Source organism: Notolepis coatsorum, assembly GCF_963971535.1.
Source record: "Notolepis coatsorum genome assembly, chromosome: 15".
Taxonomy (NCBI): Eukaryota; Metazoa; Chordata; class Actinopteri; order Aulopiformes; family Paralepididae; genus Notolepis; species Notolepis coatsorum.
In genome coordinates, this window is record NC_140179.1 from 8,561,544 (window position 1) to 8,699,579 (window position 138,036).

At 43.4% G+C, this 138,036-nt stretch overlaps 3 protein-coding genes across 4 annotated transcripts in view; 2 read left to right on the forward strand and 1 right to left on the reverse strand.

Annotated features, from left to right (window-relative positions):
• Nucleotides 1–18,237, forward strand: part of mylk3 (myosin light chain kinase 3) — a gene marked incomplete at both ends in the record, with an annotated part of 113,716 nt that extends 95,479 nt beyond the window's left edge. Inside the window, 4 exon segments of the mRNA XM_084330540.1 lie at nucleotides 507–635; nucleotides 5,053–5,205; nucleotides 5,882–6,017; nucleotides 18,163–18,237. Coding sequence (XP_084186666.1) covers nucleotides 507–635; nucleotides 5,053–5,205; nucleotides 5,882–6,017; nucleotides 18,163–18,237 — 493 coding nt within the window.
• An 8,169-nt stretch (nucleotides 18,238–26,406) lies between these two features.
• orc6 (origin recognition complex, subunit 6) lies at nucleotides 26,407–55,678 on the reverse strand. The gene is made up of 7 exons (XM_084331198.1): nucleotides 55,549–55,678; nucleotides 51,678–51,804; nucleotides 50,573–50,736; nucleotides 33,614–33,703; nucleotides 32,772–32,881; nucleotides 29,626–29,709; nucleotides 26,407–27,021 (listed from the first exon to the last, which is right to left on the reverse strand). The coding sequence occupies exons 1-7, from the start codon at nucleotides 55,611–55,613 to the stop codon at nucleotides 26,888–26,890; spliced, it is 774 nt and encodes a 257-aa protein (XP_084187324.1). The 5' UTR covers nucleotides 55,614–55,678; the 3' UTR covers nucleotides 26,407–26,887.
• A 1,762-nt stretch (nucleotides 55,679–57,440) lies between these two features.
• Nucleotides 57,441–113,681, forward strand: vps35 (VPS35 retromer complex component). 2 transcript variants are annotated; one of them, XM_084330126.1, is made up of 17 exons: nucleotides 57,441–57,491; nucleotides 69,309–69,395; nucleotides 70,720–70,816; nucleotides 75,293–75,416; nucleotides 80,208–80,393; nucleotides 82,329–82,548; nucleotides 85,490–85,573; nucleotides 89,370–89,479; nucleotides 90,897–90,993; nucleotides 92,515–92,663; nucleotides 97,157–97,364; nucleotides 98,888–99,043; nucleotides 101,157–101,279; nucleotides 103,395–103,574; nucleotides 105,813–106,052; nucleotides 109,878–110,021; nucleotides 111,444–113,681. In XM_084330126.1, exons 1-17 carry the CDS (start codon nucleotides 57,489–57,491, stop codon nucleotides 111,621–111,623), a joined length of 2,388 nt encoding a protein of 795 aa, XP_084186252.1. In that variant the 5' UTR covers nucleotides 57,441–57,488; the 3' UTR covers nucleotides 111,624–113,681. The 2 variants fall into 2 exon arrangements, with proteins under 2 accessions (XP_084186252.1, XP_084186253.1); XM_084330127.1 differs by having other exon boundaries at nucleotides 69,312–69,395.
• Nucleotides 113,682–138,036: the final 24,355 nt, after the last annotated feature.

Below are 138,036 nucleotides of genomic sequence, written 5' to 3' on the forward strand. Positions count from 1 at the left end.
AAAACATACTTTTTACTCCTTACATTTAAAATGCAGACCTACAAAGTACAAAGTACAAATCTCGCAGGTCCAACCATTTTAATTAGTATATTTGTTTCTCTGGCCGAACTAACGTTAACGTTATTAATCCTGCGACCGCACTTTATTTAAAAACAGCCAATCAAATCCCCATCAATGGGTAATGAACCCGCCCATACCCATGCTGATTGGTCCTTGTGCAAGACTAGAAAGCGGGGATCTTTGATTAAACACATGCTATCAGAAGAATAGACAGTAAAAGTACATTTAAAAGTAGAAACTTTTTAACTTTTACTCAAGTGTGTTTTCAGCCAGATACTCTGACTTTTACTTGAGTCAGATTTTGAGACGGTACCCATACTTTCACTTAAGTATAATTTCTGGGTACTTTTTACACCCCTGCTTTTAGCACATAGCCTTTGATAGAAGCCTTTGTGTGTCTTTAGCTGAGCCTCTTGAAACCACTTGACAAGTCCCCCTCCCTGCAGATACAGACCGCGGGAGAAGCTGAAGGTGAACTTCGGGACCCCTGAGTTCCTGGCGCCCGAGGTCGTCAACTATGACTTTGTCTCCTTCCCAACCGACATGTGGAGTGTGGGTGTAATTACATACATGCTGTGAGTGTCCACACACACACACACACACACACACACGTGCACACACACACGCACACACACACACACACACACACACACACACACACACACACACACACACACACACACACACACACCCCTTAGAGCCACGCTCTACACACTAAGGTTTCTCAACATCCATCAATTCCTCCCATATAGTGAGCTTGTTAGTTACTGCTCTCAATTACACGACTGAGAGTCAAGATACACGGTGGTGTAGTGGTTAACACTGTGGTGTTAACACTGTGGTTAACACTCACAGCTAGAAGGTGAAATCCCACTAAATACTATAACACGCAATATCCATTACGTTACAGTAATTAGTTACCATTACTAAATGGTTCGTTACTGCGTTATTTTTATGGAGATTGGTAGCGAGCTTCAGTGCAGTCCCGACTCCTGTGTCACATGTGGAGACACGTTGTGGGCGTGTTTGTGTTTACTCTAGTCTAGACTGTCATGGCGGCGCCCACTAAATTGAGTTTATACACATGGAGATATTCTCACTATTTCTCTTTTGTCGAGCACAAAGAAAAGAACGTTTTAGTCACATCTACTGTAACACACAGTACAATTTCAAAACATACGGTTTTAACCCTTTCACTGCCGCACTACCAAACGGTTAACCCTTTCACTGCAACAATACACAGAAGGTTAACCCGTTCACTGCCACACAACAGCAGGTTAACCCTTTCACTGCCACACTGCAGAAGGTTAACCCTTTACTATTACACTACCGACGGTTAACCTTCTGTAGTGTGGCAGTGAAAGGGTTGGCAGTGAAAGCGAGACTTGTCTTGAAGAGCAGAGACTCCCTTCAGAAACACGTTGACAGCTGTACGGAGGCCTGTGTGCTGAAAGACAATAACCCAGCTTTCCTGATTCAATTAATTCTAATAACATGACAGCTGTCATGAGACCTAGAGGGAGGCGGGCCCAGAATAACCTTGAGGACGTGTTGTTGTCGCTTTTGTGTGTGTGTGTGTGTGTGTGTGTGTGTGTGTGTGTGTGTGTGTGTGTGTGTGTGTGTGTGTGTGTGTGTGTGTGTGTGTGTGTGTGTGTGTGTGTGTGTGTGTGTGTGTGTGTGTGTGTGTGTGTGTGTGTGTGTGTGTGTGTGTGTGTGTGTGTGTGTGTGTGTGTGTGTGTGAGTGCGTGACAGAGAGAGAGAGAGAGAGAGAGAGAGAGAGAGAGAGAGAGAGAGAGAGAGAGAGAGAGAGACAGATACAGAGAGAGAGACAGAGAGAGAGAGAGAGAGAGAGAGAGAGAGAGAGAGAGAGAGAGAGACAGAGAGAGAGAGAGAGAGAGACAGAGACAGAGACAGAGAGAGAGAGACAGATACAGAGACAGAGAGAGAGAGACAGAGAGCGAGAGCGAGAGCGAGAGAGAGAGAGATTTTTTTTTGATTTTAGAAAAACATTTATTTACACAATTCTCATTACAATGTACAATGTGTATGTCAATACAATTAAACAACTAACTACACATTATATCGGGCAACATGTGTCCCCATCACACTTAAAACCACATGAGATCTCACAATAAAAAAAATGCTAGAATACACCTGTCCTTCTGCAACACAACAAAAAAACATTGAAGCTCCACCCAAACAAAAAAAGTATCCATACTTCCATTCAACACATAATATGTCATCAAGAACAACATATGAGCAACCCAAAAGGGTCCCGTCAGTCCATTTGTGTCCGTTTTTATATCCAGCTCATGAAAGGTCATCAGGACCTTCCGTTCCACCGAAATAATCCTGCAACAGGTATTGTTCCCCGACGCTCCGCGTTTCAGTCCAATCGTCCAGACAGACCCTGTTGTGACAGGCCGTCCTCAGCCCCAATAAAGAAGCCACTTCCTCTGACCCGGCTACATTCACAACCTCTTTCAGTGTCATTGTCCCAACTGCTTGCAGACACTGTCCAAGCCCAGGTCTACTCCCTTCCTGAATGTCCAGCCGAGCTCCACACATCAGAAGCTCCATTATCATGGTAACATTATATTATCCAGTTTTCTGAGCTTCTGCACAATTTTCCTCAGTCTAAAAACTTCCTGGGAAGTGTACCCCCATTGTTCTTCGACCTCATTTGAGTCCTTGCTGAAAAAATAAACATCTCCAAATCTTCAAAAAAATCTTCCACTTTGACACACTCAAATTTTTTGTTGTGTGCAGGAACTTCTGTATCTGCCTGACTGCATAAAAATCTTTCCGTTGTGAATCAGACACTTGAGAACCATTTGGGAACTCATCTTCCTCAACACTTGAGATGTCATCCCCCCATTGTTTTTCAACCTCATCCTCGTCCATGCTGGACTGAGAGGAACCTGTGTCTTCTACACCCTCCTGACTCTCTTTGACCAAACTTGTCACTCCTTCCTTATCCTGAGAGCCCACCCCTCCATCACTTCCCACCACGCCATCCACTGTCTGACTGTGTACATTGTCCACCACATTCAACTTTTCCCCTATTACTTCACTTGTCATATTTTTTTTATTCCTTTTTTTACCCTGACGCGGTGTTGGGCTCGGGGGGACAAAAAAAACTCTGCTCTCCCCTGTTACCTCGCCACTTGTTGAAGGGGGGACGGCATCTCTGATTCCCACCTCCTTACCTACACAACCACTGGTTGAGGGGGGAACAGCGTCTCCCACCCCTCCCTCCTCTGTACCTGCACCACCCGCACCACCCCCTGTTACCCCACAGTCGCCACTAGTTGAGGGGGGGGCAGCTTCCCTCACTCCTCCCTCCTCTGTACCAAGGCTCTGCTTCGTACCTGCTACACCGGTTCTGTGGCCCTGCAGCTGGATACTATCTGCTGCGCTACTGTCGGTCTGCAAAGGGACTCTATTTACATTGCTGGCGGTCTGCAGCGGGACTCTGTTGTCGTCACTGCTCTCTGCTCTGCGCTGCAACACTCTTCCCTCCTCTGTACCACTACCTGCGCTGAGCCCAGCCCTGCGCTCCTCCGTTGGGGCTGAGGCGGAGGTCGCCTTGCCCCTCTCCCCGCACAATCTCGGGAGATATGACCCACTTCCCCGCATCCGAAACACTTTCCCGAATTACCAGAACTCACAAAAACCACATAATCAAACTCATCAACCTTTATCTTAAAAACCAACTCAAGCTCCTCTCCGCTGTTGTTTAGAATCATTAAAACCTGTCGCCTGTGTGAATTAAAACCTGTCGCCTGTGTGAGACAACATGCTTTAAAAGCAGAGATTTACATCCCGACAACATTTTTCTTATAGGGGAAATTATCCTCCCATGTCGTGCTAGTTGACTTCTCAATAGTTCGTCACTGATGAACGGCGGAACGTTGGAAATAAAGACATTTCTGCCTGGTGTGGAGAGCGGCTCTACAGAAAGAAAAGCCCCATCAACACTTATCCCTGATTGAACCAGTGTTTGCACCTTGTCCAATGAATCAACGAAAATCACTACTCCTCCGTTCATTCTCGCAGCTGATTTAATATTTCTATGTCCGACAATATTTCCAACTGCCATACTGCAGTCCTCTACTGACACATTAGAAACAGATATCTTGATACCATGCTTTCTACCAATTTTGGAAAAGTCCATATTGGCGTTTGACGTCATCCAGCAGCACAGCCTGGCCGATGCGACTGCCAAACAAACAAAACACTCCCACTTAACCCTATACACACAAAAAACACACAGCAAACCAACACTACACTATAATACAATATCCCATAAACAAATTAACAAAATAGACAGATAAAGATAGAAAAAAACTCACTACACCTCCAATCTCCAACCTCTCCAATCTCTCCAATCTCATTCCCAGCATGCACTGAGAGAGAGAGAGAGAGAGAGAGAGAGAGAGAGAGAGAGAGAGAGAGAGAGAGAGAGAGAGAGAGAGAGAGAGAGAGAGAGAGAGAGAGAGAGAGAGAGAGAGACAGTGTGGCGCCCCTGGCAGTGCCAGCTAACCTGAACACCTGGCTGGCACTAGTACTGGTCGACTCTGTGTCTCTCCATTCAATTAACATCCTCAATAGATCGCCCTGCGATGTGAATGTGTTCCACTTCAATTTCTGTGGAATTATGAACCAACCCTCCATACAGTACGTACTCCGCTTTTGTAAAATAGCATAACAGTCAGCAAATCATCATCATCAACCTTTACCCCTCAATTTCAATGTTGTCAAGACTTTACAGACATTTCAATGCACACATTTCTACTTCTTGGGTACTAACCCTGTGTGCTTGTCCACAGTCTCAAGTGGCCTCTCCCCCTTCCTGGATACTAACCCTGTGTGCTTGTCCACAGTCTCAGTGGCCTCTCCCCCTTCCTGGATACTAACCCTGTGTGCTTGTCCACAGTCTCAGTGGCCTCTCCCCCTTCCTGGGTACTAACCCTGTGTGCTTGTCCACAGTCTCAGTGGCCTCTCCCCCTTCCTGGGTGACAACGACGCAGAGACCATGAACAACATCCTGCATGCCAACTGGGACTTTGACAGTGAGTCCTTCGAAAATGTGTCGGAGGAAGCCAAGGACTTCGTCACCAGACTGCTCATCCCGACCAAATGGTACGTTGGTCGACCTATTTTGTCATGTAAGGTTGTTTCTATGTCTCTCTCTCTCTCTCTCTCTCTCTCTCTCTCTCTCTCTCTCTCTCTCTCTCTCTCTCTCTCTCTCTCTCTCTCTCTCTCTCTCTCTCTCGCTGTGTGTGTGTGCAGCAGTCGCCTCAGTGCAGGAGGGTGTATGACTCTCTCTCTCTCTCTCTGTGTGTGTGTGTGCAGCAGTCGCCTCAGTGCAGGAGGGTGTATGACTCTCTCTCTCTCTCTCTCTCTGTGTGTGTGTGTGCAGCAGTCGCCTCAGTGCAGGAGGGTGTATGACTCTCTCTCTCTCTCTCTCTCTCTCTCTCTCTCTCTCTCTCTCTCTCTCTCTCTCTCTCTCTCTCTCTCTCTCTCTCTCTCTCTCTCGCTGTGTGTGTGTGCAGCAGTCGCCTCAGTGCAGGAGGGTGTATGACTCTCTCTCTCTCTCTCTCTCTGTGTGTGTGTGTGCAGCAGTCGCCTCAGTGCAGGAGGGTGTATGACTCTCTCTCTCTCTCTCTCTCTGTGTGTGTGTGTGCAGCAGTCGCCTCAGTGCAGGAGGGTGTATGACTCTCTCTCTCTCTCTCTCTGTGTGTGTGTGTGCAGCAGTCGCCTCAGTGCAGGAGGGTGTATGACTCTCTCTCCTCTCTCTCTGTGTGTGTGTGTGCAGCAGTCGCCTCAGTGCAGGAGGGTGTATGAAACACAAGTGGTTGACTAACCTGGAGGAGAAGGCCAAGCTGCATCGAGTCAAACTCAAGTCCCAAGTGAAGCTTCAGCGCTACCTGCAGGCCCACCGGCAGTGGAAGGTGCACACACACACACACACACACACACACACACACACAAACACACACACACACACACACACACGCACCTGCACACACACACACACACACACACACACACACACACACACACACACACACACACACACACATACACATACACACACACACACCACACACACACACACACGCACACCAGGGGTGTAAAAAGTACCCAGAAATTATACTTAAGTGAAAGTATGCGTACCGTCTCAAAATCTTACTCAAGTAAAAGTCAGAGTATCTGGCTAAAAACACACTTGAGTAATAGTAAAACAGTTTGTATTTATTCCGGAGCAATGAAATGTTCCGTTTCGTCCTCTTCATCACTCGTACTATCGTTTGTGGCCATCTTCTGTAGCTTGTCACTCTGACTGTCGTTAACGTTAACGTTAGTTCGGCCAGAGAAACAAATATACTAATTAAAATTGTTGGACCTGCGAGATTTGTACTTTGTAGGTCTGCATTTTAAATGTAAGGAGTAAAAAGTATGTTTTTTTTCTCTGAAATGTAATTAAGTAAAAGTACAAGTATACAAACCTAATAATACTTGAGTAAAGTACAAATCCCCAAAAACAGTAATTAAGTATTGTAACAGAGTACAATTACTCAAGTACTTTACACCCCTGACACACACACACACACTGCACACTGAGCAAACTGAACGTATACAATTCACCTGGATAGATGGAGTTAACACTTAATGCAGCAGAAGGTGTAAATTAATTGTTTTCTTATTGTCAACATAATTAGATTAGATTAGATTGTACTTTATTATCATTATATTTCCATACAACAAGATTTGGGATTCAAACTTAAGGTGCGGTAATAAGTAATAAAAGAGAAACATAAAATACTATACAGAAATATAAGATACTATACAAGAAACATAAAATACTATACAAGAAGCATAACATACTATACAGAAACATAAAATACTATACAATAAAACACAATATACAAAATAACAACAATATACAAAATAACAATCATAATGGTATTTTTCAGCAACACTCTGCTTCACACTCTCACCTAGAAGCCGCCCAGCACAACCACGGTTGACACTGTCGAACACTGAGCGGTTGAGGGTTATTAAGTGCCTTGCTCAAGGGCACATCCTTTATTCATTCACTTCCCCGCCCAGATCCCCCCCCCCCCTCCCCCACCAGTCAAGGGGGATCGAACCAGCGACCTTCCAGCCCCGCTTCTCTAAGCGTCAGGTCACGCCACCGCCCCAGAAATTGGCCCACTTTTTTGTGATCCTCCAACCGTTGCTTCCCTTGGACGAGTTTGCCACTAGTGTTGTCACAATACTAAGGCTGAGACCACTTATCGATTTATCGATAACTGCGTGAAATCGATAAGTGGCATCATATTTTTGTGTAAATAAATAAAAATAAAAATTTGAATATTTTTAAAATACTTTATACTATACTAAAATAATAGGTATTGTGGCATGTTTTCGTTAAAACATCCCCATTTCATTTAAATTCAGTTGAATTGCAACTCTGCACTGTACATTCAATATGCAGTGCACTCCTCCATCACATCCAGAGACCACCGACTGTAACATGAGAAGGATCACTGTGGTCGTTTTGAATGGGGAAATCTGTAACACTAAAGATGGTGGCAACGACAAAGAATGGTTGCAAAAGAAACATACATTTGTTGTATAAATAATAATAATAACAATAAAAATATCTTTTCAAACAAATACTAATAAAAATACTGATATTTATCGAAAATGTTGTGCCGATTTATCGATTCTTCCAAATGGCATATTGTCACAGCCTTACACGATACCAACATTTTGACTTCGATACCGGCCTACGATACCACAATAATCTTTCGCACACATCTATTTTAGCGCTCACGCTGGGAAGTCCTGGCTTTAGGCAGAATCACCAACAGACCAGGTAGACAGACCAATAGGGGATATCCGCAGAGCCGCAAGCCCAACGTCTGGGCGGGGCTTCATGGCTTGGACTAGGTTTGAGGCGGAGCTTCGTGGCTTGGACTAGGTTTGACTGTGCGTGGGCGGGGCTTCGTGGCTTGTACTCGGTTTGACTGTGCATTCGGGCTTATACTCGGTTTGACTGTGCATTCGGGCTTGTACTCGGTTTGACTGTTTGTGCAGTTTATTTTTACAAGCAGTGAAGACTCGACAGCATTTGCATTTCTGTGTTCCGTGTTGCAGGTTAGGGTTAAGGTTAGGGTTATGGTTAGGGTTAAGGTTAGGGTTATGGTTAGGGTTATGGTTAGGGTTAAGGTTAGGGTTAAGGTTAGGGTTAGGGTTAGGGTTAAGGTTAAGGTTAGGGTTAGGGTTAAGGTTAGGGTTAGGGTTAGTGTTGTGAAGGATCAGATTAAACCGAATATATATATTTATTTATGGATATATATTTAATAGTATTTGTATATCGTTTGATATCCCTTGTATATTCCTTGTACATATACACTGAATATCCCTTTATTCTACTACAGCCCATAATAGTTCATTCTCTTATTGGACAAAAGGACCAGGCGCCAGGGACAAGCCCCTGGCGTTCAAGTTCAAAGGTACCGACGAGACATGTCTTTACTAGCCTCAGCTCCGCGCAGGAATACGGCTACCGAAAGCAGAGCGGCACTACTTGTCCACTGTGCATATAAATATGGCGCAAGAAATGTAGAATTCCTCTTAGTCCTTTACCCTTCTACCCAACTAAGTAACAAGACGTGAAGCCTCACCCCACGATACCGCGTGCGGTGTAGTACGGCCTGTTTGGCCTTAGAATAGCAGTGAGACCTCGTGCGAATTAATAGCTGAATTGCCAGAGTTTGGCACCGTATTTCTATTAAGTAATAATAGTCTATTATGTATGGTGCATCGTTCGGTTAGAGTTCTAAAGTGAGCAGCACCCCCATCGTTTCCTCGCGTTATCTAGAGTCTTAACCAGGCTGGGCAGACCACGCGTGGTGCTTTCATCCGAGGAGTTCTGGGCGAGGACGAGTGGACCTGCACATTGGATTACCTACCCCGACGACTGCTGAGCCCTATACGGCATGGAATATCTATTTGCTTTGGTGCTTTGATTTGTGGAGCGGATAATCGCCAACACCGGTGAGTGTTGGATTTACCCCGAGAGGAGCCAAGGTGAGACGGCGCTCAGACCAGACTGAGGTCGCCTCGCTTCTTCTTCGTTGTGGACCGACAGCGACAGCTACAGCTATCGTCTACAAGAGAGCCCAAGTGTATTCATCTGTGGATCAAGGTTCCACGGGCACTGTTTTCTGTACTTGAATTCTCCCTGGAAATCGTTGACCAGACGGGATACAGCCGACGGCTCTCCTTACCCCCCCTACTGGCTTACAACCGGCGGGACCCCTTCAGTATATTATCCAGCTATAATCATTAAGTGACCATTGCTATAATCCCCTAAGAGCCAGGTTGTATACTTGCTTCCTGTGTAACCAGAGATTGGACATTCAGTGTTGATTTGCATACGAGTACTCATTTGCCTTACAAGAGCATTCAATTCAAATCATAAATGTAATAAGTAATTATTATATGTACCTTTTGCTATATATTAAATATTTGACTATTACCTTTGTGTGGACCTGATTTCATATGTGGGAAAGTGTTCATCATACTTAGATATCGTGTACTGTATGGCCAGTAATTAAAGTACATAAAGCGGTAGTGGTTTAATGATACCATACTTATCAATACAGTCAGGGAATTGTACCCCTCAGTTACAATTGGTCCTTCGAGCCGGAGGGTAATCAGTGTAATATTAATATAGTGGTATTAATATTGAAATGGCCTATGATGAACACTCCACGAAACGGTCCTCCTAAAGTAGAACGCCCGCAACGTAGACGACAGCCACCTCAGTACTTAGAGGATTACGCTGTCAGTAAACTACCTAGCCTTCTACAAACAGTAAACGCAGTAAAAGTAGAAAGTAAAATTATGTCCAACAACCCTATCAACCAGGATACCCCGACCACAGAGGCCCTAGTGGGTTCTAATGTAACTGACCAAGCTCACGGTGGGGACCAGGAGGGAACTGACACGACTTTACCCCCCGCCAATACCGAAGAAGTAGTCCCCCCAGAGCTCCGGGAGGAAGACAACCCTCCAGAGGTGGAACTCTGCACGGAACAAGATGAGGAGAGCGCCGAGGAGATAGAGCTCCAGGACTCCCCAACGAGTACAGCCAGGAGCGGCTCACCTCTACAAGCGTCTTCCCCCAGCGAGGCGGAGAGGATGCTGTCACAGGCGTTCCTCGTCAGCCTGACAGCCTCTACCGAACGCGATCGACTCCAGGGTGAACGCGATCGACTTCAGGGTGAACGCGATCGACTCCAAACACAGCAACGGAGCGAAGAAGAGCACATACGCCTGGAGATGAGACGCCTTCAGACGGAAGAGAATATGGCAAGAGACCGGTCCGACACCCAGCGTGCCGCTGACGGTGCCCAAAGAGAAGCAGAGCGCGACATCGCTCTCATCCAGCGCGAAGCCGAGCGCGACAGACTACAGGGCGAGCGCGACAGACTACAAGCCGAGCGCGACAGACTACAAGCGCAGCTAATGGAGCAGCTGATCACCAGGGCAACACCCCCTCCCTCCACAAGGGGTTCCAGAGCCTCGTCAAGACACACGTCAAGGGCACCCTCCCCTAACCGATTAGGCGACCTTGAACTCGACCACCAGAGAGAGTCTACACCCCCCTCCGAACTCCTTCCCCGACCGGTCCAAGTGAGACCCAGCTACAAGGAAGGAACGGCGGACACGGCGGAGAGGCTAAATAAACGACTACAGGATCTAGATGACCTGGCAGAAGAAGAAGAGGGAGAAGAGGAGAGTCAAGCCCGACAGCAGCACATTACTCCACAGGACCAGGAGGTCCAGTACAGCCCAGGCTATACCCCCGCGGCTCTGCGCTACAGACCCCCGACTCGACTCACGGGTGAGCATGACGCACGACCAGTCCCGAGGAATAGCACCTGGACCAGCGGGCCATGGTACCCTGCCAGTACCAGCCCACCGAGAGGCGTAAGAAGAGACTCGCCCAGGAGGCCTCTCTTCCAACGCTCACCGATGTGCCAGCCATCCATGGCGTCATACATTGGCACACCGACGTTTCCAGACTTCACCCATGAGAATCGAGCACAGTACACGGAGCTCCGGATGTGCTTAGAGACAATGATGGTGGATGTCGCTGATGAACGCCACAAGTATGCAATATTATTGAAGCACCTGAAAGTGCCCCGAGCGCACAACATAGCGCTGGCCTATGCCACCTCTACGACCCCATACACCGCGGCTCTAGCAGCGCTGGACCAGAGATATGGACGTATATGGGATTACGTAATACAGGAGATAAGGCATATTGATCGCCTACCCCCAGCAACAGACAATCGCTCACTAGACGACCTGTCTATAAAAGTACAATCCCTGGTAGGGATGCTGGGGGCGCAACGAGAAAAGGGTATGCACGAACTATACGCAAACTCGAACGTCGAGAGGATTTTAGAGAAGCTGCCGCCCGCCCGGCAGGAGCGCTTCAGGCGGCAAAGAGACCACCGTGATCCTAACGGTCCCGAGCCATCCCTCCTAGATTTAGCCGACTTCCTGGCGAGAGAAGTCAGCAGCCTACGGCTGGATACGTTCGTGCGGAGCACGCCAAGCTCCAGAGAGGGACCTAGGAGAGTAAACGATGGCCGAAGATCGGTGACTGTCATGCACCAATCAGAATCAGTACCGAGCAGCAAGAACCACAGTACCCCCTCGACGAAAGAGAAGTGGAAGATGGTGTGCCCGTACTGCGAGAAGGAACACTGGTTGTCACAATGTGACCAGTTCAAGAAGATGACCGCTGAAGAAGTAAGTCACTGGATAAAGTCCAACAGGCGCTGTTACCGATGTGCGCGCAGTCACATGGCAGCCGAGTGCCGCCTAAAGAAGAAGTGTAGTCGGTGTGACGGAGCCCATCTGAATGTCCTACACGACAGTAACAAAAGAAAGCCTGCACCATCCAACAGCACAAAGGCAAGTGTTATGTACATTGACCCCGCTAGCAGCAGCGGCGCCCAGGTGCTCTTAAAGGTGGTCCGTGTAACCCTGAGTTACCAAGACAAGATCATGGACACTTACGCCGTCCTTGATGACGGGTCAGAGAAGACCCTTCTCCTCGCGTCCGCTGCGGCCCAGCTGGGGCTACGGGGGAGCGAGAACCAGATGACTATTCGGACAATAAGACGAGATCTAAAGACGATAAAGGGCGAGAATGTCTCCTTCACTATCGCAGCAAGCGGGCAGCCAGAGAGACGGTACAGGATTACTAATGCTTTCACCAGCCAAGAAATAGGACTATCGCAGTACACCTACCCCATCGCCAAGCTGATGGAGAAATATGTGCACCTGCGTCAACTTCCTATCCCGCTCATAGACGGCGCCACCCCGACCCTGCTGATAGGCTCCGACCATGCAGACCTCATAGTCCCGATAGACCGGGTCCATACAGGACCCAGAGGTTGTCCTGCAGCAGTCGAGACCCGCCTAGGATGGACGTTACAAGGCCCCCTCGCCAAGTCTCTTAACCGAACAGCAGCCACTGGCTGCCTCCACTCCAGAGCGACAGAAGGAGACACCACACTCCTGCAGCATGTAGAGAGGCTATGGACACTAGAGACAATGCCCTTTAAGAACGAAAAGAAAGACATTCGTTCTAAGGAAGATATCTACGCTATAGCCCTCCTCGAGCACGGGACAAAGAGAGTCAACGTCAGCGGAGTGATGAGATACGCAACTCCACTCCTGAGGCGAGAGGGAATGCCCACCTTTCGTGCTACAAAAGAGGCGACGGAGCGGTATCTATTGAACACAGAGCGGCGCCTAGCCAAAGACCCCGCTCAAGAAGCTGTGTACCGCGCTGAGATTAACAAATTAATCACAGCGGGACACATAAAGAAAATTGACATTAAAGAGGCCGATCAGACGACCGAATCATGGTACGTGCCGCACCACAAGGTCCACCACAACGGCAAGGATCGCATTGTGTTTAACTGCAGCTACCAGATCGGATCACAAAATCTGAATAAAGAACTCTTGGCCGGCCCAACACTCGGCCCCTCCCTACTAGGCGTGCTACTACGCTTCCGCCAGGACAAGGTGGCTATCAGCGGCGACATCAAAGGGATGTTCCTGCAGGTGAGGCTAGTGGAGGAGGACAAGCCCCTGCTGCGGTTCCTATGGAGAGAGAGGATCGGAGATGAGCACCCAACCATCTATCAATGGGAAGTCCTCCCTTTCGGAACCACATGCAGCCCATGCTGTGCTACGTTTGCACTGCAAAAGCACGTCGCAGAGGACCCAGCAGCAGATGAAGAGGTCCAACAAAGTGTGACAAATAGTTTCTACGTGGACAACTGTTTACAAAGCGTCTCGACACCAGAAGAAGCCGAGGCTCTCCTACTCAAGCTCCGCGCCTCCCTGATCAAAGGCGGCTTTGATCTCAGGCAGTGGGCCAGCAGCGACCCGCAAGTACTGCGCCGCCTCTCCCCCGAGGACAAGGCCGCGAGCAGCGATACTTGGATGGCGACCATCCCAGGAGAAGCCCAAGAAATGACACTAGGACTAGTCTGGCGCTTCAAAACAGACTCGCTCCATTATAGACACAAACCCCTGATCAAGGAGCAGGGAAGGTCGACGGCAATACCGACCACCAGACGGAGTGTATACAGAACACTCGCCAGACAATATGACCCGTTGGGATGTATTCTACCTTACACCACCCGGGCAAAGATGATTGTAAGAGCGCTATGGGACAAAGACCAGGGCTGGGACGATCCCATACCCGAACACCTTGCATCCACATGGAGAGAGTGGGAGACGGAACTCCGCTCACTCCCCGGTGTTAATATACGCCGCAGCTACTTCCCACCCACAGTGAGGCCAGAGACATGCAAGATCGACCTGCACGTATTCAGCGACGCCTCCGAAGTAGCCTACGGTTCGGTGGCTTACTTGCGTGCCCAAGAGGAGGGAGGAGAAATACATACTGCTTTCATCCTGGCTCGCTCAAGAGTAGCCCCACGCAAGCAACAATCTATCCCGCGCCTAGAGCTCTGCGCAGCCCTGGCAGGAGCGCGGCTCGCCACGTTAATCCAACGTGAACTCACCATTCCGGTGCAAAGAACAATCTTGTGGTCAGACTCCACGACCGTACTCACATGGATCCGGTCTGATTCGTGCAGATACAAGGTCTTCGTGGGAGTCAGAGTCACCGAGATTCAAGAGTTAACAGAAGTAACCAGCTGGCGGTATGTGGACACCAAACACAACCCAGCTGACGTCATCACCCGGGGAATGTCCCTGGATGACCTCACCCGTCCCAACCTCTACAGTGATGGGCCAGAGTTCCTCAAGCTCCCCGAAGAAGAGTGGCCTACACCCACCCCACGGGAGGCGAGTAAAGAGGAGGCAGAGAACAAGAAACCTATGTTCTGTGGGTTGACACACACACTCGTCCCCACAGGCCCGGTTCTAGACGATTGCCTCACCCTAGAGAGTGCGCAGCTAAAGACATTTCTGTGGCACCACCCAGAGGTTCAGCCCACAACTGACATTTCAGCAGCTGACTACGAAGAAGCAGAACTCCTTCTACTACAACGAGCCCAGAGAGACTCGTTCCCCGATGAGCTAGCTTGTCTACAGGGAGCACAGCCCGTCCCATCAGACAGCAGACTGCTTCACCTGGCCCCCGAGAGCGACGCCCATAATCTCATCAGAGTGGGTGGTCGTCTGCGGAGAGCCCCAGACCTACCGGATGACGTTAAGTACCCGATAGTCTTGAACAGCCGACACAAGGTCACAGAGCTGATCATAAAGAAATACGACGAGGATGTGCACCACGCAGGGGCAGAGAGAGTCTTCGCGGAGATCAGACGTCGTTATTGGATACTGCAAGGGAGAGAAGCAGTGCGGCGCTTCCAGCGAACCTGTCTAGACTGCCGTAAGTGGCGCGCGCAGCCCAGTATACCCCGGATGGCTGACCTACCTCCCTGTCGCCTCCGACTCGGCGACAAGCCCTTCCACTCCACCGGTATGGACTGTTTTGGCCCGCTGTATATAAAGAGAGGAAGAGGAACCGAGAAGCGGTGGGGTATTGTATTCAAATGCATGACCACCAGAGCGATACATATCGAACTCCTTCCAACCATGAGCACAGACTCATTCCTTATGGCCTTCCGAAGATTCACATCACGGAAAGGAAAACCGTCTACATTGTTGTCTGATCACGGGACAAACTTCAAAGGCGGAGAAAGAGAGCTGAGAGAGAGCTTCCAAGCTATGGGCCCAGAACTTAAGACCCACCTCGCTCCATCCCAGATTGACTTCCAGTTTAATCCCCCGAAGGCACCTCACTTCGGTGGAACCTGGGAACGAGAAGTACGTTCCATAAAGACAGCCCTGTACGCCGTGCTTGGGGCCCAGACTGTGGCGGAAGACGTCCTAATGACAGTCCTCACGGAGATCGAGGGAGTATTGAACTCAAAGCCCCTCGGTTACGTCTCAAGTGATGTAGCAGATGTCGACCCAGTCACCCCCAACACCCTCTTGATGGGGCGGCTGGACCCTGCGCTACCACAGACAATGTACAGGCCTGAAGAAGCGAACGGCCGAAGAATGTGGAGGTACAGTCAAGTACTGGCTGATAAGTTTTGGAACAGCTTCCTACTCCACTACCTACCGTCTCTACAGACCCGCCAGAAGTGGGTAAAAGAGAGAGACAATTTGACAGAAGGAACAGTCGTCATGATCATCGACCAGTCACTACCCAGAGCTATGTGGCCGGCTGGCCGCGTAAGCAAAGTGATCACCGGTGCCGATGGAAAGGTCCGAGCAGCTGAAGTGCTCGTCCAAGGACGGACTTACACCCGACCCGTGGCGAGGCTAATAGAACTGCCAAGGCTCCCTGATACTATTGATGACGACCATGACCCTATGACTTTGTGAGTTGACTGACCCTTACAGCGGACATTGAGTAGTGGACAGTGCGGTTAATCTGTCTCTGCTCAGCTAATTAGGTGGGACTAATTAGGGGGCGGCTGTTGTGAAGGATCAGATTAAACCGAATATATATATTTATTTATGGATATATATTTAATAGTATTTGTATATTGTTTGATATCCCTTGTATATTCCTTGTACATATACACTGAATATCCCTTTATTCTACTACAGCCCATAATAGTTCATTCTCTTATTGGACAAAAGGACCAGGCGCCAGGGACAAGCCCCTGGCGTTCAAGTTCAAAGGTACCGACGAGACATGTCTTTACTAGCCTCAGCTCCGCGCAGGAATACGGCTACCGAAAGCAGAGCGGCACTACTTGTCCACTGTGCATATAAATATGGCGCAAGAAATGTAGAATTCCTCTTAGTCCTTTACCCTTCTACCCAACTAAGTAACAAGACGTGAAGCCTCACCCCACGATACCGCGTGCGGTGTAGTACGGCCTGTTTGGCCTTAGAATAGCAGTGAGACCTCGTGCGAATTAATAGCTGAATTGCCAGAGTTTGGCACCGTATTTCTATTAAGTAATAATAGTCTATTATGTATGGTGCATCGTTCGGTTAGAGTTCTAAAGTGAGCAGCACCCCCATCGTTTCCTCGCGTTATCTAGAGTCTTAACCAGGCTGGGCAGACCACGCGTGGTGCTTTCATCCGAGGAGTTCTGGGCGAGGACGAGTGGACCTGCACATTGGATTACCTACCCCGACGACTGCTGGGCCCTATACGGCATGGAATATCTATTTGCTTTGGTGCTTTGATTTGTGGAGCGGATAATCGCCAACACCGGTGAGTGTTGGATTTACCCCGAGAGGAGCCAAGGTGAGACGGCGCTCAGACCAGACTGAGGTCGCCTCGCTTCTTCTTCGTTGTGGACCGACAGCGACAGCTACAGCTATCGTCTACAAGATAGCCCAAGTGTATTCATCTGTGGATCAAGGTTCCACGGGCACTGTTTTCTGTACCTGAATTCTCCCTGGAAATCGTTGACCAGACGGGATACAGCCGACGGCTCTCCTACCCCCCCTACTGGCTTACAACCGGCGGGACCCCTTCAGTATATTATCCAGCTATAATCATTAAGTGACCATTGCTATAATCCCCTAAGAGCCAGGTTGTATACTTGCTTCCTGTGTAACCAGAGATTGGACATTCAGTGTTGATTTGCATACGAGTACTCATTTGCCTTACAAGAGCATTCAATTCAAATCATAAATGTAATAAGTAATTATTATATGTACCTTTTGCTATATATTAAATATTTGACTATTACCTTTGTGTGGACCTGATTTCATATGTGGGAAAGTGTTCATCATACTTAGATATCGTGTACTGTATGGCCAGTAATTAAAGTACATAAAGCGGTAGTGGTTTAATGATACCATACTTATCAATACAGTCAGGGAATTGTACCCCTCAGTTACAGTTAGGGTTAAGGTTAGGGTTAGGGTTAGGGTTTAGGTTAGGGTTAGGGTTAAAAATAAACAGCACAAACTGACTACTTCCGTGTTTTACAGGAAACAAAACAAGGTACAAGCCACGACGCCCTGCCCACGCACAGGCAAACCTAGTCCAAGCCACGAAGCTCCGCCTCAAACCCAGTCCAAGCCACGAAGCACGTTTGTGGTGGAATGCCGTTCCTCCCTAAAAACGAGGAAAAGCAAAGTCTTTACAAGGTCAAAAATGTCTAAGAAAAGAAACTAAATGAATAAGGCTCCGTTCTATCTCTCTTGCTATCCGGCTATGCGCTCCATCCCCCCCCCCCCCCCCCCCCCCCCCCCAACACGGGGGCTGCCTTTCCTCGTCTCCGGTCACACATCCACTCAACTTATAGAAAATACGGCATCAGGCTATTATTCTAAAAAATATCGATACTAATAAAATGGGAGTATTGGACCGTTTTTAAACGGCTGGGTATTGCAATACCGTTCTAGTATCCGTGTAGTATCGTGCAACCCTATTTGCAACAGTTGTGTTTGGAGGATCAAGAAAAGAGGGCAGGTTTGATTTGGGTCCCTTGGTGACTTGAGTCTAAATGGATTAAAATGTTCCTTCCCTTTCAGAAACACTTCCATGTTGTCGCAGCCGCCAACAGACTGCAGAGGTTCCGGCAGAACCGACCGGTCGACACGGCGTAGTTGTTCATCTGCAAAAGTCAATCACTTTCAATCAGCATTTCAATGCGTTGGACTCTGGTTGTGATCGGAGGATCGAGAAAAAAACGCGAGCGGGGGGTTTGAGAAAAGGCCCATCGGTGACTTTTAATCTAAAAATGGATTAAAATGTTCCCTTCCCTTTCAGAGACACTTCCTCCTTGTCGTAGCCGCCGACAGACTGCAGAGGCTCCGGCAGAATCCACCTGACGTGGCGTAGTGTCGAGAAAAATCAATCTGCTATGACACTCAAGACACCCGTCCCTTGCATACTTCGCAGATAAAGGGATGCCTTTTCTGCACACGCCCGCTTCACACAGTTGTGTTATTCACTGCACAAAAAAAAATATTGAGGTTTCAGACATTCAAGTATTTATTCTCTAGACTCTAAAGTGTTTAATCTGAACATAAGGACCCATTCCTTTGATAGAGGAAGTGTTTAATCTGAACATAAAGACCCATTCCTTTGATAGAGGAAGTGTTTAATCTGAACATAAGGACCCATTCCTTTGATAGTCTCTAGTCTAGAGGAAGTGTTTAATCTGAACATAAGGACCCATTCCTTTGATAGAGGAAGTGTTTAATCTGAACATAAGGACCCATTCCTTTGATAGAGGAAGTGTTTAATCTGAACATAAGGACACATTCCTTTGATAGAGGAAGTGTTTAATCTGAACATAAGGACACATTCCTTTGATAGAGGAAGTGTTTAATCTGAACATAAGGACACATTGCTTTGAGACTAGAGGAAGTGTTTAATCTGAACATAAAGACCCATTGCTTCGAGTCTGGACTCTAGAGGAAGTGTTTCATCTGGATATAAATACACATTGCCCTGAGAGCTACAGGAAGTGTTTAATCTGAACATAAGGACCCAGTGCTTTAAGAGTCTACAGCTGGTGGACAGTAGTGGTCTGCTGTGATGTCAGCTTTAAAGGGGCATGCCACCAATTAATGTTATTTGTTCAGTCAATATTTGTCAACAACATGCATCAGAGCGGGAACCTGGACGCCGCCCCATAGACAGTGAATGAAACACAGACTTTGTTGTGGAGCCAAACATCCTCAAACGAGGCTTTAACTCTGTCCGGACCGGTCGGCAACACTGGACTGAACATGTGACCCGTTCACTGTATAAGGAGCAGCCCCAGTTAACCGTCTTATCACTCACTAGTGTATTTTCACAAGATATTTACCATCCTAATAATATGTGCATTCTTAAAATGGGCAAGAGTAAACCAAGCCCCCCCCCCCACACACACGCTGGCTTTGGTTCTGTATGGATTTACTGGGTTGAAATATTTTTCTTCTTTTTTTTTTAAATGTTTGATACGAGGGCCGTCTGACGGCTTGTGAAGCTATAAGCGGCTTGTTTACGTTTGTATTGGCGACGAAGCAGAAGGACGACGCGTGGACGTTTTGGAAGCAGGGCTCGACGTTAACTTTTTGTTGGCTCACCAGCCACTGTGGCTAGTGGTTTTCCAAAGTCACTAGCCACTCGGCATTTTCACCAGCCAGAAATCACACACACACACTCTATCCTAATATCCAGTTCGTTTTTATAGTGTAAAGTTTGGCTACTTGAGACAGAGAGAGAGACTCTCATTACGCGTGACGCAAGTAAGCAGGCACTGTGTTCTGAGAGAGAGAGAGAGAAAGAGACTCTCATTACGCGTGACGCAAGTAAGCAGGCACTGTGTTCTGAGAGAGAGAGAAAGAGACTCTCATTACACGCAACGCAAGTAAGCGCGCACTGCGTTCCGAGAGACGGATCAGACAGTTTCCATCAGCAAGTCATATGCCTCAGAAATGTGTGTATTACATACCTAGAATTGATACACACACAAAAATAAACAGTTTGTGTTGAAGTAACCTTTTCTACAGTACAGTGCACCCAGTTTTTAGAGGATATCGGGGGGGTGTGTCCACAGAAAGCGTATTTTTTTTCAAGGCGGAGCGCTTTGGATATAAAAAATATGAATGCCCAGAGCGCTTCCAAAGCGCAGGGAGCGTTTATTGTTGCTAGGTTACGATCATCGCGTCATCTCCGTTATTAGTACAAATAGGTCGTATATTACTGGGGGTTGTCAGACACCGCAAGAATCAGTCTCTCCTCTGCCATGTTTGTTGATCTTTTTAGTGCCGCCACTTCCTTGATTTTTTTGATTGGTTGGTCGAAAAAAGTTGGTTAAAACGCGAGGTGCGGCGCTGGAAAGACGAGCGCTCCTAGCGCGTCTTTACCATAGAAATTAATGGCAGAGAGGCGCCAGCAGCTCAAAAAAATGCTTTGTGTGGACACAGCCCCTCAGCAGGTCACTGACTACATTCACATGGAATTTACATTTGGATAAGTGCATCTTCCCAAGAAGAGGTCGGAATATTGTGTTGGATTGTGTTAATACCCCCCCCCCCCCCCCCCCCCCACCCTTTTGTTTTTTGTAAATATTTTTGTTGAATCGAATTGTTGCCAGTTAGGCCACTAGCCCAGTATAAGTGTTTGAAGTGTGAATAATCTGTAAATGTAGTCATTGACATTCATGACTCGCAGTGAGTATGAAGGCAAAGGAGTTACGGTATTCTGAGATGAAGAGATCAAATGTATTGATGAATAACTTGAATATGTTTAAACTTAAAAGGGCCACTCCGCCCAAAAGAGAAAGCAGATCTATTCTGCCCAGTTTCACACGTCCCAAAACGGCCGAGGCGGTTTTCTTTTACAAATTAATTTGGTTGGAGCTATTTAGCGAAAGAGTTGGAAGACGTGATGTGATGTCACATAATCCAGGAGGTATGAAAGCCGGTTTGGTGAAATGACTGAACTATTGAACCATGGAGATTCTTAAATCCAAAGCACACAGCGGGCGAGCGACGTCGCCTGGCAATGCGATCAGCTGTCGTTCAACGACAATCGCTTTCTTAGCACCCGACACCACAGTTCAGGTAATAGTAAGCTATATGTTCACTACCACCGATTGGCCTGAAGATGGCCTCAGAGATCTACGATAGCCTACAATGACCACTGCTATGACGGCAGCATTATTAACTCATTGACTGCCAATAACGAGTATATTCGTGCAAACGGTTTGTGAAAGAGGTGGCAATATTGATCCAGAAGGTGCGTTTTCACCAGACTACGTTGGGAGTCCGCATTTCTGATCAATCAGAGAATACTAAAGCCAAACCGGCGAGCATGTAATGTTACTGGGACATCAGGGGGGGAGAAATCCCATCTCCAACTAACGTTATTTATTTAAATTGTTCCTGTTAACACATTGACCGCCACAGCAGGGGGCGATAATACCCCATTCATTGCCAGGTCTTTATTCAATGGATAGTTTTAGACTGTGGCATTTGCGAGTGCTTAAAATATATCTTATATTATATCTATGGGTCTAATAACGCCGTCGGGTCTCAGTGAGCTGCTTCTAGTCAACATTGCTGAGACAGATTGTTTTTTCATTCGTACATTTCCGTTTTATACCATTTTGAATAGAGCATGGTTTGGGTGTTTTTCAGTAATTCCAGGAAAAGGCGAGAAAAATGCATTTGACTGTAATCCAGTCATCACGTTGTAATTTTTCGGCTGATTATCTAATCATCCTGAAATCAACGCTAGATTATCACTATTATGTCTCCTCGTCCATACATGAAATGACCGTCATAGCCCCCCCCCCCCCCCCCCCCCTAACCAACGGTAATAAGCACATACACCTACACACAGATCACTTTGATCGCGGTAGAAATAAATTTCAGATCAACGATCAAATTTATATATGATGTTCTTACCTTGTATCTGATGTAATGCAAAAGAGATAATCCAAATATCTTATCACAATTCCAAATAATGCTCGTGGAGGTCCGCACCACACTACCGACCGTTTCACAATGACGGGCGGGCGGAGTTATTGATGCCATCGTTGTATAGAAGTGGCTCGCCTGAATATTTAAACCCGGCCCGCCCGGCTCAGATCGCCTCCTAAAAGACACAAGCCCATTTTCAATGAGATGCAATAGCTCCGCCTGGCAGTAGAGGGCGGTGTTGACCGTCTGCCAGCTCAGACAGGGTCTGAAGACTATACCAGAGGCTGCGGTTATGAATTATGAATAGATATAGCGAATAAACGATATAACGATCCCAAAAACGAGTAAAGTCGTTGTTGGCGCTATTCGATTGGCGGCCATTGTGTTAATGAATAATTAACATAAGTAACATGGTAATAATACATAGGTTATTGATCAATGAATGTATTGATAAATAAATGTATATTACAAATGATACACCAATAGTCATGTTATTTCCTCATTGTCCTTGCTGTGTCGCCAAAAAAGAAATTGGATTGAGGCGATATTTAGCCAGGCGACAGAAGTTGCTGTGCGATCGTCGCTCGGAAATCTCCTGCTGTGTCGGTTCTCTCATTCATAACCATGGAAGCAATACAATTCTGTCGGTCGCCTGGCTTAAAAAATCGCCCACCATGTGCATTGGACTTTAGACACAACAATTGGACAGGGCGCAACGCAGGACAGCAGAGCGCCTTTCAGTGCAGTCAAAGGAAGCACTCCTTCCATGGCTGACGGCCAATGGGAATTACTGCCCCCCGGTGGCTGTAGTGGACATCGCAACATCTGCCCCGGTTAAGTATTGCAATGTGTCCTTCACTTATAGTCTGACTGAAAGTTATTCAAAAGTTGTATACTCAGTCCATGTTATTAGCACTCTTAATTACTTTCTTAACACTTTCCGTGCCAACCATGCGGTGCCCCGGAACCCTGTTGCGTGCCACCACCCACTTCAATGATATAGAGCTCTCATATTTGCGAACGCATAAACTATATCTTAAATTATGTGTATAATATGGCCGTCGCTTATCAATGACTTGTTTGCAGTCAACATTGTCGAAACCAGTGTTAATTTTGGCAGCTATTTTCATTTTAGTCTTAGTCATGTGTCAAGTGCTCCTTTTTCGTTTTTATCATATTTAGTCATCTTCATTTATTTTTAGTTTAGTCAGTTTTAGTCAACTAAATGTCTGAGCATTTTAGTAGTCAGTTTTTGTCTAAATTTTGTCTTTTTGTTTTAGTCTAGATTTAGTCGACAAACGGATGACATTTTTGTCTATTTTTAGTTAATGTACTAAACAAACTTATATTATATAAATTATAAAACTTTTTTTTTCTTTTCTTTTTTACAGCTACTGTTTTATGTTTTTTTAGTAATAACTAGAAAGTAATGGTATTTATTCAACAACAGGTGATTGTATAGATTAGTATTAGTATCATTAAATGACAACTATGCTTCACCCACTGAAAGGTTGTTGGCACATTGGTTCCACACGGACATTATACGTTGTTGCACTTGCTTCCAGAAGGCTCCGTTTAGGTTAGCTAGTAGCAGAGGCTCTGTTGTGATTTTTAATGCACAATAAATATTCAACATTCTCTTTTGAGACTCCGCCTCAGACTCTTATCATTTGGCACTAAAAGCTATCGTCACCGGTATGGCTGTCCGCAACATGTCATTAATTGTGTGCGAGAGGTCGATCAGTTAGCCACATTAGCGTGAGCTAGGTTAGCCACTAGTTAACGCAAGCTAGATGGAAATACAAACAATGTAACGTTACTGGTGAAAAAGTGATTTACCTTGGAATACTCCTTTGCCAACTTGCTGTACTTTGCTTGCAGGTCTGCAGCTGAATTATGAATAGTCCCAACTTTAGCCAAGGTAACGTTAAGCTAAAACTAGCTTTTCAAATAGCTCTTCAGCTAATGCCAATAACAGAGCTCCCCGTCACACTGGTGTCGGGACGATGGCATTAAGAAAAGTTATAATTATTTTGTCTCGTCTTGTTTGTCAACAATATCTACATACATGAAGAGAAATTTCATCCTGGTTTTTGTAAATTACATTTTTGTGTCCTCAGTTGTGGTCAACGATATTTAATAAACTATTTAGTCTTGTTAGCTTCACATTATCTTCAATAATGTGACGTCACGTCTCGTTGTCGTCATGAAAAAAACCTTCGTTGACGAACATCTTTCGTCATCATTTTAGTTGACAAAATTAACACTGGTCGAAACAGATTGTTTTTTTTAATCGGTTCATTTCCGTTTGATACCATTTTGAAAAACGCTCGTTTTATGAAAGTTCCAGAATTTTTTTGAAGATTCTGTGATAATCGCCCTTTACTGGAATATACTGGAATACACAAAAAACTGTCATTTTTCGACCTATTTATGAATAGTTTTCAAATAAACGCTAATTATCGATAGTATATGTGTACTGATGCACGCTATAGAAGCGGGCTGAAAAATCGATTATCCATTTCCTGATCAGCACACACACACACAGGGCCCACGTTGATATATCTGTGAAAAAAGCTCTGATTATCCCAAGACTGGTAAAATAGATTCCTTACCGCAGATCAGATGTTCTCCAAAAAGATTATTCCAATTCCTGATCGCCATTCCAAATATCGATTGCGTTTATTGATCCAACGCTGGGTACTGTAAACACACATTCTCCGCTGTTCTGCGGCTCGGCAATGACTTCGATCGTCTCGGGTTACTTGTCTGACAAGTAAAATGTGGAAGCAGGACTTTTTTTTTCTCCATGCTTTTCATTCAATCCAATCCAAAGGGGTGCAGTACCATCCTGAGAGACGATAGGGGGTGGTATTTTCCCAATGGAGCTCAGAGAGAGTTCCAGTGGTAACGTGAGGCTAGATTGATGAAATATGAATGGAAATCGCTAAAAAAAAAAAAAAAAAAATCTAAAACGAGCTCTCTCGTCTCTCTGGCACTAAACGGTTGGCATGAACTAACGAGAAATCTCGTCGTTGGCACTCAGTGTTAAAACTGTTGGTCTTGATCTAGAGAAGGTGCTGAATGAGCTCAGTGAGCGAGCTCGGTTCCAGCAGAATTTTAACATGGTTATTGACCGGCAAAGATGCAAAAAAAAATAAAAAAAATCATAATTTATATTCTTTGTTTCATCACAATTTACTCAAGCCTAGTAACAGACACAATATGTCTGACACTGGGAATACATTCACTGAGGTCCATAGATGTCAACATGGAAATTGACCTTGTAGAAGTGGAGCAATCTTCTATTTACTTGGGCATGTACTTTTAGGCGAAATCTCTGAAAATAGGGCTACAGCTTAAATATTGCAATGTGGCTCTTAAAAACTGGCTAGCCAACATAGAACATATATTACTGCTGTAAAAACTTCAGGTTAGCTCTCGCTCCCAAATACACTGTAAAGGACTAGCTCATCTTTAATAAAGGGGAACACAGCAATTTTTTTTTAGCTATAGGCGAAATTACAACAAATCTTGGTCTGTTTAATTTGTACAAGACATTTTGTAGTTTCGGGATATGTGTGAGATTATGGGCTTTTAATAAATCAGATTATTCTTTTGGCGGATGTTCCTTTAAGCTTTGTTTAATCTTTTCTTTGGAGTTGATGGCATAAAATACAAACGGCATGATGGTCAGACGAACCTATTGGTTTCAGTGTAATGCGTATTGCACCTGTAGAATCACAGATGATGTCTAGAAAAGCTGTTGGATGGTTGTGTGGACACTTATCACTCAGGCTGCATTCAGTTCAGATGTTTTTCCTTTTCATTATATACACCCCACCCACCCCAGGGTCAAGGATGGAATCCTCAAAATGCCTGAACGTAAAGACGGCGGCTGACAAAGACGACCGGTCAGTTTCTGAAAGGAACCTGTTAATATATTCTCTCCTAACGAGGCGACAAAACAATATCCCTTCTGGTCGAGGTTCCACCTTCATCGACGGCACAGACGCCTCGGCTCTGCATGACTCACTCCATGGGGGGGGGGGGGGGTGTCAGAACTGAACACAGCCTTGGTCTTGAAAAAAAAATAAAATAAAGGAGAAACATTGAGGGAGAAAACTCCAGAAAAAGGTGGGAATGAACATTTGAGAGCGTTTCCTCTCCTGAAACTGGGCTCCTGGTCCTCCATCCTGCCTTCCATGAAGGCAAGAGACACTTCGCTAACCTGCATGTCACACAATATGAATGTTTCCTATTGTAGCTTATTAGGCTATTCTGTTGGGTGTGTGTGCCCCCCGACCCCCCCCCCCACAACATTTTCATGTGTATTTATTGAAAATAATGTAATGAGGTAAAAAAAAGATAATTTATTAAAAGAACATTATAACAGTGTTGGGTCTTCCATTTCTTGCTATCGATTCTTACAAGTTGTGAAAACAAACTGCAACAGGTAATAATGAAACATGCATGTACAATTCTAAAAAGCTACTCTGCTACAGGTTCAAACATTATTCACACACTCCAACACTAGGAGGCGGTAATGTCTATATAAACTCTGTTGGTCCCTCTGGAAACTACTAGTCCACAGAGGATCTACTGTATACACAAAGAACATATTCCAACTCAAACCACAACACAACAGCTACAGTCAAAGACGGTGGGTTCATTTCTGTGGTACAAAATCTGGACAGGGTTTGAAATGCGGCGATGGGTCTGGTGTGGATTAAAAAGCGCTGATCTGTCTGCTCCTCCGTGTTGTTGCTCTGATGAGGCGAGCGAGAGCGGTCGCTCAGAAGACATTAAATAAGACATGGAGGTCCTGAAACCCTCAGGACTCCACCGTCTTGGATTTCAAAGCGCTCTCCAAGATCTTCCTCTTCCACTCTTCATAGTCCTGTGCCGTTTCCTTCTCCTCTTCATCCTCCCTGCGTTGCTTAGGAGGAGATGTGAGTAAACTTCCCTCTAGAGAGAGAGAAAGAGAGGGGGAGAGAGATATGAACATCTACCACCTCACATAACTACAGGGTCTAATTTTTTTACCAATTATGATCGACTGCCTGTTGGGGAAAAGCAAGAAGTAGCGGAGCGTGGTCAGAGCAGATTCGATCGCAAGGTGTCGCTCAAAAAATGACATCTGACCGCAAATGACATCTGGTCATAAATCAATATTTTTCAGAGTGTTGTATAAAAGTTGCGATTTTAATTTCAAACGTATTCAAGTATTAACATCATGAACATGTCACAACAGCATGTAGAATGTATATTATCATCAATACGTTAGTTTAGCAATAGGTTAAAAGTGTCATTAGATAGATTTAACTTTTCGATTTGGTCAATTCTATCCGCGATGGGTGACCATTTTGGATATTTTTAACCATGGGAATTGTAGTCTTTTTGCGGCCATTTTGTAGCCGAGTTCCACAGATATGGTTCTGCGGCGTTATTTCTAAACCTAGCCGCATTTCTGGCAAGACGCTCTGATTGGCCGACGCCCGTTTCTACACTGGTTAAGCTTAGGCACTCTTTCGAAGTTGGTTAAGGTTAGAGTTTGTCTTAGAGCGTGACGGCAAGTTCTTTCGACAGTTAAGCTTAGGCACTCTTTCGAAGTTGGTTAAGGTTAGAGTTTGTCTTAGAGCATGGCGATAGAACACCAGGTAGTTTGCAGGCTGTTCGACGCGGAAATGGGCAAAGACACAGCTCGTCACGTGATTGGGCAAACATCAGAGAGCGTCTGCCAGAAATGCGGCTAGGTTTAGAAATAACGCGGTTCTGCGTTGAACGTTTTTAAAACTACACTTCCTGGAAGATTTTATGGGGTTCAAGGTTCAGAGTTCTGTATCAATTATTTCAATAACTGTTAATATTTGGGATAATAAGCCACAGGTAACGTTTTTGACAAATATTGAAAGGCTTTCAAGTTTCTCTTCCCTATTGTTAACATGTAGGAACAATTAGATCTGAAATTTGTTTCAAAATGGTTGCACTGTGGGGAAAATAAAAAGGTACAGCAGATTACATTATCTGTTCTTATGCACGCCTACTCAGGCATTTGAAAGATAATATATGTACAAATTGGCTATAATAAGGTAATTTATAAGCCTCCTATTCTATAATAAAGTTTTCAAATTGCATTGGTCCGGATGAGAGAATTCAGTACTGTATCTACAGAACCTTCCGTTTAATAATCTTCCTTTTATTAATTTCCTTAGATTTTTTGTACACATGATCTCAAGAAGGTACTGAACGAGATCAGTGGCAGTCTTTAATGTTTGGTCATTATTAGCATGGTGTTATTCACTGTCAAAGATGCAAAGAAAAATCATAATTGATATTCTCCTTTGTTTCATCACAATTTAAGCAAGCCTAGTAATAGACACAATATTTCTGACACTGAATACATTCCCAGAGGTCCGTAGATGTCCCTAGATACCAATAATATGCAAATGGCCCTTGTAGAAGTGGAGCACTATTCTATTTACCTAAGTATATATTTTAGGCGGATTTTCAGAATAGGCTCCGGGTGGAAGAGGTTAAAGCAGGGTTCCCACAGACATTGCAAAATGAAATTCAAGGACTTTCTTTTTTTTTATCCACTTTTTCTCCCATTTTCTATTTTTCTCCCATCCAATTCAACCTTCCCCTGTCTTTGAACGCTGTTTCATGCCTCCCACAAGCCGGCTGCAATGTGGACTAAGTCATACATAGCACGAGTCCCCTCTGATACTCGAGGTAACTTTCCACCTGCGCGGCTCGATCTTTCAGCGTCAGGGGTCTGGGCTTTGGAGGGGCCCCGCCCCCGTCGCTTCCTGATTCTACTGCGCAGGTGCACCAACCGACCTGTAGGAGTTGCTGTCCACAACGCCCAATCCCCACCCATCAGTTTCCCTCCCCCTAATACTGCCAATGTGTATTAGTGCGGACGACCAGCTAAACTGAAAGCAATGTGGAGCGCTGGGCTCGAACAGGGAGGCGTACCTGTTCGAGCCCAGTCTCCAGTATTTGTGGTGAGCGCCTTGCACCACGTAGCTGCCAAATTCAAGGACTTTCAAGTACTTTCCTAAGCACTATTTTTCATTTTAAAAGGGCATTTAGAAGGATACACTTCACTTTTAAATGCTGTTATTATAGAAAAAAAATCGTATCCAATATTTATGGCTTAAAACCAATTTCCGACAATTAGTTACACTTTAAATTAAAAAAGATTTAATTTCTTGATTCAGATTTTTTTTTTATCATGGATGAACAAAACTTTCAATGCAAATGGTTGATTTTAATTTCAAGGACCTTGTTAAAAAAATTGGCTGTTTAAGGAATTCCAGGGCTCGACTTTTTTTTGTAAAAAATCAAGCACTTTAAGCACTTTAGGTTAGTCGACTGAGAAAGACAAGCAATACCAGTGCAATATGTCCAAAATATAATCTTACAATAGATCACATGACTGCATCTTTGTTTTAACGAACCATTTGCATTCCACCCCCCGCTCTTACAAGTGCCACTAACATCTAATATGAACTGCACTTTGCAAAAGAAAAATAATAAGACAAGTATATAATGTGACAGACTCACCTTCCCCCGCCTGTTGGATGCTCTCGGCCAGCGTCTTGGGTCTCTTCTGGGTGCTCCTCGCCGTCTCCTTCAGAGAGCTTTCCTCTGGTGAAGACAAAGCAAGTGGGAATATATCACTGCTGACATACTGAACAATCTACTCAACTGACGCATAATCCACCTAGATACTCACACAGGGTTTCTGCAGGTTTCAACAAGTTACATTGAAGACTTTTAAAAAAAAGACCACTTTGAATATAATTGAATGCCTATTTCATGGCTGCACTGGTAAACATGTATGAAGGAAAATGACTATGAACAAAGTAATTCCATATGAATAGTTATAATAATATTTAGGGATGCACAATGATTATCGGGCCGATATCAGCAATTATGACGTCATCCTGATAAAATTATTGATAGCTCCGATAATATATAATATATTTTTTTTTGGTAAAAGAAATGCGGTGTGGGATGAAGGGTGTTTGTTTTTACTGTAGGCTCCTCCCGTTTTGCCAGTACTGTGGTACGACTGATGGCGTGTGGTTTAGGAAGAGGGAGTTTTTCACAAATCCAGCGCTCCCCTTCTCATGCCTGGCTGTGACGTAGCCACGTAACTTTCAGAAGCAGCGCGTATAGTAAACATGGCGTCGGTAGTGTGGGACTTTGTCAAAGTTTCAGAGGAAAACAGTTTGCTTGCTATTTGTAACAAATGCAGAAGTTCCACGAGGAGAGAAAAGGGCAACAAGCTACGACCCATCCAACATAATAAGTCACCTGAAACATCACCACCGCTACGATGGTGTATTAAAAGCCTACGACGACGCCGAGCAGCTAAAGGCTAAGCTAATCCAAAGCCAGCTGCAAAGGAACCGGCGGGGCTTGTACCTATTGACGAGGCGTTTGCGAAATTAAAGACGTTTGACAGAAATGACCCAAGCGATCTCTAACTTGATCACAGAAATGATGGCACTTGACGACCAGCCCTTTTCCCTCGTTGAAGACAAAGGATTACGTCGGCTACCTCGTCATTTAAAGCCCAGGTACATAATTCCCACTGATCCGACCAGAATTTAAAAAAACGGTAGAAGAGTTATCAAAAAAATAACAATACAGGGTCAAACGTGTGTCTCTCTATCCCTCCCTCTCTCTCTCTCTCTCTCTCTCGCTCTCTCTTTGAGAAAAAAACGAAAACAATTGAAAGTTTGAAACCTCAATGCTTTAGTAGTTTAGTGGGAAAAAAGGGTTCACTCAGTCATTTATATGGATTATTATAAGTAATATAATTTATTTATTTGTTTTTGATACTGTGAGGAATGCACTTTTTCAGTTTGTATACTTTGTTTACTGACTGTCCGATTTTACCTGCCAGTATTGAATTTGAATCCCAGGCTTATGCAAAGATTTGCAACAGTTCTGAGGCCTTTATTTTATTTTTACATCACTGAGTGATGAACCTCACTATGGCAATTGGCAAATGTTTACAAGTTATTGACGGATTGTGAAATTTGTGATTCAAATCATATTTATTTGGAAAAATAAATATAGTCACTTTATTTGAAGAGTCAAAACTGTTGTCTTGGCTTTGTTTTGTTCATAGTAGTAACGCTCATGTCATGATAAATCTGGTTAGTCAAAACTACAGGAAAACGCATTGTAAAAATAATAATACAATAAATATATATATATTATCGGTTATCGGTATCGACCTTGAGGAGCAGAAAGTTATCGGTATCGATATCGTGGTAAAAAAAAGCTACATCGTGCACCCCTAATAATATTATTATATGAATTTTTATAATAATATTATATTAATTGTTGGAGGAACTGCTAGGCTATTACTGTACTTCTTACTTTGCAGCCTGGACATCTCCCCCAAACACATTTAAAACACGATACAGAGAAGCAGGGGTGTAAAGTACTTGAGTAATTGTACTTCGTTACAATACTTAAGTACTGTTTTTGGGGATTTGTACTTTACTCGAGTATCATTAGGTTTGTATACTTGTACTTTTAGTCAATTACATTTCAGAGAAAAAAACTACTTTTTACTCCTTACTGTACATTTAAAATGCAGACCTACAAAGTACAAAGTACAAATCTCACAGGTCCAACCATTTTAATTAGTATATTTGTTTCTCTGGCTGAACTAACGTTAATGTTATTAATCCTGCAGCCGCTCTTTATTTAAAAACAGACAATCAAATCCCCATCAATGGAAAATGAACCCGCCCATACCCATGCTGATTGGTCCTTGTGCAAGACTAGGAAGCGGGGATCTTTGATTAAACACCTGCTATCAGAAGAATAGACAGTCAGAAAACGTTTTTACTTTTTAGTACATTTAAAAAGTAAAAACTTTTTTACTTTTACTCAAGTGTGTTTTAGCCAGATACTCTTGACTTTTACTCGAGTACGATTTTGAGACGGTACTTTCACTATAATTTCTGGGTACTTTTTATACCCCTGCAGAGAAGTCATCGCAACTTAGAAGTACCTTCCTATTCCAATACGTCAAATCATATGGATCATATTTAATCCTTGTGGTGTTCGGGTCATTGGGACCCGTTTTCAATATTCACTAAAAAGATAAATGATACAATGAATGATTTTCTTTCAACACGACTCATTGGCTCATATTCTGTTAAATAAAAAATGTCATTAAGTGCACACTATGTGTACTGCCAGCCCGCCCCCACACATTAATTACTTCAATTACGACTGCCTCCACCTTGTTTCATTCTATTTATTGAAGATAAACATGATTTATTACATTCACATCTCGATTATAATGATTTTTTATTTTTACAGACATATTTTAATCACACAAAAAACAAATACCAGTTTTATTAATAAATGTGATCTAGCATAGGTACATCCATATATATTACTTGAGATAAAGTTAACATCCGTTAAGTATTTTCACATACATTTTTATGGCTTTATTGTTTTGATTGCGTTTGTGGACATGATTGACAGCAAACATGCAGACAGGTGCAGTCTACATGGAAATCCTCTAAAAAAAATTAAAAATCACTCAAATAGTTACAAATAGCTTTTAAGCGTGAATTGAAAAAAAAATTGTGTTTCCTTCCAAGAAAAATCTCACTCATCCAACCTACTGTAGCTAAACTCATGTACCATCACAGACCCTCAAGACCACTTACTGCATATGTCCTGTCCCAGTTTGTGGAGCTGAACACACAGCCGGTCAAAAATGGCCTTCTTGGCACCAGACGAGGTGGCCAGCTTCCTGTCCACTCGGACCTTCAGACACCTGCACACGGACAGACACAGTGGAAGGAGCCGATTGGTTAACGACACACAGTGGGAGGAGCCGATTGGTTAACGACACACAGTGGGAGGAGTGGATTGGTTAACGACAAACAGTGGGAGGAGCTGATTTGTTAACGACACAGTGCGATTTCCGCTCTGAGGAAACAAGCATGGTCTGGTGGACGACTGTGGTACTACAACCTATTAGGAGGACATTTGTTTATCCAAATCCATGACATATCGAGTCATATTTTGGCCAGAATAAATACAATTACGTGGCAATGTGAATACACTGCAATACATTCTCTTTATTTAAACTTGTAGTAAAAAAAACCTGCAAATTGCAGTTTTACAATGCACATCCAAGTTAAATTGTTTGTAATAAATTGTGACCCTATATAATAATAATAAACTTTATTTGAATAGCACCTTTCATACAGAAACTGCAGCTCAAAGTGCTTCGCAACAGAAAAAAGACGGGCATAAAACGAGCACGTAAAGTGCAGACATATAAAATCAGTCACATTAGGATCTAACATCCCAACAGGCAGGCCACCTTGTTTATGGTTCGATTCAGTTTTAAATATATAGACCTCTCAATAGATTGCCTTGATATTTTGCCTTTGCCAGTGACTTTGATCTTCAAGATTCGGATAAGTCGGGTCCTACTATTATTATACCGATCAGTGGTTCAACTAGAAGAAGAGGAGGAGATTCTGGGTGCTTCACTGACTTGCAGGCAGAATGCAGAGCGGCGGTGGTGAAGAGAGGCTTGGACAGGTCCAGGTCTTGCTGCTGGGCTGCGGGAAGACTCCGCTCGTATCTGGAAGACAGGAAGGAGCACGCGGTGACACACAGGTTAAGAGTCGAAGGGCGCGGGGGCGGAATGTCACACCCCGTCATGGTATCTCTCCACTGGCAGTATTCACGCGGCGAGCGAGTGGGCGTATCGATTAACCCTTTCACTGCCACGACAGAAGGTTAACCCTTTACTATCACACTCCGTCTCGTTATCTGCTAGCTCTGTCTGATACAGATCAACTATCCGTCTCGTTATCTGCTAGCTCTGTCTGATACAGATCAACTATCCGTCTCGTTATCTGCTAGCTCCGTCTGATACAGATCAACTCTCTCCGTCTCGTTATCTGCTAGCTCTGTCTGATACAGATCAACTCTCCGTCTCGTTATCTGCTAGCTCTGTCTGATACAGATCAACTATCCGTCTCGTTATCTGCTAGCTCCGTCTGATACAGATCAACTCTCCGTCTCGTTATCTGCTAGCTCCGTCTGATACAGATCAACTCTCCGTCTCGTTATCTGCTAGCTCCGTCTGATACAGATCAACTCTCCGTCTCGTTATCTGCTAGCTCCGTCTGATACAGATCAACTCTCCGTCTCGTTATCTGCTAGCTCTGTCCGATACACATTTAGTCTAAAAGACTAACTAACTTTGTGGTGTTTACTTGCGTACTTTACCTGCATACTTCACATGTTTACCTGCGTACTTTATGTGTTTAACTTGGTACTGTACATGTTTACCTGCATACTTTACGTGTTTACCCATTTACCTACATACTTGACCTACTTATCCTGTTATCACCTTTAGCCTTTGAATCCATTCTGTCACTTTGCACCGTTTATCAACACTGATTATTGTAAATGAGAGCCATTCCGTTGTTGTTTATGCTGCTTTTTTAATGCATCCCGCCACTTTGCACTCAGTGGTGTGTTCAATTGGTACCTCCCAGCAGGGACCAGAATGTAAGCTATGATGCCCATGTTATTGTTTGTAATACAGACGTACAGTTGACACACGCTCTAGTCTCCCGTCTATTTCTATGTGCAACAAAAACTCCGCGAGCAACGGGTCCAATGGTCCAACATGCTTTGCATCTTCACCATTCCTAAGTAGAGCCCCGTTACTGCTTGTTCTATTGTAGCGTACAGGTGGTTCGTGCATAATTCGTGTAGGCCTGTCCCCGACTGAGGATTTGTATAGAAGACGCCTATGATTGGCCAAAAGTAGATTCTTCTTTTTTTTGTCCGATGACGTCAACGTTTAGTTTACCACGAAACGAAACCTATGAAGTGTGCCGCACGACGCACGTTCACGCGCACGATACACGCTTACCTAGGATTTTACTTGATTCAACAACAACAAAGCAGTCGGGGCAATGACGAGCCGAAAGCGGTTGCAAGTGTGGTTACACTTTACAAAGCTAGATGCATACAACGCTCGCTGCTTTATTATATACATTAACAAATTGTTCTAAATAAATAATAATAATAAATTATTAGAAGCTTGGACAAATTTTTTACAACTGAGGTAGGTAGAATTATTATTATAATTTTTTTTACACTAAAGTACAGAAAAAAGGTACCGTCACATATAGAGTTAGAGGACTTAGGGCTCAGTCACATATAGAGTTAGGGGACTTAGGGCTCAGTCACATATAGAGTTAGAGGACTTAGGGCTCAGTCACATATAGAGTTAGGGGACTTAGGGCTCAGTCACATATAGAGTTAGGGGACTTAGGGCTCAGTCACATATAGAGTTAGAGGACTTAGGGCTCAGTCACATATAGAGTTAGAGGACTTAGGGCTCAGTCACATATAGAGTTAGAGGACTTAGGGCTCAGTCACATATAGAGTTAGAGGACTTAGGGCTCAGTCACATATAGAGTTAGGGGACTTAGGGCTCAGTCACATATAGTTAGAGGACTTAGGGCTCAGTCACATATAGAGTTAGAGGACTTAGAGCTCAGTCACATATAGAGTTAGAGGACTTAGAGCTCAGTCACATATAGAGTTAGGGGACTTAGGGCTCAGTCACATAGAGTTAGAGGACTTAGGGCTCAGTCACATATAGAGTTAGAGGACTTAGGGCTCAGTCACATATAGAGTTAGGGGACTTAGGGCTCAGTCACACATAGAGTTAGGGGACTTAGGGCTCAGTCACATATAGAGTTAGGGGACTTAGGGCTCAGTCACATATAGAGTTAGGGGACTTAGGGCTCAGTCACATATAGAGTTAGGGGACTTAGGGCTCAGTCACACATAGAGTTAGAGGACTTAGGGCTCAGTCACATATAGAGTTAGGGGACTTAGGGCTCAGTCACACATAGAGTTAGAGGACTTAGGGCTCAGTCACACATATAGAGTTAGGGGACTTAGGGCTCAGTCACATATAGAGTTAGAGGACTTAGGGCTCAGTCACATATAGAGTTAGAGGACTCAGGGCTCAGTCACATAGAGAGTTAGGGGACTTAGGGCTCAGTCACATATAGAGTTAGGGGACTTAGGGCTCAGTCACACATAGAGTTAGAGGACTCAGGGCTCAGTCACATAGAGAGTTAGGGGACTTAGGGCTCAGTCACATATAGAGTTAGGAGACTTAGGGCTCAGTCACATATAGAGTTAGAGGACTTAGGGCTCAGTCACACATAGAGTTAGAGGACTCAGGGCTCAGTCACATAGAGAGTTAGGGGACTTAGGGCTCAGTCACATATAGAGTTAGGGGACTTAGGGCTCAGTCACATATAGAGTTAGGGGACTTAGGGCTCAGTCACATATAGAGTTAGGGGACTTAGGGCTCAGTCACACATAGAGTTAGGGGACTTAGGGCTCAGTCACACATAGAGTTAGAGGACTTAGGGCTCAGTCACATATAGAGTTAGAGGACTTAGGGCTCAGTCACATATAGTTAGGGGACTTAGGGCTCAGTCACATATAGAGTTAGGGGACTTAGGGCTCAGTCACATATAGAGTTAGGGGACTTAGGGCTCAGTCACACATAGAGTTAGAGGACTTAGGGCTCAGTCACATATAGAGTTAGGGGACTTAGGGCTCAGTCACATATAGAGTTAGAGGACTTAGGGCTCAGTCACATAGAGTTAGGGGACTTAGGGCTCAGTCACACATAGAGTTAGGGGACTTAGGGCTCAGTCACACATATAGTTAGAGGACTTAGGGCTCAGTCACATATAGTTAGGGGACTTAGGGCTCAGTCACATATAGAGTTAGGGGACTTAGGGCTCAGTCACATATAGAGTTAGAGGACTTAGGGCTCAGTCACATATAGAGTTATGGGACTTAGGGCTCAGTCACACATAGAGTTAGAGGACTTAGGGCTCAGTCACATATAGTTAGGGGACTTAGGGCTCAGTCACATATAGAGTTAGGGGACTTAGGGCTCAGTCACATATAGAGTTAGGGGACTTAGGGCTCAGTCACATATAGAGTTAGAGGACTTAGGGCTCAGTCACATATAGAGTTAGGGGACTTAGGGCTCAGTCACATATAGTTAGAGGACTTAGGGCTCAGTCACATATAGAGTTAGAGGACTTAGGGCTCAGTCACATATAGAGTTAGGGGACTTAGGGCTCAGTCACATATAGAGTTAGGGGACTTAGGGCTCAGTCACATATAGAGTTAGGGGACTCAGGGCTCAGTCACATATAGAGTTAGGGGACTTAGGGCTCAGTCACATATAGAGTTAGGGGACTTAGGGCTCAGTCACATATAGAGTTAGGGGACTTAGGGCTCAGTCACATATAGAGTTAGGGGACTCAGGGCTCAGTCACATATAGAGTTAGAGGACTTAGCAGTGGCGGCGCGTATCAGACCCGGGCCGGGGGGCGGGGCCACATGACCGGGCCCTTTAAAAATCGCTCAGTCAGTATAGATTACAATTTAAAACAATGTTTGAAAGAAAAGTAACTAAAGAAAGTGTAATATTTAAGATTTCGTTTCTACAAAGTGTATAGAAACGAATATATATATATCAGATAATGATATAACATAATATAAAGTCCAACAAACCACAAGGACGAAAACATAGCCTAATAAAATGACTACATTTCTGACACACCATTCAGCCCCATGGATATAGCCACCACCAGAGCTCAGAGCAGTATAGTCAAATTGGCACAGCGGCCCCACACATTAAAATCGGCACAGGCCACACATTAATATTGGCACAGCGGCCCCACACATTAAAATAGGCACAGGCCACACATTAATATTGGCACAGCGGCCGCACACATTAAAATAGGCACAGGCCACACACATTAATATTGGCACAGCGGCCCCACACATTAAAATAGGCACAGAGTAAATAAAGTGTACTCACCACGGGTCCTACTAATCACCCCAAAGTACCAGAAAATACCCCAAAATATACCCCAAAATACCAGAAAATACACCAAAGTATACCCAAAAATACCCCAAAATACCAGAAAATACCAGGAAATACCAGAAAATACCCCAGAATACCCCAAAGTATACCCCAAAATACACCAAAGTATACCCCAAAATACCAGAAAATACACCAAAATATACCCCAAAATACCAGAAACTACCACAAAATACCCCAAAATACACCCCAAAATACCAGAAAATACCCCAAAGTACCCTAAAATACCCCAAAATACCAGAAAATACCCCAAAGTATACCACAAAGTATACCCTAAAATACCACAAAGTATCACGAAATACCCCAAAGAACCTCAAAGTTCCCCAAAGTATACCTCAATGTACCACAAAATACTGGCTCAGAGGTAGAGCAGGTCAACTAATGATCATATGGTCAATGGTTTGGTCAGTGGTTTGAATCCCAGCTCCTTCTGTTCACATGCCGAAGTGTCCTTCAAGACACTGAACCCCAAATGACTCCAATAAGCAGGCTAGCACCTTGCATGGCATCTGGCTGCCATTGCTCTGTGAGTGCATGTGTGAATTGGTGAAGGAGAGGCAATTATAAAGCTCTTTGTGCAGGTAGGAAAGTGCTATATATGTAGAGTCCATTTCCCATTCCCAAAGTACCACATATTTTCAAAACAAATGTTTATTTTAATGTATTATAATCTCCAAATGTAATAACAGCTGTATTGAACACTGAACAAACAGTATACATTTTTTTTTTATCAATTTTATTTTAAATGTTCAACAATAACAAAACAACATCAACAACAATAATAACAGAACAGTATAACATTTTTGAACAAATTCCAGTAAGGACGGAAGAAAAGAGACAACTATAGGCTATACATGACAACATAACAGGACATTCTAACTGTGTCATTACATTACATTCAGGTCCACAAGATGGCTACTTAAAAAACGAGAATACACACTGAACTAGGAAGAGCAGCTTTTTCAAGCTTCACACCTTGGTCATGGAATGGGCTACAAGACCATATCCACTTAGATACCCTGGTCTCTCTCAACAAATTAAAATCTGTATTACATAACTTCCTACAAAAAAATTTTCGCTGCTTTCTGTAGTCGGGTCCCAACTGCAAAACTGCTAAATTACAGTATTACCCCGTATTTTACTGTCATACACCTTTACTATTATGTAGACTATTCTGTTTTGTGTTTTTGTGTTTACATGTATTGTATATTGTATATATGCACTTTTATTGTGTTCTTGTGTTATGTACCGCACATTATTGCTGTCTGATATATTGCAAATGTTATTGCTGTCATCTTGGCCAGGTCTCCCTTGCAAAAGAGATTTTGTATCTCAATGGGACTTCCTGGTTAAATACAAAATAAATAAAAAATTCTGTGTCATCTAAAAAAAAAATATATATATATAAAAAAATTGAAAAAACGAAATCAAATCTCGTATGAGCATGCATGAAGTGAACATACTTATGTCTTCACTTTTCTTCTTTTTGAAGTTGTTCGCTCATTTTTTGCCGTTCTTTTTTGGCCAGGCTTTTTGGCTAGCTGGGGTACCACTGGAATGCTCAACTGACCATCATTTAATTCTATTGTTTTAGCCTTAGGTACCATCTTAACTTTCAAGAACTTTAAATATAGCTCATTCTGCTCATCTTTAGTTATAGTGTCCCATATGACATTGGGGACCTCATATCTTTTAAATTCTGGCTTTAAAGTATAATTACCTTGGCCATGAAGGCATCTGCGCACATCTATATTTTGAAGTTGAGAAATTTGTTGGGGTTTTAATATCAGATCTGGTAACTTTTGTAGTTTCCAATTAGTAGCCAGCTTAATTACATGATTCATTGCTTCACAATTATTATTTGTCCAATTATCAGGAATCCATTTCTTTGTTCTTTGTCTCCATTATTTTCTTTTTCAATGTAGGTATTAACTTAAGAGAAATATGTAGTGAACTCTGGGCAATTTGATTCTATATATGTTTTCACAAAAGTCACTCGTTTTTACAGTAGGTAAGAGAATTAGCATTATGGAACAGCTTATTCTCAAGTACTGCTCTCTTTTTTGCGTCCATTCCCACTTTATGTGTTAGATAATGTTTCACATTATCCCGAATATGTTTTGAACACAAAATATGACTCGCTTCAGGAAACAAAGACTCTATGGCCTTTAAAATTGCCCGTTCCTGATCGGATCCAATAACTATGTCCTCGCTGATATTTATTTCTGTTGCTAAATATGCCACCGACAACTTTGATTTCAAATGGGCAAAGAAATCATGGTAAGTCTCAAAGCTGCCGTCCCAGTGCAAATACAGTGGCCCAATGAATAATGGTGGCTCTCCAGTCTCTTTCTTAAAACGTTTTGGGTTTTTGAACACAGTCACTGTTAAGAAGCAAGCCCCCAAATTAAATGTGCGATCCACTCCTAAAACAGATGTAGCATCCTGCCAGGGCTGTACGCTAAGCTTTTTCACTAGGGGCACACTTGCCCCTAAATGAGAAATTTAGGGGCAAAAAATATTTTTAGGGGCAAATTTTTTAATAACAATTTTACCATTATTAAAAAAAATATGTTCCTCCTGCCTCATTACTGTGGTCCTTTTATTTAACATTTAAGTGCGTTTGTTTTCAGGTTTGTATCTTTTATAATGAACCAACTGAGAGTGTGTAAATCACTAATAGAACAAAAACAACAAACTGTGTGTGTGTGCGCGCGCTTGTGTAGTGCTCCTTGAATGAGATCATCACAACACACACACACCATTAATCAGGAGGAGAAGAAACTCTGCATACATTTGTTTCACAATGAAAAGTGCTTTAGAAATCAAATGAATTATTATTATTGTAAATAACCTCATGAAAGGTTTATTATTTGTATGGGTAATTACCTGCTTCATATTTGTGATGTTACTGGTTTCAGTGTGTGCCTAAAGTGATCAATGTGTTGGGCCGTTTATAGAGATCTATGCCAATTAATGTTTATGTATATCCGGGACTTTTTTTTTTATAAGAATTGAGAGGTATTTGTATATATGACCTTTATTTTGAAAACTGTTGCAACGCAACCTTATTTACATTTGCGCTTTTGACAGTGAAATGTTCAGTCCAACTTAGCTCGAAGGAAAGACTAATAAAAAAGGTTTAATTGACCCGTATGAGGCTCTTACGGTAGGACTTTGATTGTTTATAGAAGTGGAATGTAATACTATGCAAAACGAGAAATAAACAGTGATTTTACCAGCAGTCATTTCATTTCATATACGGGGAACCGACAATTATTAGTATTATATTATTTGCATATCGTCTCATTATTAGATAGATAGGTTGATACTTTATTGATCCGCGGTGTCAATTTAAGTAGACAGTATTTCACGTCCTAATAGTGGGGTACTCACGTAATGCATGGCTGATCCTGAACGTTAGACGTTTCCGTGTCCCCGTCAATCAATCATCACATCATCACGTCAATCATCATCATCTTATCATCTCTCCACATCGGACGTGGTTGTCATAAAATTGACTGATATCCATTATCCACTCCGTTGTTCTTGCGGAGCAAGAGCCATATTATTATTTAAAGGAAGCGGCCATATTCAGTTTCGTTTCGCTAGGAATTATGGGATTTGGTGTTGGATGTATAGACTACGCAGATAGGGACATGGTCTTTAATCGCACGATAGACTACAAGTTCCAAGTATATAGCGTGACCCAGATTCACTCCGCGCAAATCTTTTTCACTCAGGCTATCGGTGATCGCAGTAAGTTCATTCATTGCCGACAGATTCTTGTGTCGCACTGACAGCTCGCGTGAGTGGCGTCATCACACGCATTGGATAATTTAGGAGTGAAATGCGAATGCAAGGCTTGAAAGCACTACTCGCAAGCCCGCCCCCAGATAATATTTACCAATCGCAACGGCCAATTAAAGGGGCAATTCGCGATCATATCATCGCAGCGTACAGGCCTGCCTGCCCACAACAAAATCTTCTAACATCTTCTAATTGTTCATCAAAGTAAAGGATGACACAAGGTGGTTTTCCCTTCCTAGAAATTATTTGCTGAACATAATGATTTTCCTGCAACATATTCAGAACTGTCTGAAGCTCATCAGCAGTATTGGTTCGATTACCAGAAGGCCTCTGGTCTTTTGATACTATGTTTTATATTCCTGACTTGTTTTAAATCTCGAGGTGCATTTTCCTCATCTTCCATAACTAACTGTGCGTATACATCACGAGGTGTCTGGGATTGTACCGCCTGAGCCACTCTTTCAGTCACCTCTGTTTGTGTTCTGATAAACTGAGATGGATTTTTCTTAGCATTTGCATGATAACTGAGTGTTATGGGGAATGTGCCTAGATATTCCCACACTGCAATGTCGGCCCTGTTCACTGGAAAATATCCTGGAGGCCTCTCAATCCATGTTACTATGTTATTTATGTTATGTTATTTTGGGGTATTTTGGGGTATACTTTGGTGTATTTTGGGGTATTTTCTGGTATTTTGCTGTATTTTGGGGTATTTTCTGGTATTTTGGGGTATACTTTGGTGTATTCTCTGGTATTTTGGGGTATTTTCTGGTATTTTGGGGTATTTTCTGGTATTTTGGAGTCTTTTCTGGTATTTTGGGGTATACTTTGGGGGTATTTTGGGGTATTTTCTGGTATTTTCTGGTACTTTGGGGTGATTAGTAGGACCCCTCACCACTACTTGAAGGCTACTCGGCGAGCCTTGCGCTCCGCAAACTCGTCCACAATCCGCTGTATGTCCAATTTCTTGGCTCGGTCACTTTCGATGGACAGCAAGGCCAGTCCACTCAGTCTCTCCTGTCCCATCGTGCTCCTCAAATAGTTTTTGATGAGTTTTAATTTGGAGAAAGAGTGCTCGGCGGTTGCCACAGTGACAGGAAGAGTCAGAAATAAGATCAATGCTGTGCAAACCTCACTAAATGTAGAGGTTACTGCTGGGTTGGAAACAATGAGCATTTTGACGAGATCCACAACAGATTTCAGTTTTTGTATCTGTTCCCTGAAACAGGTTCTGAAAGAGAGCAGCTGGCCAGGGAAGCTGGCGGCGATGTCCCGACTATAGTGCTCTCTAAGCCGCTGGGCAGCTTGGTGTAACTCCTCGTCCTTTGCGTGCAGTAGTGTGTTGGGGTGAATTGCCTCAAACATGTTCACAGTTGCATTTAAGCTGGTGAATCTTTGAGACAGTTGCTGGATGATGATATCGAGACAAGCATTGAAAACATTCACCCGAAAGTTGCTCTCTGCGTCAGTGAGGCGGCTGTCTTCAGCAAGTTCATCAAAGTGACGTTTCATTTTTCTGGCCCTGGTTGTTTCAAACTGCGTTGTACTTCCCCATTTAGTAGCCAGGGCAAGAGTGGCGAACTTCACATCGTCAAATTGTCCCCTATACTCCACCAAAACAGTGATGGCATTTTGCAGTAGACTAGATGCTTTCAGAATATCCGCGTCTTTTGCTTGGAGTAACTGTGAAGCACAATTTATGCTTTCCAAAATCTTGGTCTGCATGTTGACCAAAAAAAGAAAGCGAAATTTGCTTATAGCATTCTTGAGTGCGCTTGCTTCATTTCGCTCATCCTTTTTGTCACTGGTAAGGGATATTTTGACGAGGGCTTTTATAATGTCTCCATATCGGTGCCTTAACGCAACAAGTGCATCATGGCGAGATGACCAGCGAGTGGGACACAAGCGTTTTAATGTGATAGTTCTGCTCTCTGGCGTCATTAACTCACTGAGCAATGTCCATCGTTTGATACTGTGACCAAAAAAGTTGTAGAGCGTCTCTACAGTGTCATAGAACTGCTTTACTCCAGGGACATTTTTAACAGAGTCGTTGAGTGCTAGGTTGAGATTATGAGCAGCGCAATGAACATAGTGGGCAAGGGGCTCCTTCTCTGCTATTCTTGCTTGCACGCCTGAATACACACCACTCATATTAGCCGCACCATCATAGCCCTGTCCGCGGCATTTAGACAGATCGAATCCGTTTTTCTCTATAGAACCAAGGATTTTGTTTTCAAGCTCTGAAGCTGATGAACCTTCAGGCACTTCAAAACCCAAAAAGACTTCATTGATCTGTATATCGGTTGCAATATCCATGTCGTTCTTAACAACAGTTATGTAACGGTAAACCTGACTCAACTGGTCTATCTTTGACACATCTTGCGTTGTGTCCATGATGACGGAATAAAATGGGGCTTCGTTTATTTCATCAATGATGTCAGCTTTCACACGTTGAGATAATATGTAAATAATCTCATCTTGAATCTGGTGACTGAGGTATTTCACTGACCCTTCTGGTCGGTTGATTAGCTCTTTCAAAACAGGGTCGTAGCGAGCCAATAATTCGATTATTGACAAAAGGTTGCCAGCTTTGCCCTGACCTAAGACCTCTCGATGCCCCCTGGATGCCAAGTTGCTTGACGCTAGAGTCAGGGTTACATTAACAATGCGCTCCACGACCTGTCTCCAAAATTGGGCAGCATTACGCACATTCCTCTCCATGTCAGCGTCTATTGTGCCATTGTTTTTCCACTGCTCATATACTACGCATGCACCCATGTGAATTTGAGTGGATTCATGCCTCTCAATTTTAGTAGAAAGATGTTTCCAGTCTTTTATTCCATTGACCCATGCATTGTTGTAGAACGGTGCGTTTCTGTGGGCAAAAAGCCAGCAAGGCTCACAATAGCAGCAGTCCAATTTTGGTGAATAGCACATCCAGCTGCGTGGAAACTTCATCCCAACTTTAGTTGTGGAGGAGTAATACGTTTCTGAAAAGCAACGATTATCATTGTCTTTGGGAAATGGACCTTTTGGTTTGCACGGGCCCATTTTAAGGATATACCTTTTGATATTGGCATCCTCAATATTTTCCAAATAGTTTCCACGATCAGTCGGAAAACGCCCCAGATTATAATTGCAGGACTGAGAGGACACATCATGATCCGTGGTTTCACCCGTAGCGTGAGGAGGAGACCTGTTGCTGCTTTCATTTTCAGTGTCCGGTACTTCTTCACATTGCGGGCCCGCAGCAGGTAAGGAGCCGGAGGGGGAGGGGTGTGGCGCCGGGTCAGGCGTCAGGCCTGGTTCTGCCGAGCAGCTAGCAGCAGCTGCTGACTCATCCCTATTGCCATCATCACTACAGACAGCCGAGAGACATAGAAGGAAATAATAAGCTAGGCGGCCGAGCTACACGAAGTAACAACAACCATAGATAACAACATTTACAAACTCACATTTTCTTGTTGAGTGTGTGTCCGTGATTTTAGCCTACCTGTAAATCTGGCTCGTCACTCCCACTAATGCTGTTTCATCCCCGGGCCTCGGGGATGAAACACGGCTGGCAACTTCAGTCTCATCTCCCGCGGGAGGAGGAGTAGGGCGAAAAAAATATCCATCTAACTTAGACAATTTAGCTTTTCCCTGGTCCTTTTTCTCCTTTTCTTTGCGTTTTGTCGCTCCACTCTTGTGTTTATAAGTACTACTCATGCTTAAGTTTGTTAGGCCTTAGGCAGTGGCAGACAGTCAGACGCTCTGTTGAATGACGGGTGATTGATGATTGATGACGTTGGTTTACGTGATGACGATTTTATCCAAAATACATTTGGATTCACTTTTTTTTTTTATATATGTTTTAATGTTAAATGTGAGTGTGAAAATAGCAGCACAACAAGTTCAACTCATATTATAGGCTACAATGGTTTATTATACACCTAATAATAATGACCATGAACGTCGGGCCCGCCGGGATATCTCGGGGGCGGAGCCTGCTGTCTCGTACAGCCCCCCCTGAAGCTCCGCCCGTGGGACTTAGGGCTCAGTCACATATAGAGTTAGGGGACTTAGGGCTCAGTCACATATAGAGTTAGGGGACTTAGGGCTCAGTCACATATAGAGTTAGGGGACTTAGGGCTCAGTCACATATAGAGTTAGGGGACTTAGGGCTCAGTCACATATAGAGTTAGGGGACTTAGGGCTCAGTCACATATAGAGTTAGGGGACTTAGGGCTCAGTCACATATAGAGTTAGGGGACTTAGGGCTCAGTCACACATAGAGTTAGAGGACTTAGGGCTCAGTCACATATAGAGTTAGAGGACTTAGGGCTCAGTCACATATAGAGTTAGAGGACTTAGGGCTCAGTCACATATAGAGTTAGAGGACTTAGGGCTCAGTCACATATAGAGTTAGGGGACTTAGGGCTCAGTCACATATAGAGTTAGAGGACTTAGGGCTCAGTCACATATAGAGTTAGGGGACTTAGGGCTCAGTCACATAGAGTTAGAGGACTTAGGGCTCAGTCACATATAGAGTTAGCGGACTTAGGGCTCAGTCACATATAGAGTTAGAGGACTTAGGGCTCAGTCACATATAGAGTTAGGGGACTTAGGGCTCAGTCACATATAGAGTTAGAGGACTTAGGGCTCAGTCACATATAGAGTTAGAGGACTTAGGGCTCAGTCACATATAGAGTTAGGGGACTTAGGGCTCAGTCACATATAGAGTTAGGGGACTTAGGGCTCAGTCACATATAGAGTTAGAGGACTTAGGGCTCAGTCACATATAGAGTTAGCGGACTTAGGGCTCAGTCACATATAGAGTTAGGGGACTTAGGGCTCAGTCACTGTCCAAGCAACTCTCCAACAACACCAAGCTACGGATCTTCAATACCAATGTGAAGACTGTCCTGCTCTACGGCTCTCTGAGACGTGGAAGACTACTGAGGGCCTCACAAGCAACTGAGGGCCCCACAAATGAAGAGCTGTGGAGGATAACCAACCAGGACAGCATAGCTACCACCATCAAAAGGAGAAAGTGGTGTAGCGGTTAGGTGGTCGAGCGGAGATTGCGTTCGTCACCAGCCCCGGAGCTGTGAGCTTGGTTCGCCTGTTCGAATCCAGCTCACAGCTCCGGGGTTGTCACCAGCTTGGCTGGCCGTCTGCACTGATACAATTGGCTGTATCAGAGGGTGGGAGAAGCTGGCGGGGTGGGTCCGGGTCGTTGTAAACAGCAACTCCTACAGTTCGGTCGGGGCGCCTGCTAAGCGCGGATTGGACGTGAGGGGGATAGTGTGGTCCTCCCACACGCTACGCCCTCTCAATGAGAATCCGCGCTGCCAGGTGAAAAGAAGCGGTGATTGGCTGGACGTGTGTCGGAGGAAGCACGTGGTAGCCTCCTCTCCCAAAATGATCTGACTGTGGGGGGTAAAGCGCAGCGACCAGGAAGGGACTGGGAATTGGCATACGACTAACATTGGGATGGGAGAAAATCGGAGGAAAAATGGAGGGGGAAAAAGACCAATAAAAAAAAAAAAAAAAAAAAAGGAGAAAGTGGAACTGGATAGGGCATACCCTTAGGAAGAGAACTCCCAACAACATCACTAGACAGGCCTTGGACTACAACACGCAGGGGAAGAGGAAAGCCGGTAGGCCGAGAAACACCTGGAGACGTTCCACACTCCAAGACCTAAAGAACATCGGAGTGAGCTGGAAAGAAGCAAAGGCCCTGGCCCAGAAGAGAGTGAGATGGAGAGCTCTGGTGGACGCCCTATGCCCCCCAACGGGGTAAAGAGGATTAAGTCAAGTAAGTCAAGTAACACACCGACTCCACAGTGGAGGTAATGTTATTGTGTTAACCTGTAACACACTGACTCCACAGCCTAGGTAATGTTATTGTGTTGACCTGTAACACACTGACTCCACAGTGGAGGTAATGTTATTGTGTTGACCTGTAACACACTGACTCCACAGCCTAGGTAAGTAATTTAAGTAATTTAGGACCTGCTCCGAGGTCATCAATTGGCACACATGCGATGCATGCATGCAATTCGTATCTGCGATTAACCCATCCCGTCGCCCTTCCCCCCCAAGGGCAGCCGGGAGCAGACAGGCGTCAACGTGAGCCGCGCCAGGGGACCAATCCAAGTGCTCCTGTCAGTCTTCGTCAAGGACGCCACAGCATTAGCGATCTATTGTTGTTGTGCATGTTTTTCCATCGGGTTTATCTTATCGGGGGGGAAACCCTTGCGAGCATGGGGAGAACATGCAAACTCCACACAGAAAGGCCTGGGAGATACCCCACCTGGGTAACTGGCATCATGGAAACCTGGTCCCCAAGCGGGAATCGAACCCTGGACATTCTTGCTGTGAGGCGACAGTGTTAACCACTACACCACCGTGCCGCACAGTGGAGGTAATGTTATTGTGTTGACCTGTAACACACTGACTCCACAGCCTAGGTAATGTTATTGTGTTGACCTGTAACACACTGACTCCACAGTGGAGGTAATGTTATTGTGTTGACCTGTAACACACTGACTCCACAGTGGAGGTAATGTTATTGTGTTGACCTGTAACACACTGACTCCACAGCCTAGGTAATGTTATTGTGTTGACCTGTAACACACTGACTCCACACAGCCTAGGTAATGTTATTGTGTTGACCTGTAACACACTGACTCCACAGCCTAGGTAATGTTATTGTGTTGACCTGTAACACACTGACTCCACAGTGGAGGTAATGTTATTGTGTTGACCTGTAACACACTGACTCCACAGCCTAGGTAATGTTATTGTGTTGACCTGTAACACACTGACTCCACAGTGGAGGTAATGTTATTGTGTTGACCTGTAACACACTGACTACAGCCTAGGTAATGTTATTGTGTTGACCTGTAACACACTGACTCCACAGTGGAGGTAATGTTATTGTGTTGACCTGTAACACACCGACTCCACAGCCTAGGTAATGTTATTGTGTTGACCTGTAACACACTGACTCCACAGCCTAGGTAATGTTATTGTGTTAACCTGTAACACACTGACTCCACAGCCTAGGTAATGTTATTGTGTTGACCTGTAACACACTGACTCCACAGTGGAGGTAATGTTATTGTGTTAACCTGTAACACACTGACTCCACAGTGGAGGTAATGTTATTGTGTTGACCTGTAACACACTGACTCCACAGTGGAGGTAATGTTATTGTGTTGACCTGTAACACACTGACTCCACAGTGGAGGTAATGTTATTGTGTTGACCTGTAACACACCGACTCCACAGTGGAGGTAATGTTATTGTGTTGACCTGTAACACACTGACTCCACAGTGGAGGTAATGTTATTGTGTTGACCTGTAACACACCGACTCCACAGTGGAGGTAATGTTATTGTGTTGACCTGTAACACACTGACTCCACAGCCTAGGTTCCCAAATGTGAACGGTACCCACAATACATAGTATAGTAAGGCTGTCCCCCGAAGCCTCTTTTTGGGATTCGAACTTCGTCAGGGTTTTTCGAACGGATGTCCGAACCTTCGTTTTTTTTTTTAATGTAAACAATTTTTTTTAATAATTATATATATATTTTTTATATCCTCAAACTAAATCCTCAATTTGAATAAAGTGATTAATCTGATTAAATGAGTATTTTTTCTTTTATTAAATCAACTTTCCAGCCCCAGCCCCAGCCCAGGGAGAAGCCCCAGCCCAACTAAATCAACTTTCTTTAATTAATATAACTCAGCAGTTTCTTTTAATACTATAATATTAGTGTAGCCTAAACCAGAATGAATGAAATTTATTTATTATAATAATTGTTTTTATTATTATAATTTTTTTTTAATTCGAATGTTGATTTAGAATTCGAATGCCAACATAACGAACAAAGGTTCCGAACGTTTGGGCTCAGCCCTAGTGCATAGTAGTAAAGAATGGCTGACATTAGAGAATTTCCACAATCTATGACCTCGGAGGAGTATCTTGACCGTTGCGCCAAAGAGCCATTATTTTAAAAGTCGCTGAATGCTATGAGATCGATGTCGACAGTGTCTTGAAAACCAATTTGTCTAAAATCTGGTATTTTGAGTATGAATGAGTCTCCTGTAACCGTTTCTAAACGTTCTAGTGTTGACCCGACTAAGCTTGCTGGTGATTATGTAGTAAGAGAGAAGGCCTGGAAGGATGGTTACCGTGAAAACCTAATCCAATCAAGAATAATGATTTGTTGTTGTGCATACCCTGGATCTAGGGAGGAGGCAACGTTGTCACCAAAAGTCAGGAACAGACGGTGCAGTAAGACCTGATGCCATATTAGACGACACAAGTGCACAACCGTTTGCACTGTGCCAAAACAAAAACACATTCCGAGCAGCTGGGACCAGGCTTCCCACAGACATTGCAAAAAAGGTAATAAATCGCAATACTCAGCATATCGCAATATATTTTGAATCGCAATACTATCGTATCGTGACTTAAGTATCGTGATAGTATCGTATCGTGAGGCCTCTGGTGATTCCCACCCCTATTGTATAGTATTTTATCTTAGTACCTTTTATCATGTCTCATCTATTATCTCTTCTATTTTATTCTATTATTATTGTATTTTTTTCACAATCACGGCGGGCATGGCCACCTCCCTTTCGCTACATGGCTCGTGTATGTATGCGACTAATACATCTCTTGAATCCTCACCTCTCCAGTATGTGCGCCGCCACGCTGACCGCCTCCATGCAGCCGTACTGAACCGCCAGCTCCCGCAGGCCGAGGTGAGACTCCAGACCCAGCAGACACTCCATGGCCTTCAGGCTGCTCTGGTACACCTTCTGGTTCAGCCCAGAGAGCCTGACGGCATATTCCTGAAGACAAAGAGCATATTCCTGAAGACAAAGAGCATATTCCTGAAGACAAAGAGCATATTCCTGAAGACAAAGAGCATATTCCTGAAGACAAAGAGCATATTCCTGAAGACAAAGAGCATATTCCTGAAGACAAAGAGCATATTCCTGAAGACAAAGAGCATATTCCTGATGACAAAGAGCATATTCCTGAAGATAAAGAGCATATTCCTGAAGACAAAGCGCATATTCCTGAAGATAAAGCGCATATTCCTGAAGATAAAGAGCATATTCCTGAAGACAAAGAGCATATTCCTGAAGACAAAGAGCATATTCCTGAAGACAAAGAGCATATTCCTGAAGACAAAGAGCATATTCCTGAAGACAAAGAGCATATTCCTGAAGATAAAGAGCATATTACTGAAGATAAAGAGCATATTCCTGAAGACAAAGAGCATATTCCTGAAGACAAAGCACATATTCCATATTTTAAATGAAGTAAAATTCAGTTAAAAAAAATACAACCACAATAAAACAATAGCAATCAACCAAAACGTTTGATTCAACATCAAAGCAGGAGCAGCAGGTGGAAATGATTTCCGATATTATTTGTTTAAAACAATAGAAGGAGATCAGAGAGGCCACTTTGAGACGTGTCTGGAGGTCATTCCAGGACCAAAATAAAATAGGCTTCTTTTACTTGCCTCAGTCCGCACAGGCAGTATTTTAAAGCGCATCCAGGTGCTGGATCTGAGGTTGAGCGAGTTTTTAATTATTTCAAGCTTGGAACTGATGTACCATGGAAGTTTTCCAAGAACAGCCTTATATATGAAAACATACCAGTGCTGCAACCTGCGTGTAGCCAGTGAAGTCCAAGCAATTAGTGAATAGTTAATAAAAGGTACAACTTAACTTAATAAAGGTCCCACCCGTAGCCAGAATATGTTGCATTAAAAGCTTACCTTGTCCATGGGCAGCTTCATGGAGGTAGCCGCCAGCTCGAGGCATATCACCGCCTTGCTTGTAGCCGTGATGTTGCCCAGCCCCGTGCACCTCACCTGGGACAACCGCACGTACTCTTCTGCCTGGCTGTGGAGTGAACACATGCATGCGTTTGATCATCACACTGAGAAATGTAATTACAATCCGATTACAGATCAGTCATCAATGAAAAGCTATTCATTGTTGAGGGCCGATTACTTTCAGACCCTTTTGTACCCAAGTGTTGCAATGCTTATGGTTTGACAACTGGTGTATGTCTGCCCATTTGAGAGCAATTATTATTTTTATATAAACTCAAGGTGCTTCACAGCAGTAAAATAGACTAAAAACAATGCAGATCATAAGGAAAGGGGTAAAAGCAATGCAGACAGAGCGACAGAGCCAATACCCAATATTTGTGTATTGAGCCGTACTGTATTGTACCCATTCTGCAATCTGTTAAATTAAGTTCTCATTCATTCACCCAGTTTAAAACATGACAGTCTTTCTTCCCCACACAGTTTAAAACCTGCCTGTTTAATAGTTTAAAACCCGAGTCTTTCTTCTCCGTTTTAATCTAGGTTCTATGGTAAAGTAACAGGCTGAACTCAGTTTATTTTAGTGGATAAATGTAGCAGCATAAGATCAAAGCAAGTGCTATACAGCACGTCACCGGTAATACCGGTGTTGTCGTGAGTTTATTATACATGGAAGATTTCACATCACCGCTGCAACCCTACTCAGCAGTAGCATGCCATAAACAAAAATAAAATAGCTCTCATGTACAAAACGATAATCACAGTGTGGATGTAATGAGTGCAAAGTGGCAGGATGCATTAAAATAGCAGCATAAGCAACAATGAAATGGCTCTCATTTAGAATAATCAGTGTTTACAATAATCAGTGTGGATGAAAAGGCTGCAAAGTGGCAAAATGCATTAAAAGGCTAAAGGTGACGAGATGTGTTTTTAAGCTTACTTTTGGAAATATTTAAATGGTAAATGGCTGCTTTTTTATATAGCGCTTTACAATTTGTTCCTCACATTGACCCATTCACTCACACATTCACACATCGACAGCGGAGGCAACCATGCAAGGTGCCAACCTGCTCATCGGGAGCAATTAGGGGTTAAGTGTCTTGCTCAAGAACACATAGACAAGCTGCCCGGGAGGAGCGGGAATCGAACCGGGAACCTCCGGATTGCCAGACGACTGCTCTACCTCCAATAGAGTGATTTGGGAGTTGGGACTGTCGCCCCAATTTAGTGATGTAGCCTCCATATAATGTCCATAGATAAAGTGTCCCCTAGCTTTGGTGTGTAATTACTAGCAACGGCTGCATCCCAAATGTTCTTTTGGCCATTGCTGGGAACCTTCAATAAACCAGTAGTATAATCAAGTGATCTGGATTAGGACATAATTGCAACTACTTAATAATTGTATGATCGTTTTAGGTGTAGGTCATTACTTCATTTGAGATCAATCCGTGTTTAAAACAGCCTACTGTAAGTATCTGTGCAGGTCAGGACGGGCCGCCTAGATGCTGTCCCAGCTTGAAAAGGCTAGGCTCAGATTTGAATGTAGTTGTTCAAGTTGTTTTAATTGTTACGTGTATAAGGTACATGTATATTACAGTGAAATGCTTGGTTCTGTAAGGGCCCCTTGAGATTGTGCTTCATAGTTCATACAGTAAAAAAGTAAAAAGAATCAAGTCCAAACACTATACAAAATATATACAACCTAAAGAACAAAATACTAACTTTCTTTTTTTTTTATGCTAAAATTAGGTATGGATGTAGTGTAAATATTTGTGTAATAAATAGATAGAAATATGTGTAGTGTTAAAGTGTTGGTTCTAGTTAAACTACAACATTACTATTCTACCTGTACCCCCATATAAGGCTGTGCCCGAAGCCTGTTTTTGGGATTCGAACTTCGTCAGGGTTCTTCGAGCGAACGTTAGAACATTCGTTTTTAATAAAAAAAAAAAAAAAAAAAAACCTAAATTATTATTAATTTTTTTTTATAAATATCCTCAAACTAAATCCTCAATTTGAATAAAGTGATTAAATTAGTATTTTTTTTTTATTAAATCAACTTTATTTAACACTTTAATCGCCGGAGACGCCGAAACTCGTCTTTCCCCGCCATGCTCATTCTGCCGAAGACGCCGTAACACGTCTTTGATATCAATATTTCAAAAATCTGTGATCGAAATCATATTTCTCCCCCGGGGATCTGAGATATACTGCTGAGCTCCACTCAACTCTCTAACGGTTCAAGAGCGCCATCTGGTGGCCGATCGGGGGATCGCCCAGGGGAGAAACAGGATGTAGAAGCTGGTGCTCATTTCAATTCGGTCCCATCACTCGCTATAGGTCCCGGGACTCGAGCTCGACACAATACTTAGCGATCCGTTGCCAATAACTCGATAAACAACAGGATTTGGACGTATATACTATTATTATACAACCTGGAAATGGATCGGGTATTTCTCCATCCCATAATAGAAAAAATTCTGTTCCACGCTCATCTGCCAACGGCGCGAGGAAGCTACGGTGAGTTTCAGCGTTATTTTCTAATGTCCTCTATATACTAACTGCTCTAATGATCATATCACCCACACTAGATGAATGATATAACGTTGCCCACGGAATTATAAACGACCCCCCGCCCATCCGGTCAACATCAGATCATACGTAGTAACTTCTAGAACTACGTGCAGTTGAAATTTTTTATCTGGCACCGATCGCTATCAAACTGTATTTGATCATCAATATAATGCATTTAGGGCTATAAATCAAGTTCTGGAGAAAGCTGCAGAAAACGATAAAAACATACTTATACTTTAGACCGTATTTTAGTATGAATATGTGAATGAAAAAGTATAACATTGCTACACCCTGAACAATAGATATAAGACATTGAATGGGCCATAATAATGTCAATTTAGCAATACAATTTAAAAAGTTATAGCCCTGCAAAGAAGGGGAACTTCTCCATAGACAAATAGAGCTGGCTAGGGATGGTAAATTATGAATTTAACCATGGCGATCCAGAGCTGGCTAGGGATGGTAAATTATGAATTTAACCATGGCGATCAAAGTGTTAATGAATATAACTAATCAGTTTTTTTTATATTATAATATTAGTGTGTAGCCTAATCTTTACCTGCAACTGTGAAGAAAAACCCCATTGGTTTAAACAGAATGAATACAATTTAAAAATCCGAATGTTGATTTAGAATTCGAATGCCAACGTAACGAACGAAGGTCAATCAATCAATCAAGCCAATGCATACAAAGCTCATCTGGGCATCTAGCAGGACGCTGGTGTTCTGACGCGATGACCCTTCCTTCTTTTATATGTCCCTCGACAGGACTGTTTCATGGCTGACACAACCATAGACATCTATGGACACAACGCCACGCCAGTTTTTGATTGATTGATTGAAAACTTTATTAACAGATAGCAGAATGGGTACAATACACTACGGCTCAATACACACAATTGTTAAGGGGATGCAGACTAGAGAAAGACTTTCGTCTTGTTTACATCAGGGTCCCCCATTTTCAATTCACCAGGATAATAGTAGTAGTGAGTGAGTTGATATGAAATAAATTACGTGTTATATAGTTAGTAACAACTCTAGCTAGTCATACTGTAGTACATAATTTGCCTAATAAAGAGTCAACATATCCACACAGCCGGTTAACCCTTTCACTGCCACACGACAGAAGGTTAACCCTTTACCCGTCGGATGTGTAACTTGTGTGATGATAGACAGTAAAGGGTTACCTTCTGTCGTGTGGCAGTGAAAGGGTTAAACACAACCGGTTCATAACAACTCACCCGATTATTCTCGCAGAAGTTATGCCCATTTTCGAGGCAAGTTTGTAAAACATCTCTTTCTCCATGATGTTGAACGGTGAACACCAACAGGAGGTGCCGGTTATGACTGCGGTGAGTCCCTGCTGACTGAACTGTGAGCGGAGCGGAAGTGAGAGGGAACTTCGCGGCAAATTTCACACCAACACCACGTGCCCAGATCTCGAGATTTTGATTGGTTGCGGCGGGTGAGCGCGTACGTACGTACTCACGTTACGTCTGCGTGTTGTGTATGTTGTTCATTTATAATATCATATCTGTTAATAAAGTTTTCAATCAATCAATCAATAAATCAATCACATGTTATAAAATTCGACCACACAAAAAAAAAGTACAAAAGTATAATATGACTACATACTTTTGTACTTTTTTTGTGTGTGGTCGAATTTTATAACATGTGATTGATTTATTGATTGATTGAAAACTTTATTAACAGATTGCAGAATGGGTACAGTACAGTACAGTACAGCTCAATACATACAATTGGGGGATGCAGACCAGAGAAAGACTTTCGTCTTTTTTACATCAGGGTCCCCCATTTTCAATTCATCATAACATATGACATACATGACATACAGATAGACAGTACATTCTTTATTATTATAATTAATTAATTGTTTATTATTATTGTTTATTATTAGGGCTGTCAAAATGAATGCTTTAACTTTGGAGATTAATGTAAATGATAAAGCATTAAAGCATTAAAATAAATTAATCTAGATTAATCTATGGAGTGAAAAATCTTCAATCTTAGCGCCGCGGATATAAGAAAGAGGTCTAGCTGAGTCAATGTTGATGGTTTTGTTGAACATTTGTTGAACCCAGTTGTACAGTAAAATACCAAGTATGGCTTTGTCAGTATTCCAATGTACAGTGTACAGTGTGTGTGTCCCCCCTACCCCAACCCCCCCCCCCCTCCAATGTACAGCCCCCACACACCCAACCCCACCCCACCCACCCAACCTCCTCCAATGTACAGTTTCTACGTCAAATGTATATACACTCTTTTTCTGGACACTTTTTATATCACAAACAGTACTGTATTTGCAAATCTGATATGTCATAAATGTATAGATGTAGCAGTACTGTCTATCTGTATGTCATGTATGTCATATATGTTATGATGAATTGAAAATGGGGGACCCTGATGTAAACAAGACGAAAGTCTTTCTCTGATCTGCATCCCCTTAACAATTGTATGTATTGAGCTGTACTGTATTGTACCCATTCTGCAATCTGTTAATAAACTTTTCAATCAATCAATCAATCAATCAATCAATCAATCAATCACAGGAGAGAAACTGTATTCAAAGAAAGCTATTAAAATAGTCTTTGAATCGAAATATACTTTCTTTGTGTTGATTTTACATTAATTCCATGATTTTACTCAAGTAAATATCTGTTACAAGCTTCGGTCTTAAGTAGAAAAATACTATTTTTAATCTAGATTAATTACAGAAAATTGTGAGATTAGTTAAAAAAAAATGTAATCTATTGACAGCACTAATTATTATTAACTGTCATCGTCAGTGTGTGTGTGTGTGCCCCCCCCCCCCCCCCCCCCCCGCGCGGTCTCTTTCCCCCTCCACCCCTCCCTCTCACGAGCTCCATGTAACGCGGAAGTGCAGTGGTCTTCTCACCCTCACGAGCTCCATGTAACGCGGAAGTGCAGTGGTCACGAGCTCCATGTAGCGCGGAAGTGCAGTTGTCTTCTCACCCATAGATATGTTCTCACCCCCCCTCACGAGCTCCATGTAACGCGGAAGTGCAGTGGTCACGAGCTCCATGTAACGCGGAAGTGCAGTAGTGTCTCCTCTGGCTCTCTGCTCTCAGTCTGGTCACATGACAGCAGCAGGACTATCATCACTCCAGCCAGTGTTTCCTCTGACACACATCTGATAACCATGGTGAGTAGCGTTCAGCTGCAACTCTATCTATTCCATTTCCACTGGTTTGCTTTGCATTTGTCTGTATAACAATAATAAGTGTTGGTGGTTCCCTCCCTCCGGCTGAGAGACAGCAGACTGGACAGTTATTTCTGCTGCAGCTACGGCCTGTTAGCTAGGTTAACGTTAGCTCAGCTAGCTAGCTAGCCAACAAGCTATCCAACGGAGCCATAGCGTTATTATTATATCTACCATAAACAATGCCAATATCAACATGTTTAATGGATTCGGGCTATCTACTGTATATAAGGTCACCCTCTATATGCTCACATTGTCGTTGTGATGTTCATGAGCGTGTGGTCTGATGACATGTTCTCTCCACCGGAACAGTGTTGGCTCCTCTAGCTAAGTAATGTTAGTGTGATGAAGTCCTAAGTAACGTCCCCTTTATGTTGCTTAACATCCATTTAAGATGCAAGTATCAACAGCTCGTGAATTGTTGTGCAGTAAATGGACTTGTTGATTGGTAACACAACCCCCCTTTTTGTGCATTAACGTCACTAGTACTAACTTACCCAGGCAAACAGAGTCACGTTACATTAAACACATCATCTGTCATTTCTAAACATGTTGTTCAATTATCTCAATGATCTCATCATCAGATTTGTGTTTTCGCATTTAGCTAGTCATCAGATGGAGAAGAATTGATGACATTATTTTGACAATGTGGTGATTGTTGACACCGTCTGCTTGCTTGGCTGCATGATGGGGCTGTAGTCTAGTCTGGTTTGCACCGAGGAGAAGTCATATGACTGATCCCTGCTGCCATGATGTCGTGGAGCTGCTGGGATGCAGAGCTATAGTGCAGCATGATGGTCAATTGGCACAGTAACGGTAGCTGCATTATTACTAGGTTACAGTGTGTGTGCCTGTTAAGCTTGTGTGGGTGGTCTGTCAAATGACCAAGTAACCAGATTCTAGCATGTTTGGGTCAAATCGGCTTCAGGTCAGGGAATTAAAATGGGACTGAACTGAAATTAATTAATTCACACGTTCACAGTCCTAACAATAGCTTGATTATTATTATTTACCATGCTACCTCTCTATCTTTTTTTATGCTCGCTTATGCCTGTATTTTCTTTACTGCTGTGAAGCACTTTGAACTGCAATTTCTGTATGAAAATTGCTATACAAATAAAGTTATTATTATTATGACTAGGCTACTGCTTGGCATAGATAACATGTTTGAAATAGACTACTAGACTGAAAGTCTACCTCAACCACCTTGATACGTTAAGCAAATTACTTAGCCTATTCACAGTCTTATCATGAAACTGCATTCAGATTTCTGTTGGTACTATAGAGCCTTTATTGACGCAGGACACGTCTGTTGAAATTCCTTCAGAACTAGTAGGTGTCTTAATTGTTATAGGCCTATGTGATACAATTCATCTTGTGTTTATAAAGTACACCGATATTGAAGTACACAAAGGTTTTAATTTTTACAACACCATTGTCAATTATAGTGTTTTTTTTTTTTTTTCTTAATCGGATAGCCTAAATATGAAAGAAAATGCACAATACAGCAAATAATTTGCTACAGAAACTGTATGAGAAGTTTTGTATTGATAACATATTTTATATAAAATAATTAGGGATGTCTCCCGATCGCATTTTTTTGCTCCCGATCATGTGATTTTTAGTATCTGCCGATACCGATTTTTCCCGATCTGATCCTTCGGCAATGCATTAAGAAAAAAGAAAAGAAAAAAATTCAATCAAATTGACCCTCAAGGTTTTATTTTTTATTTAACAGTATCCATTATATCCAATATGGATATGGCTTTTTTAACAGTATATCCATTATATCCAACATGGATATATAGCTTATTTTTTCACTTATTGCAGCATTGGATCAAAATTCAAAACAAAATAAAAATAAATCTAAATAAACCACAACATAACCATGTAAAACAAATGATGTGCAGAATAGTGCAATAACAAAGGTAGTGCAGTAACAGAGGTAGCTTGACTAGCTTCACAAGTTCAGTTACATTCAGTCATAAATAATAAAATAAAATATAAAATTGGCTTAGTGCAGAATAATTATGTCTATGAACTAGTCTAGTTTAAAAAAAAGTATATTAAAAAAAAAAACAGATTTTCTTCCCCCGATTCCGATCTTCTGAAAATCACGTGATTGGCCCCGATCTCCGATCACATGATCGGATCGGGACATCCCTAAAAATAATGTTATACTTATATCATTTAAAAATAATCAACTTGCCGAACTACATGTATTGTTGTCTACTGAGCCACTGTCACTGATCTATAGATAAATCATAACATACAGTTAATGGTGCCCTTTCATCATTTTCCTTTAATTTCATTCATCCACTCGTTCATCTAAAAGATGTGTGTTCTGTCTCCTCTCCTTTTATATTCTTCACACAAACGGCTGTCGAAGTTAATATGAGAACAGACATGTTCAAGATTCAAGAGATTTATTTGTCACATACACATCCAGACATGTAGTGAAATGACCATGCCCGCCTTGATTGTGCAAAAATACAATAATAAGATAGAATAGATACTAAAATAGACATGATAAAGTAATAACAATAAAATACAATACAGTGCTGCTAAGCTAAGAAGCATTGTAACACACTATGCACAATGCTATACAGTTATGTATTGTTGTACAGTTTGCAGATGATTCTGTTTATAGTTGGCCTCCTGGATGGAGAGGCACTCGGTCCCGGGTCAGCAGCTGACGACTTGTCATGTTGTAAGGAGTCTGTTCTAGAATGTGCACCTCAGTCAAGGTAGAGGGGGGGTTCTCCAGTGAAGAGCATCAGCTAGCTAACGCAGCACACAGTTTCCCATAAACTGATTATACAATATATAGGCTAGCTAACGATCTAAATAGTAAATGGTGCCATTTATCTAACGGCTTTTATCCAAAGCGCTTTACAATTTTGTTCCTCACATTCACCCATTCACACGCACACATTCACACACCGACGGCGGAGGCAAGCATGCAAGTTGCCAACCTGCTCATCGGGAGCAAAAGGGGTTAAGTGTCTTGCTCAAGGACACTTCAACATGCTGCCTGGGAGGAGCGGTAATCGAACCGGGGACCTTACGCTTACCAGATGACCGTGACCGCTCTACCTACTGAGCCACTGTCACTGGTATATAGATAAATCATAACATACAGTCATCATAACATATAGATACATAATCATACAATCTTTATCACAACTGTTCACAACACGCCTACGGCCCATAAGGCCTGGCATAAGTAACGTACTTGCATATTTTTTTATACATGGATAGACCAACTGTGTACATAGCTGGTCATATCAAGCACTATGTGCCCTATGCATCATGATGATTATAATAGTCACTTACTCGATGGACAACTGCAGGATTAGTTAGAGCTGAAAAATTGTCCTTAGTTGTGACACAGTGACCTTGTCCTCTTCACCAGATAATCAATATCAGATGATAATATTGATGGAAGCACCTAGTCCCACTCATTACAGCACAGTAGAGCCCAACCAATACTGGATGTTTGAGGTCGATACCGATATTGGGGAGTCAAATATTCCCATATTGATATATCAGCTGATATTCTTTATAATATATATACCCCAAGCATTTTTCTCTGCATTATGTTCTGTAAAATAGTTTTAATATCTGCACCTATCGGCCAACATAATTTGACCAATACCGATATGTCCGTGAACCGTGATTGGCCAATATCGTTAGAGCTGCCGCGATTACCGCATTACCGCGGTATCGCTGTTACATCACGGCCACCGCAGAGTAGGCTGAATACCGCATCACCGCTGTTTTTTATAATAATAATAATAAAGTACCCTCCTCTCGTTGGGCTTGTGGCTCTGCAGATATACCCTACTCCTCTATCGAGGTTCCAAGCGACCCTATTGGGTACCAGAAAAGTCACGTGAAACATTGCAGACCACTGATTGGTCAGAAGAGAGACGCGTCACACGTTCATCACAATACGGCTAATAACGTTAGCTTTAGCTCCCCGCCGGAGTGGACTACCATCGCTCCTCAGGAGTACTAAACGAGACATAATGATTTTACTGTCTGCAACTAATGTTATAATAAAAGCCCTTCGTTCTATACACTTGTCTGATTGAAAACTTTATTAACAGACCGCAGAATGGGACAACTCAGCACGCTCTGAGCAAAGAAAGGAACTGAGATATGTATTGCTTGCCTTGCTATGGTCCGGTAAATACGCTGATGTTATTGAACGTATAACTATATAATGTTAATGCCACAGAACGAATGCCTTTATTATAAAGTAGTAACTTTATAGTAATAATAATAAGAAAGGGTCGGGGGGGTAACCACCCCTGCCCGCGACACAGAGTGAACGGCGCACGACCAGAGGGGAAACTTCGAATCCGTGTTTCACTTTCAATAACTAATGCGTGCTTGCCGAATCCCAAACAATATTCATGCTGCAAAGTCATCCTCTAAAGATAGACATTTAGACTAGAGGCAGGCTATATGCTATAAAGAGTAGACTACTACTAAAAAAAAAATGCATTCATTTTTTTTTTTTTTTTTTTGTGTGCATGGTAATAACCGCAGCAGTAGGAAATATTTTGTAAATTTGTGCGGTAAGGAAAACATCAATACCGCGGCAGCTCTAAATATCGTCCAATTAAATCTCTTAAAGGAACACGCCAACTTTTTGGGAAATTAGCTTATTTGCCATACCTGGAGTTAGACAAGCAGATACATACCTTTTTCTTCTCTGTGCATGCATTAGGCGTAGGGAACAGCCGCACCGTTAGCCTAGCTTAGCGCCATTCACTGGAAGTAGGTGTGCCAGTGTAGCCTAGTCACGAAATACACTCTAAATACAACTCCACAACTTTCCTGTAAACATGTAATTAGACATTTTCGTTTTCTAAGCAAATACATACTCTGAACAATTTCTTGCCGAACCACTGCTGCCTGGGCGCAGTGATTTCATCACCTCAAAAGCCCTGTTGTTTTTTGAAAAACGGGTGGTAAATACACAGGTCACAACATGTTTACAGGAACGTTTTGGAGTTGTATTTTGAGTGTGTTGTGTTTATTTTGCAGCAATTCTTTGTCGTTGCCGCCATCTTTACTGTTACAGATTTCCCCATTCAAAACTACCACAGTGATCCTTCTCATTTTATAGTCGGTGGTCTATAAACTGAATTTACATGAAATGGGGATGTTTTAACTAAAACATGCCACAAGACCTAGTATTTTAGTATAGTATAAAAAAAAGTACACATATGCAAAAAAAAAAATGCCACTTATCGATTTCATGCAGTTATCGATAATTAGCGATAAGTTGTCTCAGATTGCTGCTCATAAAGGTGCTTTGTATCTAAAAACTAGGATACATTATAGCCGATGTACTTATAGTCAGGGATTGATATTTTCAGTGGTTGGACCTTTCCCTTTTGGCAGATAAGTCTGATGAGATTTAATTAAAGGTGCTCTAAGTGGTATTTTCCTGTTTGTTATAATAAGTGGTCTACATGTTAAGATAATAGCTCTACACTCCGACAGGTGACAGCCATAAATCAAATCAAATACAATGTATTTGTAAGGCCCGGCAACACACGTTAATGTCCCCATGGGGCCGACACGTCTTCTTTAAACAGGTCAAGAAGAAACATCACAATAAGTCAAGAACAAAACAAGAACACCATAAAGTCCAAAAAGTTTAAAATAAATGCAAAATAAATAAATGCAACACTCCCAGACATACCCCACGCGAAGGTAAGGAAAAACTCACTAAAACCTAGCAATAGGAAAAGATGCACCACAGGCAATGTGGAGGAGAGAAACCTTAGAAGGGCCATTCAAGGGGGGATCTCCCTTCTTAGATGTCGGTGATAGTAGTGTTGCAATAAAACAGGTGAACAGTTGGTAGGCATGCACTCATGTGTGTAGTGAAACACAGATAAGTGCATGCGATACCAACTGAACATTTTGAAAGATTAAAGATAGAGCTGATAGCGATAGCAACTGATCATTTTGAAAGATTAAAGATAGAGCTGATAGCGATAGCAACTGAACATTTTTGAAAGATTAAAGATAGAGCTGATAGCGGATCTATTTGAGGCGAACGGGCGGCGCAGATAGGGTCGCATCCTCCCGGTCTTCATCACGGGACGTCCAACACTCCGGTCATCACTCCGAGACAGCCACTCACAGGGAGACGGGACAGGCTTTAGACAGTTCGCGTGATTGTGATGGGCGGACATAGCAATAGATACAAGTGGTAGGCATATATGTGAATAGAATAGATATATGTAGTAAGCATATTATGTGAATAGAATAGAAGTACTTAACCCAGCAATGAACTTCTGAACCACGTTGACAGACCATGGACAGAAGACGGTAAGAAGCTGATCCATGGCCTCGGTGGTGCACGTAGAACAGTCACTGCAATCTTGGCCAAGACCCCGACACCCACCACCTTGGTCAGCACTATGAGACAACTACTCAAAGAGATGGGGGGGGGGTTGGGTCAGGGGTTAGAGAGTTCCCATGTTTGTAGTGGGCGGAGATGGAGCAATAAATAAATACATGTAGACAGTGACTAGTGAGCATATGCATACATGGTGACAGTAGAATCATAGTATATAAGAAAATTGCCATCACTGTTATAGATTATTTGGTCAGTAACATGGGTCTCCCAGTCCCTCCGCTCTGCAGTAAACAGAATATACATTTCCTGGTATCCCGTTCCCACATTATCTAATCAGGAGACAGAGCTCCACACGGCAAAGACGGTCTAACAAATACAAGAAATAAAAACTAGTTTTAAGCAAATGTGTCCTTGAAACAAGTATAATAATCTACCAATGCAGTACTAAGAACATTTGTCTCAGCAAGATTTCTTGAAATAAGTTAAAAAAAAGATCTAGGGTTCTCTCTCCTGATTGGATGAAGTGGGAAGGGATACCAGAAAATGTATTTTGTGTTTACTGCAGACTCAGAGCGGAGTGACCCATGTTACTGACCAAACACCATATCAGTGATGGCTGTCGTAATGTAGAGCTTTTGAACACATATTGTAACTAAAATAATACCTCTTACAGCACCTTTTACCTATGATAATAGAGTGATTAGGCTATTGTAGGCAACTATTGGCTGTCGATAGGATCTGTGGCCATTATTCCACCTGGGAGGATAATTATTGTTGTCAGCTTTAATCAGTATATTTTAAACCAAATAATCATTAACAGACTGCATCACTAGACCTATTCCACTTAGTGTGTAATTCTGTGTGATTCTTTCACCACTGCCTCCGACAATGACACATATAGCTACACACACACACACTAGGGTTGGGTACCGTTCACATTTGAACCAATACCGGTACCGTTACCTGTGAATTGATACCGGTACCCAACAGTACCTTTTTTCGGTACTTTAGTCTAAACAAATGTAATCTACCTACCTCAGTTGTAAAAAATGAGTCCAAACTTCAAATTATTTATTATCATTATTATTTATTTAGAACAATTTGTTATTGCATCTAGCTTTGTAAAGTGTAACCACACTTGCGACCGTTTTCGGTTTGCCATTGCCCTGACTGCTTTGTTGTTGAATCAAGTCAAATCAAATAGGTAAGCGTGTATTGTGCGCGTGAACGTTGACGTGAACGTGCGGCACACTTCATAGGTTTCGTTTCGCGGTAAACAAAACGTTGACGTCATCGGATTTTTTTTTCTTTTTTTCACAGTACCGAAATGTGGCACTGGTGGATCTCCCGTGAATCGGTACTCGGTAGTACCGGCGTGATTCGGTCGATACCCTTAAAAGTACTGGATTCGGTACCTGTCCCTAACACACACTGCTGCCCAACAGCCTCTGCTCCTCAGCTCTCCTCTCCCCTCTCGTCTTGAAAACAGTTTGCAGGTCTTGTTGCTGTTAGCTTGTTAAATATGGCAAGAGCAGAGCCTCCACGTCACGACCAGTTTGGATCAGACCTTGACCTTCATCCTTCTGCACACACACACACACACACACACACACACACACACACACACACACACACACACACACACTCTCACACTCACACTCACGCTCACACACAGAGCGTTCTCTCTGAAAACAGCAAAAACAACAGGAGTGCCGTTTGGAAATGCTTCACCTTGTGAGGTGAATGCCTCCCGACAGTGACACACATATACTAGGGCATAACAAAAAATATTGTTTGTTTCCTGTTGGTTGTCAGTTAAGGCCATGGGTAGGTAGGGAATTTATTTAATTTTTAATTTTTAATTTTATTCTTTCCCACGGCGACTATGGATAGGGAATTTCTCTATTTAATAAAAATGTTATTAACAACATGGATGCATGTACTCTGCCAGCATGTTTAATATCCATAATACTAAAGGTTTGACTAAGATTTCTATGAAACTTTATTCTATAAAAAAAATAAAAAAAAAGAAAAAGGAAAGAAAAAAATAAAGAAAAAATAAAAATAAGAAAATTCATAAAATATATTGGGTCGCACCTAAATCGGCAGGGTCGGTCGGCAACCGGAAACAAACCATTATTTTTTTTAGGCCCAGGTGTTACACACACACACCACTGCCCTGCCTCCTCCCACTCACTGTGCTGACTGCTAACTTCTGCACACACACACACACCGCTGGTAGCTTTCTATCTAAAAACAACAGTGTTTTGGTGCTAGATGGGATGCTTGGGCCAACACTAGATTCACCTGACCTGTGACCTTTGAACCTTGGCAGCTTCTCCACCGTACACCCCCCCCCCCCAAACACTGACCTAGTCCGTGATCGTCAGTAAATGCTTTATGTAGTGTATGGGTTGATTTATTGATCAGTTGGTTTGTAAACAAAGAAATGTACAATCGCCTTGAAAATGACGTCAGCGTCCTCTTACCGTTGGGCGATGAGACTGGAGCAAAAAGATCCCACTTATTTGACGGCGATCGAGTCGATCCATTTCCGGTTTGTATAATAATAATACACGCCCAAATCATGCCGATTATTGAGTTATGGCAGCGATCCATATACACGGTGTGTGTCTAGAGTCCCGCGACAATATGTGAGTGCCGGACGCATTTCCAGACGCACCGAGATTGACTCGTCCATTTCCGGTTTGGTAACTCGCCGATCATCCACCAGGTGGCAGTATTGAAGCATTGCAGAGTTGTGCAGGCTCCCATTGCATCAGACCAGGCTCCGTGAGGGAATTATGAATAACATGGCGAAAAAATGAAATATGATCTCAATAACGTTGTACGCCGTGGAATGGCAGAATTTGCATGAACTTGAAACACGTCGTAAGCCGTTTCCGGTGTGGGATGTGTTAAAGTGCTTGATTTTTTGCACACACAAAGTCAAGGCCTGGAATTCCTTAAACAGCCCTTTTCAAGCCCTAACAAGGTGCTTAAAAAAGTCCTTGAAATTCAAATCAACCATTCGCATTGAATGTTTTGTTCATCCATGATCAAATTGTTCTGAATCAAGAAATCTTTTTTTTGTTTCGTTTTAATAAAATCTGACGAGTCGCTGTCTCACGTGTGATGCTCTAGCTGGCAAGCAGGCCAAGAAGATGCTTTAAAAAAAAAACTGCATTTAAAAGTGAATTGTATCCTTCGAGTGACATCCTTGAAAATGAAAAAGAGTGCTTGGAAAAGTACTTAAAAGTCCTTGGATTTCATTTAGCAATGTCTGTGGGAACCCTGTAATATGTTAATATGTCAGTTTAGGAAATCAATATATTCTTGACTGATACGGCGGAGTGTATCGTATAGGAAACACTGAAGGTGTTCCAAGCAATAAAAAATTCCAGGGCTTTTTTTGCCCACCTTAATTGATTTTCGGGGGCTTTTTTTAATAACATAATCAAAAATCCAAATAGAAAGTTTTATATAATACCCGTTGAGGCATCACGGATAGCTGGCGGCTATCAAGAGGGCACATGTAGACTCAGACGGGAGAGTCGATCAAAACAGACCCTGGCCCCCAAGTCAAAACCTACGTATGTCTGCTCTACCCATTTCATAACTGGTGAGAATAAGGAACAAATATGTATATTGTAAATTAAGTTTTATTGGCTGTGAGGCTGTAAACAGCAGAGAAATGTTAGCTGCTAGCTACTTCACCATATAACGTTAGTCCATTCTCTTCAAGTAGCCTACATGCCTTTTTTTCCGCCTTAGAATCACCAGAAAGGCTTTCGAAATAGTGAAATGCCATGTTGGCCTCAATATTTTCAAAACAAATGATATGAAAATGTTATGAAATGAACAAGAATGTGATAAAATATGTAATAAAAACGGAGCTCAGCGCATACATTTGATCGTAGAAATCCGTTTGTTTTCCACCATACCAAGATGGCGGCGGTCTCGTGACAGTGTCTCTTCGAGAATGCCTACTAGACGCAAAGGATATCGGTTGTCAAGCTGCTTTTGTATGTTGTAGTCTTGTCACGATACCAACATTTTGACTTTGATACAGATAGGAAAGGCAATGGAATATATTATTAGATGACAGAACAAGGGCAATTGATGTAATTTAGAGTGTAATGTTTTTTCTATCCACTTTTTCTCCCCATTTTCTATTTTTCTCCCATCCCAATTTCGTGTTTCCAATTCTTCCCTCCCCTGTCTTGAACGTTGCTAGACTATGCCTCCCACTGGTCAGCTGTAGTGAGGATAGAAGCCTTGCATCACGTGTCCCCTCCGCCTTTTGCTTTTTCCAAATCCAACTGTGCAAAAATGCTTCCGCATTCGTCACCGGAGGTACCGTAGTGGCGTGCGGTAATGCGCCTTTCATTTTCCTTCACGCAGCGCCCAGCGGCGGCGTGCTCGCTCAGGTGCGTGCGTGCGCCGGCGTGCTCGCGAGGTGCTCGCGCATGCGCATGAGATCCCGCCTTAACAATATATATAAGTCACCGCCCCAAATTCAGTATCCAGAAATAGCTCAATTGGCAAGACGCCATGGCTGTGGATCCTACAGCTAGTTGCTGGTGAGTTCGAATCCCGTCAAATATATTTTTTTTAACGTGATTTTTTTTTAACGTGTATTCTTTCGCCGGTTAAGGTTAGGCATGGTTAAGGTTAAGGTTAAGGTTAGGCATTGTTTCGGAGTTGGTTAAGGTTAGAACGGTTAAGTTTAGGCGCTGTTAAGGAGCTGGTTAAGGTTAGAGTTTGTCAAAGAGAATGGCAATATTCTTTCTATGGTTAAGGTTAGGCATGGTTAAGGTTAAGGTTAAGGTTAGGCATTGTTTCGGAGTTGGTTAAGGTTAGAACGGTTAAGTTTAGGCGCTGTTAAGGAGCTGGTTAAGGTTAGAGTTTGTCAAAGAGAATGGCAATAGACAGCCTATTTCCGCGCGACAGCTCCCTTTACCGTAGTGGCGTGCGGTGACGAATGCTTCCGCATTTTTGCACTGTTGGATTTGGAAAAAGCCACACGCGTCCCCTCCGGTACACAAGGAGGCAGCCTGTCGCATCTTTTCACCGCAGCAGCTCGAACTCTCAGTGGCGAGGAGTAACGCGTGGGAGGCTCACGCTGCCCCCGATACTTCCTGTTTCCGCTGCACCGGCGTCACCCAACCGACCTGTAGGAGTCGCTGTCCACAATGTCCAATCCCCACCCACCGGCTTTCCCACCCTCTAACACTGCCAATTGTGTTAGTATGACGGCCGGCCAAGCCGGTAGCAATGCCAAGAGCCGGGCTCGATACCAGCATCTCCTGCGTTAGTGGCGAGCGCCTTGTGTAATGTGTATTCTTCTGAGCTCTGTGTGTGTCTTCCAGCAGTCTCCCCAGGACGAGCAGGAGAAGCTTCTAGATGAAGCTGTTCAGGCCGTCAAGGTCCAGTCGTTCCAGATGAAGAGGTGCCTGGTAAGACACATCTATTTTTAACCCCTTCACTGCCGCACTACAGAAGGTTAACCCTTTAACCATCTGTAGTGTGATAGTAAAGGGTTAACCTTCTGTAGTGAAAGGGTTAACCGTCTGTAGTGTGATAGTAAAGGGTTAACCTTCTGTAGTATGTTAGTGAAATGGTTAACCGTCTGTAGTGTGATGGTAAAGGGTTAACCTTCTGTAGTGTGGTAGTGAAAGGGTTTACCCTTTGTTGTGTGGCAGCGAAAGGGTTAACCTTTGGTATTGTCGCAGTGAAAGGGTTACCCAGTTGGTAGTGTGGCAGTGAAAGGGTTAAAGTAGAATTATCAGCCCTTTGTCAAAACGATGTTATACATACTGTACACTAATAACACACTCTATTTAGGCTAGTAGGGGTGTAAGGTTGTCACTTTTTGTTAAAGGAAAACTCCAACATTTTGGGAAATTAGCTTATTTGCCATCTACCCTGGAGTTAGACAAGAAGATATACCTTTTTTCTTCTCTGTGCATGCAGTAGGAGTAGGAAGACACGCGCCGTTAGCCTAGCTTAGCATCAGTCACTGGAAGTAGGTTCCTCCATTAGCCTAGTTCCCAACGTCTTCCTACTCCTACTGCATGCACAGAGAAGAAAAAAATCTTCTTGTCTAAATCCAGGGTAGATGGCAAATTTCCCAAAATGTTGGAGTTTTCCTTTAAAAAAAATTCAAACCTGGTAAGGCTGAGACGATATATTATTATTTAAACAACAAATCTATGTTTATTTTGCAGCAATTCTTTGTTGTTGCCGCCATATTTAGTGTTACAGATTTCCCCATTCAAAACTACCACAGTGATCCTTCTCATGTTACAGTTGGTGGTCTCTGGATGTGATGGAGGAGTGCGCTGCATGTTGAATGCACGGTGCAGAGTTGCAATTCAACTGAATTTACATGAAATGGGGATGTTTTAACTAAAACATGCCACAAGACCTAGTATTTTAGTATAGTATAAAGTATTAAAAAAAAATATATATATATTTCTTTACACATGCAAAAAAATCGATAAGTGATGCCACTTATCGATTTCACGCAGTTATCGATAAATCGATAAGTGGTCTCAGCCTTTAAACCTGGTGAAACATTAGATGTTGGAACTGTAATGTGTAATGATGTGTTCAGTGCATTTAGCTTGTTCATTTCACAACCAGACGGCTCAACTTGGCTGGAAGAATAGTTGAGAGCAGCGGATGGACGTTTGAGTCCACCAATCACAGTTGACCATGGTGAATGCATGGGTTCTCCTCCCTGATCACCTGATGTGTTCCATGACCTCCGACCTCCAGGACAAGAACAAGCTGATGGACGCTCTGAAGCACGCGTCCAACATGCTGGGAGAGCTGAGGACCTCCATGCTCTCTCCAAAGAGCTACTATGAACTCTGTATCCTTTTCAATAAGAGGAATATATTTGATTTGATCTTTATTTATCTCGAACAACCATAAACACACAAACTTGAAATAAAAAAAAATATCAAGAAATTAAAGAAAAAAATTAAAGAAAAAAAAATAAAGAAAATACAAATAAAATAAAATATATCTACCTAGACATGGAAGCAATAGTCAACATAGCTCAAGACAAATGGTTTTGTTCGAGAAGGGACAGAAAAAAGCAAAGCTTATCTGGTCCTGCCCCTTCCTTACAATATCATATAATTAATATGTAATAATAAGTTATCTATCAATATCAAATTTAATATACCTATCCACTACAGCAAAAGATAAATAAATTATTACAAAAATACTAGTTCATGTTATTTTCAAGCTCTAACTTATACTTGTCCAAGAATTCTTGTTTATATCTGCATTTAAACATTTCAATAGTACTTGTTTTTATATATAAATGGTAAACAGTACATTTATATAGCAGCTTTTATCCAAAGTGCCTTACAATTTGTTCCTCACATTTGACCGTTCACTCACACATTCACACATCGATGGCGGAGGCGACCGTGCAAGGTGCCAACCTGCTCATCGGGAGCAATTAGGGGGTTAAGTGTTTCGTTCAAGGACACTTCGACGCACTGCCCGGGAGGAGCGGGAATCGAACCTGGAACCTCCGGATTACCAGACTGCTCTATCTCCCAAGCCACTATCGTCGCCCCATGGGAGATATAGGCCTACCCCTACATGAACACAAACGAGCGGAAAAAAGAAAAGATGACACGGTCTTATGTTGTAATCAGTTTCCTGTCGACTAGGTGCCTCCCATAGAGTGTTTTTCAAATTCCTCTCATTCTTCAGATTGTGGCTGCTCCCTCTCTTAACACTTTGGTTGCCTTGGGTTAAATTCATGATATACCATAGGTTGCCGGCTCTATTTGTCTATGGAGAAGTACCCCTTCTTTGCATGGCTATAACTTTTTAAATTCTATTGCTACATTGCCATTATTAGGGCCCATTCAAAGTCCTATATGTATTGTTCATTGTGTAGCAACGTTAAACTTTTTCATTCACATATTCATAGTAAAGTATGGTCTAATGTATAAGTATGTTTTCATCTCTTTCTGCAGCTTTCTCCAGAACGTGATCTATAGCCCCAAATGCATTATATTGATGATGCAATACAGTTTTATGGCAATCAGCGCGATATAAAAAATTCCAACTAGACGTACTTCTAGAAGTTACTACACGTCATCTGATGTTGACCGGATGGGCTAGGGGGCGTTTATAATTCCGTGGGCAGCGTTATACCAATCATCTAATGTGGGTCAAATGTTGATAATAGCAGTTAGTATCGAAGACGGTAACGTTACACGCTGAAATTCACCCCAGTCTCCGCGAGCCGTTGGGCGATCATCGTAGAGGAGAAGTCTTATCATTATGGGATGTAAATTTACCCGGTCCATCTCCAGCTTGTATAATGGTATATACGTCCAAATCATGTTGTTTATCGAGTTATTGGCAATCGATCACTGTGTAGCGTGACGAGCCAGAGTCCCGGGACCTATAGCGAGTGCCCGGAAGTACTACGGACGTCTAGCACAACCTCTATGGCACATCCTGTTAAGCGATTGCGCCGATCGGCCACCAGATGGCGCTCCTGAACCGCCAGAGAGCTCAGTGGGTCCTGCTGGTGGATCTCAGGCCAGCGGAGGGGACATATGAATCCGATCGCAGATTTTTGAAATATTGATATTTCGGCAACTTGAGCATGGCCAGCAATGACGTCTAAACACGTTTCATGGCAGTCAAAGTGTTAACTGAAAAGGAGTGCCTTTTTATGCTTTATGGTGTTTCTTTTTTAATCAATGGATACGTTCAGAATTTAGATTTTGGAACCAATGATGTTGCTGATTGGTGTAGTCCTTTCTGTTGATGCTGAATACCCACAGCTCCAGTCAATGGGGCCTTGCTCCAGTCAATGGGGCCTTGCTCCAGTCAATGGGGCCATGCTCCAGTCAATGGGGCCTTGCTCTAGTCAATGGGGCCACGCTCCAGTCAATGGGGCCATGCTCCAGTCAATGGGGCCTTGCTCCAGTCAATGGGGCCTTGCTCCAGTCAATGGGGCCTTGCTCCAGTCAATGGGGCTACGCTCCAGTCAATGGGGCTACGCTCCAGTCAATGGGGCCTTGCAGTGTTAATTTTGTCAACTAAAATGGTGACGAAAGGTGTTCGTCAACGAAGGTTTTTTTCATGACGACAACGAGATGTGACGTCACGTTATTGAAGACCATGTCACGTTAACAAGACTAAATAGTTTATTAAATATCGTTGACCACAACTGAGGACACAAAAATGTAATTTACAAAAACCAGGACGAAATTTCTCTAGTACACACAGTGAGTATGGTGCCATGTCTTTTTGATTACACATATTCCAGAAAGTATTACATACAGCTCAGTGAAATTATTAAAATGATATACAGTGGGGGAAATAAGTATTGAACACATCAACATTTTGTTCAGTAAATGTATTTCCATTGAGCGTATTCAAGGAAATTTGCACCAGACTTTGGTGTTAACTCAAGAAATCCAGACAAGAAATCTAAACATTAAAGTCCATATGTAAATAAAGTGGAATGAAACAGGAAAAAAGTATTGGACACACTAAGAAAAAGCAGTACACTACAGCAAGGATAAATATAAATATATATATATATAAGTTTTGTGGCAAAGTAAACTGACCATGAGAACCAGAAGATTACCAGCCTGGCCATATTATACGGAAATATTGTGAGGATTTGTCAGATTTGCAAGTTGTCACAAATATGAAGGGGTTCGGTTGAATGTTTGTTCATTCTTGCGAGCGCAGAAACACTGGAGGGTCTGACTGTGTCAGTCAGGTTAAACTATTCGTGGAATCCATTACGGATGGGCATTTTTTATAAAAATCCAGATCGATTGATCGCATGCTATACTCAAGTGATCGTGTATTACTCGTGGAGGGGAAAAAACTCAAAAGAATATATATATTAAAAAAAAATTTGTTCATTCACGTATATCAGGGCTATTCAACTAAATTGTTCAGGGGGCCACATTGTCAGAAACCCAAGGGGCCAGGGGCCGGACCGCCACGGCGCCTCCCCGTGCTATGAATATATGTACACTTGACACAACACGCAACCACATTTTCACAACTTTTATTTAACTACTGTACATTGCAAAAGTAGTATACTTTTCAAAAAAAGTGCTTAATTTATGTGCCACATCTGCAACATCTCCTGCAGAAAGTGCTTAATTTATGACTGTGCAACAACTGCAACATCTCCTCTTCAACATTTCAATATAAAAATAAAATAAAAAACAAACAAGTGCATGATGTGCATCTGAACATTCTAACATCAACACTTAACAAAAAAACACATTTATAGTGCAGCTGAGCTTATGAAAAAGTGCTTCATGTCTGTGCAACAACAGCAAATCACAGCATCTTATTAGCACTTATTGTCCACTCTTAACTCTCAAACATCAGGGGGGTGGGGGGCAGACAGGCCTAGCCTACATACACACATCTAATGAGAGCGATTGCACTTCTTTGACTGGGCAATGGCAAAGAAAGAGGGTTCATAGGAAGTGAGGGCTACCCGCAAACAGTGATGCAAATGCTCATTTGTCAAGGAGGCACGTTGCTTGTTTTAATGGCATTCATGTGAGAGAAACTGGATTCACAGGTGTATGTTGAGCCAAACATTGTTAGCACAGATATTGCCAGCGTTTTTATTTTGGGAAATGTCTTGACATGAATACACTTTATCCAAAATGTTGTGGTGGATTCATTCTCAAGTGCCTGCTTCAGAGCAGATGATGCTTGCATGTCAATTATTTCAAGTTGCAGGAGACCTTCATCAATGTGAAGTGATGCAAGGAACTTTTGTCCTTTTGTGGAAATAGCAGCTACATTGGCAAATGGGTTGCTCACAAAATGCATCAATTCTCTGGACATGTCAAATTCATCAAATCGACTTGCAAAGTTTTCCCTCAATTTATCAATGAAATCTGTCATTAATTGAGTGACTTTTGGCTCAATTGTGCGTGTTAACGTTGACATGAAAAGAAAAAAGTAAAAAAAAAAGATATTAAAAAAAAAATGTTTTTTTTTTTTTTTTATTATCATGTAATCTTTGGCGGGCCGGTCAGAATCATCCCGCGGGCCGGATCTGGCCCGCGGGCCGCCAGTTGAATAGCCCTGACGTATATGTTTAATGAAACCAACAAACGGTTATAATCTTACACATACATGTGAAACAAATATGTAAAAAAGAAAAAAATTATAATAATAATAATTTTATATATTTTTCTTTCATTAAAATTATTAATTTAAGATCGAGTTTTCTCATAGCCGCGAGTAATCGGTTACTCGCGCCCATCCCTAGAATCCATACATGTCTGGCAAACCCGTCCCTAACCCCGGAGTCCAGACATGGCCATCTCCGACGAGCTCCACTACCTGGAGGTGTACCTGACGGACGAGTTCGCCAAGGGACGCAAGGTGGCCGACCTCTACGAGCTGGTGCAGTACGCAGGCAACATCATCCCCAGGCTGTGAGTACGGTCCTATATCCCAGATGTTATGAAGACTTGAAAATGCTTTTCTTCCCGGTATAGATTCTGTGTACCTCCTAGGGCTGGGGGCGATTCTTGCTAAAATGTGATTTTTCTCTCCAAGAATTGAGATAACGATTCTCTCACACGATTCTTATTTTTTCAATAAAATCATTTATTGCACTCTTTCTTAAACAGACAACATAACATATGAAAGTGCTTGACTTAAACTTAAACATAACATATATGAAAGTGCTTGACTTAAACGTAAAAGTCTCTTGTAACATACAAAATAGCTCGAGTCAGAATCGTCATCATTTAAAAGTTAAGTAAAAAGTTAAAAAGATAATTAGTCATAATTTTGAAATGAGATCGCATAGGTCTATGTATCGAGATTGCGATCTTTTTTCGATTAATCGCCCAGCCCTAGTACCTCCATTGTGGTTTTTATTAGTGAGAATTCATTATCTCGCCCTACAAGATCAGTGCACCCATGAGGGCTTAATCACCGCAACCCACATTCCACAACCGCATACCTTTCTCTGAGCACCTATGAAGAGCTAGTGCGCCCGTTTAGTTATTTATTTATTATTTTAACTTTTATTTGTCTTCGACTCAGAGTTGTGGCATGTGCCAATATGAAAATTCCATTTATTATCTCGGCCTAATTCTAAAACACACTGCAGTAAAACAATAACATATATACTCAACCACAAATGAACAGATAAAAAATTTATAATAATTATGTCTCCACATTGGGGTGAAAAGCACACAACGTTGCTTTGTGAAAGGAGTTTTCTGTACCGTTTTCATATACAGTAAATAATCCCTTTGTTTCTGGACACAGTGGATTCTCCACAAAGCTTTACGTTGATTGTTCTTGAGCTTCAGCTTCCCCTCTGACGTAAGGACATTGACAGAGCTGACGCGATGCACAGATCGATGCAGACGCTAGTCATTACCCCCCTGTATTTGGCCTAGATGGAATAAGAAGTACCGGTAGGTCTGTGGTAACGCTAGGGCTGCTCGGTTACGGAAAGGATCATAATTGCGATTGTTTGGTGGATATTGAAATCATGATTATTAAAACACGATTACTCATTGATTTGAGAACATCGCATGGCGATGACTGGATTTGTTTTTCCATTCCTAGTCGACCAAAGGCTGCCTTTCTGTCATCTTCTACAAGTCACCAAATGCTGCCTTTCTGTCATCTTCTACAAGTTACCAAAGGCTGCCCTTCTGTCATCTTCTACAAGTTACAAAAGGCTGCCCTTCTGTCATCTTCTACAAGTCACCAAAGGCTGCCGTTCTGTCATCTTCTACAAGTCACCAAAGGCTGCCCTTCTGTCATCTTCTACAAGTTACCAAAGGCTGCCTTTCTGTCATCTTCTACAAGTTACCAAATGCTGCCTTTCTGTCATCTTCTACAAGTCACCAAATGCTGCCTTTCTGTCATCTTCTACAAGTCACCAAAGGCTGCCCTTCTGTCATCTTCTACAAGTTACCAAATGCTGCCTTTCTGTCATCTTCTACAAGTCACCAAATGCTGCCTTTCTGTCATATTCTACAAGTCACCAAAGGCTGCCCTTCTGTCATCTTCTACAAGTTACAAAAGGCTGCCCTTCTGTCATCTTCTACAAGTTACAAAAGGCTGCCTTTCTGTCATCTTCTACAAGTTACCAAAGGCTGCCGTTCTGTCATCTTCTACAAGTCACCAAAGGCTGCCCTTCTGTCATCTTCTACAAGTTACCAAAGGCTGCCCTTCTGTCATCTTCTACAAGTTACAAAAGGCTGCCTTTCTGTCATCTTCTACAAGTTACCAAAGGCTGCCGTTCTGTCATCTTCTACAAGTTACCAAAGGCTGCCTTTCTGTCATCTTCTACAAGTCACCAAAGGCTGCCCTTCTGTCATCTTCTACAAGTTACCAAAGGCTGCCTTTCTGTCATCTTCTACAAGTCACCAAAGGCTGCCCTTCTGTCATCTTCTACAAGTTACAAAAGGCTGCCTTTCTGTCATCTTCTACAAGTAACCAAAGGCTGCCCTTCTGTCATCTTCAAAAGGCTGCCTTTCTGTCATCTTCTACAAGTAACCAAAGGCTGCCCTTCTGTCATCTTCAAAAGGCTGCCTTTCTGTCATCTTCTACAAGTTACCAAAGGCTGCCGTTCTGTCATCTTCTACAAGTCACCAAAGGCTGCCCTTCTGTCATCTTCTACAAGTTACCAAAGGCTGCCCTTCTGTCATCTTCTACAAGTTACCAAAGGCTGCCTTTCTGTCATCTTCTACAAGTTACCAAAGGCTGCCGTTCTGTCATCTTCTACAAGTTACCAAAGGCTGCCCTTCTGTCATCTTCTACAAGTTACCAAAGGCTGCCTTTCTGTCATCTTCTACAAGTCACCAAATGCTGCCTTTCTGTCATCTTCTACAAGTTACCAAAGGCTGCCCTTCTGTCATCTTCTACAAGTTACAAAAGGCTGCCCTTCTGTCATCTTCTACAAGTTACCAAAGGCTGCCTTTCTGTCATCTTCTACAAGTTACCAAAGGCTGCCCTTCTGTCATCTTCTACAAGTTACAAAAGGCTGCCTTTCTGTCATCTTCTACAAGTTACCAAAGGCTGCCGTTCTGTCATCTTCTACAAGTTACCAAAGGCTGCCTTTCTGTCATCTTCTACAAGTCACCAAAGGCTGCCCTTCTGTCATCTTCTACAAGTTACCAAAGGCTGCCTTTCTGTCATCTTCTACAAGTCACCAAAGGCTGCCCTTCTGTCATCTTCTACAAGTTACCAAAGGCTGCCTTTCTGTCATCTTCTACAAGTTACCAAATGCTGCCTTTCTGTCATCTTCTACAAGTCACCAAATGCTGCCTTTCTGTCATCTTCTACAAGTCACCAAAGGCTGCCCTTCTGTCATCTTCTACAAGTTACCAAATGCTGCCTTTCTGTCATCTTCTACAAGTCACCAAATGCTGCCTTTCTGTCATCTTCTACAAGTCACCAAAGGCTGCCCTTCTGTCATCTTCTACAAGTTACAAAAGGCTGCCCTTCTGTCATCTTCTACAAGTTACAAAAGGCTGCCTTTCTGTCATCTTCTACAAGTTACCAAAGGCTGCCGTTCTGTCATCTTCTACAAGTCACCAAAGGCTGCCCTTCTGTCATCTTCTACAAGTTACCAAAGGCTGCCCTTCTGTCATCTTCTACAAGTTACAAAAGGCTGCCTTTCTGTCATCTTCTACAAGTTACCAAAGGCTGCCGTTCTGTCATCTTCTACAAGTTACCAAAGGCTGCCTTTCTGTCATCTTCTACAAGTCACCAAAGGCTGCCCTTCTGTCATCTTCTACAAGTTACCAAAGGCTGCCTTTCTGTCATCTTCTACAAGTCACCAAAGGCTGCCCTTCTGTCATCTTCTACAAGTTACAAAAGGCTGCCTTTCTGTCATCTTCTACAAGTAACCAAAGGCTGCCCTTCTGTCATCTTCAAAAGGCTGCCTTTCTGTCATCTTCTACAAGTTACCAATGGCTGCCCTTATGTCATCTTATGATGAATTGAAAATGGGGGACCCTGATGTAAACAAGGCTGTTATTGGATGGGCTCCGCCCATAAGCGCTTTGAGTGACAGTCACCCACACAGTCTGCGAGTGGCAGACAGAGAGAGATATAGAGAGATTGAGGGGGATACTAATTAATTTCGCCGCGGGGGGCATAATCCCACGGGACAATGCATTGGTAACTCGTTTCAAATGACAATATATACCTCTGAATATTATTGCAATTGCACGGATCGGAATACGGGCGTGCACGTGGGAGCATGCGCAAAGATATTTTGACAGTGATATGCGAGTACTCCCGACAGAGAGAGATAACCTCCCGCGCGCGCGGGGCAGGAGCTTCTCTCACACACACACGCATGACAGAGAAGCTCCTGCCCAGAGGTTGTGTGTAAATGCTCCGTGTGTGTGAGAGAAGACGCATCCCCGCGGCGCACACACATTTTTACACACACTCCTGCGCGCAGTCCCTCTCTCTCTCTCTCTCTCTCTCTCTCTCTCTCTCGTTCTCTGCTGTCTGTCGGACTCTGCACCCTGTTTGAGTCGCTCTGTTGAGCGAATTGTGGGCGGTGACTACAACCACAGAGCCAATCAGATCACAATCAGCTCAATCAGTGCCTTATTCACGTCAGCAATACAGTCAAATCAGAACGGCTTAGTTGAGTGAGGGAAGATCTCGTGAACTCGAGACTGGACTGATGAGTCAATATGATAATTAGAGACACAGACCACGTTGATATAATCCCCCATTGCTAGGAAACAATGCTAAACACTGGAAAAGGCCATTTATAATGCATGGGACCTTTAATAAAATGTTCAATCAATCTTCTACAAGTTACCAAAGACGTTTAAAAATAACTGGAGAAACACACTGTGGCTCCTCCTCCCTCTCAACACCAGCTGAAACTACTGTTGGAGCTTGAGGGGGAGGAGGGGTGGGGCGCACCGCTGTGAAGCAAAGCGGTGCGGTGCATTTCCAACACAAGACAAAATGAGAGCAACAATAGTTCATTTACATTTATTATCTTGTTTTCATGATCGTGCGAAGCCAAAGTCATAATTGACATTGAAACTTCATTAATCGCCCAGCCCTAGGTAACGCCATACATTTCCCTTAAAGAAAACATACATGTAAATGCTGATCATCTGTTTGTAACCACGTTAACCATTGTGGCGAGCACTGGTCCAAGGACACGTGTTGGATATACTACATGATCTGACTCACCTTCTCTCACCCCCCTCCCCCAGCTACCTGCTGATCACCGTGGGGGTGGTGTACGTGCGCTCCTTCCCCCAGTCCCGCAAGGACATCCTGAAGGACCTGGTTGAGATGTGCCGGGGGGTCCAGCACCCGCTGCGGGGCCTCTTCCTCAGGAACTACCTGCTGCAGTGCACCCGCAACATCCTGCCCGACGACGGGGAGGAGCCGGAGCCGTGAGTCTCACCAATCATTCACTATTTGTAAAGGGGAGAGTGATGAAAAATTGAGGAATTTAAATACTTGGCGGCTAGGTGGTGCAGTGGGCAAGGCGCTCACCACCAATGCAGGAGACGCTGGGTTCGAGCCCAGCTCTCCGCATTGCTATCAGCTTGGCTGGTCGTTCATACTAATACAATTGGCAGTATTAGGGGGTGGGAAGCTGATGGGTGGGGATCGGACGTTGTGGACAGCGACTCCTACAGGTCGGTTTGTGCGCCTGCGCAGCAGAATCGGGAAGCGACAGGGGCGGCGTGCCCTCCAAACGCAGACCCCCGACGCTGAGAGATCGCGCTGTGCAGGTGAAAAGATGCGACGGCTGCCTCCTCGAGTACCGGAGGGGACACGTGATGCAAGGCTTAGTCCACATTGCAGCCGACCAGTGGGAGGCATGGTCTAACAACGTTCGAGACAGGGGAGGGTAAAATTGGACGATACGAAATTGGGATGGGAGAAAAATATAAAATGGGAGAAAAAGTAGATAAAAAAAATAAAGGAATTTAAATACTTGGAGAGAGTTAATCTTGACTCAAAACTGAAAACACATTAAAAATGGCTCATGTTTTAAAGTTTAACATTCTGAATTTCCGCCATATTGGAAATTCTTTAACAACAGAGGCAGCTAAAAAGTACCTAAATGCTATGATCCTATATGAGAGTGCATGCCATGCTGGACACAAGCCAATCAAACTACCTTAAATCCGATCAGATCTCTGTATGGACAAGCTCTGAAGATATTGGACAGAAAATCTGACCTGGAACGGCTGCAGAGCTGTGATTGGCTGCTGCCCTGAGCTGGAGTTCTGCCCGTGTAGCCTAGTTCTCAACAGTCACGAAATACACACTCAAAGGGGCGTGTTGTGTTAAAGGGGTGTGGCTGTGTTAAAGGGGTGTGGCTGTGTTAAAGGGGTGTGGCTGTGTTAAAGGGGTGTGGCTGTGTTAAAGGGGTGTGGCTGTGTTAAAGGGGCGTGTCTGTGTTAAAGGGGCGTGGCTGTGTTAAAGGGGTGTGGTTGTGCTAAAGGGGCGTGCTTGTGTTAAAGGGGTGTGGTTGTGTTAAATACACAAATACAACTCCAAAACGTTCCTGTACACAGGTCACAACATGTTTACAGGAAAGTTTTGGAGTGTATTTTGTGACTGTTGGGAACTAGGCTACACTGGCATACCTACTTCCAGTGAATGACTCTAAGCTAGGCTAACAGTGCGGCTGTTTCCTAAGCCTAATGCATGCACAGAGAAGAAAAGGGTATGTATCTGCTTGTCTAACTCCAGGGTAGATGGCAAATAAGCTAATTTCCCAAAAAGTTGGTGTGTTATTTTTAACTCATTCAGCGCCAGCGATTATATTATTGCCAAATCAAAGGTATATAATAGGTATTATCTTTCATCATGAACGCATCAAAGGGGGGGGTCGTTTTTGTGATGCTCTGATAGTCAGCAACGGCATACGTTTTGAATACTACATACGTTGATCCTTGCGATCGATGTGAAATCATTGTAGGATCAAAGTAGGATTGATGTCATATAGTCCTTACCTTTGCTAGGAGTTATTCCAAAATTAATATTCCAATTGTCTGATCGCGATTTCCAGTATCGATGTCCATCGGGTCCCTGACATGAAATGGCACAAAATATGCATTGTGTGCTGGACGCATTCCAAGTTGCTCGAATGAAGCGTTTCACTGGCCTGGGTCCAAATTCTACGCCCGGACCATATAAGTATACTCGCCCGGACCATATAAGTATACTCGTTATTGGCAATTAATGTGTTAAGAGGTTAAATAAACAAATAAACAAACAAACATCAACCAATGGGGATCCTTGAAATAAACAAACGAACATCCACCACATTGGCCGTCCTTAACGACGTGTGGTGTGTGGTGGTACTGCAGGGGGGAGGAGGCGATGACCGGCGAGATCAACGACTCCATGGACTTTGTGCTGCTGAACTTCGCGGAGATGAACAAGCTGTGGGTGCGCATGCAGCACCAGGGCCACAGCCGCGACCGCGAGAAGAGGGAGAAGGAGAGGCAGGAGCTCCGCATCCTGGTGGGGACCAACCTGGTGCGTCTCAGCCAGCTGGAGGGGGTCAACGTGGAGAAGTACAAGCAGGTGAGACGGTGTCTCTGGGAGTGGATTCATGTTTGTGTCGTGTCGTAGTGGTGGGGGGGAATAAAGGGGCGTGGCTGTGTTAAAGGGGCGTGGCTGTGTTAAAGGGGCGTGGCTGTGTTAAAGGGGCGTGGCTGTGTTAAAGGGGCGTGGCTGTGTTAAAGGGGTGTGGCTGTGTTAAAGGGGTGTGGCTGTGTTAAAGGGGTGTGGCTGTGTTAAAGGGGTGTGGCTGTGTTAAAGGGGTGTGGCTGTGTTAAAGGGGTGTGGTTGTGTTAAAGGGGCGTGGTTGTGTTAAAGGGGCGTGGTTGTGTAAAGGGGTGTGGTTGTGTAAAATATACTCCAAATACAATCAAAATACAACTCCCAAACGTTCCTGTAAACATGTTGTGACCTGTGTATTTACCACGTCTCCCAGTCACACGAGCGCTGCGCCGCTGCTGAATTAGGACCGCCGCTGCTATGAACTAGACTATTCAAAAAAAAAAAAAAAAAAATTATTATTATTATAATATTATTATTATTATTTTTTGTATCATTTCATTTGGGCTGTGGGGGGTGCTTAATGCAAAAGACTGACCTGAGGAAAAGGCTGCAGGGAGAAAGCACTGCAGTCTAGTCGATTTTGTGTTTTGACCACAAAGTTCATCGTAGATCAGCCTCTTTATTCTGCTCTCAAAGTGCACCAGATTGATGCATTTAACTTTAAAATGTAAAAAAAAAAAAAGAGGTTCCGGGGGGCATGACCCCGGACCCCCCTAGAGGCAGCTGAATATTTTTTCAGGGGAAACACTGCGTGTCTCCTTTGGCTGCGGGTCCTGGGGCGCATGGCCTGTCATTTCTCTGTGGAGTTTGGATGTGGGGCGTGGGATTTGCTGGTTTTCCTCGTGGTGGCGGGGGTGCCGGGACCGGGGGAGATGGAGCGGCCCGCGGGGGTGGCATTCCCGTCGCCGTGCATGGCGGTGTGAGTGGCGCGCGGGCTGTTTGTGTTTTCCCTCGGTCATCACATGCTTTATCAAGGGGTGTGTCTTGGATGGGGATCTGGTAGGGATTGATGTGTGAGGTGTTTGGGGGACTGACTGTTCCGGGGGGGTTCACATGCCTTCGAGCGACATTGTATTTATGTTATGCCTATTCTTAAGTTTGCACGTTTACATTGCACTACTTTTATTGTCTTTTATACCTATTATTATGTCTACAATTTATGCATTGTTTTTATTCTGTCAATTGTGTGCTGATTTTATGCCTATGTTCATCTTATACTAGTTGCTGTGTGGCACTCTGGACTGCAGTCCATGTGTGAAAAAAGTACTATATAGATAGTTATTAATATTTATTATTGTTATATTGTGGAAATGTGTGCATTGAAATGTCTGTAAAGTCTCAACGACATTGAAAATGAGGGTGATCTCAATTGTCTTTTTGAGAATAAATCAAGTCAAGAGTTTTATTTGTCACGGCATACAAGCATACAGTGAAATGCGGGGGGTCATGCCCGCAGCGATGTGCAACACAAGTAATAGACAGGAATAGGACATTTGTGCAATAATAATACGATGTGCAATAGGGGCATGAATAAAGGTTTGAATGAATTTAGCTTTCAGTATCAGATTGTAGTATTGGGGACATTCTCGGATACCAATACCCTGCTTTAGCCTGGTCTTGACCTGATGTCCAATACCAGTATCGGTATGTGTTTATGATTGATTAGTATTTATTAGGGGGCGACAGTGGCAACAGTGGCTCAGGAGACAGGAGGTAGAGCAGTCGTCTGGTAATCCAGAGGTTCCCGGTTAGATTCCCAGGGCAGCGTGTCGAAGTGTCCTTGAGCAAGACACTTGACCCCTAACTGCTCCTGATGAGCAGGTCGGCACCTTGCATGGTCGCGCCTCCGCCGCGTGAATGTGTGATTGACTGGGTAAAAATGTGAGGAACAAATCGTGTAGCGCTTTGGACAGGGTTCGCACAAGGTCCTTCCTTTTCACAAAAAAAAGTCAAGGCCTGGAATTCCTTGAAAACAGCCAATTTTTAACAATGTGCTTAAAAAGTCCTTGAAATTCAAATCAACCATTTGCATTGAATGTTTTGTTCATCCATGATCAAATTGTTGTGAATCAAGAAATAGTTTTTTTTGTTCTGTTTTAATCAAATCTGACGAGTCGCTGTCTCGCGCGCTCCAACTGCTTTTCCTCATTTCTTCGCGTGTGATGCTCTACGGAACGTAGGCCAAATGCGTCCACATTTTTATAGGATTCTATCACATTTTCATAACAATAGCACCCTGCGCAGTTTTCATTGAGGTTTCTTACAAATTAACGATGCTTTATCTTGTCCTTTATATGCCGATTTTCATTAGAATCTTAAATTGTACCATATGTCCCCCTTTAGACAACATATGTAACGCTACCAGCGCACTTTTGTTAAGATAATTAGTTGGCCATTCTCGGTCGCTATACCGAGGTCGCAGTAATAGTTTAACGCTGTTCAGATCACGTCGGAGAATATAGACGCATCCCAGTGACCTGCGACCTGTGCTAACGCTCTTGGGAAATGCAGTGTTGTAGTTCTCAACATTTTCAGCCTTTAATTTTAAACCAATGCTGCCATCTACTGACAACAAAAAAGCCGCCCCAAACCCATTCTAGAGATTCCCACTTTTTGCTGGGAGTGGGGCGTGGCCGTATTTCGTCCCAGACAATAAGAGTGGCTGCAATTGGTCACCGTGACGTTAGCTTTCTCTAGCCGACAAGCAGGCCAAGAAGATGCTTAAAAAAAACAGCATTTAAAAGTGAATTGTATCCTTCGAGTGAAAATGTAAAACAGTGCTTGGAAAAGTACTTAAAAGTCCTTGAATTTTATTTTGCAATGTCTGTGGGAACCCTGTTTGGATAAAAGCTGTTCTATAAAACCATTTGACCGTTTGTGTCTGTCCTCCCCGTCTCCCCAGATCGTGCTGCCAGGCGTCCTGGAGCAGGTGGTGAACTGCAGAGACTCTCTGGCACAGGAGTACCTCATGGAGTGCATTATTCAGGTAAACACAGGAGTACCTCATGGAGTGCATTATTCAGGTAAACACAGGAGTACCTCATGGAGTGCATTATTCAGGTAAACACAGGAGTACCTCATGGAGTGCATTATTCAGGTAAACACAGGACACCTCATGGAGTGCATTATTCAGGTAAACACAGGAGTACCTCATGGAGTGCATTATTCAGGTAAACACAGGAGTACCTCATGGAGTGCATTATTCAGGTAAACACAGGACACCTCATGGAGTGCATTATTCAGGTAAACACAGGACACCTCATGGAGTGCATTATTCAGGTAAACACAGGACACCTCATGGAGTGCATTATTCAGGTAAACACAGGACACCTCATGGAGTGCATTATTCAGGTAAACACAGGAGTACCTCATGGAGTGCATTATTCAGGTGAACATAATAATAATAACTAGGGCTGGGGGGCGACAATAGCTCGGGAGGTATAGCATTAGTCAGGTAAACATGCACGTGGCTTCTGTTGCAGATGGTAAATTTGAATTCAACATAAAAACTGGACTTTGAAGAAGTCTTTATTCGTAGCCCATTGCTACATTGTCATGCAGCAACACACAGATGGGCGACACATAGGATTTTTCGGTGGCCGTTGAAATGTCGAGATTCAAGATTGTTTATTGTCATGTGCACAGTTCAGCAGCGGAACCTATCGGACCCGGGGCGGGGCCACATGCCCGGGCCCTTTAAACCCAATAAAGCTTGACATTATATCGGGAGTCCGGGGTGGTAATCTGACGCTCGTGCGTAAAAAGTCGCATACAGTCTTAAGATTACAATTTAAAACAATGTTTGAAAGAAAACTAACCAAAGAAAAGGTGTAATATTTAAGATTTCGTTTCTACAAAGGGTATATATATATACAGATAATGATATAACATGACATAAAGCCAACAAACTACAAGAACAACGTAAGCATAGCCTAATAAAATGACTACATTTCTGACACACCATTCACCACGGACCACGAGAGCAGCTCGTGGCGATGTCCCGACTATAGTGCTCTCCTGGGCAGCTTGGTATAAACTCCTCATCCTTTGCTTTCAGTAGTGTGTTGGGGTGAAATGCCTCAAACATGTTCACAGTTGCATTTAAACTGGTGAATCTTTGGGACAGTTGCTGGATGATTATATCGAGACATGCATTGAAACGTTCACCCGAAAGTTTCTCTCTGCGTCAGTGAGGCGGCTGTCTTCAGAAAGTTCATCAAAGTGACGCTTAACTTTCCTGGCCCTGCGTTGTTTCAAACTGTGTTTGACTTCCCCATTTAGTAGCCAGGGCAAGAGTGGCGGACTTCGCCTCACCAAATTGTCCCCTATAGGTTACTCCACCAAAAACACTGATGGCATTTTGCAGTAGAGTAGATGCTTTGAGAATATCCGCGTCTTTTGCAACAAGCGCATCATGGCGAGATGACCAGCGAGTGGGACATAAGTGTTTTAATGTGATACTACACGAAGTAACAACAACCATATCAACATTTACCACAAACTCACGTTTTCTTGTTGACAGTGTGTGTCCGTGATTGTAGCCTACCTGTAAATCTGGCTCACCCCCACTAACGTTGTTGGCGGGCTGGGGCTCTTCAACAACTTAAGGTTCCTCCCGCAGGAGGAGAGTAGGGCGGCAAAAATATACATCTATAGCTTGGACAATTTGTCTTTTCCTTGGTCCCTTTTATCTTTTTCTTTGCGTTTTGTCGCTCCACTTTTGTGTTTATAACTGCTCCCGCTCATGCTTAGGCAGTGCTCTGTTGACAAGTGATTGATGATGACGTTCATTTACGTATGATGTTGATGGACGGCTGATGACGATTTTACCCAAAATACATTTGGAGATGGAGACAATAGAAGGGATTCACTTGCAATTTTTCATGTTTTAATGTTAAATGTGAGTGTGAAAATAGCAGCACAAGTTCAACTCATTATTATAGGCTACGATGCTTTATACCTAATATATGACCACAAACGTCAGTGCACTCAGTGGCGCGAGGCAGCAGGGCCCGCCTGCGAATATCTCTGGGGCGGAGCCTGCTGCCTCGGCGACGGGCCCCCATTGGGTCCCGACCGTCCCGGGCCCGGGGAGCACCGCCCCTACAGCCCCCCCTGAAGCCCCGCCCCCGGCACAGTTAACCCATTTAGACCTAAAACGCCTGCTAAAAATTCACTATATAGCCTGCATATACACACAAATGTGTTTCCCAGTTGCAATGGGTTAAACAGACAGTTTGCCATACAATGAAAATCTTACTTTGCTAGTCTGCCCTTCACACAAAATCACACAATACTTAACTAAAACGTAACATATTTAAATACAAGTGAGTGCTAAAAAATAAGGTAAAAAATAGATAAATATAATATATACAAGGCACAGTGAGTTACATTGCACGTTCCGATTCAGTGTTTACAATATAAATGGCGGTGACCGTGGGTCACAGCAGCAGTTAAAACGTGTAAAGAATGTACTCTCTGCGGTTCACCCCCCCCCCCCCCCCCCAAGGGGAGAATAACCTGAGATTCTGGGTTTCAATCTAGACCCAGTTTTTCTTTTTTCTAAGTCAAACAGGAATGCCAAATGGATGGGTACGTGTCAAAAACAAAGTAAATATTTAAAAAAAGGAAACAAGGTGTTAATTGAGCAGAGATAGTGGTGTGACAACCAGGGGTGTGCTCGCTGTTCTCTCCGGACACGTGTTTCTGACACACTCTATATTGCAGCGGGTCTCAAGTTGGGTGTCATCAAGGCTGGTACCATTTATTTATTAAATCTGTATTTAGGGATTTGGCATTACACATAATCAGGCAATTTTAATTGCAGGGATTCCTGTACATAGACTTACAGTATGTATGGTGGCTAGTAGGGGTGGGAATGAATGAATGAATTTGATTTGTATAGCGCTTTTCCAAACACAGTTTCAAAGTGCTTTACAGACATGTTAAAAACAGCAAACATCAGGAAAGGTGAAAAATCGAAATAAAACAATAAAACAATAAAAACAGCTTATGCAATCAGAGCTGACCTAGACCCACCAGTTTCATCACGATACGATATTGATTCTTTGGACAACGCTACGATATTTGCCGATATCAAAAATTCTGCCACGATACAATTCGATTCAGGTGCCTGCGATCGATATGAGAACATCATATGCCCATTTAACACAATCAGTAACAGATCAACTCAAAAAAGGCAACGAAAATATCATTTGACATTTTTATTTTTGAGCTGAATGAACCTATCTTTTTACTTTGCATCGATCCTATTGGATCATTGATAATTAGATGGATCTGGATCGATGTATCGCCCCAGCCCTAGTGGCTAGGGTTGTCACGGTGATGTGACAACTAAACATTTTACAAAATGACGCTCAATATCTATAGAGCGCTTACTTTGATCTTTAACGTTATGTGGCTACATTGATCTGCTGTGTCTCTACATCTGGTTTTAATACAGTACATATTCAATGATTAGTATCCATTTTGACAAACGGAGTTGACGTTAGTTTCTAATTAAAAAATAAACCAACAGACGGTAATACCTTCCGTCACTTTTCTATCTTTTCACTGACTGACTCAGTGAATCACAGTATTTTACAAATTCACATTTTTTATTTGAATATTGCCACAGATGTGCAAAAATGAACTGAATGTGTTTTATTTCTATGAAAGAAAAGAAAGAAAAGCATACAGCGGGCTATTGTGAAGCGAATTTAGTTGACGACGAGCCCTAACGCTCCACACACACACTAACCACCTTCTGCTGTCCTCCGCAGGTCTTCCCAGATGAGTTTCACCTTCAAACACTGAACCCATTCCTGCGCTCCTGTGCTGAACTGCACCAGCATGTCAACGTCAAAAACATCATCATCGCCCTCATTGACAGGTATTGACAATAAAACCACCAATATAAAATTAACACTGTACAAAGAAATCTAATGAATATATTTCAGCAAGGCCATTATCTTATTTCAGAGGCAAAAAAGAGAGCAGCTATTCTTTTTTTTCACTTCAATATAAGATGAATACTGTTACTTGATCTTGGTCTCAGCTGGAAGGCTGCACGGATATGATATGTTCGGTACATATGTCTATACCGAACACTGTGACCTTATTTTCTTCTTCTAAATTACATGCTATACTATGTTATTTGATACTATCTTGTCTAGCACAGTCTCTGGAGCGTAACAGTAAGAAGCATTTTGTATGAAAGTATTCTGTACTTCTGTATGACAACTATTAAAGAAACTTGAAACTTGATATGTTGGGCAAGAGTGCATTCTGGCTCTTCAACCATCACACGACCCAGGTGGGGTCTATGATGAGACAACCTCAACCAGCACAACAGCCACCTCCCTATAGTCCTCAACAAGTCCAGGCACAGAGGTTCATTCTATAGGTTACAACATCATAAAAAATTAAACAAAAAATTATCAAAAACAAAAAACACATTATATTCACTTCATAAAATAAATCTCACCCCAGTGGGAATGAGGGGCCTCTTTTTGCTCTCATTCTCAATCGCCAACAACATTAAGTCCAGTGAGCATTTATTTAATATTCCACGCCACTTTTTGCAAAACTCGTCCCAGAGCAGGTTCCTTGTTTATCCCTTGACCCTGTGAGATATTGGAATAACACTGTTCCACGAAGGAGAGACCTTGTTTCTTTCTTCTGAAGCTGCTCAGTGTGTAGAGTATGACTCCTGCAGAAGCAATATCTTCCTGGACTCAGACTCTTGAGAAAGTGAGCGTATTCGCTCTCTTGCGTCCCTTAGTCTGTCGACATTGTTCCTACATTATTTTTATTAGAGGAGCCACGTTAAACAGAAAAAAAAACAAGATTTTATATGTCTGCACTTTGTGCTCATTTCATGTCTATTTTATTCTACTACTTATTGCACTATTTTACTCTGCCTATTCTATCTTACTCTTTTTATTATTGTCTATTTTTTTAAACTGAATCAAACCATAAACAATGTGGCCTGTTGGGATGTTAGATCCTAATGTGAAAAACTGTGATTTTATATGTCTGCACTTTATGTGCTCATCATCCTGTCTTTTTTCTGTTGTGAAGCACTTTGAGCTGCAGTGTCTGTATGAAAGGTGCTATACAAATAACGTTTTATTATTATTATTATTATTATTATTATTATTATTATTATTATTATTATTATTATTATTATAGAAATTAAGATAAATGTAAATATTCAACTTCAAAAAGGCCACAGTATGACAAAGCAGAAACATACGCCGGTGTAAACAAAGAGGCTCCGTTATGTTGTTGTGTCCTATGTGTTGCAGACTAGCCCTGTTTGCCCACCGAGAGGATGGACCTGGCATCCCTGCTGAGATCAAGCTGTTCGATATCTTCTCCCAGCAAGTCGCCACCGTCATACAGGTATTTCACATGGCAAGAGCAGGACCTTGGCACAGGCCTAATATTTACATATTTACTCTGTAGCTTTTTCATATATATACACGTGTTATACATGTACACTACAATGCACTTTTCAAGATTCAAGATGTTTATTAGTCACATACATACACGAGACATGTAGCGAAATGAAGGTGGCCATGCCCACCTTGATTGTGCAAAAAAATACAAATAATAATAGAATAAAAGAGAATAGATAATAGATAGACATGATAAAAGGTACTAAGATAAAATACTATACAATGCTAAGCTTACGAATTGCACTTTATTGCCTTTGCGCTTTGGTTAGATGCAAACTTCCATTTAGTTGTACTCTACTGTAATGATAAAATACACGTCATCTAATCTAATATTGTTCTGTATGACACGTTCTCTGCAGAGGCCTCCGGCAGTTTAAAGCATCTCTCTGGCTGTGTTGTTGGGTTCGATTCTGAGGCAGAAGAAACTCTTTTGAAAGCACGGGAGAATCATGCTAGTTAACTAGAGATACAACCTACAACCTACTTGAAGTGATAATACCTAACGTAACAATTTTCCAGTGTCTTTACAGAACCGCGCTCACATTATATGACTGCAGTCAGATGGTTAAACATCCAGCGGCAGGGTTTTAGATATGCACTATAACCTTTTCATGGAAACGGATCTAGTTTGTTTAGCTGTTTACATCAAGCATTTGGCGCAAGTTGGGCTGAAGAAGACGGAACCCTCCCAACAGTGATGCATGTAACGGTGAACTTGCCCTCATGAGATGTTCCGCTCTGGTACGACCAGTGCCGTGAACTCCGTAAGAAGCATTGGTCTTATTTCTAGAGCTTAAAAGTGGATGACACAAATGTAAAACGGCGCCTAAAAAACAATCCCTTGTGTCCATTCATTCACCCCTGTCTCTATCTCTCCCTCTGTGTCTCTCTCCCTCTGTCTCTGTCTCTCCCTCTGTGTCTCTCTCCCTCTGTCTCTGTCTCTCCCTCTGTGTCTCTCTCCCTCTGTCTCTCCCTCTGTCTCTCTCTCCCTCTGTCTCTCTCCCTCTGTCTCTGTCTCTCTGTCTCTCCCTCCGTCTCTGTCTCTGTCTCTCCCTCTGTCTCTCCCTCTGTCTCTCCCTCTGTCTCTCTCTCTCCCTCTGTCTCTCTCCCTCTCTCTCCCTCTGTCTCTCCCTCTGTCTCTCTGTCTCTCCCTCCGTCTCTCTGTCTCTCCCTCTGTCTCTCCCTCTGTCTCTCTCTCTCCCTCTGTCTCTCTCCCTCTGTCTCTCTCTCTCCCTCTCTCTCCCTCTCTCTCTCCCTCTGTATCTCCCTCCCTCTGTCTCTCCCTCCCTCTCTCCCTCTGTCTCCCTCCGTCTCCGTCCCTCTGTCTCTCCCTCCGTCTCTCCCTCCGTCTCTCCCTCTCCCTCTCCCTCTGTCTGTCTCTCCCTCTGTCTCTCCCTCCCTCTCTCCCTCGGTCTCTCCCTCCCTCCCTCTCTCCCTCTGTCTCTCCCTCCGTCTGTCCCCTCAGTCCCGCCAGGACATGCCATCAGAGGACGTGGTCTCGCTGCAGGTGTCTCTCATCAACCTGGCCATGAAGTGCTACCCTGACCGCGTGGACTACGTAGACAAGGTCCTGGAGAGCACCGTGGAGATCTTCAACAGACTCAACCTGGAACAGTAAGTCCTGGAGCACACGGCTGTTAGGGCTTGTGGTGGGAGGTTTGTACTCTTGTTTGTTTGTTCGTTTATTTATACATATAAAAACAGTTACCGGTACATATAATACAATACAATTAGGGATGCACTGAATGGTAAATTCTTGGCCGAAAACCGAAAGCCGAAAGGCCGAAAATGATTCATAGAATAGATTTTTTTTTACCAATGTTGTGGAACATTATGATTATAGAAAAATATATGATTATGGCAAAACTTAACTTAAATAATAAATAATCACTATTATGGGTCCATAAAACATTTATTCAGCACTTCTGAATGCATACAGTACATTAATTCCATCTTTTCTCTGGCTGCCGCAGCGGACATCTGTGCTCTACTGAGCGCACCTTTCTAGTCCCCAGCTGAATGTGCTCGCTTGACTCGGCACAGTAGACGCGCGACAGACAGACAGCGTCAATGTGAGAAACACAATCCCCCCCCCCCTCTCGCTCTGAATAATATGCATATTAGATCACTCAGTGATTAACCGCGACGGGCATATGGTGAATGGGGATGTAAAGGCATGTTGAAGACGCATATGTTGGACGCGTTACGCGCAGAGTTTACATAGGGGCGGTGCGACTCCCGACAGCGCGACATCATCACAACAACACGCAAGGTTGTTAGGTTGTTTCTGTTTCTGTGATTTATTTTCGGTGAAAAAATTCTTTCGGCCAAAAGCCGAAAGGCCATTGTTTGCCATTTTCGGCCGAAAACTTTCGGTGCCGAAATTTCGGTGCATCCCTAAATACAATCCACAAGGGATGTGTAGGAGAATTGCCTAAAAACCCTCTAGGGGCTTGCATGTGGCATTCACCAGGAAGCAAAATTACACTGATATATCAAAATTAAATATAAAATCCCCCCCCCCCCCCCCCCCCCCCCATACGATTTTGGGTATAGAGAAAACAACTAATGACAGGAAGAATATATAATGAAACGAAAATACAATAACAAAATACAACAAGCCACCAGACCACAGTTTGTAAAGGGAGCCCATATGGGGAATATTGGTGATCTAGGAGATGAGATTTCAGTGCTCTTTTGAACTTCAGAAAAGAATATTCCAAAATATGTGGAGTTCCACAACTTTGACCCTCGGTAGAGTAAACAAAACTGAGATTGGGAAGTGCATTGACCTCAAGCCCAGCCCTCTTTTCTTGATCCTCCAATCACAACTGCTGCTTCCCTTGGACAAAGATTCTGATTATTGACCACTGCACTTCCGCATTACTTTGAGCTCATGGAGGAGAGAGCGGGGGGGGGGATGAATTAATGTTGATGAGAGCCTTGATATTAACACTTTAATCGCCATGGGTTAAATTCATAATTTACCATCCCTCGCCAGCTCTATTTGTCTATGGAGAAGTTCCCCTTCTTTGCAGGGCTATAACTTTTTTAATTATATTGCTACATTGCCATTATTATGGCCCATTCAATGTCCTATATGTATTGTTCAGGGTGTAGCAACGTTAAACTTTTTCATTCACATATTTATACTAAAATATGGTCTAAAGTATAAGTATGTTTTTATCGTTTTCTGCAGCTTTCTTCAGAACGTGATTTATAGCCCTAAATGCATTATATTGATGATGAAATACAGTTTGGTAGCGATCGGCGCGAGATGAAATTTTCAACTGGACGTACTTCTAGAATGATCTACGTATGATCTGATGATGACCGGATGGGCGGGGGATCGTTTATAATTCCGTGGGCAGCGTTAGATGATTCATCCAGAGTGGGTCATATGTTCATCATAGCAGTTTATATGGAATAAGTTAGAAAATAACGCTGAATCTTACCGTATGTTCCTCGCGCCGTTGGACGATCAGCGTGGAGTAGACCGTTTTCGATTATGGGATGTTGATCCTGATTAACCATTTCCAGGTTGTATAATACTATATACGTCCAAATAACGTTGTTTATTGAGTTAGGGCGAGCGATTGATCATCCTGTGTGTTGAGATGGAGTCCGGCTACCGATCGCGAGTGCCCGGAGCACATATGGATGGGCACTTCCTGTTTGGCGCGCCCCTTCCTCTTGGCCGATCTGCCGATTGGCCACCAGATGGCGCTCTCGAACCGTTAGACAGTTGAGTGGAGCTCACCAGTACATGTCAGGGCTCCGGAAAGGAAATATGATTTCGATGACAGATTTTTGAAATATTGACATCAAAGACGAGTTACGGCATCTTCGGCAGAATGAGCATGGCTAGGAATGACGTCTTAACTCGTCCCCGGCGATCATAGTGTTAAGTAGGGATGCTCGATATTGGCTTTTTTACCGATATACCGATATTGTCCAACTCTTAATTTCCGATACCGATATCAACCAATATCAACTGATACCGATATATGCAGGGTCCCCCCCCCCCCCCCCCCCCCCCCAAAAAATGGTTAGGGTTAGGGAATTTGGTTGTGGAGCAGTCAAGGGGGGGGGGGGGGCCCCACCGTCGAGCATCAGAGGCAGCCTACGTATGGCTGTGGCGCCAGATGAGTCACAACAGCAGGTGCGGATGGGGTGGAGGGGGGTGGGTGGGGGGGTGGGGGTAGGGGGGGGCCTCATCAATCTTATCGCTTCCAGCTAGTACAGACCGTCCCCTCTTTCCCAGAATCACACATCGCCGGCGAGTCAACTCCTCCGCGTTGACCCTGGCCTCGGTCCGTTCCACAGCAGAAAGGATAAGGAGGGTGTGGGAAGGGGGAGGGGGGGGGGGGGGTGATAACAGATGCAGCTCGAGGCAGATATGCCGCATATAGTTAAAATCAGGTCAATTTTGTCTAATCATCGTCACCATCGTCGTATCCCCTATTACGGTACGGTGGCATTCTTATTTTCACGTCCCTGATTTCCGACGTGATGTCCAGTATGGCCTGTGACCGCGAAAGTTCCTCCGCATGGTTAGAAGCAAGTCTATCAAGAATTGTCTTCAAGCATGACTGTTCGTCTACATGATAGAGTTCGCCTCTTTCCAACATGGTCTTGGAGCTCAATTGTTCATCACCGCGCAGGGTACTTAGATCAGCGATCTTCTTAAACAGTTCCATAAGGTTTTCCTTGATCCCGGCCAGGGAAATCAACTTCTTCCGAATTAGCTTCAGACAGTACCAGATCCAGCAGCTGACGGTGCCCAGGCCGAGCAGCATGACAATTAGAAGATATACGTCCTCAACGTCGTTTATCTCCAGTGGGAAAAAGCATATTGCGAGCCAGGTCCCGTAAGAATTTATGGTGTATCCCGCCTGATAGCTCCCAAGAGGGCATAATGGGTCATCCGCATTCTGCTTCCTTGTAGAGAATATGCGATCAATCGCTGTAAAAGCCCAGCTTATTAGATCCATATTACGGTCAAAAGTCGAGTTGAGTTGAGGATTCTGCTGTAAAAAGAAAGAAGAAAAAGGCCAAAACATCTGAGCGTTCTCCAGCGAGTGCAGATCTAGGCTCCGGTGAAAAACGAGCTGTAAGGGCTGGTACGGACGTCTCCAAGCGGATAAGAGAGAGGCCTTGAGGTGTTTTCTCTGGAGGAGGGAGAGGAGATAAAAATGCGACTGCTCCTGGGAAGAGAGGAAGTAGGAGATTGACATTACATATCTCTTGTTGTGGAATTAACACAACATTATGCATACTTTTGACAATAAATAAAATCAGAATTTGTTCTTACTTGTTTGCCTGGGTAAATAAAGGTTATAGAAATGTAAAAAAATATATATATATATATATATATATATATTTTTTTTAAACCGATACCGATATTTTCCGATATCACATTTTAATGCCGATATCGGCCGATAATATCGGTAGGCCGGACATCCCTAATATTAAGTGGTTGTTGCTACGGCTGTGTGGGTGCGGGAGACATGATCCAATAGACTTTTATACGCCTGAGTCTCCTGAACACGGAGCGACCAATTCCAAGTCGATCGGCACTTTCACGGCCGAGCTATAGTCACTCTTCCGTACCTACTCCCGAATTACGCATGCGCAGATGAACCTGCACTCTGTGGGCAATCTGCGCATGCGTAGTTCGGGAGTAGGTGCCGCATTATTTCCACTCGCTTGGTTTTGCTCATACTTTCAACGTTACGCTAACTCCTCCAATCACAGTTGATTGTGGGCGGGCGGGCGTTGGCAGAATGGCTTGGTTCAGTGGGGGAGGTTCTGGTCTCAGCTGAACTGGAGGAATGGGACTGGGTAGAGGTTTCACATCTAGTCAGTGTTGGTACAACCCCACATTGCTAGAAAACAATGCAAACCACAGGAAAAGGCCATTTGTAAGATAGGGGACCTTTAACTGCTTTTAAATGCCCTTTCAAAATGAGAAATAGTGCTTGGGAAAGTACTTGAAAGTCCTTGAATTTAGTTTAGCATACACCCTACCTGGGTGTCATCAACCTCTTTGTCCATCTCTCCCTCCCTCCCTCCCCCCCTCCCTCCCTCCTCCCTCCCCCCCCCAGCATTGCCACCAGCAGCGCGGTCTCCAAGGAGCTGACCCGGCTGCTGAAGATTCCGGTGGACACCTACAACAACGTGCTGACCGTGCTGCAGCTCAAACACTTCCCGCCGCTCTTCGAGTACTTCGACTACGAGTCGCGCAAGAGCATGAGCTGCTACGTGCTGAGCAACACGCTGGACTACAACACCACCATCCTGGCTCAGGAGCAGGTAAGAGCTGAGCAACACACTGGACTACAACACCACCATCCTGGCTCAGGAGCAGGTAACTGAATAACACGCTGGACTACAACACCACCATCCTGGCTCAGGAGCAGGTAAGAGCTGAGCAACACGCTGGACTACAACACCACCATCCTGGCTCAGGAGCAGGTCTGCTCACACCTCCACTAGGGCTGAGACGGCATTTGGAAGAATCGATAAATCGGGACCAAATTATCGATAGGGCAATGCAAAATAAATTATTTGGTTCCGGTTGCTGACCGACCCTGCCGATTCATGTGAGACCCAAATTTATTTTATGACTTTGTAAAAAAAAAATACAAAATATTAATCTTTTTTTACAATAAAGTTTAATTAAATCTTAGTAAAAAAAAGTGCAGTCCATGTCAATAATGAGAATATATAAAAAGCAAGTATTTCACAATATTTGCACAGCTCTCTGACGTCAGGATATTTAGTGAGTAGTATTTAGGGGTGGCATTTTTAATACTACTACCTTTGTACATTGTAGGGCTGTCTTAAATACTTCGAAGCTCCGAAGCTTCGTTCGATGGCACGAGCTTCGAACATTAAAAAAAAATCGAAGTTTAAAAAATAAAAATAAAAAAATGAAGAAAATGGCATATCACAACTCTACAACAACTTTGTCAAATCACCTAAAAAAAACGTAAGTATCGTTGTACACGACGGCGACGCCACACAAAACATTAATAAGGCTATGACTAATGTGTTACCAAGTTGGCTAATTTAATTGTAATCATCTGCTTTTGTAGGTGCATTGTCTGATATAATTATAAATTATAAATTAAATATAATATAACTGTTTGCTTGATAGACGAAGGTTGCAACATAATTATGTAATATCATATCGTTGGCTGTGAGAGCAGCCCCACTGCACCCAGGCAGCGCAGCCGAGTGAAACCTTATCGAAAGGGGCTACTTAATTAATTAATCCAATCCACTTTATTTATAGAGCACATTTAAAAACAACAACGTTTACCAAAGTGCTGTACAAGTCCCACAACATAAGATTAAAAAAATAAATAAAAAAATATTATAATAAATATATATATATACCGGTATATTGTTTTTCTCGAAGCTTCGAATTAAAATCGAAGCTCGGCCCCGAAGCTTCGATTGCCAAAAAAAAATCTTTGAAGGTCAGCCCTAGTACATTGTACTTTTGAAGTACAGTGTCTTTGTATTTTAACCTTTAGTATTATGGATATTAAACATGCTGGCAGAGTACATGCATCCATGCAATTTTTATTAAATACAAATATTCCCTATCCATAGTCGCTGTGGGAAAAAATTTAAAATTAAATAAATTCCCTACCTACCCTTAACTAACTGACAACCAACAGGAACCAAACAATTTATTTTGTTAGGCCTAAATCGTGATATTTTTATTAGTAAAAAAAAATTTAATATTACATTACACAATGCATGACATGGACGCTTAGAAAACTCTCTTCCAACGCCTCTCTCCTCTCCCTCTGGTTCCTCTCAAGGTGGATGCCATCCTGAGTCTGGTGTCCACGCTGATCCAGGAGCAGCCGGACCAGCCCAACGAGGAACCCGACCCCGAGGACTTCGCTGAGGAGCAGAGTCTGGTGGGCCGCTTCATCCACCTGCTGCACTCGGACGACCCGGACCAACAGTACCTGGTGGGTTCATCTTCTAACCCTAACCCTGACCAACAGTACCTGGTGGGTTCATCTTCTAACCCTAACCAACAGTACCTGGTGGGGATTCATCTTCTAACTTGAAAACACAATTACTTTGTACGATCGTGATCATCGTTTTATATCCGTCTTTTAAAATTGTTTTCTCTTTTTGTTTTAATTTTTCAAATAAAAGCAAATATGTGTTCAAATTCATTTCCTGTCATGGTAAGATGCCGCTTCAGCGTACGCACACCATTTAACGTTTACTGGCGCTCGTTTGGCTTGTTCCGAGCACAGTGAGCAACATCGATCTCATTGCAAAGCAACATAATATGACGTCACTGATGAGAGAATTAAGTTGCTAATCACAGTTATTTGTCGGGCGATAATCGACATAAAAGTCCATGGCACTGGCTAATTTGTCTCAATATACTCTCTATTCACCTTTTGCTATGTTCATCCCGCTAGTATGTTGTTTCACTGGAAGAAAACTCTCCGGCCCTCAATGTAAATAGTAAAGTCCAATGCACACAGCGGGCGACAGACAGAATTTTATCGCTTCCATTGTTATGAATGAGAGAACCCACACAGCAGCAGATTTTCGAGCGACGATTGCGCAGCAACTTCTGTCGCCTGGCTAAATATGGCCTCAATCCTATTTTTCTTTGGCAGACAGGCGACACAGCAAGGACAATGAGGAAATAACATGTTCTACTGGTGTATCATTTGTAATATAAATAAATGTATCAATTAGGGCTGACCCCTATTAGTCGATTAGTCGACTAATCGGTCGAAAGGAGCCGTAGTCGACTGCCAACCTCTTAGTCAAATACAAAAAAATAAATATATATATATATATTTATTTTTGAATCATTCTTTCCAAAAGAAAAGAGGCCTAGAAGCGTGGCTAACGCTAATGGCACGCATACCAGAGGCTAACTGCCTAAGAAAACAGGCACTGAGGCACTGAAAGAGGATTTCACCCATCTAATGAACACACTAGACTAGACAAATATCAAGATGTATCCATCAGTGGACCAATTGCATGCTTTTGCAGAGGACAAGAAGCCTTCAGTCGACTCCTTCAGACATTAAGCACCCCCCACAGCACAAATGGAATGAAAAAAAAAAGAAAAAAAATTTAAATTATTATTATTATTATTATATTTTTTGCCAATAGTCGACTAACGGCAAATTTTGGCCAATCATAGTCGACCATCCAAATCCTTAGTCGGGGACAGCCCTAGTATCAATACATCCATTGATCAATAACCTACATATTATTACCATGCTATTTATGTAAATGATTAATTAACAGGAGCAATTTAAATGAATAACGTTAGTTGGAGAAGGGATGTCTCCCCTGATGTCCCGGTAACATTACATCCTCGCCGGTTTGGCTTTAGTATTTTTCTGATTTACCAGGTGGCTGTATATCGATAGCCTAATTTAACGTTAGCTATTTATTCATCTATGCTAATATTGTCAGATAATTTACTCACCCATTTTGATGATGTGCGTTTCTCCCGATCATTCAATACATTGTTGAAAGTTGAATTTGCCACCTCTCGAGTTACAAAACAAAATATCCGGCGAGAGTTGTTTGACAAGCTGTGATCACTTCTGGTTGTAAACGGTCCTGAACTGTGGTGTGGGGTGCTAAGCGATTGTTGTTGAGCGACAGCTGATCACATCGCCAGGCGACGTCGCTCACCCGCCGTGGCGGACTTAACAAAGATATAGAGGCCAACCTTTCACCACAAATTAAAAGGGACATATTATGTATCGTTTCCACAATTTTATGACTTCCTTGAATCTCAAGGAAAGTGAAATGAATACAAAAATGTATCCTATAAGTTAATCTTACAATTAACATACGGTATTCTGAAATCATGCATACAGTACATTCAACTCACATTATTATTATACATGTGCGCATGGCACAAGAAACCAAAGTCATCGAAAGGGAAGGTACTGTACTGAGACACGTTTGTGTTGAAACGTTAGTGACTTTGTTTGCACCCTATTAAATATGTTTCCAAAGATGATCCGGTTCTCCAGTACCTTCCTTTTTGAATACAGAGAATGTTAATAACGTGTTTATTTCCCTCAGATTCTGAACACGGCCCGGAAGCACTTCGGAGCCGGAGGGAACCAGAGAATCCGCTACACGCTGCCTCCGCTGGTGTTCGCTGCCTACCAGCTGGCCTTCAGATACAAGGAGACCTCCTCTACGGTACAAACACTCCACAAGGCCCCAGGAAACAAACACTCCACAAGGCCCCAGGAAATATAAATGGATGTTTGGAATTTCCTGGAAAACAAAAAGAAAATGTCGATGAGCCATCCAGCACACAGGGGCGGATACTAATGAGTATATACTAAGAATGAAATTCTTTCTAGAATGACATTTACAGCACATTGTAACTGAGCTAGCACTCTGCCTTTTTAACTAAATTGAACAAATGTTGGCTTGCTAGCTAATGTTACTAATGTTGCTAACATTAGCTTGCTAGCTAATTGGTCAACAACCATAATGCACATTCAGCACTATTGGCTACTATAAATGCCAATCAATATCCACGACAAGTTTTTATTTTAATTTTTTTCAGGAAACGCATAATGTGGAATAAAATAGCATTCTGCTAGCTGTTTCATGGGGACTTTAATGTTCTCTTTAATCTCTCCTTTCATATCCCCCCCCCCCTCTGGTCTGTCCCTTAAGTATCAAATAATACACAACGGGTAGGTCTGATCCAGCCCTCTGATTGGTCAATAGCTTGGGTATAGTAACATGTGACCACTTGGTGCCTACAAGGAAACACATACAACCCCTCCAGAACCCTGCAGGTCCAGTGGATCATGTAGTTTGTCTCTGTTCTCCTACAGAACCCTGCAGGTCCAGTGGATCATGTAGTTTGTCTCTGTTCTCCTACAGAACCCTGCAGGTCCAGTGGATCATTTAGTTTGTCTCTGTTCTCCTACAGAACCCTGCAGGTCCAGTGGATCATTTAGTTTGTCTCTGTTCTCCTACAGAACCCTGCAGGTCCAGTGGATCATTTAGTTTGTCTCTGTTCTCCTACAGAACCCTGCAGGTCCAGTGGATCATTTAGTTTGTCTCTGTTCTCCTACAGAACCCTGCAGGTCCAGTGGATCATGTAGTTTGTCTCTGTTCTCCTACAGAACCCTGCAGGTCCAGTGGATCATTTAGTTTGTCTCTGTTCTCCTACAGAACCCTGCGGGTCCAGTGGATCATTTAGTTTGTCTCTGTTCTCCTACAGAACCCTGCAGGTCCAGTGGATCATGTAGTTTGTCTCTGTTCTCCTACAGAACCCTGCAGGTCCAGTGGATCATTTAGTTTGTCTCTGTTCTCCTACAGAACCCTGCGGGTCCAGTGGATCATTTAGTTTGTCTCTATTCTCCAGCACATTGGATTTTAATCAGAACAGGGAATGTGAGGTTAAAGGGCAGACGTTCAGCTTTCATTTGAAGGTGTTTTACATCCATATCGGTTGAACTATGTTGGAATATAGTAGTCCTTTTTAGACTAATATACCGGTAGTTCCACCCTTTTTAGGGGACCAAAAGTAATTGGATACATTTTAATGAATTGAAATAAAGTCATCACAGTACAGATAGCTGTCCGATGTCTCCATTGACTTCCATAGTCAATTTAGTCATAATTGGACACAGAAAAGTCACTGAAAATGCTACACATCACACATGGTTCAGTTCAGTTCAGTTATTTTTTATTTTCGGTTTTGGACGCATAACAATGGTCATTCCATAAATCGCCAAAGTTTTACCAGCTGCTATTGCAGCATTGTCCAATTGTCCGAAAAGGGCTAGGGAGAAGCACTAGGCTTGTCGGGCCCTACCCCTGAAGACTTACGTCTCGTTTTTTTTTACATACATACATAGTACATACATAATAGTACACATTACACATTGCAGTATAGTACACCTGCAGTATATAATAGTATATATAATAGTATATAGTACATAATAGTGTATACAACACATATAATGTGACATGAGATATAATAGTACATGATATATACAATATAATATAGTACCATAATATAATAGTATATAGTGTAAATATAGTATATAATATAATATACAAATTAATTATAATATGATTATATAATGCAATACTATGTGATACTAAAATATATTCAGATAAATGGAGTTTGTCAGTGTGTTGATTTGTATCTTTATTGTGTCTTATTAGTTCAGCACCTAAGCCTGATTTGGATATGTGTGGCATGTAATAAAGGTTATATATTATAATAAATACTAAATAAATAAATAATCCTACATATTCCCTTTCTTGTTCCCTCTCTTCCAGGACGACAAGTGGGAGAAGAAGTGCCAGAAGATCTTCTCCTTCGCCCACCAGACCATCAGCGCTCTGATCAAGGCAGAGCTGGCCGAGCTGCCTCTCAGACTCTTCCTGCAGGGGGCGCTGGCCGCAGGCGAGATCGGCTTCGAGAACCACGAGACGGTGGCCTACGAGTTCATGTCGCAGGTACCGGCCCAATGGAACCCGTTTCTTAATCGTCGTTGAGTTAATTAAGGACTGTGTTGAAGGTAGAATCTGTAATGCTGTCAAAAAGCGACGTCTAGGCAAAAGAGCCCTGGTTGCTATTGCACTTTATTAACACTTTGGATGCCACTGGTGAACATGGTAAAACATGGTTGAATGCCAGCACCCACTTCAATGATAGCGTTGTGAACGCATAATCTATGTCTTAAATTATGTGTCTAATCTGCCCGTCGCTTATCAATGACTTGTTTGCAGTCAACATTGTCGAAACGGATTGTTTTTTAATCTGTTAATTTCCGTTTTATAGCATTTTGAAAAGCCCTCGTTTTCTTGAAAGTTTCAGGAAAATATAAAGATTCCGTGATAAACGGCATTTACTGGAATATTCTGGAATACACAAAAACGTTGTCATTTTTCGGCCTATTTATGAATCCTTTTCAAATAAACGCTAGATTATCGATAGTATATGTGTACTTATGCACGCTAGAGAAGCGAGCTGAAAAATCTATTCTCATTTCCTGATCAGTGCGCACACACACACACACACACACACATAGGGCAAACGCTGATATCTCTGTGAAAACAGATCCGACTGGTAAAATAGATTCCTTACCTCAGATCAGATGTTCTCCAAAAAGATTATTCCAATTCCTGATCGCCATTCCAAATATCGATCGTGTTTATTGATTCAGCGCTGGGTACTGTAAATATGTATTCCACGCTGTTTTCCGGCTCTGCAATCACTTCGATCTCTTCGGATGGCTTGCCGGAAAAGTAAAATGAGAAAACTGGATTCCCCCCCCCCCATCAGTCTAATCCAATGGGGTGCAGTTACACAGGGAGAGACGATAGGGGGCAGTATTTTCCCAATGGAGCTCAGAGAGAGGTTGCTGCACTAGCGTGAGGCTAGATTGATGAAATATGAATTCAAATCGCTAATACATAAAAATAAAAAAAACGCTATATAGCGTTGCTGGCATTCAACGGTCGGCATGAACTGCTCAAAGTGTTAAAGTTATCTTGAACACAAGATGAGCCAAAGCCTATATTTAGAGAAATGTGCACTGCATCATGCGGGTCACATATAATTGATACATGAAGAATTAGTGATTGTATATTTTGTAACAGTGATTTTGATCCAAGTAAATTGATCACTTGGATCTTCTCTTAATTTGGTTCCGACAAGAAACGGTTCTCATGTACTAGGACTTTGTACTTTGACTACGGTACTAACTGTCAAAGAAGAGACTGGCCTACAAAGTTAAACAACTCCCCTCGACACTCTGACCCCTCTCTCCCCCCGATCACTGTGAGCTAAAGTGTCTCTTGTCGCTCTCTCCTTTTCACCCCTCCCTCTTCCCCCTCACTCACTCCATCTCTCCCTCTCCTCTCTTTTCCTTCCTCCCTCCTTTCTGTTTTCCCCTCACTCACTCCATCTATCCCTCTCCTCTCTCTCTCCTCCCTCTTTTCTGTTTCCCCCTCACTCACTCCATCTCTCCCTCTCCTCCCTCTTTTTTGTTTCCCCACTCACTCACTCCCTTTCTCCCTCTCCTCTCTCTCCCTCCATTCTGTTTCCCCCTCACTCTCTCCCTCTCCTCTCTCTCTCCCTCCCTCCATTCCGTTTCCCCCTCACTCCATCTCTCCCTCTCCTCTCTCTACCTCCCTCCATTCCGTTTCCCCCTCACTCTCCATCTCTCCCTCTCTCCTCCCTCCATTCCGTTTCCCCCTCACTCTCCATCTCTCCTCTCTCCCTCCCTCCATTCCATTTCCCCCTCACTCTCCCTCTCCTCTCTCTCTACCTCCCTCCCTCCATTCCGTTTCCCCCTCACTCTCCATCTCTCCTCTCCCTCCATTCCGTTTCCCCCTCACTCCCTCTACTCTCTCTCTACCTCCCTCCTTCCATTCCATTTCCCCCTCACTCTCTCCCTCTCCTCTCTCTCTACCTCCCTCTCTCCATTCTTTCCCCCTCACTCCATCTCTCCCTCCATTCCGTTTCCCCCTCACTCTCTCCATCTCCTCTCTCTCCCTGCCTCCATTCCGTTTCCCCCTCACTCACTCCATCTCTCCCTCTCCTCTCTCACTCCCTCTCCCCCCCCCCCTCTTTTCTCTCCCCCCCTCCCTCCCTCTCTCCTCCCTCCCTCCCCCCCTCCTCTCTCCCTTCCCCCTCCTCTCCCTCTCCCCCTCTCCCCCCTCCTCTCTCCCTCTCTCCCCCCCCCCCAGGCCTTCTCTCTATACGAGGACGAGATCAGCGACTCCAAGGCGCAGCTAGCCGCCATCACGTTGATCATCGGCACCTTCGAGCGCACGCGCTGCTTCAGCGAGGAGAACCACGAGCCACTGAGGACGCAGTGCGCGCTCGCCGCCTCCAAGCTGCTCAAGAAGCCCGACCAGTGCCGCGCTGTCAGCATCTGTGCGCACCTCTTCTGGTCCGGACGCAACACCGACAAGAGCGGAGACGAGGTGCGTCACGTGTGTCCGTGCCCTCTGTAGCCTGTTCAAACCGGTTTTAACCCAATTCACCGATGTGATTTCGCCCCCAATACATTGGTTCAGAAAGGACGCCACACAGGGAATTCATGAGTCTGACTGCCTGGGGGGAGGGGGACTGTTCCGTAGCCTGATGGTCCGGGCCTTGAGGCTGTGGTACTGTTTGCCGGACGGCATTGGCTGAAAGATTTTGTGGTTGGGGTGGGTGGGGTCCTTAATAATCCTGCAGCTTTCTCTCTCTCTCGCTCTTTTCCTGATGTTTGCATGCTGTTGCGTGATGATGCATCCAGTCACGATGCTCTCGGTCATGCCTCTGTAGAAGGCCTGTATTAAAGGTCCCATATTGTGAACAACTCGTGTTTTCCCTGCTTGTGCACATACATTTAATAATAACAATAAACTATTTGTATAGCACCTTTCATACAAAGATTGCAGCTCAAAGTGCTTCACAACAGAAAGAAGACGGACATAAAATGAGCACATAAAATAAATAAAATCACAGTTTTTCACATTAGGATCTAACATCCCAATAGGCCACTTTGTTTATGGTTTGATTCGGTTTTAAAAATAGACAATATTAATAATAAACTTTATTTGTATAGCACCCTTCATACAAGGATTACAGCTTGAAGTGCTTCACAGCAGCAAGAAAGACGGGCATAAAATTAGCACAACATTGACAGATCATACAATGAGCACGACATTGACAGATCAAGAGCATAAAGTGCAGATGTAAGATTAGGCATACAATAAGCATAACATGAGCATAAAATAGACGGCAGCAAGATGAGACATAGAACATTAAATCACATAATTACTAATATTAGGATCTAACATGTTAATAGGCAGTATCAAATCTTGAAATTGGCAGATACACATAAAATAGACATATCGACCCGGTATTTTATATATTTACACAATACAGTTAAGTGTTTCAGCACGGCAGTATGTGGGTCTCTGATGGGCATACTAGAGTCGTTTGGACCTCCATATTCATGTGATGTCACTCTAAAAAAGCTGATTTAACTTCTTGACCCGTGTGTTGTGTGTGGAAAAACATGTACAAAATGGGTGGCTTTATCTGCGACATCTGGTCTGACCGGTTGATCTGAATTTAATTAGACGGTACAGACTCGTACGGCATTGCTAGATAATTATCATATTTATACGATCAAGGCGGCTCTCTCGTTACAGAGAAACAGCCTGGCCTCTTTTCTATGCAGATAAAAACCCTGGAATCGAGTGGGAATTGACTACTGCAGGTTTTTACTCAGTGGAAATTGTGAGACTTGTTGTTCTGGACCTGTCTCAAACGACCTTGCCCCTGAATATACCCTCTGGAGAAAACCTGTAGTTATCATTCCTGAGTGATCTATGGCACAAAGTCATCGCAATCCCCAAGCAATCATAGCAGTATTTTCTCTCTCTCTCTCTCTCTCTCTCTCTCTCTCTCTCTCTCTCTCTCTCTCTCTCTCTCTCTCTCTCTCTGTCTCTGTCTCTGTCTCTGTCTCTCTCTCTGTCTCTGTCTCTGTCTCTGTCTCTGTCTCTGTCTCTTTCTCTCTCTCGTGAGGGAGAGTCAGTGTGACAGCATAAAGACGTTAATAATTATGTGTGAACGGATGTTTTTTTTTCTTTCTTCTGGAGTGGAAACATGGGTTGAGGTGAGGTGACTGTTTGCTGTGTGGCTCAGGCAGAGAGAAGAGCTGTGGTGCACAACTCCATTATCCCCCGAGTCTGAGTCACACACACACACTGAGCCAGAGACTGAGTCTGTTGAGTCACACACACACACACACACACACTGAGCCAGAGACTGAGTCTGTTGAGTCACACACACACTGAGCCAGAGACTGAGTCTGTTGAGTCACACACACACACGCACACGCACACACACACACACACACACACACACACACACACACACTGAGCCAGAGACTGAGTCTGTTGAGTCACACACACACACTGAGCCCAGAGACTGAGTCTGTTGAGTCACACACACACACACACACACACACACACACACACACACACACACTGAGCCAGACTGAGTCTGTTGAGTCACACACACACACACACACACACACACACTGAGCCAGAGACTGAGGGAAATAGAGAAGGTATCATTTAAGGCTGAGACCACTTATCGATAAAATTAGCACACATTGACAAATCAAGTGCAGACATACCATTTGGCATAAAATAAACATAAAATAGACGGCAGCAAAATAGACAAAGTCAAGATAAGGCATAGAACATTGAATCACATAATCTTTCATATTAGGATTTAACATCTTAATAGGCCTCTTTGTTTACGGTTTCAGATTGTCACTGATACACATAAAATAGACCTATAAAATCATGTAATTGGCAGATGCACATAAATGTAATTGGCAGATGCACATAAAATAGAACAGTTCATTGATGTGCACAGCGGTGCTCTGTTCCATCCAATAACAGCTTGGCGCGTGACGACACTTGTTTCAGGAATTCCCAGCAAGCAGACAACGTTGACGTTTCACTTGATTCAATATCAGTAGAAGGTTTTAGGAAATGGTGTCGTCAAAGCCTTTCACATCAATCCAGCAGTGATTTAAATATAAATTAAATAAATAGTGTATACTTTACTTACTCATAGTATATATTCAGATTCTAAGTGGTATTGACCATCATTTTTACATATAATATAACTGATAGGACATACAGACCATCTGCACCTTTGATCAACTTGCTCATATGCTTATATTCAGAGTTAATTATATTGTTTACACTGCTTATTTTTATCTGTACTATAATTTGATTGCCTATATTTAGATATTCTACTATTACCCTGTCCAGGCCTGTACCTCCCCTCCCCCATGCTGCTATGACGCCTGAATTTCCCTAGGGGATCAATAAAGGAATATTTTATCTTAATAATATAATATAAAAAAAAACGTTATTTGTATAGCACTTTTCATACACAAATTGCAGTTCAAAGTGCTTCACAGCAGTAAAAAATACAGCCATAAGCGAGCATAAAAAAGATAAAGAGGTAGCAAGGTATGGTAAATCACAGTTCTTCACATTAGGATCTAACATCCCAATAGGCCTCTCTGTTTACGGTTTCATTCAGTAATAAAAATAATAAAATAGAATAGACAGAGTAAAAAAAGTGCGGTTTGATTCAGTTTTAAAATAGGCAATACTAAAACATACTAAAATAGAAAAAGAAAAAAAACATTTACAACGGAGCAGGACATTGCTCATAACACTTAAAGGAACACGCGAAATGTTCTTATCTACCCTGGAGTTAGACGAGCAGATACCCTTTTCTTCTCTGTGCACGCATTAGGCTTAGGGAACAGCCGCACAGTTAGCCTAGCTTAGCGTCATTCACTGGAAGTAGGTGTGCCAGTGTAGCCTAGTTCCCAACAGTCACAAAATACAAAACAGAGGATATGGAAAGGGCTTCAGCGCTCTTATTTTGTTTCAGGTAGGTGCTCTTTGGATTAAATCCGGGGTAGGATTCGCTTATAAAAGAAAGGTTGAGATCCAAGACAGCTCTACAATTTTTTAAAAAGCCTTTATTTATTGGCTTACATTATTTAGAAAAATCTTTTTAAAAAACAGACATGTTTCGGCCTACATGGCCTTCTTCAAAAACAATACTGTGACTAAATAGAGGAAAAAAGGAAAAAACATAACTCAGGGAGTGACTAATTACAATGGGGGACAGCTGGTCCCAAATAAAGTCACAAAATACACTCAAAATACAACTCCAAAACGTTCCTGTAAACATGTTGTGACCCGTGTCTTCAGATCCGCAACGGCAAGCGGGTGATGGAGTGCCTGAAGAAGGCCCTGAAGATCGCCAACCAGTGCATGGACCCCTCGTTGCAGGTCCAGCTCTTCATCGAGATCCTCAACCGATACGTCTGCTTCTACGAGCGGGAGAACGACGCGGTGAGAACGGGGAACACCTTCGTCTCGGGGTCCAGTGTTGTTGTTGTTGTTGTTGTTGTCGTCTGTTTTGATTGCCTGTTGAGCCTAGATTGAGGGTTAATGAATATAAATTAGGGATGCTCGATATTGGCTTTTTTACCGATACCGATATTCCGATATTGTCCAACTCTTAATTTCCGATACCGATATCAACCGATATCAACCAATACCGATATATGCAGGGTTTCCCCCCCAAAAAAACTGAATAATTTCAGGTAACTAATCATTTCACTGGATATATATATAACAAATATTGTTATTTCTTTTTTTTTTTTTTTAACCGATACCGATATCGGCCGATAATATCGGTCGGCCGATAATATCGGACATCCCTAGTAAAAAGTGTTAAGCTGATGATTTGTTACATCCATACAGGATATATATATATATATATATATATATATATATATATATACAGTATATGAATGAATAGAAAAATATATATATAATTTCTTTTTTTGGCAATTTAGGGGGCCCTATGCAACCGCATAGTCCGCATATGGCAAGAAACGGGCCTGCCCATACCGATGTAAAAGTTGGCTGGGGGGGGGGGGAGGGGGGGGGGGGGCACAATATAAATAATAATAATTCATTTTATTTGTATAGCACTTCTCAAGAACCCGAAGTCGCTGACAGTAGGCAGAGAAACAAAGAAAAACAAAGAAACAAAAAAAGGAACCTAAGACCACGGGGGAAACAGGGAGACAGCATGAGACGGAAACATAAAGCCACAGTAACAAACATCAAAACAGGTTGGGGGGGGGGGGGGGGGGTTGAAGGCTAGGGAGAACAGGTGGGAGGCGGGATTTGAAGGTGGAGAGTGTGGGGGAGTCTCTGATGGTCTGAGGAGGGAGTTCCAGAGTTGGAGTGCAGTGCGTGAGAAGGCCTGATCACCAAACTTTAAGTTTGGATGAGGGGACAGTGAGGGAAGTAGTGGAGGAGATAAATGAAGATATCATATCACTGTGTGTAGGTGACCTCTCCTCCTCCTCTGGGGGGTGGGGGTGCAATATAAATGAAGATATCATATCACTGATCTCCTCTCCTCCTCTCCTCTCCTCTCTCCTCTCTCTCCTCTCCTCCTCCTTTCCTCCTCTCCTCCTCCCTCCTCTTCCATCTCCCCTCTCTCCTTCTCCTCTCTCCTCCTCCCCTCCTCTCTTCTCCCCTCTCCTCTCCTCCCCTCCTTCCCTCTCCTCTCCTCCTCTCCTCTCCCCTCCTCCTCTCCCCTCTCCTCCTCCTCTCCTCTCCCCTCCTCCTCTCCTCCTCCTCTCCTCCTCCTCCTCTCCTCTCCTCTCCTCTCTCCTCTCCTCTCCTCTCCTCTCCTCTCCTCTCCTCTCCTCTCCTCTCTCCTCTCCTCTCCTCCTCCTCTCCTCTCCTCTCCAGGTGACAGTGTTGGTGCTGAACCAGCTGATCCAGAAGATCCGTGACGACCTGCCCGGCCTGGAGACCAGCGAGGAGACGGAGCAGATCAACAAACACTTCCACAACACCCTGGAGCACCTGCGGCTGCAGCGCGAGTCCCCCGAGTCCGAGGGGCCCGCCTACGAGGGCCTGGTCCTCTGAAGCTGCAGCAGGGCCTGGAGATATACCTAGATTATAAATATATATATATATATACATGCACACACACACGCTCACACACACACACACACACACTTACTGTATGCCAGGGTATTCCATCCAATGGCGGGGGGGGGGGGGGAAATAATCAGATGTTATGCCACCCTCCCCAAGATGACACCAAGATGACACCTTCACTGTATGCCCTGGTGTGTATGTGACAAATAAACCTCTCGATTCTTGATTCTAGAGCTACCCACCTGTCTTTCTTTTTTTAAGTTGTCCTCCTTTAGCTTTTGAGGTATGTCCTTCTCTTCTGCCCCCCCCCCCCCCCCTCCTATCTTTTATTTTCTCGTCATTCCCTCCTTCTATCCTCCGCCAGGATTTCACCGCGGCTTTGCCAGAGTAGAGGCGTCGTAGAGCGTCGGACCCTGCCGTCGTCGGGGGGGGGGGGGGGGGGGGGGCGTGTGTCGCTCTCACTCTGCCTCTCGCTCCTCCAGTGTCTCGCAGAGTTTTACATTTTGTCGTCGTGCAAAAGAGTGCTTCTTCTCCGTTTTGTCGCCGGGAGATGAATGAATGAATGAATGATTGATTGAAAACTTTATTTAACAGATTGCAGAATGGGTACAATACAGTACGGCTCAATACACACAATTGTTAAGGGGATGCAGACCAGAGAAAGACTTTTGTCTTGTTTACATCAGGGTCCCCCATTTTCAATTCATAGTGAAGATCTGAGAGCTATTTTGGTTGAGTGTCTTGTTAAGGATGAACTTTGACCCCTCTGTGCCCTTGTGTCGTTACCGTTGTCCTTTCATCCATCCCCGGTTGTCTCCTTCCACCGCCGTCCTCTGTCTCTGCCCTTCTGCCCTATGAAGTGCACACTTGGTCACTATGAAGTGCACACTTGGTCACTATGAAGTGCACACTTGGTCACTATGAAGTGCACACTTGGTCACTATGAAGTGCACACTTGGTCACTATGAAGTGCACACTTGGTCACTATGCAGTGCACACTTGGTCACTATGAAGTGCACACTTGTTCACTATGCAGTGCACACTTGTTCACTATGCAGTGCACACTTTGTCACTATGCAGTGCACACTTGTTCACTATGCAGTGCACACTTGGTCACTATGAAGTGCACACTTGGGTCACTCCAGTGCACACTTGGTCACTATGAAGTGCACACTTGGTCACTATGAAGTGCACACTTGGTCACTCCAGTGCACACTTGTTCACTATGAAGTGCACACTTGTTCACTATGCAGTGCACACTTGGTCACTATGAAGTGCACACTTGTTCACTATGAAGTGCACACTTGGTCACTATGCAGTGCACACTTGGTCACTATGCAGTGCACACTTGGTCACTATGAAGTGCACACTTGTTCACTATGCAGTGCACACTTGGTCACTATGAAGTGCACACTTGTTCACTATGCAGTGCACACTTGTTCACTATGCAGTGCACACTTGGTCACTATGAAGTGCACACTTGTTCACTATGAAGTGCACACTTGGTCACTATGCAGTGCACACTTGTTCACTATGCAGTGCACACTTGGTCACTATGAAGTGCACACTTGTTCACTATGCAGTGCACACTTGGTCACTATGAAGTGCACACTTGTCCACTTCCTCACAGATGCAAAAAGGTTCACCGTTGAAAGTGTGTCGTCGTCAGTGGTTGGTTGGTGATCACAGGCACAGAATAACAATAAGTGTTACTGTCGTCTCTGTTTGGAAGGGATAGCCCCCCCCCTCCCGTAAAGTAGCCAGGGTTCATTATTAACAGCAAACGCTTCCTCGTAGGCTAACGGGAGGAGAGGTTACCATGGTAACTCCGCGTGTAACTCACGGTCCCGGAAGCCTGTGGACATTTGGGGGGGAAATTCAGAAAATAACCGAAATAATATTGTTCTCTCGGAAATTCATGAAGGATTTTATTTTTTATTTTTTTGGCTGCATTTGGCTTTCTCCCTCTCCTTCCCCCTAACCGCTTCCCTTAACCCTTTCACTGCCACACGACAGAAGGTTAACCCTTTATTATCACACAACCGACGGCGATGCTCCATCTTTAGCTCTGCATCCGCGGAGCTAATGATGCTAATGATGGAGCATCGCCGTCGGTTGTGTGATAGTAAAGGGCTAACCTTCTGTATTGTCACAGTGAAAGGGTTAACCGGCTGTCGTGTGGCAGTGAAAGGGTTAATATGAACGCAGGCTTCTTGCCCCACTGGGCTGACGTTGTAACTGCTCAGAGAATGTGAAGCGGAGAGAGAGAGTGTCTGTGGCTGCATGCTTTTCTAACACAGATCCATGTTTGGAGCAATCTCCTTAGCAACGTCCCCACCCCCCACCCCCACCCCAAGAGCAACTATTGCACCATTTCCAGTCCAGGGCCTCTGCATGTGGGGGAAACAAAAACAGTCTGGAAGGAGGTGTCATTCAGTCCCGCTGTGTTTACAGGTTCAGTGTCTGGGGGTCGCTACATCATTTATTTTTTTAATTTATTTTTTAGCATTTTTACAGCTTATTATGGTCACAGGACCGACCGGAGAGGGAGAACGGGAGGACATGCGATAAATCCGTCCGGGAACGGGAGGCGAACCCGGGTCGACTGTGTAGGTCTGCATCGCAGTATGCGGTGCGCCACTGGGGTGCCCCACTACATAATTTCTAATCCCAGGGCAATAGAATCGTTTGGTGATGTTGTATCATATCCCACTTTCCCTTGTTCCCGATCTGGCTTGAGAGTGAGTGAGAGTGAGAAACAGGGAAAGGGCGAGAGAGAGAGAGAGAGAGAGAGGGAGGGAGCGAGGTTGATCGTGTGTCACTGTAATATAAATCCCCTCCAGTCTGAACTGTCATATTGGATCTCTCTCTGTGGGGAGGGGGGGGGTGGGGTGATTGTACTGGAAATGGTGCGGTAGAGAATATTATGCTGCCACACAGAGCTGGGTCAGATGATGCATGGATGGGAGTGTGTGTGTCGTGTTGGACACTGCAGCTCTCAACAGTGACGGCTAACCCCTTTTGTTTCTTAGATGTTTATGTTGTGTTTATTCTTACTATCCCAGGCCTTTGTTTTGGTCAGGATCCATACATCTGTCTCTCTCTCTCTGTCCATCTGTCTCTCTCTCTGCCTGTCCATCTGTCTGTATCACTTCCTTGGATCCTGACCCTATGATGTATGTATAACCTACTTGTAAATCAGAGAGAGAGGAAAAAAAGCTGAATAAATATCATCAATTATCATCAAATGTCATTTGCACAAATAAACAAATTGATATTAACCCTACATTATCTGCATCTCGTTTGTTTTAAGGTTTTGTCAAGAATTACCAGTTTGTTCACAGTATGTTATTAGGCACCAGTAGCGCTGATGGGGATTTTACTGTGAAAGAGTGGAAAGATAATTAGGTTTTAATCTACATTAGCATCTATTTATGATTTTACTTTTATCATTTATAATTCAGTAGTTTAGTTCCAAAGGGTTATGTTATTTTGAGATCATTCATATATGCAGTATGTCTGAGAATATTTCATGTTAAAATCACAAAATAAGCAGTTTTCATAGCTGGTTGACACCGCTTGTTTTCGTCCACCATGACCTCTCATGAGTGTTTTCACCAGGGGTGTAAAGTACTTGAGTAATAGTACTTCATTACAATACCTCTCGATGCTACGGCATCGTTGGCCTCACCAGGCCCCCTTTCCGGGGGGTCCTGACCCTCAGGCTGGGGCTGGGTCCTCCTCCGTGCTCCGCTGCTATGGCCTTGACACGGGGTTGGGTTCTTGACCTTTGACCCCGTGATGTTAGGGGTTGTAACTTTTTTTGGACACTCGCTCGTTCTCTTCCCCCCCCCCCCGCTCACCCAAGGACCTCAACATGAGTCACACTCACAATACATTATTCAGTAAAAAACAAAAATGTCCAAACTTATATGCGTTCTTTTAACTTTGCCACTGCAGCCAACCAAATTGCGATATTAGATTCCTTAACTTGATTGATTGATTGAAAAGTTTATTAACAGATTGCAGAATGGGTACAGTACAGTACATCTCAATACATACAATTGTTAAGGGGATGCAGACCAGAGAAAGACTTTCGTCTTGTTTACATCAGGGTCCCCCATTTTCAATTCATCATGCCGTGGATATCTCCAAATAGATCACATCAAGGTAGGTGAGAAACCATACCTTCGGGCAGAGTTTGTCTGGGTGAAACCAACGTGAGGCAATCAATTTTTTTGCGGCTGTGAGGCCGGCCAAAATGAGTCTTTTCACCTGTATAGAGGTCGGTAATTGAGAGAGATCATTCAATAATAATACAGAAGGAGATACAGGTATGGTTAAAGAGAAAATGTCTGAGAGCTGATATGTAACATTTTCCCAAAAAATCACAACAGGAGGGCATTCCCAGTACATATGCATAAATGTACCTGTACATAAAGAGTCAGGTCTGAGACCCATTGAATTCAATCGTCTAGGGGTTAAATAAGTCCTGTGAATAAAATGTTGATGAATCTGTTGGTGATCTGGGTTGTGTGAGGATAACCGAACATTTTCCCAGACTGCATCCCAATCAAAATCTACATCCAACTCCGGGACATCCTTTCTCCAAATCGTATCCAGGGGGAGGTCTTTATACGAGGACATGAGTAAATGGCGAAAAAGGTCAGAAACGAAGCCTCTCAATGTCTCTTTGTCATAAAATAATTTGTGAAAGCGGTGATGCACTAGTGGAGCGTCCCATGGCACGCCATGAGCCTTCAGAGCTGCTCTTATTTGTAAATAAAAGAAAAGGGAGGTTCCGGGCAGATCATATCCGTTGGATATATCCTGGAAAGATCGGAGACCAGAGTTATCGAAGATATCCCCCAATGTGTGGATGCCTTTCTTTTCCCATCTAGGGTACCTAATAGGTTGTTGTCCAATAAGGAGAAGATTGTTATTAAATAGAGGGGAATGCGTGTGCCATTGATGGCGGTTTATACCCACTTTCTGAGTGTCACGCCAAGTCTGGATCACATGTGTGATAAGAGGGCCAAATCGTAATTTACATTGTTTAATTGATATGTTGGTATACACAATATCCTGAAGTCTATATGGGGACACCAACTTCTCCTCCAATGGTCGCCAAGATACAGCTGCTTGAGCGTCAAACCCAGGGGCGGATTTAGGATTGTAGGAGATCCGGGCCTTAGCCCAGATAGGAATTTTTTACTTCGACACCACAACCTTTAACTTATACCACCACCTTAAAGCGGACAAAGGGCACTAGAGAACACTTAAATTCACACCCTTTAACACTATGGCGTCCGTCCACGTATATATACGTGTTTCGAAAAAGAGCGTTGTGGACCAGAGCCACGTATATACTCGTGGCAAGTTGTTATTGTTTTATTCCATATTTATAACGCTTCTTAGGTACCCGATCCACTAGCAGGATCTTTTCACATATTTGATTTTCGAAACATGCAGTACCGGCCAGACCCGCTTAGAGGCGCCATCGCTCCACTGCAGTATCATTATGTGGATTTAAAAAAAAAATGCTTTTACAGTTCTGTGGGCGGATCATAGATCCTTGATTCCAAAAGAAGACCCTCCATCTTGGATCAGCTTGCCGAGCGTTTTTTTCAGCGTGGAATAATGGGATTTATGATTAGCCAATGTGCATATCGATCTACCAGAATCCGATGACTGGTGAGGAAATGCTGCCGGCGATCACATGGCCTGACGGTAGGATAATATTACCCCAAATTACAGCTGGATTGGACATTGTTTTATAATGTAACGTGATCGATCGATCAACGCTGTGCGTTGTCAACCCTGGTCTCGCGTGAGCAGGGTGTCTCGTGGAGCCGGGATTACCCTGACTCTACCAACGAGGCAATCGCACCCAAGGGGGGGACCCCGACAGAATTTCCCCAAGGGGATCAATAAGGGAATTTCTTATATTATCCTAACTTTTGCAGTGGTGGAAACGGAAAGTAACTAAGCATTTGTACTCAAGTATCACAATTTTGAGGCACTTGAAGGCCTACTTCACTTGAGTATTTTCACTGTAGGGAACTTTGTACTTTTTACTCATTTCAAAGGAAATGTTGTACTTTTTACTCCACCACATCTGAAGCCATCAGTTATTAGTTACTTTGAAGAAAAATATTTAGCATTGAAAACATGGCAAAGATTTATAAAGATAATGGTTTTCCTACAAATGTATTCACTTCCTGACTATGGTTCTGTGTTCATATATTCAACCCATTTTTGTTTTGTTCTGATGTTTGGGTTTAGTAACTTATTATATTTTGGATTTCTCCAGACCTCTCTTGACAGAGCCTAAGGTGTGGCCAGCAGTTGCAACCCCTCCCCCCTCTATATCCACTCAAGTCCAACATATTTACATTTACATTTAGTCATTTAACTGAACACTTTTATCCAAAGCGACTTACAAGTTGTGTACAACAGGTCAGCAGGGAGGGTACAACTCTGGCAGCTAAGGGAAAGTAAGATTGTTCATCTAACAGTGTTGAACTTGAGTGCTACAGTCTTGAGTGCATAGTATATTAGGTAGTAATATAGGCAAGGTAGATTCCTTAGTAGGAGAGTGCATACTAGTAACAACAGTACAAGGTTAGTATTTTTATTTTTTACTCCAGGTATTGGTTGAAGAAGTGTGTTTTTAGTCGACGACAGAAGATTGGGCAGAGCACATTGTTGAGTGGGATAGGTGTCAGCATTGAGGGGGATAGGTGTAAGCAGCAGGAGGAAAGGTGAGATTCTGACATTTCTATTTCTCCCAACATGACTGGCTGTAACCATTGGTAACCTAGAAAGAAAGAAAGAAAGAAAGAAAGAAAGAAAGAAAGAAAGAAAGAAAGAAAGAAAGAAAGAAAGAAAGAAAGAAAGAAAGAAAGAAAGAAAGCACTGGAAAAGCATGGCATTACTGTTCCACTGTGACCTGTTTACCCCATTTATGACATTGGTGTTTATATACATATCTCACATATTAACCATTGTTTGGGGCGACAGTGGCTCAGGAGGTAGAGCAGTCATCTGGTAATCAGAAGGTTCCCTGTTCGATTCTGCTCCCGATGAGCAGGTTGACACCTTGCACGGTCGCCTCCGCCGTCGGTGTGTGAATGTGTGAGTGAAATGTGAATGGGTGAATGTGAGGAACAAAATTGTAAAGAGCTTTGGATAAAAGCTGTTATATAAATATACCATTGTTTTGCACATGATAGCAATCACCGTCTCCCCCGACATTGAAGAAAAATGGACAATCCAAATATTCTTTGCTTCTATTCCAGTGATTTCTGTGTTGGCCTAATTCCTATTTCAACCAAACAGGGGCCCAAAGAAAAGATGTAGATACAACAAAACATTTTTTTTGAAGATTCTGAAAATGTAGATTTTTGGCATCATGCTTTTTCTTTGTAGATCATCTGATGTTATTCAGAACATTCAGTCATCTTCATTATCTGTTAACTTTTGATTTGAAATATTTATTTCGAACATGTAAATACAAACAATATAAAAATAATAATAATAAAAAGTAATCATTGATCTCTATTAGAAACCATTTGGTCACTACTTCCAGCTTCTGCTAGCTTCTGTGTGTGTGTGTGTGGGTGGGTGGATAGATACATGTAGATAGATACTTTATTAATCCCCTTGGGGAAATTCTCACAGCTCACACAGTATACAGACATTGACAGTTCTCATTCAGTTGTTTCACGTTATGTCTGCATCATGAATTAAAAATAAGCACATGATAAAATTTTATTAAATCATATCTATCAATAAGAGCGTGATGATGTGTATCTTGGCCCGCTAGCTTAGCCAAGATAGCGTCCGTTTCCTCTCGGAATATCGACCTGATGAGATCCCTATCCGCGTCGTTCAGGGTTCCCAACTTGCTCTGCGTATGTTTAGACATAATTCTAACTTCTGGAAAATCAAATGGTATAAAAAAGAAAGCGTATTCAGAGATAATTTGGCCCGGTTGCCGAGCTCTGAAAAATCAGCCAGCCATGCGCTGTGGAACGGAACCGGAAGTCCGTCATTTATTAATTTCTTAGGATTTATTTTGGTCTAATACATGTTTAAGGTTCTTAGATGGATCCCCCCGCTGCCTCCTCCTCCCTCTCCTCCTCCTCCTCCTCCTCCCTCTCATCCTCCTCCTGCACCCTCTCCTCCTCCTCTGCCTCCTCCTCCTCCTCCTCCTCTCCTCCTCCTCCTCCTCCAGGGGTCACTGCAGGGCGCCACGGGGAGCAGCATACTGGCTCATGTTAGGCAGGCAATGCATTATGCAGCAGCTTAGGCCACTGCGCCGGATATTCATCTTCTTGGCTACAGTCCACCTGTCGCTGCTCTGGTCGTAGCGCTCCACCTTGGAGATCCACGTGAAGCCATTGGAGCCTCCGACCACGAAGAGCAGGTCGTCCAGCACCCCGATGCCAAAGTAGCTGCGTGGGGTGAGCATGGTGGACAGGGCGCGCCAGGAGTCAGTCAAGGGGTTGTAGGCCTCCGCGCTATCTAGGCAGTTTCCACTTTCAAACCCTCCCACCTGAGGACAGGACACATGAGAGGAATGTTTTAGTATGTGGTTAAGGCAGGCAGGCAGACACTGTATTAATCCACTTAGGTAAATGAGGGCGTCACAGCAGCATTGCAAGTCAAATGATACATATCTATAAAAATATCTAGTATAAAGCATTTGTCTCCGTGTGCACCTACCACATAGACTTGTCCTCCGTACGCAGCGACTCCCGCTCCTCTACGCCTGCTGCTCATGGGGGCGATCAGAGTCCACTGGTCAGTGTCTGGGCTGTAGCACTCAGCTGTGAGCAGACACTCCCTCCCATTGGAGCCACCGCAGATGTAAACCTGTAATAAGAAAGAATATTCTAATTTAGTTTATATATTCCATTTTATTTCATTCTACTTTAATTGTCTGTTAATGTTGATGCACCAAAGGACCCAGACACATTTTTTGTTTGTGCAAGCTTACTTGGCAATAAAGACATTTATGATTTCTGATCTAACGTTCCTTGTGTTCATCTACCACCCTGTGTTTCTCAGTTCCACCCACCTTGTCGTGGAGGGCTGCTGCCCCGGCTTCGCTCCTGTGCTCCAGCATGGGTGAGATCAGTGTCCACTGGTTGGTTTCAGGCTCGTAGCACTCGGCGGTGTTCAGTTTCACGTATCCATCGCACCCTCCCATGGCGTAGATACAGCCGTCCAACGCGACCACACTGACGTGACCGCGGCGTGAGTGCATGGGAGCCACCTGCAGCCAGCTGCGAGTGACGGGGTTGAACTGGCACACACTGCTGAGATACTCTGCGTCGTTCCAGCCGCCGACGCAGTAGACCAGACCGTGGAGATAAGCGGTGTCGTGGTCGGTCCGGGGACTCTCCACCTCAATGCTCACATCCATCCATCTACCAGCTCGGATATCGTAAGCCTCCATGACAATACTGCTGCCACTCCGGCCTCCGATGGCCAATAGGACCTCCTGGGGCAGGCGTGGGCGGGTCAGGGGGTTTGGGAGCCTGTCGGAGCCAGGGGGGTTCAGGACGCTGAGGATGAGGGGCCTGCAGTCGTGGCTGTCCCTCACCACAGGGTTGTTCTGGACGTTGTTCCGGAAGTAATCAGGCCTCATCAAGCCCATGCGAACCTGGGAAGAGACAAGCAGACGGTGGGTACAACTTAGACAGCGGTTGTAGAAGGTTTCACTGGAATTCTATTTCTAGGGAACAGTTTGGACCCAAATGTTTGAGAACCACTGTATTGATTGATTGATTGATTTATTGATTGATTGATTGAAGACTTTATTAGCAGATTGCAGAATGGGTAGAATACAGTACGGCTCAATACAAACAATTGTAATGAGGATACAGACCAGAAAAATACTTCTGTCTTGTTTACATCAGGGTCCCCCATTTTCAATTCATCAAGACATTTATGACATACATGACATACAGATATACAGTGATACAATTAGTTACCTTGGGCAGCAGCAAAGGGATGTGTGTTTTACGCTCCTCACGGGAGTGGTCAATCCAACGGAGGACGGCCTCGAACACTGTCTCCTCGTTCTTCACGTTCAGGTCATCCCTCTCGATGATGTCCACCAGTTGCTGCAGGGACAGCTCCACAAACTCCTGTGAGACATGCAGCATCTCCTCAAAGTGGCACACGATGAAGAGATGGGCCTTGCGCCTCAGGTCAGGGCAGTAGTAGATGTCCGCAAACCTCCAGATGCCGACACAGTTTTCCAGAGACAGCTGGCCCTCTTGGAAGTCAAAGCACGCTCCTACTATGCCAGTGACGAAAAGCTGGTCTGCAGCCACCAGAAGCTCTTCCACATTCTCTGCTGTCACCGGCACAAAGTGTGTGTAGGCGTACTCTATGATGAGCTGCACCATACCGGGGGACACCCCAGGGATACTGTAGACCGCTTTCTCTGAGTCACTCCAGCGAGTGAAGAGGGTTCTGTGGGATGCAGAATATAGAGATATCTGATGAGTAAACAGTAAGCAACATTCTGTCTTGTGTACTAATATATTTTCACTGTAGAAGTATAGGGTCTTAGCACAGTAGAAGTATAATATATTGTTTACAGTAGACATACAGTATAGTATCTGTTTACAGTAGAAGTACAGTATAGGGTATTTTCACAGAAGCATAGTATTTTCACAGTAGAAGTATAGTATATTTTCATAGTAGAAGTACAGTATAGTATCTGTTTACAGTAAAAGTATAGTATAGGGTATTTTCACAGAAGCATACAGTCTTTTCACAGTAGAAGTATAGTATATATATATATTTGTATCCACTTTTTCTCCCCATTTTCTATTTTTCTCCCATCCCAATTTCATATTTCCAATTCTTCCCTCCCCTGTCTTGAACATTGCTAGACTATGCCTCCCACTGGTCGGCTGTAGTAAGGATAGAAGCCTTGCATCACGTGTCCCCTCCGGTACACGAGGAGGCAGCCTGTCGCATCTTTTCACCGCAGCAGCTCGAGCTCTCAGTGGCGAGGAGTAACGCGTGGGAGGCTCAAGCTGCCCCTGATGCTTCCTGTTTCCGCCGCACCGGCGTCACCCAACCGACCTGTAGGAGTCGCTGTCCACAACGTCCAATCCCCACCCACCGGCTTTCCCACCCTCTAACACTGCCAATTGTGTTGGTACGACGGCCGGCCAAGCCGGTAGCAATGCCGAGGGCTGGGCTCGATACCGGCATCTCCTGCGTTGGTTGCGAGCGCCCACTGCGCCACTCAGCCGCCCCCAGAAGTATAGTATATTTTCATAGTAGAAGTACAGTATAGTATCTGTTTACAGTAGAAGTACAGTATAGTATCTTTCTACAGGAGAAGTACAGTATAGGGTCTTAGCACAGTCAAAGTAAATTATTCAAATCAAATTAATTCATTGAAGCGTCTAGATGACAGACACATCCATCCCTACCAAGCTAACCTGAACCAAGCTAACCTGCACCAAGCTAACCTGAACCAAGCTTACCTGACCCAAGCTAAACTTACCTGAAATAGTCACTGCAGCCACACAGGATGACCTTGTGGGCGTTAAACTCAGTGCTGTTGACTTTAATAATCACATCACAGAACCTGTCCTCCAGACGCAGTTCATTAAGGATTGTACAGGACATGGCGCTTGTTTCCTTTTCCATGTGGTGATTTTTAAATTGTATCTACAGAATATATTCAAGCTTACAGACAAGTAGCTGGAAACAACAAGTGAGATCTTCACTTGTCTAGAGAGAATTGTTGAATAGATACACAAATGTTCTAGAATGTTTGATTATGACATCATACTGTGACATCATACTGTGACATCACAATGGAACATGTTTGAGTTCCATTGGAATAATATAAATAATATGTATGATAATATAATGTAATGTAATGTTATATAATATAATGTAATATAATAATAAAGTATTATATATTTAGCTCCCATTTTAATAATATAGACATGTCTAAAAACATGACATTCTTTAAAGTCTTAAAATACATTTAATTTAAATTAAAATAAATTTATATAGCACCATTCATACAGATTGCAGCTCAAAGTGCTTTAAAGAAAAAACGAAAAACAAAAGGATACATAATTTTTTTTTTATTAATTAAATAATAAAGACATTAAAATGATAAAAACCGGAATAAAACAACTAGATAAGATAGTAAAAAAGACGAAAAGTAAGACAATAACATAAGACAATAAAAATAATTACAAATAAAATAATAATAATAAAGACAGAAAAATGTAATAATAAAATAGCTAAATTAGATAGTAAACAATAAGAAAAGAAATTATAACAGTAAAATAAGACATTAATGAATAACAAATAAAATTATTAAAAAAACGACATAAAATAATGTTACAAATTATAATAAAATATTTAAGTAAAAATAATAGAAATAAAGAAAAATAAGACAATAAAATAAAGATAATAATTAATTTGAAAGCTAGTTTAAAAAGGTACGTTTTGACCTGGTTTTAAAAAGTGCCAACTATGGCCCAGTCCACACGATCACGGGTATTTTTGACTTTGTCCACAAGACTCGTTTAAACCCTGCACCGAGTGACGTCATATACATGTAGTACAATGCCAAAGCAGTAGGTGGCGATGTAGTTCAAACATGAAGGCCATTTCAACCAACCAGAAGGGTTTAGGGTTAATACCGGAAACTGACCTGAAGCCTGGAACACAAACATCCCTCCTTGCTCACAGCCAAACAATTCTACAGTTTGCAGCTAGAACAACGTGCAATAAACAAAAAAGGATACATTCACTGTGTGTTCTGCCTCATTTGTTGTTGAAACAAAACCAACATCAACACAATTTACCACTAAGAGTGGAGTTTAGTCTCACAAAAAGATCGCAGATTTTGTTAGCTTGCATGCTAACGTAATAATGTAGTAACGTTAATGCTAGTAGAATGAATGGATCAAAACGTTATTTAACACATTGCAGAATGGGTACAATACAATACGGCTCAATACAAACAATTGTTAAGGGGATGCAGACTGTTATAGTTTGGACTGGGTTCCTTATAACAATAATTTGACAACACATGAGCTTAGTTTAGCCGCAGCTACAGGTTTACTCTGGTCAGGTCAGGAATGCGACAACACATCAGTCGATCACAACACTCTTCAACACAGACGATATGTTTTGAACAAAAGTTTGTTACAATAATTTTCATATAACGCTACTTGGGACAGCTCTGCTGTAAAGATGTAGCTGGCTCTGCTCTAATCTCTCTACCCCGTGTTTGCGACAGTCTGCCGTAAACATGGGAAATAATTGCGACAGCTCTGCCGTAAACACTGGAAATAACCTCGGTTTCTATGCCCACACGCACCCACTGAAACCGGGATGCGCGCAAAACTTCACCCTGGACTCCGGTTTTCAAAGACCGCGGTTGCAGTGTAGCAAAACCCTGGTTGTGTGTGGGCGAACAGTGCAACTGTGCACATACAATCACGGTTACATAAAACCCAGCGTTCGTGTGGACAGGGCCTATGTGCCAACCGAGTCTGCTGTCCTAATGACCTGCAGGAGAGTATTCCACAGTTTTGGGGCGTAGAAGCTGAAAGCACTGATCACAGCATGTCATGGCACCACTTGTAACTCTGCTGTGGACACTGAGCACCCGGCTCCAGCAGCAGGCACGTGCACTCATAGAGCCCAGAGGGTGCTCGAGCACCTGCCCTTTTGTGCCTCATAAAAAAAGTGCCCTTTTTACTCCAGTTCTATTACGTGTTAGCTCCGCTCAGCGTCTATTGCACATGCTTCACGTCAGTACTTGTGCACTGAATAAAAACTCTCAATGTACCTTTACATACCAACATCCGTCTGGCCACACCCCCATCCGCCACCTATATAAGCAGGGGTGTGGCCACACACTCACCTCCTTCTTCACTTTCACCTCAAGGAAGTGCCTGTATACACCACTATCAAGTTAGGTTGTTTAGACTGAAGAAAGGAGAACAGAAGAGCAAGGAGATACGTTGACGTTATATCTTTGTTTTCTCTCTCACTATTTTCGAGAAAATACGGCGATAATGTCTTCGTCACTGGGGTGTCTGGAAGATGATGATCATTCTGACCTCCACCGGCTTTTTTTCGTATTAGGGGCTCGCGTCGCTGGTCTACTCCCCACCTGCAGTCCTCCAAAGCTGCGGCTGGATAGGTATTGAACCTCCGGTTCTACAGCTGGACTGCAGGAGGCACCGGCTGTTTGTGAGACATTGGTTGCCTCTGGGCTGGGTGAGTGATGTTTTGCTATGCGGGTGCCGGTTGTATTGCTAATGCTATGCGGGTTAGCTGCACAATTTTACGAAGGCCGGCCCCAGATTGGGGTCCTCTGTTCGGCCTCTTAGGCGACGGACGGAGGGTCCTGGTTTGAAGCCCATAATGGTCAAACTAGTGGGCCGCGACCGAGATCTGGTTTAAACCCGGGGTCTCTGGACGAGCGGATGTGTAGGCCCCATCTTTCAAATGAATGAAAGATTAAACCCTAAACACGAGGAAAAGTGGGTCTGGATCTTCGTTATCTGAAGTTCCATGCCTAAGTCGGCTGCAGCCCATACGGGAATTGTGCCGTCTCCGCTGTATGTTAAATCACCGTTGAAAACTGTGTTGACATTTCTTTTTCTCTTCTCTCTTAGGATGAGGAGGGACTCAGACGGCGGCCTGTCTGAAGTGTGGCTTATTATGTTCTTGTGTACAGTTCAGGTGATAGCTGCTTAGCTTGCATGCTAGTTGTGTGGCCTACCTGTTAGCCAGTTAGCTGTTAGCCGCGGCGCTAGCCCGTTGCGTTCACTAGGCTAGGAACGTTAGCTTGTTGCTATCAGTCGGGAGTTGGTTGTTAGCTTAATGCTACACTGTGAGAATAACAAGCCTTAACACTCTGACTACGACGTCATCTTTGACAGAGGATGTTAGTCGACCCTACACCGGGTGCCCTGCCAGCCAGGACTTTGTCAACATGGAGAACGGCGGCTGGGTGGCGCGTCGGGCATTGCCCTCGTCACCAACGCAGGAGACGCCGGGTTCGACTTCGGCTGTCCCCGTTAACCAGTGTTTGCAGTCCTCTCAGCCTGCGCTCAGGGTGTAGGTAGGAGTCCTGCTGGACTTAACACTTCTTCTTTCCTTCCCTTCTAAATGTTTTGTAATAACGATGTTTCCAAAACGTATGTTGCTGCAATACATTGAGGATACGACGCGTGTTGTGTGTGAATTGTCTTGTCACTGGTATAGGTTCTCTACCTAGAGAATCTGCGTTGTTTTTTACGTGAGTAAAAATGAACTGGTTTAGTTGTGATGACAACATGTGTGTTCATGTAACGTTAGTAACGTGGTTGAGCTCACAACTAAGTGGGTTGTTTACCCTGCAAAGCTATGCTTAGTGAGATGTGATCGAGGAGTAAGTCCTTCTCTCAGCCTGTGATCATACTGGGAGGCACTCAGGTGGCCTCCGTGGAGTCATGCCGATTCCTTGGCATGACCATCTCCCGGGATTTGAAGTGGGAGCTCAACATCACGGGTCTGCTCAAGAAGGCCCAGGGGAGGATGTTCTTCCTCCGGCAGTTGAACAAATATAAACTGCCGAGGACCATGATGGCCCAATTCTACACGGCCATCATTGAGTCCATCCTCACCCACTCCATCATCTCCTGGTTCCCCGCTGCAGCGGCAAAATATCTCGCCAAGCTGCAGCGGGTGATTCGCTCCGTGGAGAGGGTGATCGGCTGTCCCCTGCCCTCCCTCAGGTCCCTGCACGACTCCAGGGCGCTGAAGAGGGCGAGGAAGATCATGGCCGACCCATCCCACCCCGGTCACAGCCTCTTCACCCTGCTCCCCTCTGGGAGAAGGCTGAGGATCCCAAAGGCTGTGAAAGCTCGTCACAGACTGAGCTTCTTCCCCTCAGCCGCCAGGCTGATCAATGCCTCAGGTCCCCCCCCCCCCCCTCTGCCCCCAAGTGACACTGGCATAATGACACTGACTGCACTGCACTAGTCCTTACTGGAACTCTGCACTCTTCACTTTATATATATATATATGTATTTTATTGATTAATCCTCCACTGCACTGTTTCTTGTCCTGTGTCTGTGTTGGTGTTTGTCGTTTACTGTAAAAAAAGAAAGGAAAAAATGCATACACTGTATTGCTGCAACAATTACCAATGTGTTTTACACAAATGGCTCAATAAAAGAATCTGAATCTGAATCTGATGACAATGAACAGGTAGCGTGTTCACATATTAACAGGGGTACCTGTTCAACTTGGTCGTATCAAGGGTAAGGTGGGAAGGGTTGACCCCCCCGGTTTCCCTGGGGCTTCCCCCCTCCTCTCAAACATGTTTTGTTTACAATATATTGTGTCACTATATGTTTGTGGGGATACGGTGTAATCCCTCAGCTTAAACTGCTGGGGTTGTGCTCCTGCTTGAGAAAACGATTTTTTCCTAGGAAACGATTTTTTTGGTCGCTGTCATATGTGCTTAGCAAGGCCTGTGGCCAATACATAATCGAGGACTTATGTCTTCTCTCGTTATGAAAAACGGCGTTCCTCTGTAGTGAGAGTGTACTTTTGCCTTTTTTGTTGTGATGAAGGGTTGTGTGTGTCGTTAAAATCCACAACTGGGTTGAGTGTTGGCCTACAGAAGCACATGTGTAAGTCTGGTACCGGGGCTCTTAAGGGGGCCCTCTCTTGGTCTGTGTTTTTTATTTTTTTTAAATCAGATATCTGTTTTCTCTGGGTCTGTGTTTTTTCTTTGTAAAAATCAGATGGCAGGTTTTTCGCACATGAGTCTATGTGAAGCTGTTAAACGCTTCATGTAGCATGCTATGACTGGTGTCATGGCTCTACTTTGTCATTACATCGTATCAGGGGTGAGGGGTCGTAAAGGGGTGAACTGGTAAACCTTCCTCCCCCTTTTCTGATTGGTCAGGGGTTAAAACCCCCTGTCCTTCGGGCTTCCTGTCACGTTGCTGGTTCGGCACGTTACAGGGTAGGGGGGGGGGGGTTTCCTGGTCCCACGCACTGAAAGATTGGGCGTGTGCACCGCGGAAATTCCCCCGCCATAGAGTACGTCACTGAGCGCGTTTCTATTGGTAAGACTTCCGTGATTTGTTCAGGTTCCATGTTATGGATCTGTTTCAGGGAGTTTTCAGAGCCTCCTCCTCACAGAGCTCCTCCTCAGCGAGTGTCAGAGCCTTCTGTGAGTTCAGACCCTCCCTCCCAGTGAGGGAGCCTCCTCAGAGTTTTAGAGCCTCCTCCTCAGATTGTCAAGGTGAGTAGAACTTCAAAAAGGAGTTCTGCTCTGTTGTATGTGTATTCGATTCAGCCGAAGCTCAATGTTGCAATATGTCTTTTCAATCTATACAGCTCACGTGGGAAGTCTCTCTGGGGGTTCCCCGTCCTCTCCTTTTTGGAGTAGGTGGACGGGGTATTGTTTAGGGTTTCCCTGACTCCTCGCCTTACAGGTCTGTTGAGTCATGGGTTTCCCCCCGTCATAGGGGTACGTCGCTCACCATCCCCTCTTATGAAGTGTGGTTGACGGGGTGGTGTTTCCCTCAGCCGCGTCGCATGGGACCCATGTCCGTATTATTTTTTCTTTTTTCTGTGAAAATGTAAAATTAAAAAAGCGGCTTCTTGTCGTTCCCCCAGGCGGCTTGGAGGAACGGTATCTGGTGTCTTGTTAGACTATCCATTGATGTGTTTTCGGTCTCGACGTGTACATAGTGCTGGCCCTGGGTGTTTCTGATAGGAATCACGCATGAGGCTTGCGCGCCTTGGTTGCTCATCATTAAAACAGCAGATCTGCTGTTCCGGTTTGAGAACGAGATGTAGCGGTCACGTTTGGTCAACGCTCCGCTCCCGTTAACGTTAATTTCGCTTCAAAACCCTCTTTGTACAACACTAATGTGTTTAAACCTCATCATATATATTAAATAAGACCTTCTACTAACTATATCAACAGAAGAATCAACATGGGACCAAAGAAAGAGAAATAACTTGGAAAGAGACACGGAGTAGACAATATAACGGTCCCGGCGGTGACTCGCTCCGTGAGGGAGATAGCAGTGGACAATATAACGGTTCCGGCGATGACTTGCTCCATGAGGGAGATAGCAGTGGACAATATAACGGTCCCGGCGGCGACTCGCTCCGTAAGGGAGATAGCAGTGGATATTGAAAAGGAAATATCCGACAATACAACCGCTCCCAACGCTCCTGCAACCTCACCCGAAACAGACATGGAGAATACACCACCCGACTTCGAGTCTCTGACTAATCTGATAAAGGACCTGATGGATAAAGCTGACGTCAAGGCTGGCGCTTTTAAGTTATATATCGAGGCTAAATTCGAAGAGGTTAAAACAGCGGCTGCAAAACAAACCGAGCGTATTACTGCAGTTGAAAACACTGTGGTCGAATATACACTGAAAATCGAGGAGAGCAAGAAGGCTCTTCATGAAGAAATCATGGAGCTAGCGGGGAGATGCAACAGGTGGATAAAGAGCTTTGGCAGAAGATACATGACAACGACGAGAAATCAATGGAGAAGTTGCTTGAATTCGAACGTCACTCTCGTAGTTTTAATCTCTGTATAGTGGGATTGGATGAATCAGTCAAATGCACAGACGACTCATTTCCATCAGTGTTAGTTGAAATTCTAGGCAAAGAAATCCTCCCTACAATACCGATGGTGGATCATTGTAACAGAATCGGCACCCGAGACCCCAGCGGCAACAAAGTAAGAGTGATTATTGCTACTCTGCGTAAAACTGAAGTGAGAGACGCGATCATCAGGGATGCACGTAAGCAATGGGGAAAACTGAAATACAAAGATAAACCAGTGTCGTTCTACGAAGATTTGTGCAGGGAGGCTATAAACCGACGAGCCCGTTACAAGGATGTGATGCAGAAGCTCTATAAGAAAAATCTCCAACCCAGCCTACGCTATCCAGCGTTTCTTTCCATTGTGGGGGAAAATGGAAAAAGGATCGGGATACGCTCGCCTGAAGATGCCGAAGAGTACATGAAGGAAACACATCGTGACCGGGCGCATCACCGGCCCGTCTCGGATGACAAGCTTATTCGTCTTTTTTTTATTTTTATTTTTATTTTTATTTGGATAACTTTGCCATGGACTTCAAAAACGGCATCAAACAAGCTTGTTGACAACATTGAGGTACAATTAGTTTAATACGAAACGCTAGACACTGTATTTATAGATTTATGGTTTTTGTGCAGGCAATGATCTGACGTTGACATTTTGGAACATTCTGGAACATTCTGGATTTTTTTTTCGATCGCTCTGTGTCATGTTGGAATATACTGGAATACACTGGAATGGCATGGCTCTTTGGTGGGAAGAATACTCTGGAATATAACATCAGTTTTATACAAGTCATGATCGGTGGCTAACTTTCTAGAATGCACCAGACTTTTACAATGAAGGCCTGGGAACAATAACATTCGGTATGTACCTGCACATGAACCAGTTATGGAAGATCAATAAACCAATAATCAATAAACGGCTTAATGCCCACACTTGTCGGGGTACGAACTGCATACAAGGATTTAAAAACCTCACTTTCATCTAAAGGTGTAAGCTTGGCGAAGTTATTTTAAAATTTAAAGCAATTGCTCCCTAACTTTAGGGATTTCTATTTTTTTCTCTTCTTTTCTTTCTCTCTGTTTTCTGTAAGGTTCCAACATAATTATACATGTTAGTAGAAGGTTCAAATGAATATGCTAATTGAGGCATATTTCTCATTTTTATTACATTAAAGGGAGGGTGTCTAGGCCACGAGTGACATTCTATTAAATTAGAATTAAAGTTTTAGATCCTATGGCAATTAGCATAGGAAAGTTAAAGATAAAAGGCTCACTCTGGGCTAACCGTGGTGTAAGGGAGGGAGTTATACGCGAAGGTTGTGTCTAAAGGCGCTCCCATAGTCCAGCAGACTGTACACAGAGCAGACTCCGCGGAGGTCCGCACGGCTCTTTGAGCTTTGATCTCAGCGGACAGCAGACCCACAGGTGCGAAGCTACTATTTTCTGACGCGCGGACATCCGCGCCGCTGACTTGGTGTCACACAAAACGCTGCTCGGCGTTTTGGTTGACATTGAACTGCATTTAATGTGACGCCGATCTGCATTTTACTCTGACCACTCGCTCCGTGCCAAGAGAGATGTTTGAATGGCTTTTCTAAATGAAGTGTGTAAAATTGCCAGTTTAATTTCGAAATATTGGAAACGGAGATAACATACTCTTTATTTTGACATCGGATGACGACGACATGACAGAAGTTGAACAGCGTGGGGACAATTGTGTAAACTGGCGCGTGACATGTAGGAAATTGGTCCGCGGAGGTCCGCTCGACTATGAAGGCTCAAAGAGCCGCGCGGACCTCCGCGGAGTCTGCTCTGTGTACAGTCTGCTGGACTATGGGAGCGCCTTAAGGAACACAGCCTTGTACGGCTCCCTGTTGGAGGGGGGTTTAGGGGTTTATTTGTATATATGTATGTTTTTAAGCTCGGCTCTCAACGGGACCTCAATAGTTGGATGTATATCCATTGTGAATTCGTACTCCAGACGCATTACCAACAAGTACACAACAACATGTATAGATTATGGCTAGTTTGAATATAATGATCTGGAATACTGGGGGAATAAATAATCAACATAAACGCAAAAGCGTGCTCACACTGATGAAAAACAAACAGGTTGATGTGGCTCTTCTAAGCGAAACGCACCTTTTAGTGGAAGACAAAGCAACGCTAGCGGACAACATATATCATAACATTAGTCACTCTTCCTTTGGAACGAGATCCCGTGGAGTTGCTATAGTCGTGAAACGGAAGTTGAATATTGAATTGCAGGAAGTATGGTCTGATACAAATGGTCGGATAACCATAGCTAAAATGTATACAGGAACAGGAAAATAGCGTTGGTAGCGGCATATGCCCCAAATCTGTATGAGGCTAACTTCTACGCTACACTTACTAGAACAATGTTAAACTTTCCTGAATACTCATTTATAATTGGCACGGATTTTAATGCCATTTGGGATCCCGGGATGGATAAATCTTATCCCACCTTTTCCAATGACCAGAAAAATTCATCTAATACGTTAAAGGATTGGTCTAAGAATACAGGTGTAAATGACCTATGGCGATCACTCAACCCTACAACCCGGAAGTACTCTTGTCGATCTGCAAGACATAGCACATTTTCCAGAATAGATTATGTTTTTGCATCCCCTAGACTATTTGATAACTATGACGTGGAAATGGTACCCAATGCACTATCAGATCACTGTTATTTACTCCTAAAAGGATCATTTGGTATACTGTCATCCCAAGCCCCAAGATGGCGATTTAACTCGATATTGCTGAAAAACAAGGAATTCATTACACAATTCAAAGAAGCTCTTGTTGTATTCCTACTGGAGAATGCGAAATCAGTACAGGACCCCAGAATATTATGGATGTCGGTAAAGGGATTTATCAAGGATTTTACCGGGAACTTTTCCTCCAAAATACGCAAGAATCGTTGTTCAAAACTGGCAGAGCTGGAAACGCTTTACTCTACGTTATTTTCCTCTTTACAATACAACTACTCGGTTCGATTGGAATCTCAAATTAATGTGTTAAAAAAAGAGATTAATGCCATTTTTAAACAACAATCTGAAGTTCAAATACGTAGCACAAGACAACAGCATTACTTTCATGGTTCTAAACCAAGTCACCTACTAGCTATGCAGTTACGAGCCAACGCAAAATTTGCAGATATAACTACTTGTTATAAGGACTTGTTACAGACCCTAAAAAAATCAACGAGACATTCAAAGAGTTCTACTCCAATTGTACAAATCAGAAATGGCCTTCGATCAAAACAAAATGGACATATATCTTAATCAAATGAACCTTCCTAAACTATCAGAGGATGACGCAAAACAGTTAGAAACACCCATCACACTAGATGAACTTAGGGAGGCCATATCTGAAATGCAAAGTGGTAGGACTCCTGGAAGGGACGGTATCCCACCAGAAATGTACCTCTCATGTTGGGATGTAATTGGACCCCTATTACTTAATATGATTTTATATTGAATCAAGGAGGGGAACTTCCATAAGACCGACAATATTGCACTCATAACAGTCCTCCTTAAAAAAGACAAAGACCCCACCGATTGCGGTAGTTATAGACCTTTAAGCCTCCTCGGAACCGATATCAAGCTGTATTCCAAGGTATTAGCCATCAGACTTCAAAAGCATATGACGTCTTTAGTTCATCCTGATCAGACTGGCTTCATAAGAGTCCGCTTGATCACGGATAATATAAGACGGTTACTACATGTGCTTGATGCCAGCAAGGATGACACCACACCTATAGCGATGCTGTCCCTGGATGCGATGAAAGCCTTTGATTTTGGTTTTGGTCTTATTTATGGGCAGTATTAGAAAGGATGGGGTTAGGAAAAGGATTCATTGATATGATTAAAGTATTATACAAAGACCCATCGGCCATGATTACAACAGGTATAATCACCTCCGAAATCTTTCCGGTATCGCGCTCCTCCAGACAGGGTTGCCCTCTTAGTCCCGGACTATTCGCTTTATCATTAGAGCCTTTAGCACAATATATAAGACAATCCCAATCTATACAACCAATCGCAATTAAGGGCACACAACATCATATTAGTTTATATGCGGATGACGTAATATTGTTCATACAAAACCCTAACACCTCAATGCCTCATCTTCTCAAGTTGATTGATGACTTTGGCAATCTATCGGGATTTAGGATAAATTGGCCAAAGTCGGCTTTCCTTCCACTTAATACCCCTGCAAAGAATACACTCCTTCCAGTAAAAATACCAATGGTTAAACACTTCAGATGTTTAGGAGTTGAAGTATTCCCTACTATAAGCCAAACGGTGAAGTACAATTACATAAAATTCCAAGATAAGATCAAATACGACTTTGACAGGTGGTCCAAACTCAAGAACTCAGTACAGGCACGGGCATCAATAGTTAAGATGGATGTTTTACCTAGAATCAACTTCATTAGCTCAATGTTACCGTTACCCCCTCCTGATGGTTACTGGAAAAAATTACACTCCACCGCATACAAATTTATTTGGAATAACAAACCTCCACGTATAAAAAGATCCACCGCACAGAGAAACAAAGCCGACAGAGGTATGGCATTTCCAGATTTTTACCACTATTTTAAAGCGTACTCTTTAAGACCACTGACAACCTTGTTTGATTCCCAAGCATCTGTATCCTGGAGAAACTTAGAAGTAAATATAGTAGCACCACATAGACTGCAGGACATAGTATACACCATATTATCAATTAAGCAATGCGAATTGAAATTTGGCCCCCTTATTACTCATGTGATCCGAATATGGCGTGAAACACAAAAAAAATATTCTAACCAACATAAATGGCATAGTCATACTCCCCTATTCAATAACAATGCACTCCTGATTGGAAAACGACCTATAAGATACCCTAAATGGGAAAAGCAGGGCATACACACATTAGGAGATGTTTTCAACAAACAGGGTTTTTGTAGCTATAAAGACATACATAAAAAAATTTATCTCACCAGTTCCACATATTATTTTTACGCACAGTTATTGGTTTGTTTGAAGGCTCATGGAGTCCCATTAAGGATACCAATTGAGCACCATGCACAGATATCACAAATTCTTCTATGAAAGAGAGACATCGAGAGGTTTCGTATCAGATTTTTATCATCACTTACTAACGTCCTCGTATGGAATCCTCCCCCTAGACTCAGTCTGGAGGAGGGATATACCAGACTTGGAAATACATTTTGATTGGCAAGAAGTCTGGGCAAACGTTCGAATTGCGTCACGTAACCCGGACCATCAACAAATTAATCTTAATTATATTCATAGGACATACTTGACTCCTATAAGATTGAACAGAATGGGACTTAAACAAGACTCCAGATGTTCCTTATGTACAAATGGGGATGAGGGTACATTTATGCACATGTATTGGGATTGCCCACCAGTTAAGATATTCTGGAAAGAAGTGGCCCAGCAATTATCAAATTTCTTATTTCTGAACATACCTGTACACCCCTCTGTATTGCTGTTGAATGATGTTTTTCAGTATGGAGCCCCTATACAGCTAAAGAGATTAGTTTTATCTGGTCTCACAGCGGCTAAAAAGCTGATAGCATCACGATGGTTTCAACCGGAAAAAACGTGTTGGAAGGTATGGGTTCTTACATATCTCGATGTGATCTATCTAGAAATATCTACAGCAAGAATTTTAGGTGTCAGTGAAGCCAAAATTGCAATCTGGTTAGAAGTGGTGGAGAGAATAAAAGCTAGCATATGAATTGTAGTGCCTGGTTAGGAACGAATGATAATGGATGGATTATCCAAGTGGGGGTCCAGGGGGGGGGTGGGCGAGCGAGAGCATATGTATGTAGGGTATTAGATAGCAAGTATTAGGTGTATATCTCGTATACTACATTTATTTAAATGGTGATTTCATTGGATGTTTACTGTTAATGCTTGTATGTCTAATTTTATGTTATGTTTATAAAAAAATAAAATACAAAAAAAAGATCTGCTGTTCTGGTACCCTGAGGGACTTGTGCTTTTTTCAGGGGGAAAAATGCCGGGTCGGCCCGGGTGTCACAGGGTTTGGCGTTATGGAGATGTTCGTGGTTGTACTACGTTTTACCCCTCACTTTTGCTTGGTCCATGTTGTGCTGTACCTTGCGCTGCGCTAAAGGGGCCTGGTCCTTCTCCATTCTTTTCGCCCCTCTCTTCTCCCGCTTACGCATGGCTGAGAGGGGCTGTTGAGGTGGTTCTTATGGAACTCCTCTGGCATCCCTGTGTACGTCCCGGTCCGCCGGGCCCGGTCCGAAGTTGTTTTCGTCGACCCGTAGGCCTGGGATAACCCCTTTTTGAAAACTGAAACACTTGTACTGCGGTATAGCCAGTGTATACCCGCAGGTGTGTTTTGGAGTTTTTTCCTGAGGGGTTATAGGAACAACCACCCAGGGCCGCCTGGGAGAAATGCGAGGCCCTGTGTGAGAGGCTAATCTTTCCTGTGACAAAATGGCATCCAATGTAATAAAAAAGATCAACCAACGAACTCGATTCTTGTACCGGATCTCCTCTCTGGTAAACAAGAATACCCTGAAGACTCTGGCAGGAGCACTCATTCAAGGGTACTACGACTATGCTTGCACCTCATGGTACCAAAGCACCTCAAAGGCACTAAAAACCAAATTACAAACATCTCAAAACAAACTAGTCAGACTACTGCTTGACCTGAATCCTAGAACCCACCTCACCCCTGCCCACTTTGCCAACCTAGGATGGCTTAGAGTAGACGACAGAGTACAGCAACTTGCAATGGGCCTGGTCTACAAGATCACACTACACGACCAATGTACCCATGTACATGTCAAAATACTTCCCAAAGGTCAGTGAATACCACGATCACAACACCAGAGGGAGCTCCACAAATCATGTAAAACCCAGATTCGGCTCAAACAAGGGACTAAACACGTTTCGCAATTATGCCACATCAATGTGGAACGCCCTACCCACAGCTGTAAAGGAATGTGAATCACTACTCACTTTCAAAACCACTCTCAAAGAGCACCTACGGGAGACTGCAATTCGAAACTGGCCCCTGTAAATGTCTAAACCCAATGTACAGTCCCCCACCCCGTTTACCCAACCCAACCCCAACCCCACCCCCCCACCCAACCACCTCCAATGTACAGTTCCCCCCCCCCCCACCCCACCTACCCAACCTCCTCCAATGTACAGTTTCTTCCCCATCAAATGTATATACTCTCTTTTTTAGAATTTTTTTTTTGTATCACAAACAGTACTGTATTCGTAGATCTGGTATGTCATAAATGTCTAGATGTAGCAGTAGGCTACTGTCTATCTGTATGTCATGTATGTCATATATGTTACGATAAATTGAAAATGGGGGACCCTGATGTAAACAAGACGAAAGTATTTCTCTGGTTTGCATCCCCTTAACAATTGTGTGTATTGAGCTGTACTGTATTGTACCCATTCTGCAATCTGTTAATAAAATGTTCAATCAATCAATCAATCAATCAATCAATCAAGCAATCAATCAATCAATCAATCAATCAATCAATCAATCAATCAAGCAATCAATCAATCAATCAATCATCAACTCACATGAGAGTTTATTATTATTTTAGTAGTAGCTAATGCGTCAACAGGATACACAATGTGTAAATATATATATGTATTTGTATTATTATTAGTAGCAGTATTATTATTATTTATTTTGTAAATAT

Excerpts from the sequence above, each read along its gene's own strand:
- vps35 (XM_084330126.1), top strand. Across the intron at positions 70,817-75,292 it reads AAAGAGCTACTATGAACTCT|ACATGGCCATCTCCGACGAG; the intron begins GTATCCTTTTCA and ends CCCGGAGTCCAG. Across the intron at positions 110,022-111,443 it reads ACGAGCGGGAGAACGACGCG|GTGACAGTGTTGGTGCTGAA; the intron begins GTGAGAACGGGG and ends TCTCCTCTCCAG.
- orc6 (XM_084331198.1), bottom strand. The coding sequence starts at position 55,613 with ATGGAGAAAGAGATGTTTTACAAACTTGCCTCGAAAATGGGCATAACT. Across the intron at positions 50,737-51,677 it reads TGAAGCTGCCCATGGACAAG|GAATATGCCGTCAGGCTCTC; the intron begins GTAAGCTTTTAA and ends CTTTGTCTTCAG. Across the intron at positions 32,882-33,613 it reads GCTCTGCATTCTGCCTGCAA|GTGTCTGAAGGTCCGAGTGG; the intron begins GTCAGTGAAGCA and ends GTCCGTGTGCAG.